The following is a 144,179-nucleotide window of genomic DNA, read 5'->3' as shown; positions in this document are numbered from 1 at the left end:
TTAGAATTTACCCTGAAAATCATGGTAATTGTAAGGCAATATGGTATGGAAAAAATTTTATGGGAATTTCTCTGATTAATATTTATCACAATAAAAATAATATCTATTACAATAAAATATAAAATATGTTTGATTAATTTTACCATGCAGTTTAGTATTGATATACCATGATTTTCAGGGTAAATTCTAAGAGAAAATTTTCTCAGTGTACATATCAATATGTCTACTTTTGGAAAACACATTTTCGGCTTAATGTCGATTAAAAGACAGACTTCATCTCTCTTAGCCGGTTCAAAACATGTCTCTTCCGATGCAGAGGGGTATCTCCGGACTTAGCGCGGCGCGTATCCGCTCGGACGATTTTTCACGCGGATACAGACGTGCTTTCCCCCTTTTGCACGCAAGTTTACGTGCAATCCCGTCCCACAGAGAGGCGGATAGGAGGCGGCGGCGGTGGCACGGATTTCCAGCAGCTGGTCCAGGAGGGTTGCCTGGGATGTAACGTTGTAATTTCAGATAAGCGTCTCCCAGGAGACACGCATTGTGCGCCGTTAGCCGCCTCCACCCTCCTGGCTTCCTTCGGAGAGGAGAAACGCGTGTCGCCCCGATGTGTTCACGCACACGCACGTAACCAACTGTGCGCGTCACGTCCCCCCTTGTTACCGTTCATTACGTGGCGAATCGCGATATCTCGCTAGGACACCACCCTCCGACATCGAAACTTCGAGTGTCAGGGCAAAACTTGCCGACTACACACAATCGTGAATTAATTATTACTCGGGATGATAAAAAATCGTTTCACTTCTTATTTGGATTCAATGTGTTTCTTCAACAATGAAAATGCTAGATAATTACGCGATATATAGGTGCTTTGTGACGCAAAAATTGTTTCCTCATTAATTAACATTAAAATTTTGTGCAAGTCCACTGCACAAAATTTTAATTCGATATTCTTTATATATAGAAATAAATTTGAAAAGTTTTTTTAGATAATTAAATAATAAAAAATAATTTTTTCATATATAGTTGCTTTGTGACGCAAATATTTTTTCCTCATTTTCATCGTAACTAACATTAAAATTTTGTGCAGTGGATTTGTACAAAATTTTAATTCGATATTCTTTATATGTATATATAGAAATAATATTCTTTATATATAGAAATAATTAAAAAAATTTTTTTTAATAATTAAATAGTAAAAAATAATTTTTCTAATATATATAGAAAATTTATTGAAATCAAATAAATAAAGTATTATACATTTTTATTAATCGTGCAATTTTGCTCCGCTTTGCGAGTCGTTCGATCAATTTAAACACCATCTCGTGTTTCTCATCATCGCCGGTTTATGGGACCCGACTAGTTTAAGACACTCCATGTCCTCGCCCTAAACGAGTCGATGCGATAAAGATGGGATGGGAAACGAGAGAGAGGAGATAGAAAGGGAGTTGACGGTGACAGAGGAAATGACGAGCCGATGATCTTCCCCGGGGACGATGGAGCTCCACGAAGCGTGCGGACGCCCACGCGTGGGGGACAAGACAGAATGGGATTCTTAATTAATCTTTGCATTTCCATTAGGATTTACGATATTGCTCTCGGCCGGCAAATCAATTCCAAATAATCGCCCGGAAGAGATAAAACGTTATTCGTGCGCTCTCGTTTCATCGACGTTGCATCGCGATCCGATGCTTCCATTGTCGTAGAATTGATAAACAAACCAGAATTAATAATCATAAATAATGGCAGAGTAAAAAAAAATTCTTTCGCCATCGTAATTATTCTCAACGAATATAAACAAAAATGTTCTTTGCTAACTATGCATAAAAAATAGATTTACATTTTATTAATCTCTTGATTAACATTTTATTATAGATTTTATTATACATTTTATACATTTTATTATATATTTTATTATACATTTATACATTTTATACATTTTATTATATATTTTATTATACATTTATATATTTTATTATAAATAAATATTTATATTTTTTATTAATCTCTTGAGATTAATATTTTATTATAGATAAATATTTTATTAATTTCTGTCGATTTATTAATTCAGTGACTCTCGGGTGATTCCGGAATAGAATTGCGGAACATGGAAATTTGAAATCTAATGTCAGTGTCACTCTGTTTTGCTTATCACTGCGCTGTTATAGACGACGTAACGTAGCGTCACGGTACGAAACTACTCGAAAATACACGCTATTTGCTGCTTGGAAGGAAGACTATAAGTGCCCTTCGGTATCCGGTACCAATTGACGGACCACTTAACGCTGCAGTTTAACACCCGTAACGTTAGAAAACGATGTTTGACTTCTCAATGTGCTTAGGTGGGCGGCGCGTGGGCGAGAGAGACCCACAAGCTTCTTACTTATGCATTCTGGTTAGCGCGCGGGGAGAAAATTAATGCCCACACCATACGCCACTCAGGCTGTATGGGATATATACCGAAAGCACCATGAAGCGCACTATACCGATGCACTTGCCGATGCGATCGAGACTTTGCATTTGATTCCTTACGTGAGATTAATCTCCGAGTAGGAGCTCTACACATTATAGGATAGATTTACATTTACTTAAGCAAATAAAGATACGAGTAAAACCACACAATATGCTATCGTATAAAATCTCAATATTAACTATATCGTAAATATTATATTTTTATATATACATTTTTATATATTTATTATTTATTTTTTATATATTTATCATTATATATTTTATTTAATATATTTTTGTATAATATATATATCTTATTTTATATATTTTATATATTTATTTATACCTATATTTATTTATATATTACATTTATATATTTATATATTATATGTATATTTATTTTTATATACATATTAGATATACCTATTAATTGTCAATTTTTAATTGTTAATATTTTATGTATTTTCTTTAGAGACGATTATAATTAATATTTTACAATATAATTATTTTTACAAGAATATTTAAAAAAGCACACAGAGGGGAATGTATTTTTATTAGCTGAAAGTGTGCTCAAAGTGTGTTGCAGCTGGAAACGTGAATAAAGTCCGGGTTAATCGCAGATCGAAAAACTGCGAAACATTTTAAGGCGAATTGCTGCGGCCGATTCGTTTGACTTTGGAATATCTCGAAGGGGGCGTGACTAACCGGTCATTTAAGCAGGAAAATAATTAAGAGCCTTTGCCGTCCTTCTTCGTTTCACCCGAGGCTACGACGCTATATGGGGCGTGAATTATCTTACGATATTGCCCGATAAATTTCATCTCGATACTGATTGGACAAACCTCGCGAAGAAAGAAGGAACTTTTCCGCTGTTTGTTCGCGAGAAATTTAACTTTATTATTTATTTCGTTAGCAAAAGAATTTGCTCTTTTCCGTCATCAAGAAAGATGTCAAAAATTCTTTTTTCCTTGATACACATTTCTTTTGTATTATTTTCTACGAGATTAAAAGCATTTTAGTCAGATTACATTTTTATTTGACATTGCATATTTGTTATCCAAATAATTCGCGAATGTTTATGTCGAAGACTGCATATTAGAGAATTGTTTTTTATTTTTTCTATACATATATAGAATATCGAATTAAAAATTTATGCAAATAAATGAGGAACAAATTTTTGCGTCACCAAGAGAAACTGATTTACGATTTATTATCTTAGTATTTTCGTCGCACAAAAGAATATTGAATCCATATGAAATAAAATAATTTTTTATCGTCCTGAATAAAAAATAATTATTTTCTCTTTAAAAGTAAAAAATATTTCTGAGAACCAAACTACACATTACTTTATTATACTTAAAAACCTTTTAGTCAGCAAATATATAGATTAAATTTTTATTTGACATTTAATTTTGCATATTTGTTGTCCATATAATTCGCAAACGTTTATGCAGTTTTTAACTGCATATTAAAACATTATTTTTCAACATTTCTATATATAACAACATATGCATATTAGAAAATTAGACTTCATATTAGAAAATTATTTTTAGGCATTTATATATAGAATATTAAATTAAAATTTCGCGCAAATGAACGAGGAATTTTTGCGTCACTAATAAGAGGGACTGATTCGCGATTTACTCTCCTAACATTCGCGTCGCACAAAAGAATATTAAATTTTTATCTGAATAAAGAACAATTTTTTTTAAACGTAAAAAAATGACATTTCTGAGAACCAAAGTACACATTACTTCATTATACTCAAAAGTACTCGGCTCTCTTCGCGATGTATTACGGTTCGACGCACCTGCACGCGAGTGTGCGAAGTCGTAGGCGAAGTCTCTTCGCAAAGTGCGAGGCCACGGGGCCACCTATGAGGAGACCCTCCCTTTTTCTCCCTCTGCCATCTCTGTCATCTTTTTCTTTACGCAACTCGCTCGCCGGCGAGCCTTGCGTGGAATGCGGTCGCGAAAGGGTTTTACTTTCTATTTTACGCGACGTTTATCGATACTTATTTAGGCAGGACGGTCGCGCTTATTCGAGATAAAGTTTCTCGCCGCGGCGATTTTATACATCTCCGCGCATTTCGCAAAAATAGTAGGCGTAATAGTCGCTAATGATTCGCGGATACGCGCGTAACTTAACTAGGTGGTTTAATAAGCATGGAATTTCTCCGGTCCAACATTCTATATCTCTTTTTACTTCTCGTTAAAGAAATGTCGTCCTGCAGGTTTTCGGAATCGTCGAAAATAAAATTGTGCGTATGTACAGAAAATTCCCTTCTAGTCTCGCGATTTATTCCTCGCTAATATTATTCCCATAAGTTAAACCCCGCCGGTAAACCTCGCGTAATTCGATTTCGTCCCGAGGTCACACTTGAAGTGGACCAGATCGAAAGGGCAGCTGCGCAGGAGGAGAGAATCCTCCCCCACGACGTATAAACTGGGGTGTGTTTTAGAATCTGACAAGGGGGGGAGGAGGGGAGGTGTACTACTGCGTGATGCTGGCGTTGGAGGGTAGCAAACAACCACCAAACGTGCCACCCTCCTTGCAATACGACCACTCCGGTGGCTCCCCGCGTTTCATCCTCGAGAGGAATTTGGCTTCAAATTAAAAGATCTCGGGCCCCGAGCCCCGAATGAAATCTCATCGCGCGCGCGAGGGGTAGTAGATACGTTCGCGAACTACGATCCACTACAATCTGTGCACAGGGTGTCCGAAATTTTCGCCCGCAAGACGATGCGGAGAAATTTAAGGACGATCGAGAAAGCTCGAGAGAAATAAAAATTGCATTTATAATTAATCATATTTCATATAAATAAATAATATTAATAATAAATATTAAATTAAAATATATAATATAATAATATAAAATAATAATAAATATAATAATAATAATATAAAATATAATAATAATAAAATGATATTTAATTGCATAAAATATACGAATATAATAATTTTATCTATATTCTGTCTCAGAGATTTAATATAGAAAAATATATAAATCTTTAAATTATGTAGAGAGCACAGATAAATCGCGAAGATAAGACAGCTGATACATATAAAGTCGTCGATATAATGACTGCTTGATACTATTACGCGATCAACGAGGGGATTAATATTTGAAAGGAGAAGAGCGGAAATTATTTGACACACCCTGTACGTGAACTGTACAACGACGGAAAATACCATCCGTCCTCGTGGGCTTAACGCTACCAATATCCCAAAATTAAAACGCGCCACCGGCTTCGCAAATCATTCGTGCGACAGTATACCGCGAATAAAAGTAACAATGGCCTCGAGAAGAGAAAGAAGACGGGGAAGAAAGGAAAGGAAGGCAGAGCATGTACCTATCCCTCGTACGTATACATATACATTGCGTGGTTGTCCAATGCATCGACCTCCGACTGTCTTTCTCTGTCTCTCTTTCTCTAGATTTGCTTTTCTCTAGCTCTACGTGACTATATATTTTGCGTGAATCAGTTACTTGAAACCGAAGAAATGTTTCCTGCTACGTGTCAGCGTTTCGAATCGAAGACGAAATAATTTTTTTTAGACCCCCTTATATATTTAGATATTATTATCAAGGTAGCATAGATTAATCACGACTGGAAGGGTCTCTCTTTCTAGCGAGAAGGAATGGAATTCGCGAGAAAAAAAAGACAAACTGTCGCAATATTCGCGAATCCTAGAATGATAAATAATCTCAGGCGGTGTGATAACGAAATTTCGATCTCTCGACCCGACCCTACCCTCGATTCGGTCCGTCGAGGAGCTTAAGAATTTCAATCTGCGGTCAGGAGGGTGGCTGGGGTTCGACGAAGGGTGGATAGACGACGACGACCCCCGGTTACTACCGTGCCCCTTTATAGGGTGCGACGTGATTTCATTGCCGCCCCTTTGCCGCAGAGATCAAGTTAAAAAATGATCCTTGCGGTGGAAGCCGCGCCAATTGTTTTCACCATCGGGTGAAGGAGCTAATGGAGAGATCGATTTCGTACAGTTGACTGACGATGAAAACGTCCGCACGCGAATGAATATATATTTTTACTCTTAATAATCTTGCATAATTAAAATTCAATGGTCTCGAAATAATCCAAGACTGAGAAAAATATGTACGAGATGAAATAGCAATTTGAGACACTGAAATGTGTAATTTATATATTTATATGTGCTTGCGTTAATATGGAACATCGAATTAAAAAAGAAAATGTGTTAAGAATAAGATGCTTAATTTTATAAATCGATGAAACAGTGGATATATATTATATATTTCTCATATATTTCTGCTGTTTTATTTAACATTTAGGTGTTGTTGACTCATTAGCGATCAGCGTTATTTAGCGCGTACAATACGCCATGGAAATCGCGGAAAAGTAAGGATTTTCGGGAGGAAAGAGTGAACCAGACTGGTCCACAATGATAGCAGCTATCGGAGGTAGCCAACCGGCCTGTTGCTCACTGACAAGCCGAATTTGCATTTCCTCTCTTTCGTGTATTCCGAATTTCGATAAAAAATAATTACAGAGAAAAAGATGTTGACGCTTCGCATCAATGGCCTAAACTTTTACAATCAAGTGCGTTTTTCCCTGATCTTTCTTGATTCATCTTTATATCAATTTATTTATCAATTTTTATTTTTATATCAATTTCTCTAATTTTTACTGATTTCATTTTTATATCAATTTATAGACGTGTCTCCAGTTGTTCTCATTAGAACAATATAATTTTTCTATTAAATTATGGGAAAAGAATATATTCCTTTAAATAATATAAAGATAAATAATATATAAATAAAAATAAAATAATATATATATATATATATATAATATAAAATAATATATATATGTAAATAAAAATAATACATGAAATTTTTTTTTAATTTCTTTGCAATTTCTTCCAAATTTCAATTTTCGTTCTCGTTTCGATCGATTTATTTTTTACAAACCCCAGAATACGATGAGCTGCGGAGAAGGCATCTTCGACATGCGACAGATTTTATTTTTGCAGCCATCAGTTGCCAGACTTGTGCGAGTCCGGGGTTCGTCGTAGCGTCGTAGCGTTTGAAAATTTCAAATAAAACCCGCGATTCCCTAAGCAATTCCAATTGGATAGCCACGGGCTGTAAATCGCGTGACCATCTCTAACCACCGAAAATTCTCCTTCGACGGCGCGAAAGCAATGACCGGAGCGGAGAGACTCCTCGCGTGTCGCGCGAACGCTTTTGTTTAATCATCCTTTCACACGTGAGCAAACAAATAGGCGAATAAAGAGCGAGTACGCGAATCAGCCGAATGTTTAATGAGATAGTCGAGACGAGAAAGTTTCTTTTTTTTTACATTATTACTGAAATACGTATTGTGCGCGACGTATAATGCGTGTAATCCCGTTTCTTTTTTCATTCTTGTATTATACTACGAAATCCATTAATCGTCCTTTCGCCGCTGGTGCATGTGTTTTGAACGCATATGCATTGATTGGCATCAAGTTTATAAAAAATATACTTTTTTTAAATAATCAGGTTTATAAAAAAATCCAGATTTATAAAAAACTTTTTAATATTTTAAAATATTATATATATATTTAAAATATATTTTTACAGATTTAAAATATTTTTTTCATAAAAGAATTTTTTTTAATGCGCAAGATAAATTAAAATATTTCTCAAATTATGCAATATATTTTCAAGATGAGTGACATGAGAATTTTCATAATTTTTGTAAGTAAAAGATTATAAAATTCAAATTTATAAAAAATCTTTTTTTTATAATTTTTTAAGTAGCAGGTGTCAAAGATTATTACAATTCTTTAGCGCGTACAGTACGAGACTATTACGACTGCTCCGTAAAATGAATAAATTAGTTGTCAATCGGGACCAATCGTAATTGAGAAATCCCTCGACTCGAATACAGATCGCTATCTTCGTGTATCGTCGAGGAGGAAGAAACGCAAAGGAGGTAAATACCGAGAGCAAATCGAGAGTGCCATTGCGAGTGCTCCCAACGCGCCATGTTCCTCTCTCTCTCCCCCTCCCCCTCTTCTTTCTTCTTACGAAGCGATCCACCTTAATTAATGAGTTTATCGGAAACTCTCGCGAGTCGATGTTGGTCTTGGCGGAGCCGCGTAATCACTCCCTCCCCTGGGGGCAGAAAAAGCGAGGAAGCGAGGGTATATACATAAGCGGCGGATGTGCTGCTGCTGATGTTCCGGGACCGAGGAAGGAGGGAGAGAGTTCTAGACGAGAGAGGCTGCACAACTCGCTCTCCGTCACTCTCCGCCATTTTAATTTCGCGAAGAAACTTTCTAATTACGAACTTTTCTGATTAATCACAGTAATTAATTAGTAGCCCTCGCGGAAAGAGGGAAAATACGAACCTCCGGGGAGGTAGATGCTCCCTCTTCCTTTTCCTCCCCCTTTCCCTTTTTACCCTCCCTCTCTCTTGCAGCTACTCTTTCGGTCCATTCTATCTTTTCTCTCTCTATCTATCTTCCGTTCCAGCTCGTTTTTTCCATCTTTCTTCCTCTTAGGTAACCCCGGTTCTCCTCTGATGCACGTCGCCATTTTATTTTCTCACATCGTTCTCTCTGTGTGTCTTTCTTCCTCTCGACTGAATTCCTCATAATTGAATCCTGAAGGGATATCGCGCACGGAGAATGTGCTTATATGCTCCTCTCGCCGTTTTTTTTTTTCGCGACACGCAATTGTACCTAATTTGCGTCCCGCGTTTTATCGAACTGTTGACTTTGATGGATTTATCCGGACACTTTATTCACACATACACATATATACCTACACACAGCCGCTTTATTCGCGGGATCTTAAATCGTTAATTATAAGAGCGACATGCGGAGGACCGGCTTGCAAGGAGAGAGAATTATGAAAAGAGAGACTGTGAGGAGCGAACTAAGGGGGGAAGGAAGGGGGGAGGAGACGACGATTAATGTCCGCCAAAGCGTACGTCGGGCCGGTGATTAATTTACGGAAACGCGCGCGTCTTATCTTGAAAGTTGCGCGACATCGCCGCCTCTTTATTTTTAGCAAATTTCTCCGATTAACGGATCTCAGCGCTTTTCCCCTTATCGTTGGCGAACTTGCGTTTGGCGAACAGTGGAAGCTTCTGACGCTTCTGTGCCCTTAAGGGATGGAGAGGAGAGAGAGAGAGAGAGAGGCCGAACTTCGAACATCGATTTACTTCCATCGAGTAACTCCCGATTACTTTTCTAATAAAAACGCAGCGCCAGGGAAAATCCAGTGATGGACGGCTGTTAATGCCGGAAGAAAGAGAAGATTGCCCGAGGCGCATAAATTAAGATGATCCCAAAGAATCTCTCTCTCTCTCTCTCTCTCTCTCTCTCTCTCTCTCTCTCTCTCTCTCTCTCTCTCTCTCTCTCGATATCATTTTTACGAGATAAATAAGCGGCTTTCACGCAAATAGATTTCGCGTAATAAGCAATTAGAATTTGAAGAATTAGCCTTTGAAAATACGGATGTGTATAATGAATTTAATGTACAAGATGAATTAAAATATTCTTCAAATTATGCAATATATTTCCCAGATGAGAACTGTAATAATTTTTATAAGAGATTATTTTTAAAATATTTTTTAAAAATAATCTGTATATCTGTATATTTTTGTAAAAACCTGATTTTTAACAACTATTTATTATATACATATATATTATCTTTATTTCCATATATAAGTTCCTGTGAAAGTTCTTTGAAATATTCATGCAATCTCTCTCGAAATAATGAATATTAAAGATAGGAAAAGAGAGAGATAAATGTGTGACGTTCTTCAGAAAAATATCGATTCTTTAGGAAAGTATCGATTTTTCAAATTGATCAAAATGTGCATTCACACAAATAAGAGGAAATAAATTTATAGTAAATTCTGTACTCTCCGCTTTTCGTCTTTCCAGTTAGCTCGTTTAATAAAACGTTTCGATTCCGATCTCGCGTCTCGCGATTGCAAAGTTCTTCGCACCAGGTAGCCGATGACTCGACGGCATAACCAAATATAGTATCCTTCGTAGACGGTTCGACGGCAATCTTGAGAACAAACAATTATTTCGATAAATAAATCGTCGTAATGTTAGATTTTCTCACTCTCTTCTTATACGAAGCTATGTAGGAGGATATTTGTTAATATTTCTCTCTTTTTTTACATTTAGCCGTCTGGCGCAAGAGATTGCGTTCTAAAATGCTGTCTAGGGCTATTTGGACATTTATTAACGGGAACTGTACATATCTCTGACATGGACCGAAAAGATCTTCAACTGTAACTGTATCGTGACTGGTTCTAATTAGGAAATTGCTGGTTTATTAATGGTCAGAATAGCGCGATCAGATCCATCTCTGTCTGTAATTTCGAAGAATGACGAGCAAATAAATGCGTATTTTTACAAATTATTTAAAAAAATAGCAATCGAAAAATTATTTTTTAATTGGAGAACCTTATAAGACTGTTTTAGAGTATCTCGAATTAAATTTTTCATCTTTTTTTAAATTTTTACTTACACTTTTGCAGCTAGAAATGACGGCATTTTCTCGAGGTTTTGGAGAACCAGCGTCGCGGAATCTCCCGCGACCGAGTGTATACTTTATATCCACTCTTCTACATTTCTCTTCCTCTCTCCCCACAGGATCATCCCCCGTCACCGCCCTTCCGTTCTCCCCGGGTGTTGTACGATTGTCGAGTCATCGTGTAATGACGTGCCGGCTGTCAGATCCCGCGAGCCAACGAAACGATCGGCATCGAGAAGAAGACGAAGAAAAAGATCAGCGCGAGCGAGATCCAGCGGAAGGCGGACGGGAGTGAGACGGCGCGATCGAAGGAAAGGCCGGACCAACCTCCTATAAGGACTCTAATATCTCGGACGTCATCTCCGAGGCAAACCGGACGCAGCGAACGCAGCTTATTCTCGGAATCTTCGCGATTCGAGGCTGCATAGGAGATCGATACAGGTGAGAAAAGATCCTCTCTATATCTCACCTCTCTTCATTTCATTGTATTAACTTTCTACTCGATTTTTCTACTTTATTTTTAATTCTACTTATATTTCTTCTTTCTCCCTCTCTTTTATATTTCGGTGTGTATTATTTATAATACTATATATTATTTAAAGTCTATATGTATTTTATATATATTATTTTATTTATTTATCATTTATTTTTTTATATATATATTTGATATATTACTTTTAACTCTATACTTATATATTTCTCTTTCTCTCTCTCTCTCTTTTATATTTTGTATATTATTATTTATATAATACTATAAATTATTTAAAGTCTTTACATAACTTTGAAGATCTCTGGGATAATTTTGTCTCAGCCTAATTTTAGAATCCATAATATCCATAACTTTCTGACGCCTTGTATGCATGATCTACTCTATAAATCTACTCTCTTTATATATCCTTGGCTCGTGCGGTGCACGTTACAAGGCTATAAGATATTCTTTTGATTCTTTATATTCCGATCGGCGATGTCCTCAACCGACGTCCATCAGAGCGTCTAAACACCTTAAACCGTTTTTTTTTTGCCACGCGAAGCGTTCCTAATTTAATCGGAGGCGTGTCCAAAGATCGGATCGTGGTATTTATGTCTACGAACGTATTGTCCGCACGTCATCGCTATTACGGGTAATCGTTTTCAGTGGTCTCCAAGAGTATATATATATAGATTTAGACTGTCAGCTGTATCTATATAAAATTAGAATATAGGATTATATCAATGCGCTTCCAAGAGGAAGGCGGAAAGGCAAGAGAAAAAGGGAGCGAAAGAGCGAGGAAAAAGGGAGATACCAAAGATATCTGATCTATATAACTTCAAGGTTGCTACAAATAGGTAAACAAAAGAATCCCCCCCTCTCTTTTCATGATCTTTTTTTTATTTTATATTTTGTTTAATCTATATGCATTTTGAGAAAGAGTATCATGAACACCTGTCAACTGCTTTGCTCATTAAAACCCACATTTTGTTGAAGTGTGATCATTAAAACACTTATTTAAACACATTCTATCTCTGGCTGGGTGAAGGAGAACATATTCGAAACTAATTGAACAGCGTCTCTCTTAAATGCTTATTCCGGAATGAAAATTCTAACGAATGTACAATGTCGGAGAGCTTTTGTAGATACAATCCGGCACAAAGTGAGTCGCGCATACTTTTCTCGCGTTGATCGTTCCGAGGGAGAGGGTGTCATACGAACTCTCGAAAGCGAGATGAGACTCAAAGAAAGGAAAAAAGAGAGAAGTTAAAGGAGAGAGAGAGAGAGAGACGAGCGGGTCGCTTCTCGTCCGAGGAGTCACGATAATTCGTGTGATCAAAGCGACCGACTCGGTGGTGTCTCTCGCGCGCTGGCATCTCTTCTCACCTTTAATAAAGCTATCTCGCATCTCTAATATCTCCTCTTGCGCGCCAACGTGCGCGAGAGGTAGACAAAGACGGATGAGAGGAATGAAGGATGGAAGAAGAGGAGAAGAAGAAGAAGTATTCGGGAAGGAAGGAGCGGGGAGGAAGGAGCGAATCTCTCTCTCTTTGCTCGCGCTGCCCCGACACCTTTCTACAACGAGGCCTTGTTCGCCAGGAGAAAAGACACGTCAGCCGACACCACGTACACACCTCGTCTCTTCGGGGCCATCGATACGAGAGACAAGGTTCCTTCTCTCTTCCTCTGTAGCTTCTATCCCTATCCTTCATACGCTTTTACATCATAGTCCACCTCCGGTATCTCCGTCTTCTCTCTCTTCCTCTCTTTGCGGCTGTCTCAGCAGAGATACCAACATACCGCCGGGCAAGAGAGACTCGCGAAAAGATATTACACTTACCATCTCGCAGCCACGCGGCGATGCTTATCGGCGACCGCCGTCAATTAAGCAATTATCGCCACCTTCGCGAAAGACGCGTGCATGCTAGGTCATGCTCATCTCTCTCTCTCGGGTTGGTGTAAATGTTAATGAACGACTCTCCGGTGTTAATAGGAACCGCGTTGTTTTCCTATCGTATCTCGTACGTCGTTTAATCAAAGCAAGCCCGTGGCATTACGAGGCATTATTACGGAATCTAGCCTTCGTTAGGGGTGGCGGGTGGCTGGGTGGTCGTCGCATTCCGAAAGTGCTGGAAAGTTTTGAATCTCAACGGGAACGATGATAACGGAACGCGATTTTTAACCCACGAGAAAACTGAATGCTGAATTATTGATGAACCCTAATGACGGCGGAATGTTCGCCATCCTTCGCGCGGCCTAGGCAGATTCTTATCGACGTTCGATTGAACGATTAGGCGATTATCTGCTGAATGCTGAGAGTCATAGAAAGGATCTCGATAATCTTTAGCGCACACTCGAGAATTTATAAAAAGCACCAGGTTCCGTACAACTTATCGATCGTACACGAATACTCAATTCTAATATGTTTTATATTATATTTAATATATATTTTACATATAACACACACACTCTGTGGAAAATATGACAAATGAAAAAAGGTATCTTTAATTGAAACACCTGTACAACTAAAATCGAGCAAAAAGTTTGCGTTAATCGATATACATAACTCCGAATAAATTTAATTACTTCGAGAACCGGGGTGTGTAATAATTAAATCGAATTTTATAACGCAATTATATACATTTTTGACGGTAAATTGCGCTATTCTTCAACGGCGCGGCGATAATATATATGGAGGAGTATTAAATTATTCTGTACCATTTTGTGTTTACGATTCCCTTCCTCGTGGCATTTCAATTTCTGATAACGCCGCCTCCTCGACCACGAGGAAAATCGTTTCATATCATCGGCGAGATGGCTTCGCCTCGCACCAGGGTTTCGCCTCTCTCTTTCTTCTCTCTCTCTTCTCTCCTTTTCTCTCTCCGCCTCTTACCTGCCTGGCTCGACACACCAGATCCATATACATGTAAACGAATTCCAGACATAAATTTACCGACTTCCGTTCCGCATTCAGCGGCAGAGAACGCGTCTCGAGACGGTTATCGATATATCGGGACGATACTTCCGGCAATTCTCGAAACTCCTTTCTGTATATGATAAAGTCATCGGAGTCGCGTGCGATAAATATCATTTCGCGACCTCCTCTATATCGAATTTAAATATCAAAGTTCCTTACCTTCCTACGCAATTCGAGATTTCTCGAAAAACATCCGCGACATTTCCATAATAATCCGCGACTTATTTAACCATATATAGCTCTAAAAATTGCTCGCTGGACTGAAATCAATATTATCAGGATTATTCCTTTTATCTCAATTTCGTCGCTAGTGCACAGAGGGACTGTTAAGTGAGACGCGCTTGGGATAAAATATTTTGTCTACAACCCCGAGAGCGAGTTCGAAAAATAAACCTCGAGAAAATGCAATGACAAATCGCCAGCGACGACGAGATAGGGGATCAAACGTTGAAGTTTCACGGAGGCATTCACGATAATTAATCGACAATAGAGCACTTTGGATTTCGGGGGCTCCTCCTGGGGTGCGCGAGGAACCCCACCGCGGTTCCGTCTTCTTCCGTTATTTATGTTCCAGGATCCGGGGAGAGACGGCAAGGTCTCTCTCTCGGAACACGCCCCGGCTTTTCAGGGCAGAAACCATAATTTCGAGGCCGCTACCGATTAATTAAATGATTATTCCGAGATGTCTCTCGCCATTTTATTATGCCATCTGTCTTTTTTTGTCAATGATTAAGGCAATTATCGAGACAAGGGGGAAATAATTGTGTAAAAAGGATTATATTACATCTGTTTCGATATCTTATTAACATTTATTTTTTCTCGTATTTTTAAATTTCATTTTATTATGTAATTGCTCGCTTGTTACAAGGAATTTTAATTTACAAATGTCACGGTTCATATTATGCGACGCGCGTATATATATGATTTATTTAGAGGAGGACACGGTTAAATCTAAATTCTCTTTCCAGAGATGTTTTTCTTATTTATGCAAACTGATCCGCAAAGAGAACAGCGCACTTAAATGCCTTTAAGCGAGCGGCATGAATTATTCAAATGCTCGTGCACTTGCTGCAGGTGCAATAATGATAATTGACGATGCCAAGTAACGATAATCGCGCGCGATCTTGTACATAAGCCGCAACAATTATCACCTTCATCTTTCGTAAAAGCACAACGTATTCTTATTTTCACAATAATACTCTTCACGAAATGTCAAAAGACTTTTCGGGGTCACGTCACGTACTTGGTGATCCAACCATTGATAATACCTGCAACAAAAATATTTTGGTAAATCTGTCAAACCTTTATGTTAATCACGTGAATGTGAAGCATAGGATGACTTAGAAAACTACTAGGTCGCAGTAAAAAATATTCAGAGTGATAATATATAGAGAGAATCTTTTTTTTTTTTTTTAAATAATGATAGGCAAATTTCAGAAAATTTAATCAATATTTCAGAAAAATAATTTTACGACGTAAATTCGCGTGATTTTGATTCCTCTCTCGCTCGGACCGACATCTTCCTCAGCGTTAGCGTAAACGACAGGCTACCGGAAGAGCGGGCCAAGGTAAACGTGCCTGATCTGCATCGCAAGCGCGAGAACCGCAGAGAGCCGAGCTGTACAATCGGGTTCAGTAATGGTGCATCCGGTGCATCTGCGTATTCCCGAGGAATACTTCACAATACCGGAAGTGGTCGATTCTTTCGATCCTTCTTTTCACACGAGAGAAGCGTCAAATCGTACAATCGATAATATTAATAAACGAAAAGAGGTAGGCTCTTTTTTTAAACATTCTAGCGAAATTGGAGACCTTTGAACGTAAGGACACCTCGTGATGCACCCGACTGTACTCTGTACACCACTGTAGGTATAGGCTCGTATCCTCTCTATCTCTCTGTACGACCGCCCCTGTGCGACGGCGACATAACAGGGTGGACGTTTAACATATGAGTGGCTACCAGTGTTATTAATGCGACGGTAGCATCGTGCTCGGTTTCTTCCACGGCGAGAGACCCACGTACACACCGGGCCTTAGATCCCGAACGGGGTACAGCGGGACTACTAGGGGCCACCCGCGGGTCTTACGAAGGGGGGAGAGAGAGAGAGAGAGGGCCCTCGGGTAACACGACACTCGGAAACCGCGGCACGACCAACGTCGTGCAACGGCCTCGAACCATCCCCGAAGGAGTTATGCCTTCCTGCCCGGCACGCCGCCTAATTAATATGTGCTTAGCCCCGGAATGCCGCTCATGTCTTTGGGGAGAAGCTACTACGCACGTCCGGGCTTTCCGGAAGAAGGGAGATGGGATTGCGTTCCTCGATCTAGATGCGGTATGATATTTCGTGAACGTCGGATTTATAGTCGATTTGCATTCGTGAATAACGCATTTGATACTGATATCTAATTTATATTGATATTAATATTATATTTAATAACTATATTTAATACTATATTTAATATTATATTTAATACTAAGGTATATTAAGAACGTCATTAAATAAGATTTCTAGATAGACGTATATTAATATATAATTAGATTAGTAGAAATAGTAGATTAGTAGAATTAGTAGATTAGTAGAATTAAGTAGAATTAGATGAGTAAAATTAGTATATTAGTAGATAAATATATAATTTAATATTAAAGTGTATATTAATGTCATTAAATAAGAAATAAGAGATAGATGTAGTATATCCATGCATAGTACATATATCAATATTAGTAGATTGTAGAATTAGTATATTAATAGATTAATATATAATTTAAAATTAAAGTATATTAATGTTATTAAATAAGAGATAAATGTATAATCCACACAAAAAATTCTTGGTACAATTAAAAAAACGCTTGTTTATGGCTCTTTCGTTATTTTAATCAATAAAGTTACTTGAAATAATCCTCTTGATCTTAACTAGATAATATTTAAAAAATGTAGAAAGAAAAAATACTAAAGATAAAATCTATCTACTTCAATTATGGAAATAAAATCTAACATTTCGCATTAAAATAATTAAACATCATGTTTAAAATACATAATTATATGTATAATACATTATATAATTATATAATATATTACATAATAAAAATATGTATAATTATAAAAATATATAATAATTATATAAAAAATTGTATTATATAAAAAAATATATAACTTATATTAATACTGAAAATATCCAACGATTTACGCCCGAGTGGGACTTACCGGGCAGGCGGATGTGAGAAGAAAAATTCATCGTGGGTGTGCCCACCTGTTCCGGAGAGAGGAGAGGAGCCAGCCGGCCAGGAGAGACGCGGCTCTCCCAGCGTCAGACCAGGTCTCTTCGGATCGCGGACGCATATATAGGCAAATATCTCTCGGTCGTGGGACATTAGGACTCCCCCGGCGTCCGAAGGATTAATAAATCCTTAATACAGATCGGCACGCGATGCCCGGCTCGTTAGGGTGATGCATGGCCGACTCTGGTGTCCCGGGGTGTATACGGTAGCCGGTAACCAATACGCCGCCCGGGTATATATACACGCATATGTGTTGTACACCCCGCTTCCTGCGAGAGAGAACTACACCCGCGCGCACATCGGCAGACGCCAGGTAATAATGAGAGATCGGAGATACGGGCCGAAATTAATTGTGCGCATCGAGTGTGGCTACGGCTGCTGCTGCTGCTGCATCCGCACCAGAGAGGGAACACAGAACCGCGCTACCGGCTTACACCGATCCTTCGAAGCGATACGAATACGATATACGATACGCGGGAATCCGTGCGTGTGGTGGATCTGACCTCGCCGGTCCTCGTCGCAAATAAAAGGCGCGAAAACATTTTTCACGAGATTTTTTCACTCGTACAGCTATACTCAAGAATGATAGATCACTTTGGATATTCCAGAAATGCAGGCTGCATGCTTTTGCATAGCTTGTCTTAAAGAGTGACACAAAGAGGACCAGTTTCATCATCACCGATTAACTTAATCGGCCGATTAAATTCAAGAAATATCAACTGCAAAGCTTAAAACTGATCAACTTTATCCACATTTATAATAAGATGTCTGCGCTTTAAGATTAGGATGGAGGAATGAGTTATTTTGAAAATTAAATATTTTGTACTTTAATTAGAAAAAACCTTGTCACGTTGACAGGGATAAAAAGGAGAGATCGGGATATATCGGGGTAGACAAGGGGACAATCGCCAATCCGGGTCGTTTCGCCAGTGATTACGAAGAGTGGACAGATTGAGACGGTCTTAGGGCTCCTCCCTTTCGTCCTTCTCTGTGCGGGCTTCTCGCCCGGGCGTCCACGACGACCCACGCCCAGGACGACGTCCTATTCCTCGTCGTGCGCACTAGAGGGAAGGAGAAAGAGAATATTCCCTCTCTCTTCCCTTTTGCCGAGACCCACTTTGAAGATACGATCTCGAAACAAATTACGAGTACCGGCTCTCTCCCTATCTGCCTGGAATTAAAATAATCGCGGGCCGTTAGCGGTCGGTTGTGTTTTTTAAATCGGTCTACACGGATCGGTTCCTTCCGTGGAGTTTGTCAAAGGCCGTCCACCGATGCGTTCGCCATTAAAGTTGCACGTACAGCCGTCACAATAAGGATACTTCGAATTAATCAAGATAATAGGGACGGGAGGGGAAGGGATACTTCATATTCCCTTTTATATAAATCTTCGCGATTGTATCTCTTGTATTTTCTTCTTTTTTATTCTTGCTTCAGTGGAAAATTAAAACTCTCGATATTTCGAAGCCCGAGATGACGTCAATTTTACGTGGATGTAAGATTTTGAAATAATATGTAGACTTTAATTGGATTTTAATACCACGATTGTTTTTCTAAAATTGAAACCGAGTATTTCCCGAGGTATTTTCAAGACGAAAGAGAGAGAGGACCTAGGTAGATTACATGTATATACGTATATATATATCGCTACAGTTGAAAGATGCGCTCGGTCTCAATCCGGATTACGGTAACACCTGACCATCCGCAATTTTATCATCCTCCGTTCCGGAAGGATTCCAATTTTCTTCTCCCATCGCGTAGCTTTCTTTCTATCTCTCTCTCTCTCTCCGTACGCTTTTCTCCACCGTCCATGGACTCAATCTGTGTCTCATCGCGGATTATTGGGATTTTGCGAGGATGAGAGAAGAAGAGAGAAGCTCCGAGGCTCGCTCGACCGTCTGAGCTCTTCCGAGATCGGCTCGAGAGAGCTGAGAGAGTTGCTAAAAAAAAGGACGAATCTCTCTCTCTTTAATTCTTTTCGCCGTCAGCCGCTCTTTTTTCCGAATAGACGAATTCGACCGATTACTCGCGGATATATAAGGATAGGTAAATGCGCGAGAACGCGACGAGTATATTAAACTTCCGCTAGACTCGATATAGGAAAATAAAAAAATGCGAAAAAGATCTCTCCGCGAGACCTTATTACGTTGTGACGACGGAGAAGATGATGGGACGATGACAATCTATTCCCGATTGAAATGTCCCATCCCCATGAGATTATCGTAATTGGTAACAAATCGGGGTCAAACATATAGACGTGCGCTCGATAAACACGTCAATTCTCTTACAAAGATTAATAAAAAATTGAAATAAAAGAGAGATATTGTGTATTATTATTATACGATTAGCTTTATTAGAATTTTCGTTTTTAGCAGGACTTTTTATTCTAGTAAGAATTTAATTATAAAGATAATTTTTTTATTAAATGTAAATTTATGTTTATTAGTATTAATTTTATTATATCACTTTACTAATTTTCATTTTTATTTTTCTTTTATATTTTCTTTTCGATTATTTTATTATATTTATTTTATATATTAATTTCATCGAGGCTAACAATAAGATTAATTTGCGGAGCTTTGTTAAAATAAATATTTTTTAAAAATAATTATGTAACATATATAAGAGTGTGAAGTTAAAAATAAATACAATTGAGAAATACAAATAAATGCAAATAAATACGAATAAATACAAATAATTCTATTAATATTAAGATTAAAGTCAGGGATATTTATGTATATTAAAAATTTGTTAAATATCGAATTTTTGAGTTCCATATAATTTATAAATTTTATATATAGGTGTATTTATAAGCCGTATTAATATTCAATAATTAATTAAAGTGTGAGAAATAAAAAAAAGTTACGCAATTTTTTCGTTTAATAATACGCGCATCTCCTCGCGCGCTCGTACTAATATTTTTATATTTTTATCTCGATCTCGCGCGTCCTAGAATCACGAGCGTTACACGCAAATCCTCTTACGCGGGGAAGGAAGGCGAATCCGCGGGTAGGAAAATAAACCAACGTCGACGGAACACGACAAAAATAATGATCCTCGCGAATGTGAGATAATTGGTGCAAGGAGTTTGCGCGGAAGGCAAGGGAGACAGAGATGAGGGAGAGATGATGCCCCGCGAGATCAAAGGACCTTCACCTTCATCCTGACGCTCGTCGTCTCGATATCCCGGAATGAGGGGTATGAGGGCTCCTCCTTTTTATCGGTCCTTCCGCGCAGAGGAGTTGCAAGCGACGCCGACGCACGAAATCGATCCACGATGATTAATTTTCAATCGCAGCTTAATTACGCCGGGCAGCTAAGCCCGATTGAAGAGGCGTCCTCGGATGGTGAAAGGGCGGTCTGTGTGGTGCAAAAAAAAAGGAAAAAGAAAAAAAGGAGATCACGTGAAGATAGATAGAGAGAGAGAGAGAGAGAGAGAAAGGGAAGAAAGGGAAAGGGGAAAAGAGAGAGACCGCATCCTCTGGTCGTCCCTACGGCCATCGAATAAAAGGCTCCTCGTTCTCCCTAGAAGAGGATTGTGTCCAAGGATGAGGATACGCGAATGGGAAGGGGTGGGAGGATAAAAGGGGTGACAGCTCGAGGAGCAGGGGCCAGCGAGGATCGACGAGCAGGACACGATTGCCAGGAACACGTGATTAGATGGCCCTCCTTCCACGCGATTCTCCAGATTGGACACCCCCCATCATTGGGAGACGTAAAAAAATGCAATCGGCTCTTACCGTAATGAAAAAGTCCCGACCCCGGGTAATACTGGAGAGTATGTGTGTGTGTATGTGTATGAGAGAGAGAGAGAGAGAGAGAGAGAGAGAGAGAGAGAGAGAGAAAGAGTTGCAATCGCAGCTGTCGCATTGAGAATTATGGCGCGTTTAAAACATGTCCCCAAGAGTTCTTAGAGATAAAAAAAATATTCTGAAATTTTTCAATTTATTATTAAAAATTAATGTCAAAAAAAATTTTTTAATTATTTTTTTACATTAATTTTTAATAATAATTTTCAATTTCTTTTTGATAGTCGAATAAAAAATAGGTGCGTATCTAATGTGTATTATATTTTCGCTTTATTAAAAAATCCAATATAACGGATTAAAACATTTCGCCTAGTTTTCTGCCTTTATATTTAAGAATAAGATTAAATAATTACGGAGAGGAAGAAACGAAGAGACGCGAAGCATACTTACATTACATTATTTTGACGAAGAAGATAAGAGGCCAGGAACGAGCGTATTAGTTTTTAGAGGTGGGACGAAATCGTCGAGTTTAAGAGGCCGAAGGACAAGATACAACATCATCGGGAGAGCAAGAACCCCGTTACTCCCGTGATTCATCGGTCTTTTTACGCTGGGTGGCCAGAATAATTCACCCTAATGCCCTACCTAACTGCCTCCGACCCTCGTTGCCCGATTGTTTATTGCCAAAAAGCATCTCTTTAATATATATCATTCCACCTCCTAAAGAGGATCTCGTCTCCTTCGAAGGGGTAGAGGGGGGGAGAGAGAAAAGAGGAAACAAAAAGAAAAAATAGATTCTGGCACGGATCCGGCGAGAGATATTTACCTTCGCGAAACTTCAATTTCTTTCCCGAGCTCTCGCGAGTGAAAAGCCGGACAAATAAAGGAGAGATTTTTTTTTTATGAAGCGAAAACTTACGAATATTATTTTCCCATCTTTACACCTTTCGCGAAAAGATTAGAAAATTTTTTAAAAATTATATATCTTTTATTATATACATACATTAAGAGATATTATATCGAGACTTTTCCCCTCCATATGTTTACTTTGCTATATGGGGAGGTCCAAATAAAAAAAAGTTATATATTTAATCTCCATTAAATATTGGGAACTTACCTTCGAAAAATATAGCTTCCTCTTTTTTTCGACGATCGTCGTACATCAGGCAGGAAGGGTGTCGAAGGGAAGAGAAAGAGGGAGAGAGGGGCCCTGTCGAATTGACGTACGATACGAGGTATATTAATTAGCGGCGGGAGAAAATTGCGACTGAGCATAGCCTACGGGGTTGAAATCGTTATCGAGGGGTTTACCTCGCGATTTTGATTTAGCTTCGGCCTTCCACGTCAATTCTAATTGCGTTTGACAGTAATTTGGCAAGGGGGAGGGAGGGGGCGAGGGGGCTGATTGACGGCCGAACCGCGATGGGGGCCACGCGTTCGCCTCTCGTTCCGGTTCCTCTTATACATTTTCTCTCTCCGTCCTTTACTTTTTTTCACCGGTCTAAACAACAATACGCGCGTGCGTTTGCGTTACATCACGTTTACAAGGACAGCTTCGAAACATATCCGATATAACCGCGGCCAATTAAATTAATGCCGATGTTAATTAACCCGCGTATGGATATATCGTATGACATGTACGAAATATGCCATCGCCCTGATGATCATCATTAATGGAAATTCGAACATTCGTCGGGGAATCGCGTAATCCGGATATATATATCTGAGAAAAATAATCTTGACCTGTTCGCCGAAGAAATGCGGCTAATTAAATAAATGATGTAAAAATTTGCGGATAATATTTTTCGAATTTATCAATTTGTGACACATTTCGTCGAGGGTTGCGCGAGCGGCTTCATCTCGAAGAGAAGACGCGGACGCCGAGTATGTGCAATTTAAAATGGAGCGGCGGAAACTGGCGAGATGCCTGACCGACCTCCGGCACGACGGTATTAGTACGCGGCGAATTAATTAAGCCATTAGCCGGGGTGCTAATGCACGCCTGTTAATCGTCAGTCACTAATTATGCTAAGCAGCCGGGATGCAGCGGGTATACGTACGGTATGCAGGTGAAACGCAGTGTATTACAAGGCCGTAGCACGTGCTGCATCATCGATCCGCGAGCGATTCTATGCAAGTGCGACGCGAACCTCCGTAAGGTCGACGCGCGCGTTCGCCAGTTTGTCTCTTTCTGGACCGCAGATATTCGCATTATAATGATAATTATTTTTCCGGTGAACGTAAGGAGTCCCTGTTTCTTCAAATCTCTTTCTTTCGCATTAAGCATTATATAGTTGATTAATTTTTATACATAAGGTCTGTTCTTTTCAGTTGAACTAGAGCAGCCAGCTCAGCTGAAAAGATCAGACCTATAACTAATTATAGAGATAAAATATATAGTTGTATATAATTAATTAAAATTATTTATTCCTTTATTAATACTGTATTTATAAAATCTTCACTGAAAAAAGACTGCAGAAAATTTACGTATAATAGTAATGAGCTTTCTCCGCGCGACATAATTTTCTGATTTTTTTTCCCTTCTACAAAACAGAGCGAAATCTCATGAGCGTTCAATGACCCAGACTTTAAGTTGGATACCCTCGATACCCGCCAAGGGTGGTGGCTAAAACAAAGGGCTGGTCTCGGGTTGGTCGATAGTCCACGGCCGCCAATCAGGCGAGACCTCGCCGGCAACCCTCGTCCTTGCGATCCTCCGCGGCGACGAGGGAGGGTTAGAGAGATTCCGGAGAGGGTTCGCTCTCTCGTCCATGTAGGAGACAGACTCTCCCGAGATCGAGAATCCACGAGAACACCCACGGCATCCGCGTCTCCACGGTGACGATTGGATGGAAAAGACGAGCCAATATCTTCCCTTCTTGTATACCGTGCGTTCGCCTTTGTCGGGATAGATCGCGAGTAGCCCACTCGAAAGCACCGTCGAAAACACCGGCGAAATCAAACGTACATTGTCATTTTCGTCATGATAATGCGCCCGAAAATTCTCAAAAATATTTCCGAGAAGGAAATCTAAGATGGGCTCTGTTTTAGAAGTATATGTATATAAAATAATGTATCACTCCTCTCCAAGAAAAATCTGACGAGGTAAGTCTATCGACCTGATATCGCGTTCAATTTTGATTTATACTTTAATACTTGATACTTTAATAGTACAGAAATCTTTCATTATAGAAAACGGTTTGGATTAAAAATGTATAAAATTTATTTCGCTATCTTTTTGCAAAAATTGTAAATTTGAATGCATAAAAAAGCGAAAGATTTTCTTCTTTTAATAAAAAATATAAATTTCTCTTCCAATAGCAAATATATATTCTTATTCCGTATCGTTGCGAAATATATTCCTTCGGATTTCAAAATTACACGCGAACATCAAGTTTCCGGTGGAGAGCAGCCATACTCTCATCTCCACGGTGACGACGTCGGCAGAGAAGACGAGCCAAGATCCGCCTTCCTTCGTACATCGACCCTCTTCGCTCGCATCAGAAAATTAAACGCGGTCGGCCATTCGTCTTTATCCGAAACATGGCGGATCTATCGAGAAGCTATAATCTCCTCGAGAAAATATGTACCCCGATTCATTTCCCGGGGAATATCAATTCCCTTCGATTCGATAATCGCGCGAAGAGATCGCAGCATCGTTCCATTTCGATTGCAATTAGAGAAGTTAAGGAACGAACTTGTTAGTTGGCTACCTAGTCGAAGCATCGCGTTCTTTGTTCATTCTATATATATATATTTTTTTTTTTCAATTATCACGAGTATCCCAAATATCGCGAGTATTCAAGAATCAGCAAGAAAAGGGTACCTATTTAAAGACGATTTAAAGACGAGGAGTTGAATACGTACCGGATGTGCGTTCTAGCTGTCAACTGTGTCAAATCAGTGGCGGATGTCTCAACGTATTTCGTTTATTCAACACTTATTTTTATTATACATCCTTACGCGTAAGATCTACATAAAAACTTATTAAAACGAGCTTAATCATATGTTCATAACTGGTTCTGGGCTGGGGCAGCTCCGCGCGACAGCGTCTCGATGCACAGCGACTCGGTTCTAGAAAAGAAAAAGCAAACGAAATATCAAGTAAGATTTATCGAATTATTATTCTCTTAAGATTATTCAGGGTGTCTACTCAAATTTTGTCAAAAATTTCCATGAGAATTCTCTGATCTTCCAGATATTTTCGTTTAAAATTCCAGGTAAAATAAGAAAATTTGTAGATGCAGCTTTTTAAAATAAGTTTCTTTACTATATGCGCTTTCAATATATGTATATTGTTTTCTATTCATACAATTCCAAAGTTATCAAGAGTGCAGTTTTTCTAGCATTTAATATTGATTTAATTGCAAATTAATTTGGACAATAAGTACGATATATATACCATTATAAACACGAAAAATATATGCAAAAATATAAGATAAATATATAAAACAAAAAATAATTTAATATAAATGTCTTATAAGGAATACTAATTTGCTTAAATAAATTATTTATTAAATTATTATTTATTTATTTATTAAATAAATCAGGAGTACTAATGTATTTAAATATTACCTATTAAAAAAAATTGAACAATTTTCTATGAAACTTACATAAGATCTTGATATCTTGAATAATAGATTCAATTTAAAAAATCACATTTAAAAAAACTTAAAAATATTGCAAAGATATGTTAGACGTATGTTTCTTAAGTTTCTCAAGGTAAAACCAAATTCCCTGAGCATACCAGATTTTCAAGGTTTTTCCCGGGAATATACACCCCGTTATTACAATATATAGTAACCAGCGCTGAATCAAGATTGAAAATCGAATCGAATTAAAGTGACTTATGGTTTAGAAAACAAACTAGGCATATTTAATGATAGAAGAATCAGCGCAAAATTAAAACACAAAATCTACAAATTATAAAAAAATTTTAATTTAAAATTCTACTTTCAATCTGGTTTATATATCATAGTACTTAAGCATTAATTAAATAGTTGGAGTAATCTCTTTCGTGGCTGTAAAATAGGAAAAAAAAAAGCTCGAAATTGAAACACGGTATATTTATTTCGAGCATATTACGGTACGTATAGCCCTTTTATATTTCAACAACTGTCGCAAAATGTCATCAGTTGTTCCAGTTACGAGATACTGATATATATTTATCGAGCCGATAAAATTCAATGGCAATGGTTGTACTTGTTACGCCGAGAGAGAGTTGTTTAAAGTTGGGGAAAAAAGGATAACGATCCCGGCTTTTGTGTAAATGGCAAACAAAAACCGAATGTAAATGGCTGTTGACGAGCTGCCGCGTTGATGAAGAGGGTGATGGCATCGTCAACGAAGTGGTAATATAAACTTACTGATTGCAATTGCTACCGGTCTTTTGGGGATTTATATTTTAAAAAAAAACAAAAAAAAAACAAAAAAAAACCGATAGCACAGACACAAAGAGCGAATCATTGTTTCCGCGGCAGATCGATGATTGTTTGTCACGGCGTGTCGAAGCGAAGCGTTTTGCGAGCCCTTTATTAACCCTTCCCCCTCCCTCGCGTGTGTTTTCCCGCGAGCCTTCAAGCTCCTTTCTCACGATGCCACGTGTATTTTCCCCGTTGATAATCACGATTAATTATCTCTGACGCAGCATCTCGCGATATCCGATATATATCTCTTGAGCTTTATTGAGAAATGCCTTTCTCGCCAGCGAGCACGAACAAAGTGATATCGGACAAAGTGGAATCTTCAATATATTCCGGGGATCAAATATAATATTTGATAAAATTAATATTCCAATTATATATCAAATTGCTCAAAATAAATATCCCAGCTTCCAATTTGGATCCTTCTTTTTTTCCTATTTATTTTACAGCTACGAGAAACAGATTATACAACATAACAATATCATGATTCATATTATCGATATTATCGAACACAATTATTAAATATATTTAATTACTCGAATAAATGGAATATAAATTCGCATTTGAGGCGTGCGAGAAACTTCCGGTAGGATACATGACTCGACGAGTCTCGGAGAAGCGCGCGTGGCGGATAAATTTTTATCAATGTCGAGCTTATTAAGCCGTCCGTTCGCTCATGTCACAATGGCCGTCGAACGAAGATCCAGCGTATAGTCCGCAGTCCTCCTCTCTTTCCAGTGTAATTATTTTTACGCGAGTCGAGAGCTCCTGTCGATGACAGCCGCGCGACTGCCGGAGGAGGCGAAGAGGAGAAGAGGTAGAGACGAGACGAGACGAGACGAGACGAGACGAGACGAGACCAGCGGAGAGGCGACATTGATTTCACCAGGAGGAGAGACGAGAGACGGCAGCGACGACAGGTGGAACCCGGGATCGGTCCGAGCCGCTGCATGCACAATTCGCTCGTGCTCGCGAGCTGCAAAAGCAGCTCTCCTGAGAGGACGAGGACGACAGTAGCGGGAAAACGCGAGGGATGGGAAAAGGTAGGAGGCGAGAGAACCGGCGCGTGACGGACGCGCGGGTGGGACAAAGATCGGTGTCATTGGCAGCATCTCCGTGGGCTGGAAACTGACAGGCGGGACAGCCGCGACTGAAACACCTGGCGAGCCGATGGAAAATGTGCGACGAGCTGTGAAGCCGGTATATAACATCTCTCGCAGCCGGGCTACATCCAGGCTGACCTTGGGTGTCTTTTTGGAACGATTGAAATCTCGGTCTTCTCCAGAGATTTTGTCTAAAAGTCTCTTTCTACACCGAGATTAGAAACCCTGATGCGTTCTTTTTTTTATGAGAAGAAAATGTGGAAATAATTTCGTAAAGTGATTCATAAGTAAGAACTCGTTAAAATTGATGTATGCATAGGGGAATGCGAGATTGGACTTAAAGCTGAAGCTTCAAGCTTCGAGGAAAATACTTGCTTCTTCAAGTTAAAAAAAAAAATATATTGCAAGATTTAGAAATATCGATACTACTCTGATCTTCCTCGCGAAGAAAAATCGACATCGTACATCGTCATCTCGCTTCGACAACGTTACAAGGCGACTCGAAACTTGTTGCTGATCTAATATAAGCAAATATTCCGAATAATGGCGAGGCGCATGTCCAGTCCGCGCGAGCAATCTTATGACAGTGTAATCTTCCGCTTTATGTACAGCTTAATCCGATCCTGAACGAGAGGAGAACTAGCGTAAATGATTTCAGGAGGGGGGAGGGAGAAGGGAAAGAGGCGAGGTGGCGATGAGGAGGTAGCTGAGGATGACTCTGCGAGAACGGACAGCCCCGGAGAGCGTTCTCCGGTTCAATTTCTGGCGTCAATTAAAAAGTGATGCGGACCGAGGAAAATCAGGAATTAACGAAGCGAGCCGACGCCCCGTTCCCGGCTTTCGCGGCGAATCGCTCTTAATCGGCTGTCATTGGAGAAATCTTGCGAAGAGATCTGGGAGAGAAATGCCGATCTAATTTCGAAGGAAACATTCCTTTCGGGAAAAGATAGAGCGAGAGTCCTCTGTGGGAAATTACCAAAAAAGAACACTTCTCGTTGCATCGCACGTGTTCCAAGGTGGGAACAAGTTGAAAACAAAAGAACAAAGTGGTGAGTGCACAAAGATCTTTCTATTTTAAAGCTTTTAATGACTTCCGTTATATTTTCCAACAGACCGCTTTTTCCGTCTACAGATAGATTTTCTTCCATTCAAGATTTCAAGAAGCAAAGAAGATGAAGAAAGACAATTATTGTATAAACAAACGATTTGAATGCCGCTTATTTTATCCTTCGCAGCGTGTGGTTAACGATTGCGGATTACTAGGGTTAACCAAAGGGGGTAGCCATATGCGAACCAACCGCGTTTGACGTCTCTTCCTCCGAGCTAAACTGACCCTTGATCTCTCTCTCCAGTCTCTCCCAAGGTAACGATCTTCTTCTTCTTGGCTGCGTCGCATGTTGCGACTAGCCGTGATTCGGATTCGAGAAAGACTCACGAGAAAGGAGGCTTTGCTTGTCTCGAACTAGCACCCGGCTGAAGTTCGTTATATAGCGTGACTCGGCAAAGCCGATTTCTCGGACGATCTACCTTCTTGCCTTCGCACCTTCGACGGGATATATACTCTTTCGCGCGTGAACGCGCGAACCTTCCTTCTTCTTCAGGTACGAAGAAAGCTGTCGCGAGCTACCCATCATTAGCGCCATAATTGCCGAATTCGCGGTCGCGCATTTAATCGCTCGATCACGATCGCGATTGTTAATTCGATCGAAAAATCTGCGCCGCAATCTCATTCGCCGCTTCTTCTACTTCAATTCAAGTTCTTGTTGAAAGAATCGGTCGAGTTAGGATAATTACGAGTAATATGTATAGAATACAGGATGTATATTCCCGGGAAAAACCTTGAAAACCTGGTATTCTCAGGGAATTTTGCTTTACCTTGAAAAATCAGGGAATTCTCATGGAATTTGCTTGGGATTCAGGGAATATTTAAAAAAAAGAAACATATGTCTAACACATCTTTGCAATATTTAAGTTTTTATAAAAATTTTATGCGATTTTTTTATTGACTTCTTATTTATTTAATAAATATATAATTAAATAAATAATTTAATAAACAAATACTTTAATAAATAATTAATTTAAATAAATTAATATTCCTTAACACGTTTATAATAAATTATTTTTTGTGTTCTATTTTTATTTTATATTATATTCTTGCATATATTTTTAGCGTTTAGATATATTGATATATCGCACTTTGTGTTATTGTCCAAATTAATTTTACAATAAATAAATCAATATTAAATGCTAGAAAAACTGCATTCTTGATAATTTTCCAATCACATAAATAAACGAAAATACCGGGAAGATCAGGGAATACTCAGGGAACTTTTTTACAAAATTTAACTATACACCCTGAAAATATTAATAAAAAGCATTGCGAATTTTATTTTTCGACCACAGATTATTCTGTTCGCTCCTTGAATCCGGAATCTTTGATTTCAATTGTGAAATCTGGAACAACTGTGTGCGCTAGGTGCAACTGAACCCTAACAGGATAGTCACGAATTCTGTTGCGTCTTTGCCGTAGCAGAGAGAATTCGCCATTATCCATCCGGCGTTCTGCCAATGTTGACTATGAAACTCCGCAACGGAGTTGTGTCGCAACTGTGAAAGGCGCAGATGACTGTTGCAATTTACCCTCTAGTCCCCGGCCTTCGCCTACTACGACGTTCTCCTGAATTACAAGCAACGTGAAAGTGAGTCATCGAGAGCAACATCGCGGGGGCCGACTAATTAAAGAAAGCGTCCATCCCAGGACATCTTACGGGGAGAGAAAAAATGGCGATTAGTCCCACGTGCGCGAGGAAAGAGAAAGAGAGAGAAGGAGAGTCATCCGTGTTGGAAGGAACGACGACCTCGCCGCGGCTAATTACCTGAAATAACCCATTAGTCCTGTATCCACCGGGAATTACGAGGCAACTGCTGAGACAGAGAGGGCGCGTCGTCTTTGACGTGTTAATCTCACCCGAAGAGAGAACCCCGCGCGTTCCTTCCAGGACGCTGCGCCTTCTCCCTTCCCCCTTTCGTCTCTCAAACCCCCCAACACCGCCGTTTCCGTGAATCAGCACTATCGCGCACCTGAGAAAAATCGCCGGCGCGAAACGAGCCGCGATGCGAACCAGCCGAATCGATTATCGGGGTAATAAGCCGTGCCATTTTGGGTCCACCGAGTCGCAACAAAAAAACTATCAACACGCGACGAAGCAGCGTTCACAATATTTATCGGAAATTATGATAAATCGCGATTGCCTGCAGTCAAGTCAGATTGAATTTTTCAATTCTACAAGAACAAGATAAAATAAATTTTACGAATTTATGACCTCTGTATTATTACAATATCATTACACTATTGTAACATTATTTTATATATCAAACGCAACTTTTTTACCTCGGGAATTTCTATTAAGATTTACCTCGCGTCGAGACTTCTGCTGTATTTTTCGACAGGAAGAAAAATTCCGGGAGAAGGGGGAGAAGAGAACCGATCGACAGTACCTTCGGATAACTACTTGGTGGAGCCTCCGAAGATTGGGGGCCACGAAGTGAGAGGAGCAATCACGAACGATTTCATAGCTGTCACCCTCGACGGAGGACTTCGGGGGTTCCATTTCGAAGGTTCCCGGGTCGGGGAGATCCGTGGAATGACGGGGCGCATTCCCCTCTTCGCCTTCGAGGAGGAAGCTTTCCCTCTCGAAAAAAATTCGGGATACCCGAGAGAGACGCGTATCTCGACCGGCCACCTGACGTTTCAATTTTTACTCGATCGGCGCGATACGTAATAACAAAGGGGGCGAGAAAGAGCGAATCGAATATAAATATTTTATTACATTCATATTTTCCGAATATATTTTATTCGACGATCAATCGACGTTTCCAATCGTTTCTCGATCGACAAGAAGCTGTATATCCTAACTATATTCTTATTCTTTCATTAGTGAATTCACTTTCCTCTTCAAGCCACTCTATCACGAAAGTAGAAGCCATTAAAAATTCGAAACGCTTTTCCCCTTCGCGTGTTGCCTCCGATCAGTCAACGTACGACATTATAGACGCCGTCCATTATGAGGGATCGTCAAGGATCGGCTCGGAATCGGTTGGTTCCACATGCTTTTCCGACTTCTGGCGTCCCGCCTATCCAATTTGCTCGTTGGACGTCGCTCAAAGAACGACTCATTCCCTCCTTATACGAGCGATGTATCGGAATTGGAGCGAGGACCGGTATGTTTTCTCGAGAGGAACGAGAGTTTACTTCGTTTGAGCGCGACGAAAGGGCTCTCGTTCTTGCTTGGGACTGACCGATGGACGATTTTTTCGCCGCTCGTCCGTTCGTTTTTTTCTCTCTCTCTCTCTCTCCCTTCCTATCCTTATTTTTGTAATTAAAGCGGACTATGTCGGAAGACGGCGGAACGACGAGGTGACAAGGTGCGCCGATCGCGCGAGGACGATCGATTTTGGCTACCAGAGAGAGAGAGAGAGAAAGAGCAAATCGATGGATCCAACGAGGCGATCGAAGCCGCCAATCGCCTAGTTTGCCTGTGAGCGGAACAAACTCGCCGTGCAGATCGGCCTGTCAAGTGAAACTGGGGCAAAACATCCGCGTCCCGGATTTAATCCGCGTTGCGGAGGAATCGAGCCCGGTATCGGTCACGGCGTGAGAGCTCTTGCTCGACTCGGCCGTAAGAATCGATAGGATGGATCGATTAAACGATCGAGATAGAGATCGCGAGTCGATCGCGCGCGCGCGCGCGGGTAGAAGAAAAAGAAAGAACGTGGTTCTCTCCACGTGTTTTGCGATACTTTCATGGACGCGATCGAGTTTCAGAGAGCCGCGCGTGGGTACTCATTGCACGTGAAAATCGGACTTTCTACGGGCGGACGAAAGAAAAAAATTGACGCCGTCATGCCCTAGATCGTCGTTTAACTGACCCCGATCGTTATACCGAGTTCATTAAAATTCTAGCAGCTCGTCGGCCAATGTTAAATGGCGACCGAGATTGCGGGGAAAATATATTCCTTCGATTTATATATATATTTTGCTCGCGTTAAGAAAAAAAACCTGAAACCTTTCGCGTTATGGTTTCAGAATCGAGTTGCGCTCCGACAAATTGAAGAAACTTTATAAATTGTCGCTTTATTTCTTTCCAGATCTACAGCGCAGAAACGTAGAGAGAGAAAAAATTGAGTCACTAATATTTACATTAACGTTACAGCACGGAAAAAAATATTAGCTACCATAACTAAACTTTATAATAGATATCCCAATATTACATCTGAAATTTAGTTATCATACTTAAAAAAATTTAGCTAATTAATTATTTTTAGCTATTGTTTAATGAGGAATTCCCTGTTAAATTACTTACACATCTAAAATTTAGACATGATAACTAAAAATCAATTGGATCCTGGTAAAATCAGTTGGTTTTCATGTGTTGTAGCCTATGACCTGCTAAACGAGAAATATAATATGTTCAAAGCTAAATAATGTACAGTTACTGACTTACAGTCAGTCGAACTCGAGCTCTGCAAGTATTGTTTGATACTGTAAATCAAGTAACTGGCCATTATTTAGTTTTGAGCCTATTATATCTTTTGCTCAGCAGATCAAAAGCAATATGAAAATACGGCTGACTTTACGGAGACCCAATTCCATTTGTAGGATTAATGCGAGGTTCTTTCAAGGACGTCTAAAATTTCAGCTATAGTGGCTAATATTTTTTTCCTCCGCGAAGTGATAAGAAAATGCGAGGAAAACGCGATCCTGAAATCTGAACGGAATCACCCAGCAGTGGAGGTTCTACGCGCCAGCGCAGAAGCAATCAATCTCGAGTGTCTAGTAAGTTTCACGCCTCGCTCGATTCTCCTTCGCTGGATCTAATCTTCTCAGGGATAAAAGAGGGACTCACCGTAGCGCGCGAAACAATCAAGGAGCCTGATCCTTCGGTGCTGGAATGGTTCGACATTGTCGCGGCGAGAGTAGTTCACGTCGGCCAGGATTCCTGCACGCGTACGTTGCCCGTCGCGTTCCAATCCCTGCAACACACACCAGAAATACGTGCGTCTGAGAGAGAGAGAGAGAGAGAGAGAAAGAGCGATCGGTCGTTTCGGCTCCGTTTCCGTTTTTCTTTTCTTGGCCAAGTATAGCCCGCCGCTTTTTCGCATCTCGCGGGAAACATGCCAAATTGATATCGTAACTATATAATACACTTAACAACTACGGTCGCAAGAAGTTTATCTGACGGAATCTCTCGCTACGGAACATTTTTTTACACACCCCTGTCGAGCTGGTCCCCCACTTTTCGAAAATAAAAAAAACAAATAGTGCATAATAATGAGCTATTTTTCCGCAAATTAAAAATTTTGAGCTCGTTACATTTAATACTTTTTGTGGGGGGCTGAGTCGACTTAGCCCCCCCCCCCCCCACTACTTAGAAATAAAAATATTGAATCAATCTTTGCGGCAGAATTAAGAGTTATTTATGAGCTTTCAAACTGATATACATCCCCTTAATTCCCAAATAACCCTTTAATTGATACAGCTCACGAGAGAAATTGTTTAAGTCCGAAATCAAACGAAAGAGTACATAAATCGGCGTTTAGATATCTTAAAATAACATAAAATTTTTAATTTGCGGAATGTGAAAGCTCATAAATAGCTCATTATTGTGCACTATTTTTTTTTATCTTTGAAAAGTGGAGGGGGGGCAGCTCGACAGGGGTTTTTTACAGCGATCTTGTAAGAATCTGATTTTACCAGAACGTTTTCTCGTTGGAGAAAAAATTATACAGAGCGGAGGAAAATTGTGTCGAAGCGATTACGTCGCTGAGAAATATTTTTGTTGTCAGCGATGGCCTTTTCAAAAGAATTCTCGAGAGGGAGCAGGTCGTGGCACGAAGGAATGACGCGTGATATATGCGTGATAAATGCGAGTTCACGCGTGAGTCACGCGAGGACGGTTTTGATATTAAGATAAGACACGATACCTTTATAAAGAGAGAGAGAGAGAGAGAGAGAGAGAGAGAGATGTTTTCCCGAATTTTTATCTATTCGTATATATGCATGTATAATGCGTCTCTTTTTTAAATCTAAAAACAAAGTTCTTTCTCTCTCTTGATAAAATAAATATATTACAATCGCAGGAATTTTAAATCATTTTTAATTACATGATTAATGAGCACAAACCTTTATTATTTTAAATCGCAATTTGCCGAAGAATTGTTACGTAACATTGTTTACCTAACTCTTCTGCGTTTATCTCGCTCGATATCTATCGGTATGAATAATTCATCGCGACTTCTTTTCGCCAAGGAGATTTCTTTTCGTCGTCACCGCTAACAGCGTCGATAAACTTCGACGTGAAACGTCTTAAGCGAACGTCGCATGCATACATACACATACATATATGTGTCTAACACTTGCGTGCGCGCGCGGCACTAATTCGCGAGTTAATTTTATGCACCGCGACATGCGAGGAGTCGACGACGACGACGACGAAGGCGAAGGCTTATCGCCGCGCAACCGTACGTCTGCGACAGTATACAATTGCCGCGTTTCCTCCTCCGAAAGCGTCTCGCGTTCCTATCACTCCGAGGTGTGAAAATGACGGATGGCCGTAATGGGGCGGGGCGAGGTCTGGAGGTAACGCATTATACGCCCGACGAGAGCGCGTTTCACGCGTCTATTACGAACGCACGCGTCATTAACGAAATAATTAGATAATTATGAAGAATTATGTTTTTAACGCCGCGCGGTTCTCGCGTGTCGTCCGTGTATGGTTGTATCGAAGCCTTCTATACAATCTCGCGTGATTCCAGTTACTGACGTTTTATTAATTTTTTTCAATGCAATTTAATTAATTATTTTTATTCTTTTTTTTTATATCTTGAAGAGCCTTCATTGTATTCAATTATTTTTAATTCTTAATTATATTTAATTATTTATTCAATTATTTTTATTCGTTTTTTAATTCTTTCTTTTATATCTTGAAAAGCCTTCATCATTGTATTCAATTATTTTTAATTCTTAATTATATTTAATTATTTATTCAATTATTTTTATTCATTTTTTAATTCTTTCTTTTATATTTTGAAAAGCCTTCATCATTGTATTCAATTATTTTTAATTCTTAATTACATTTAATTATTTATTCAATTATTTTTATTCATTTTTTAATTCTTTCTTTTATATTTTAAAGAGCCTTCATCATTGTATTCAATTATTTTTTCTTCTTAATTATATTTAATTATTTAATCAATTAAATAATGAAAAAGTGAAATAAATAATTATATTTGATTATTTATAAAAATAGTAATAATGGAAGCATAATTGAATTAAAAATAATCGAAATATAATTGAAATATAATTGAATTAAAAATAATTTAACTCGGATCACGTGAGATTGAATAAAGACTTTAATTTAAATATAATAATTTATAAATGATAATAATAATTGAAATTTAAAATGTGTTATATAATCTGCTTTTAGTTTCTCGTTTATTCAGATCGTATGATCGATGGTGAAAAAAGGATGGTAAGTTTCGGTCAATGCCGTATATTGTATGCGGCTTTTAATTTCGGTGATGCAATTTTGTGAATCGTAACGCAATGTATCGAACAAGGTGTGTTCACCGAGTTTATCGTTCTCGCGGAGGTGTGGAAATGACGAATGGCCGTAACGAGACGATCCAAGGAGGAGGATGGCGGACCTAACTCGGGACGATTCCTCTTCTCGTTTCCCTTCATTTACGAGTGACACGTGACGGCGAGTAATGAGCTTGGTTCGTTACCTGCCGAGGCATTCCACGCCCACGCGTGCAAGAATGCGACGGACGGGGATTGATTTAAGAACTATCGTTAACGTAAGATTTCGTGAAAAAAGAAAAAAAAAAACCCACGTGTGTGTGCAATAAGATTCAATTGTGTGGTATACACCTTGAACTAGCGCGAGTCAAATTTCGCAATATTTCACAGAGTCTACGATGTCTAAAATGTGTTAAAAAAATGCAAAATTTATTTTTATATTTTTTTATTAAATTATAAAAATAAAAGTCTCTTCTTTCCTTTCTTTTTCTCATCTCTTTTTTACACGCATGTTTGTTTTAATTTATATTCCATCAGATTTCTCCTCTCTCTTTCAATTAATAAGATCCTGCATAAGGATCAATAAATAAAAGAATCCATCTATATTTATAAGGGATGATATTTTTTATTTTTATATTTTTTATAAAATATAAAAATTAAATATATTTTTTTAAATCCATACTTGTACGGGATCTTAATTATTAATTGAAAAAAGGAAAGAAAGAAAAAACTTAAGAAGAGACAAATGTATATCTACAATAAATAGCAAGAGAAATTGCGGATAAAGAGAGAGAGATGAGCTTTTATCAGCCAATTATAGAGCCATGATTCGCGCTACAGATCCTCAACTATTATACATTATGCTCGCATATGCAGACATGATTAGTATCGATAATGAAAATTAACGAGCAAAACTGTGCGAAGAGAGCAGCGGCGATTAATAAAAAAAAAAGAAATTAATTTTTCGCAAGTAACATTTTTGTTTCATAATTAAAAGAGAAAAGCAAACATATTAACTTGTTCAGTAACGTTCAATACGAATTTTTCTAGTTAATTCCGCGATCCCATTCGCCAGTCATATTGGTAGAGATAAATCTCTCGCGTGGCAAGATCGCGATAAATTTTCGCGTAAATTCTCGCACGGGGGAAAGCAATACCATTAGCTTTCGCTTTGAATGGCGACACGAATTACGTTCAATCGGGAGAGATTGAACAGTATGAAAAAAAGGGTTGCTACCCTCCACAGAGTCGGGCACCGAGCATTGATGGCATTGTTCGAAAAAAATTAACCCGCGATTTTTATTTACTGCCGTTCCTCTCCTCGACTCTCTTTTGCCTCCACGATTCCGACTCTGATCGATCAATCGCAAAAAAAAAAAAAATTACAACCACAGAAAATTAACTCTGAGAAATCTCATATATATCTTTAAAGTATCTTTACGATAAAAAAATTATCTGGAATAAAAATTATTTCTTTTCGGAAAAAAAAAATGTTTCTTAAAAGTCACGTTTCACATATATTTTATAGATAAACGTGAAGATAAACACGACAGGCATGATTAGATAAGACTTTAGATAAACATGAGAAATCGGAGTTAGAATGATACCGATTGCGCCATCATTCTCGGTGGATGTAGCCGTCCGATAGTCATTACGGCGCGATTCGCGAGCGATTAAGGCGAAGTGGCAGGAGCAAACATTGATCGGCAAGAGTGCACTGAGGGAATTAGTATGTACCCTGAAGGTTCGAGCCCTTGGCTAGCTCGAATAGAAGGCCGAGCCGTAGCGATGCACAGAGGTAGAGAGAGAGAGAGAGAGCGAACGGGGGACATCACTCAAATATTTACCGCACCGCGCAAACAACGCCGGTATTGTTCCACGGCGATACTATGTGTAAATTTAATCTTCCTCGGAGGCTCAAAAATAAAGCTTGCACGCGGCGATTGGTTGAACGATGTCGATTTAATACACGTGCGAGAGCGTGTAAATTATACTATTACGTATCCCATATATGTATTATAATTATTATTGTGTCCTTCGTGATCCAAATAAATGTCATTCATAGTTCAAACTTAGTCACGGTTTCAGCGATGATGACAGATCTTCAGTCACAAAATACGTTTGTTTAGCGAATAAATTTTTTATATTATTTTAGTTTTTTATCTGAATACAGGGTAGGACACTTAATTTGATTTAAATTATTTCTGTATGTTAATTATCGAAAAAATTGTTTAAATTAAAGTTTCACAGTTTTAGGAAATATAATGTGTGTAATAGAGTTCTTATCGCGGTTTGTATATTTTAATATTTAATATATTATTATTATCTTAATATTATTTAATATTTTTTTAATGGAGATAATATTAAAATATTTATATATTATATAGCTGTCAGCTTTTGTCGAAAACATTTCTCGATAATTGTGTACGAGAAATAATTTACATGGATGAAAAAGTTAAGTGACTCTCTTATTCTGTATATATATTTGTTAAAAATATAATAGTTTAGATTTCTCAAATTTCACTTCGCCTCTGATTGTGAGAGAGAATGTCGAAGAAAGGGATGAAGTCGTCATAGTGGTTCGAACAAGGAATTCGCTGACTCCGTGGCCGGCCCGACGCGACGGTGACATCTCCATCTTCTCTTCTCTCCCCTTCCCCCTTGCCGTTGAAAAAAGAGGTCTAGACCGTTCTCCTTCCACGGAGACTCCTCTCGCGAGTCGCCCTCCGGAGAAACGACACGATGACTCTGCCCGCTGTTACGTGCGAGTGGCCCTTCTCGGAGTCCTTTGTCGGCCTATCGCAAGAGAGACACCTGGACGCCGCTCGGCTTATCTCTCCTTCTCCGCCACCCCGAGGTCATCCAAAGGGTATCCTCGATCTCGCGTCGATCTCGCGAGAAGAGGAGCCTCGGTTAACACCGTCATGTCGTCTCTCTCTCTTTCTTTCTTGTTAGAACCGTCCGATGATCGTTAATTCGAGGATGAATACGAGGCCTCTTCCTCTTCGGGTTCCTCGTATGATGCTTTACAAATTTTCATATCGCATTTTTTCCTTCGCTTCGATAAAATACGAATTTAGAAATAATCACCTAATTATCTCTTCATAAGGATACGGTGTTTAAATGTCCTTCTTATTTAGACACTAGGATACCTAGGATTCTCGTATTAGGGGCCACACGTGGCAGCGTGAGAATTAATGCGCACGGGGGCAATGGAAAACGGGGAGGGGAACCAGGGAACGACCAAAGGAATGCGCATCATCGAGCCGCCACGGTCCAGCTAGGAACGTAGCTAATGGGACCACTTAACGTCTCAAGCATCTCACGAAGACACAGGAAGACCCGCGCGTTACCATGTGGTCCATCTTGGCGGCACCTCTGGAACACGACGTGGCCTCTCTCCCCCTCCCTCCTCCATCATTTTCTAAATCCTTGTCAGTCCTTGTGGTCTCCGCGTGGTGAGTTAATAATCGCCAATATTTATTCCGGATTGGTCACGGCTCGGTCCGGAGAGTGATGAGGAGGAGAGAATCCAGGCCGAGGTACGAGATGTGACGTGACGTGATGTGGCCACGACGATGGTTCGGGGCCACGACGGAACGACCCCGTGCGCGCATTGTAACGTCCGAGATTAATATTTACCGCGTTCGTCATTACGTATAACGCGGCTCGCGTCGTCCTCCTCTTCGCGGAGGAGGACTCTCGCGCGAGCTAGCGCTCTCTCTCTCTCTCTCTCTTTCTCTCTTTGGGCGAGGGTGAAAGCGAGCGGCATTGGGAAACCGCGGCGTATTATACGCCTCGACATCTCAACAGTTCGCGATCGCGCGATGATATATCGCGTCGTGTCGCGCACGGATTACCGTTCCGGATGGACCATTTTCGGAGCCTGCGCGTGTACTAGAGGGACCTGGGATTGGGTAACTCGGTGAAATACACATAAGCAAAGGAATTTTGACATATATTTACGTTATTTCTCCTTTATATTAATGAGATTATTAATTAAATTATTATTAATAATATTTTAATATTATATATATTATTTATAATATAATAATATATATAATATAATATAATAATATTATATATATTATTTTAATATTATATAATTCCAAATAAAATTACACTTAAATTTTTTAGATAATCACACGTATCGAGATTCGCTTTTATTTTGTAATAAATTGTCGATCGCAGCTCGGGGTTTTCTCGTTATTAAGGAACGACAACGTTATTAAGCAAATTAACTGAAACGCTAGCGGAAACTGTCCGCGGATCACAGCCTAACGGACACTCGATCCGCGACTAAGTCCGTGAAGAGCTAATGAGCGTTGAGACTTAACGCCAGATTACTGATTTAATCCTTTTTGACGAGCGATTTGCGTGTCTACGTGTCGCGTTACTTAATAATCGTCCGTCTGCGTCCAGATAAGATAACATCGACCGGATAGATAAGCGCCTAATCATCGGCATCGTCAATCGTGCGTCTGTCAATCTTGCACTTTACGTGCGATATCCGCGTAAAATTTTTCTAAGACTTAATAGGATGATTGATATCAATGATTCGTCCAACAAATATTCCACATCCATTTCGATCAATTTGCTGCAAGATTTTACGCAGTTTTCATTGCAAAGATCCATTGAGCTCTATATATACTGGAGTGAGCCATCAGCTACAGTCTGCTCGTTTCAGTTTGTATAAGTTCTTCTATGAAAGTGTAGAGTCGAAGTTGGGTTAAACAAACTCGTTGTACACCACAGAGAAAAGACAGATATATTTAGTGGCAAGTCTGTCTCACTTCGTATTATTATAATGGCACCTATGATTGAACGTCTGACAAAGATAGCCTCTAAACCAAATCTATCTATCCTTTAGATCTGTTTTTGTTACCCCTACTCTTCGATGGCTCACTCCAGTATGTATAGAGCTCAGTGCAAAGATCGCTTAGACCTTCAAAAAAAAAAAAAGACGCAGCGAAAACACGCGAGTATTTCTCTCCAAGAGATATCTCCCTGGACGTCTCGAATAAACTCAGTTGGTCGGGACCGCAAAAAGAGAACGAGCGTAAGTCCGGTCGGTTAATTTCTTCCGAGTTACTGTTTCAAGGCGCGGGCGGGAGCGGGTCAGGTGATACGGTGATGTCGTTTGTATAGGACGTCGGGAAGGCTACCCCGGGGGAGGCAGGCGTGCAACAAAAGGGAGGCGAGGATGAATCGCCTCCGGAGAACGCGCGCGGGGACAAATGGGGACATTAAGTCGCTTTTGCCGCCCGGTACCAGGCGCTACCGGTACCTACCCGACCCAGCAGCAGCAGCAGCAGCAGCAACGTGCACTCATACCTAACCCGACCTGACCTATATAAACGCGGCTTTGTCCGCCTCCGTGTATATATGCACGCGCGTGTGCAGAAAATTTCAGACCCGGTGTTTCTGCCAGCGTCATCTTCGCGGCTTGTCGCGACCTCACATGTTTGCGAAATACAAATATACTTGGTGTATACACACATTGTAGCAGATGGGTAGGTAGACGATAGGTATAGATGTGACGCGAGATTGCAAAATGCCGAGAACTTTTGAAACCCGTTTCGCTTTTCAATGTCAACATTGGCTGTTGACACCTGGCAAACTTAAGTCAACACTATCACTTTCCTAGATCCTAAAGCCTGATGCTTTCCTAGATCGAGATGCAGAAGTTTCTCTTTCTCTCGAGGTAACGCGATGCTATGTAGGAAAAGATACTCCTGACCCTTTTTAATCCGTAATATATATTTAAATATCCCTTTTTTCCTGCGACACGCAGAGTAATAAAAAGCAGGGATTCCACCGCTATCTCCCAGTTTTATCGTACCACTTCGTGACGTGCGCGCTTCCGTGCATTGACACGTGTCGCGGAGTCGTTTACGATGAGGATTATTTACATGTATCCGCGTTGCACTGCGATGAACATCGTAACGATCGTTATCGACTTCCGGCGGAAATGTAGTAGCACCGTGACTAGTCGACCGATCTATCTTTTTGCTGATGGAAAAGCTGATAGATTATACTGTTGTACAATTTTGTCACACATATAGCGGATTTATAATGTAAAAATAGCATTTACATGCGGTTTCACATTTTCTTACGGTGCCTCGTTTTGCAATCTCATTATTTAATGACAAATTAAAAAAAATTCCTTCATTATTATTTCATCTACAAGTACAGAGGTCGGAAATAATTTATTTCAACGAATTATCGCTTGCGAAAAAAAATTTAACAACGAGGGAAATCAAATTCTTTTGTTTTCTGTCGATTTTCGATGATGTTACCGATGATGTACTTTGTCATTTAGACGAAAATCGACGAAAAAATGTTCCGGAACACCCGGTAGATGGTAGCGCAAGGCCGTAAGATGATTTTCTCAGGGGTAGGAGGCGAGGACCTGTCACATTACGGAGTGGAATTTATGCTCGATGCCCAACGGCGTGACAAGTTGCCTCTGATGAACGGCCCCACTGCGAACCTCTTGGCCCTCCACAACGAGGATAAGGAGGGAAAGGTAGGAGAAGTAAAAAAAAAAGAAGCCCTGTAGTTCGCGCTTGTCCTTGACTCTTTCTCCAAATCTCATCGAATTCTCTCTCTCGCGATTTTTATCGACACCCTTCTTTTACAATTTACCGTATTCTCGCGTATTCAAATTGCAGTCAAGGAACGATTTCTCCGTATACTCACAATTTGAGGGAATTCTTTTTTTTCAAATATAATTAAAAGGCTTTAAAGACTCGTTATGAAGGCCAAGAAGAGAAGATCCTCCACTGTATCTGTTTCTTTATTTATAAAACTTCACGTTTATCGTCGTCGCATATTTCCATTTAATCGTCTCCTTTGCCTTTCCGAGGAAACTGGACGGAATCGGTTATCGTTTCCGGAAAAATGTACGCGGTCTTCCTTCAGAGCGGGCGGGGAAAAAGCGCGCAGAAAGGCTCGTGTTCCGCGTAAGTTCCGTAATTACCGTTGCTACACGAGTCCGGGCACCGTAAGTGCGTCTCGTTCCACGGCATCATTTTCTACGAAGCTCTCGCGTTGACGTGGGTGGAGGGTGACCGTGGGGGTGGCGGGACGGGGGGTCTTCTTCTTCTCTCCTGCGGTCCCCGTTTTAAAAAAATCCCATACGATTTTAACGCCCCACGCAAGAAGTCGTTCCTTGTGCACGGCTCGCCGGTGATAAACACGCCAGGTTACGATTTCTCGGAGCTCGCCGCGCCGTGTGCGAGCGGTTATTAGTGGTGGTGCTGATGACGGTGGTGGCTGGGACTGGCGTTTCGTACCGTCTATTTTACAAGTAGCGTAAATTGAACTTGCCAACAATTTCGCAAATGGATTTAAATTGGATGCGAATTTATAGCGATTAGCGGAGTCCAATTGAAAGGGAGGGGGGGGGGGGTCCAATCGAATTGGAGAGCTTAAATTTCACGGACACACAGAGAGAGAATGATCAATTTCGCCCGTTGCGAGAATTAATGGAAATAATAATTGCGAGGGCAAAAAGAATGGCGATGCTACACGTATTTTTCTAACTTGTCAAATGACATGTGTCTTTTCTGGTCGATAAAAAGTTCCCACCGAACAGATAGATATTTTGTTTTGCGAATATTTGGAGTGAGTCATAAGCACGTCTGTCAGACATATGTAAATATGTGAGACACATGGTTTTTACAAAGATTTAACATTCTTTGAAATGTCATTTCTTCGAAATCATATTTTTTTTCAATATGTATCGGAGGTGCCAACTCTGGAGCACGTTTATGATATATTCGCGACGGATGCAACTCTGACTTTGTGTCCTTTCGATGTACGGTTGATACTCGTGTTACAATACTCGCGGTGTCGGATACCCGTCTAAACGTTAACTCTGGCACGAGCGTCGCCTTCCAGAAAGTCAAGACTTTCATTATGACTCGAGTTTCCGAATTGGATACTCCGCAAATACACTCTCAAAATACAAAGTAGTCGCGACGAAGGGACCAAATTTGAAACATTATTAGCTTGATGAAATTGGACATGATTAGTCGCTTCCGAATTTTCACGGAGCTAGAATTAGTACGTATAAAAGTATATGCAGATATCACGTTTTAGAAATGTATTGTTTCACTGAAAAAATAATTCGGAATTAAAGCGATTAATTTCCGAATTGAAAGGTTTTTCATGAACTAAGCTTGGAAATAATTTTGGGAGAATTTTTATGTCGAAGTTTATTTATATCGAGAGAGATTGAAAATACAAGACGAGAAGATCAAATATGACCAGTCAAACTTTATTAACGAAATTGATCAATCGCTTCAGAATTTTCACAGTTAAAATTAGTACGTATAAAAGTATATGTTTTACAAATGTATTGTTTGACTAAAAAAAAATTTAAGTTTCGAAATAGCCTTTACTTTAGTAAAATTTTTATATTCGAAGCTTAATTACATAAAAAGACTAGAGATTGAAAATACAAGACAAAGGGACCAAACTTGACTAGCTAAACTTCATTAGTTAACGAAATAGGAAGTAATTAATCACTTTAGAATTTTCACGGAATTAAAATTAGTACGTATAAAAGTATATGTATCACGTTTTACAAATGTATTGTTTGACTGAAAAAAAATCAGAATTAAAATGTCGACTAAAAGTTTTTCGTTAATTAAGCTTCGAAATAGCCTCCGTTTTGGGAGAATTTTATAATATTTCAAAGCTTATATTTGTATCAAGAGACTAGAGATTGAAAATACAAGACATACAGAATCAGAAGTAATTAATCCAGTAATCCCGAAATACTTAAAAAGCGTTCGCTTACATCGTCGAACGAACTAATGTCTCTCTGACGTACAAAAAAAAAATCGGCGTATAATTCTACGGTTTCGGCCCATGTACGTCACCACAGGAATGCACACCATGGCGAATCCCATGGCGCGTGTATATCATTTTTACAGCTCGATGCTATCGAAGTTACGACCGCGCGAGGATCGAAAACGTCGAATGCGAAGGGTTCGATTTAACGTAGAGTCAGTAACTTGTCCTCGTATCGTTCTTTCGCGAATTTCGCGACATGCCATGACGTAAGCCTCCGTTTCGACAGATTTTTCTGAATGCTTTCAATTTTCGTACATCATCATCATTATGTCAAAGTGGCTGCAGTTTCTCTTGTTCACTATATTTTGATTATTTTCGATATTTGTTGGAAAATGTGTTCTCACATTAAATACATTAATGAAAAATTAAATACATAAATAAAAATGTCAAGAAAACCCCGTAAAAATAGATTCTGCAAGAATTAAAGTTTAATCTTTAATAAAGATTCTTCTCTCTCGCAAATTTAACACCGAATCCAACAAATTTTCACGCGTCGCGAATTCATTTCGGAATATAATCACCAACTTTCTTGCCCGCATTAAGTCCTTAATCAGATTTGCTTCGGAAAGAGATCCACGCTTTCTCCGAATTAATATTTTAACACGGATACCGAGACACTACAACAGAGCTCCTTCGAGGTTCGTTTAAAAGCGCTCTCATTGAATCTGTGTCGCCCAGACAGTGCGTCGCCATAGATTGCCTTATCGGTAAATATCTTCTCTCGTCAATAGGCGACCGCGTTGCCTGCTTTTCAAACTTGTCGGACGAAGCCGAGAATGGTTCGCGTCGACGATTGTCCACCCTAATAAACGTATCGCCGCGTCCGATTCGCCGGTGCATAATGCACCGCGCCAAGTTGCATCGATCGGCATCCAATTTATACTTCACGTATATGTGTGCGTATATATGTGTGAACACATTTTTAATTTCATCATTAATTGTTAAAATAATTTCAGAGTCGCATCGAGAAAAAAAATCTTTTTCTATTAATTAATTATTTATTTATTTTTCCTCATCTTTCTTGTATCTACACTGAGAGAATTTTCTCTTAGAATTTACCCTGAAAATCGTGGGACAATAGTAAATTACATAGTAAAATTAATCAAGCATATTTTATATTTTATTGAAATAGATATTATTTTTATTGTGATAAATATTAATCAAAGAAATTTTCATAAAATTTTCATTTTAAATTTTAAGAGAAAATTCTCTGTGTATCTATCTATTTTTTCTATCTCTTTTTTATTCAAAATATTGGCAGAATTTTAAAAAAATTCGATTTTCACGCGGTTGAGATTAATTATTCAGTCCCTTTAAGATTTCAAAAAGAGAGAGAGACATCCCGAATTCGCTAGCTAGTTAATTCCAATTCTCGTCATCGACGAAGATTCGCGAGCGACGAAATGAAATTGAGCTATCGAGATCTCGAGGAAAGAAAAAAAAAAAAAGAAGGAAAAAGAGATGAAAATTCCCATAGCATATATTCCGAGAGAAACGAAACTGCTCGCGCGGTGAAACCCGGCGAGCCATGGAAACGTGGGATCGTGAGAGAGAAGTTTGAAGCGGCATAAGCTGTACGTGCTCGACCATTGGTCGGCGGATACAACCAGAGAGAGAGAACGAGAGGAAGAGAGAGGGGTGTAGGAGGGATAGAAGTTTACATGTATATGTGTGCTTCTCTCTCTTTCTCACCCCTTTTCCTCTCTCTCCTTCCACCCGTGAGCGAGATACGAGAGCGAGTTACTGGCTCGTTGTTGCTGGCGCACGCGATCGGAATCGGACAGGGGAAAAGAGAGAGACTCGTTATCGCGGCCGCTCGCGTTTTCCATTCGAAAATTTCGTTTTCCGCTCGAATACGATATCGACACCGAGTATCTGTCGGCCCGGAGGGGTGGGGAAGGGTGGCTTTGCGCGGGGGCGAGCTCAAGGAACCCCCGACCGTTTTTGCCGTCGTCCTCCCGGGGAACCAGGTCGCCCAGAGAGAGATCCGGCCTCTTTTACGAGGCTATTTTTATCTAAACGCATCTACCGTCCCTCTGCTACTACCTACCGGATTCGGAATGAAATCTGCGCAATAACGAAAGCGCTAATACCCGGATCGCCGTCGGATCAAACACTCGTTCGCACGAATTGCACCCTGGGAGGAGAAGGGAGAAGATAGAGGGAGGAAGGGGTCGACGCGAACAAAAGCCTCGACGGTCGAAATCGATTAGCCCTGCCTCTTGGCAAAAATAAATTTTTTATTACGAAAAAAAGCGTGTTATACAAAATATAAAATATATAGAACAACGAACGCGTAGCGAAAGAAAAATAAATAAAATAATGAAAAAAGACTATGTACGCGATACTTGGAAAAAGGTTTGAGTTACACGTATAATTTGTAAAAAAAAATATCCCCATGAAGAATAGCGACGGAAAGTTAAGTTTTTGCATATAAAATATAAATAAATATAGAAATATAGAAAATATGTAAAATCTAAATTATATAAAATGTAAAACAGTAGATATTATGCGATCTGTGTGTGCTAATACGGAGCTCCAGAAGTTGTGACTTTATGAAAGCGAAGAGAAAACGGCTGTTTAACTTGATATTGTGAGAATACTATTTCGTTCTAAGGATCGTCTAAACTAGTCTAAAGGATCTATTTATAGATGTTTATACCGTCTCACTCAAAACACTCTCATTCTCTCGTCGAATTTTCTGCCTACTCTCTTTCAAACTTCTGACGCCCGATAAATATAGGTCCGTTTCAAACATCTGATGGCCGATAAATATATACATATCACCAGACACAAAAACGTCCATCTTAAAACTACGAATCGGCTTCTCTCTAGACCAGAGTTTTCCAAATCTTTTTGGCTTACCGCCCTTTTTTCAAACATAATTTTTTTCAGCGCCCCCCTCGGGAAATCTTATCTCTATCTCTTATCTTAACTAATAATATAATTGTAAGCGTAGTTGAAATAAAACAATTTGGAACTGAAATTTTAAAGATACTCGTATAATCAAGTGGATAAGTTTGCTTAAAAAAATATTTCAATGCCCCCGTACTACCCCTAAAGCAAGCAAAGCCCCCTCAGATCCCTCCAGCGCCCACAGGGGGGGCGGTAGCGCCCACTTTGGGAAACTCTGCTCTAGACCGTTAAATCAACAAATGTAACTAATCCTTATTTGCAATAAAACGAGTCAATTGTAAATCTACAATTGTAAATCTACAATTATAAATTTATGTGTGGACTTATAAAATGTTTTTTGGAATCAACCCAATTTTAACAAATTTTGAGTGAAAAATTATATTAAATCAAGTTTTGTATATATAAAATAAGATATATAGTTACGTGTCTTTTTTTTACATAGGATTACTTTAATCCAAAAATATATTTTCAGAGTTAATTATGATCGCGCACAGAATGGCAAGACACTTTGGATCATAAATCTTTCAGTTCTTGACCAATATACTCCAAATATTATGTATTTTCAAAAGAAATAGAAGCTATTCAACGACGCGTGAACTCAAAACCATCTGCATTGCCAAGAAAAGGTTGTTTTTTGAAACAAATAAAATTTAAACTATTAAACGATGCTTATTGGCTATTTTAGTGCGAAAACAAAGAAATTAGCCATGAGACATCAAATGTAACTCAAAAGAGTAGCATTATGTTCAACATATGGTTTATTGTCATGGTTATTGTTGTCAAGACAATGGCAACGTGACAATAAATGAGAGAAAGAAACAATCCGTCAGATTAGTTGCAATTAAGAATCCTAAATCGGAGACACGTTTCGCAGACGTATTGCTTTATATGTGCAGTTATTTTTACACGTCACTGGATGACGCTGGTATGATGTTGGCGAAATGGTTGGACCGGAAAAAATATGCAAAACGGGCGGAAGACAAAGCCAGGATAGAAAAGGAAACGGAAAAAGAAAAGACGGATGACCGGAAAAGAAGGCGGCAGATACACGAACAATCGATGAAAAATGAAACAATTTCTTATACCTGGCTGCTGTCAAGCTTCTTTTCCCCATCCGCCTCTCATCTCCTGCCGAGACTACTCGACTTAGATGCCGTTATAAACCAAACATCGACAGTAAGGTGGACACTTTTATGGTCGGCGACTTTTGTCTATCCAGTCGATCACTGTGTCCTACCAATGTTCTAACAATATAGCTCCTGCAGTGAACGCACTGTAGGGTCTTTCAGTCTCGAGAATTAGAAATCCGTATAAGCGAACGAGCGGGAGGTCACGCTGCGAAATTACTTTAGAAAATTACAAAAACGACAGAGAAAAACGATAACACCATTTCGAAGTGCCGTTATATCTCCTTGTCGTGACGTTTGTAAGAAAAATTCATTTTTTTTTTGTTCTTTGACTGTAATTAATATTCCGAGAAAACCGTCAAAGGACCGTTACTAAACTTCTAAAAAAAACAACTAAAAATAAATTTAAATTAGAAATAAAATAATATTCAAATCTAACAAAGAGAGGAATAACCTATCATCATTTGAAATATTCTCATATTGCAAATATACCGATTTTAATCACGCATTGTTATTTAAATAGAAAAGTTTGGAAGCTATTTTTGTGAAATGTGTGTTTTGCATTGCATTAATATTTATTATTCAAAAACTCTCTGCATTGCGAAATAATACACAGAAATATTATATTACATTATCCTAATATATAAAAATAACAAGTTAACGATCAAGTTAATTTTATTTAAACTAATATGATATGTAAACTTTATTTACATTCGCAAAATTTTTTCTGCATATATCTCGGTTATTTTGTTTGCACTTAAAAAGGGTATAAATAATAGAATAAAAATATAAAACACAAAAAAACATCCGTGTCGCCAGATATCACTTTTCACGTTATTTTATTTTATTTCGACCGCTGCTATCTCATTATATATTGAGAGCGATTATTTATTAAACAATGAATTTAAAAAAAAAACAACTAATTCATTTTTAATTTAAATATTTGAACTTAGTTCTTTTTGAAACATTACACATATTAATTTTAGCCAAACAAATATAAGTATTCACATGCTCCATTGTTCAGAAAATTTACATAAATAAACAATTAATTTTACTCGAGAAATTCGTCACAGAGATTTTCAGTCAGAATGTATATGTCAAAGAAATCATTTGTCACATTTTCAAAGATTTTTGACAACCTTGAGATTTCGGCTCGTGCAGAAAGAAGAAGCAGGCCCAGTTAATATATCCTTCCTCCATTAGCAGTGTTTCCCACCGTGTTTTCTTTAACTGCAGCGAGAGAGGCACTAAGACCGCCTCGTTGCAGAGTGCCGACAGAGACGAGAGCGTCCGCAGGATTTCGAACGCGGCTCCTTCCCGAGTCCCCCCTGTAGCGAGAGCAAGGATGGCGGACGGCGACTTCAAAAGATCTCTGGAGACTTCATCGACAGATTAGACGTCGAGCATCCATCCCTATCTCGCCTCTCCTTTTACCCGCGACCTCTTCGATCCTCGCGCGAGGATGATATAGGTTCGCATCGATCCGCATTCTCGTCATTCTTAAGATTCTTCGGTGCGGCTTGCAAAATTTTCTAGATATTAGCAAGGCTTCAGTCTCTTATTTTCCTTTTTTTTTTTTTTTCTTGCGACGTATACTTGTAATTTTCAATGTCTGAGAGCCAGCTGATTAAAGTCACGAGATTACAAATATTGAAATTAATTGAAAAAAAAAAATGAATGTTGATTTAACAGCCATGGGATGTTGTTACGTCCGAAGCGTTTAATTTAATTTCATCCGCATCTGTTGACGTGGAACGACGGCATACTTTCTAAGTTTGACTTCCGGCATATATGCATATATGCATTATATAGCGTGGAATGCGTCGGGTTTAAAAGTAACAGGAGAAAGACGGGACTCTCTCTCTCTTTCTTTCTCGGCTTAAACGCGGGCCTACCGCGGATAAAATTTATTGCACGGCACATTTCGCCGGAGGTTTCCGGGAAACACGATTGCCCAGCGAACCGCAGCTCTCTCGCATACGGAAATAAGTAGAAACCGAGCAAAAACGAACGACGAAGGAAGAGGAGAAGAAGAAGAGAGAAGTTTCGCCATACGGGAGAGTCTTTCGCGGAAGTTGGCGAAAGAAGATGGGGAAAGTTTTCATTTGCGGGTTGCCTCTGAGGTCGGGGCCAATGGCGGCCTTAAATCGTTCGCAATTGAGAGGCGTCGGTTCTTACCTCATCTCCTCTCTCGCCGGAAGTCGGCCAGCCGAAGAACAACCTGTTGACCCCCCCCCCCCCCGACGCAGGAATTATTCCGATTTTTCCGAGACATCATCTATTGCTGCTGTTTGCAGAGCGCATTCTAGAGTCTCTGTCTATGTCTAAATTTAATCCAAGTTTGCCTCTTGAAACTTGCGCTATTTGTAATGCTGATATCATAATTATATGATACGGCTAATGATGCTACGTGCCGTAATTATGCCGGGATAGATATGCTCTACGACCCTCATTATTATTCTTCTTATATAAGAGTCTCTCTCTCTCGCATTGGGAGGGCCATATTTCTCTCAACACGTTGCGGATGATTAAGATTGATGGCTGACTAAACTCGCCAGGTGTACGCTCATGTTTGAGACGTGTGATTCATCCCGAAAAGTATAACGTAATCTTTCAGGAAAAGAAAAAAAAAAGGAAGAGACAGCAACGATGCGGCCAGCATTGTGCAAATAATTGAAGCGAAAGCCACGAGCATATCCATAAATAAAAATGAACGTCGAAAATATGTTTATCCTTGTACCTACTGTTAGATTAATTTAAAAAAAAATTTTTTTTTGCCATCGAAAATAATTTAAATTCGCTATTGGTGAAACAAAATTATAAAAAAAAAATCTACATTACGTTTACTTAAAAAATATATAAATAAATATAAATAAATATAGAAATAAAATATAAAATATATAAATAAATAATATATAAATATATATATATATATATATATATCTATATATATCTATATATAAAAATATACTTTATTTATACAAAACAACCTTCAAAGAGGCCGATTATATAAAGTTTCAGATTAACGCTAGGTGTGCAATTTCCGGTCGAATCAGGATATTGTTATAGATTGTTCTTGAACATCTACATCCGTGACAATTTTATCGCATAATCGGTGCGAGATTAGCGCCCCAAGGGCTGATCAAGGGTTGAAATTTCATTCATTTTTTGTTGCCTGTTATGTCTAATCTGTCAATGTCGGCTTAGGAGTCACTCGAATCTTTTCATAAATTCTAAAGATTTACCAGACTCTGTCCCTAAGATAAATAAGTGATAGTGTTTTTTAACAACCTTGGCGCCACATGTCTACGAGGGAAAGCTACCTATGACGGGTATACAAAAGTCGAAAACGAGTTTTTTACCTGAAGAATGGCGTGATGTTTAACACAATAATAAAGTAGTCAAGTTATACATCGCGCAAAAAGAAAAGATAATAATTTCTAACACAAGTATAATACAGAAGAAATAATTACAAAAATTTTCGAAAAAAATAAATTAAAAAAAAAATTTTTTAAATAAAAATTAAAAAAATTGTTTAGAAAATCGGCCACACACATCGCACGAGATTATTCACGAAAAGAATAACGAATCCTTAAAGCAGTGTTGAATTCCGTAAAACATCTTTACACCAGAAAAGCCTATCTTAAATGAACCGTTTCCAGATTACCGTCAGCTCATTTGTCCGACTAATGATCGAGACTACCACTTTTTCTCCTTGTTGAAACATTGATCTAAGGATTCACAACTCGGCAATTTTCCGGTGTGGCCTTTCCAAATCGTTCATATGATTTTTTTTAATTTTGAAAGGAAGAATCGCGATTACAACACGTACATTCTAGATCTCGAACATTCTGAATCAGCGGCGTGAGAAGAGATCTTCGCGTATTCCTAACCGGGCACTTGAAAACCAGCGAAACCAGCGATATTTCGATGTATGCGCGTGCATGGAATTTTCTTCTTCTTTATCTCCCCCGATCGCGAAAGATATCATCGTTCCCGCGCATTCGCGGGCGAGAAACGAAAGAAATAAGAATCGGTCGAATGTGCGATTTGGCACGAAAGGATATTATTTGTCGCAATATATATATATTTTTTAATAAATTTAATAATCAATCATCGTTCCCGGAACAATCGATTGTTTCAATCCCTGGATTCGCGCACCGAGATACGAGAAATGAGTCACGATCGAATTTTCGAGTCGACCGACGAGCCTATATCCCAGTCCGCGACCGACGCGTAATTAATCACTCGATCCGAAAGAGATCGCGATTATAACGATAAGTAGAACAGACACCTCGCGCGTAGAAACTGTCCGGGGACGCCGCCCCGGAGAATAAAACTCCGCGCGGCGGAGAAGAGATAAATATCTTGCAATTAGCGAGGCATGACTGTGAGTGACGAGTGACAGTGCGCGAGAGAGATCGAAGTAATCGATTTTCAAGCGTCATTAAGGCCCGGTCCGCGCAGTAAATGAAAGGGGGGAGGGAAAATCGGAATCACGAGCTCCGGCGGCGCGTCCAGCCTGGAAACTGATAAATTGCGACTTCCGCCCGCGTTTCGATCGTGTACCACGTAATTTCCTGCAGAGGAGCCGCCCCGATAGGCGAGAGGGAAGGAGGAGGAGACGGAGAGAGAGAGAGAGAGAGAGAGAGGTAGCCGAGGACGGAACGATGGGACAAGAGCCAACGGCGATCGGAAATTGGCCCGATGACATTGATTAAAGCGTTTAGCGGGCGGCGACAATGTCGTAATTATTAATTGGTGACGACGCCGCACCAAGATCCTCCATCGCGATAGATGACGCTGAAAATACGTTTTTGCTTGGGAAATTGAAGCGAGAATGTTTAACCACCTCTGGGTATCCATAAAGAGCGACTTTAAATCAGGGTTTAACCCAATAAAACCCGGTGGGTTTTATTGGGTTAAACCCACTTTAAAAAACCTACTTAAAAACCCATTTATAAAACCCATCCAAAAATGCTAAAAATTTAATAATATTATAAATGAAGTATTTAATATTAATTAATTTTTATTTAATTTTTCTTATTTATTAATGTAATAGAAGGTCTATTACATTAATAAATAAAAAAAATTAAATAAAAATTAATTCATAATAAGGAATTGTGCCAATTAAATAGCCAATTTTCTTAATCATTAGCGAATTATAAAAAATTAAATTTAAAAAATTTTAAAACCCAACAAAATCCCAAAAAAACCCACTGGGTTGGGCTTTTTAAAAAAAATCCAGGTTTTTTCAAACCCTGCTTTAAATGTTAAAAGAATGCGTCGGAATTTTTTTCCTCCGCCCGAAGCAAAAAATATAAAGGGCTTTTATTTTCTTTTTTTTGGAAATCTCCTAAAATATAACGGGAAGGAATATTTGACGTTTAGTAACTGCTGTAAAATAATTATCGAAAACACGCAATTGGTACCCATATATTGATGAACCGGTGAAAAACATATATACATTGACGGAAGGGTTAAATAAATGCGAGAGAGGAATCTGAATAATTAAATAAATGTAAGACGTTCGTAATTACAAGATACTTTGATACCTGTTTCTGATAACTGTTGTATAGCAATTAAAGTTTATCACGCGTGTTACAGTGTTCATGAAAATAATTATTTTACCCCGTCAGATTGACATGTGTCATCAATGATCATAATTTTCAATTTTAATAACGTATCGCGAAAAAAAAAGATTAGCTACGATAACTAAATTTTAGGTATCTCTATATTACACCTATTTAGTAATCTTATCTAAGTTTTAGTAACCAATATTTTTAATTATAATTTAAGGGAGAATTTTCCCTTGAGCTGTAGCTCAAAAATATTAGTTATCATAGCTAAAATTTAGATATGGTAATTAAATTTCAGGTGTAATTTAGAAATATCTAAAATTAATGATAGCAAACATTTTAATTTCGTAATTGACAATTTGTAATTTCACATTTGTGATATTTTGATAATATTGCAAGACAAATTTCTCATTTTATCATATGTACAACGCGATATATTCGAGAAGAAGAAACTCCGGCGATTATCTTCCTCTTTCTCTTGAATAATGACATGCATCATTCGAAGACAATCTAGCGGAATTATCCGTGTTTTAACACATGTTGAGCCTTCCTATCTAAAAAATCGCGAGTCTAACAACATAATCCCGATTCTCATCCTCGCTATCTGTTGTCGTGCAAGTTTCCTGCTGTTGTCCGGCATCGATGATACGCGAGGGATCGATCCGACGGAATTTGCCGTTGCAGAAATAATATCGACCGACTGACGAGATGACCAAAAGGAAAAAGAGAGAAAGAGAAAGACAGGATGATGCTCTCGCGTACGACAGAGACAGAGAGACGATGCGGACAGCGAGAAAAAAATCTTCTGAACAAAAAAAAAGAAACAAAAAAAGAGAAAGAGAGGGAGAGAGAGAGAGAGAGAGACACGGATGAAGAAGAAGCCGTCGAGTCATCGGGCAAACGAGCCGATATTTTCGCACCTCGCCGAAGAACGTTCAGGTAAGAAGAGACGAAGAAGGAGAAGGAAGAGGACGAGGAGAGGCTGCAATGAATTTCGCGCTACCTGAAGATGAAGTGACGGAGGAAACGTGGTGGCGCATGAGAGAGAGGCGCGATGTACAGTGGTGAGAAAAAATAAAATAAAAAGACCAAGACAACTACTGGGAGAGAACTGTTAGCGAGAGAGAGAGAGAGAATGTAGGAACGAAGGATAGCGAGGAGACGAAGGAGCCACGTCGTTCGTGGTGATAGAGACCGGGGCCCGATTTATTGGCGAGTTTAAAAGAACTCGGACCCTCGACATAACTCAGCGTTCGCCTGATGTTGACTGAGTGGCCGAGTCGCTCGCGCGAGAGGCCGTAGGCGCGGATAGGCACAGGCCTGTACCTGGCCTGTCAGCTTCGGTTATCGTCAGGCACCTCGTCTGCCAATCAAAGAGCATTCACCGGTACTAAGTGGCTCGGCTTAATTAAGCGCGAGAACGAGAGACCGCTGGCCGTCGCTGGGGTATAGAGAGAGCGAGAGACACACCGTCTCATCGTGGATCGTCCGTTTTCATTCTTGGATCGTTGCGCGCGGTGAAAAATACCCGGTTTCCCCGCAGAAACCCCCGGAAACCGTTTCTCGGATAATCGGAATCTATTCGGCTTTGCTTTGAACTTTCGAGGAGATGCCGGTGATTTTGGTGGAAAATTTTTCGAAAATCTTGCCTCGAGCTAATCGCGGATTTGGGTTGGCAAAGGTCTTTAAATCCTCTGCCATCGGATATCTCGGACATCTGGGAGATTTAAAACGACTAAGGAATCACATAAATCACGGTCTTTTGGCAACTTAATATTTATCACGGTGTATGTTTAGTTTACAATATATATATTATAGTATAGAAACGCGCAAAATATCCAAAGAAATTTCCTTACATGTTTAACAAATTAAAAGAAAAAAAATTTTCGACAAATTTAAAAGAGCATTAAAAAAACACGTACAAGAATCATCATAAAAAAAATTAATAAATTTCCATTTAAAAAAACGATGGGCAAAAAAATTCTTGTCAACTTAATATTCAGCACACGATGTATATGTTTACTTTAATAATGTAGTGTAATGTATAATATATGTAGAAACGCAAAGTACCTACATATATGCAAAGAAACTTCTTTAGATCTTCAATAATTATCGAATTATAAAGTCACCGAAGTATACGAAATTTTTAACAAATTTAAAAGCGTTAAAAGAATTTTAAATCACATGCAAGAATTATCATAAAAAAAAAAAAATTTTCATTAAAAAAAACGTTGGCCAGAAAAATTCTTGTTAACTTAATATCACCACATATGATGTATATGTCTATTTTAACAATGTATAATACAAAAACGCAAAATATATATATCCAAAAAAACTTCCTCACATCTTTCACTCAAGTGTACAAATTTTTAAAATTTAAAATTAAAGTTTAAATATAAAAATGTTTTTAAAATTTAAAAGAGTGTTAAAAAACATATGCAAGAATCATTATTAAAAAAAATTTCCATTTCATAAAAATGCTAGTCAGAAAAATTCAAGTATATAAATTTTTAAATTTTAAAATTAAAGTTTAAATATAAAAATGTTTTTAAAATTTAAAAGAGCGTTAAAAAACACATGCAAGAATCATTATTAAAAAAAATTTCCATTTCATAAAAATGCTAGTCAGAAAAATTCTTGTTAATTTAATATTCACCACACATGCTGTATATGTTTACTTTAATAATGTATAATACAGAAACGCAAAATATATAGATGCAAAGAAACTTCTTTAGGATATCTTTAATAATTATAATAATTATATTAATCTTTAATAATATCTAAGTATGCGAAATTTCTAACAAATTGAAAGAAAAAAAACATGCAACAATCTAACATAAAAAATGTTTTTCATAAAAAAAAAATAAAACTGATTAGAAATCATCGAGATTAAAATAAATCAATACTTTTTATTATACTATAACGTTACCCAAGAAATTTCTAACAAATTTAAAAGAGTATTAAAAAACATGCAAAAAAATCAACATAAAAAAATTCGATTTAAAAAAAAACGCTGACCAGAAATCATCGAGGACAAAATAAATCGGTGCGATTCGCGCTTCTCGCGTGTGTATACGAGAGAGAAATAACTGCCACGGCCTAATCCGCCGTGTCATTCGATCGTGCGGCGCAATAAAGTCGAATGACGAGCCAATAAAATATTTATGGAATCGTATGCAAGCGCACACAGGCGGGCGGACGTGCGAGCGATCGTGCGCGCCCGTGTTTTCCCCCCTGGTGGTTACACGATGTTTACCCCTCGACGATTCCCGCCCCCTCTCTCCCCCCTTTCCCTCTTCGAGGACCCCGCACGCTTCGGTCGCTTCTCGCAAATATACGTTATTGTGACATAGAAACGTAAGCGTGGAGACTCTCGCCGAAATCCCCCAACGCCGAGTCGCCCCCCTCTCTGCCCCCTCCTGCCCCCTCGTCACCCCATTTAAGGAACATCAGCTCTCGATCATTCCGGACCTTTTTTTTGCGCATTGTCTCGCCAAACGAGGCTCGCGGGATAGGAAAAACGTAGTCGTGAAATATCGACCACGTGGGAGACGCGAACAAATCGATTTACATCGCTAGTTATCTAATACATCGTTGTCAATATCATTTATCATCTTGTGTTCATCGTTGATTTGTACAAATCGACGCACAAAGGGATATGTTTCAGAGATTTGTTTTTATACGTCATTTCGAGATGTCAACCGGTGTTATTTTCATTTCGGGCGAACGGATTAGACACGTTTCTATGAAAAAATTTGATCGACACGTCGAGTCGCGATGATGCCCCCCTTTTATTTACGCGCACATCGATGACCTGCTCCGCTCGATCACCTCGGCAAAGCCCACACACTGCATTGAAGAGAACGAATCTTATAATAATCGAACGGAGCTTTTTCGATCGACGTGTGTGTATGTCGCCGAAACGGGATTCTTCGGATCCTTCAACGTGCCATCCGCGATTACAGTAAGTAACCCTCGTAACACAACAACGCAGCTGGAGCTTGAAATCCCTCCTTTTTGCACAGCTGCCCTTGGGACTCCTGCGTAGGAACGCGAAACAACCCCAGCGAGACGAATGTGGATCCGCAGTTGGTTCTCTCTCTCTCTCTCTCTTTTCCTCTCTCTCTCTCGACGTAATATTGTGTTGAACGACGTAATCCTTTCTCGATTACGCTCTCTCGCGTTCGTCATGGACCTAACATGCACCTCCTCGGGAAGCGCATTAAAATCTCATTGGACGTCGAGTACAGGGGGTCCTCGGGTAGAACTGCACCCTTTCGCGATGACGTCAATAAGGATTAAAGCAGCGTTTAAAAAAAGTAATATCCTGCGATATTCTCGAACGGTTTAATTACCCAACAGCGGAGATTTTAGTTATTTGTGTCCCTCTCTCTTTCTTCTTCTGGTGTTTGAGCCACCAAAGGGAGAAGGGCTCGCACCGCTGATGAAGGGACCGATAAGGAGACGAGATGATGTCCAGGTATCCATTAGAGACCTAACGCGTCTATTAAAGTGTTAAAAGAGATGCTTCGACGCGACATCTGGATCCAACCTTCTTCTTGCCCCTCGGACAGACTTATCTATCGTACATCTAGCTCATCTTTATAAATGACAGATCCAATAAGGGATTCTCTTCCTCTTATTTTTCCAGACTTTGTATACTACTTCAATCGCGTGTCAAGAACTAGATAAGAAAGTTAACCCTTTCCCGAGTCGATTTCTATTTGTTCCCCGCGAGGTCTCGTTCCTCCCGATTAATTCTTATTTAGTATAGTTTCAGGGAACGTCGAAATTGGTCGCTACAATGTGAAAAATTGTTCTTTCTTTTCTTTGCAACAGTTCCAAATGTGAGCCTCGAGCTATGTTTAAATGAGCACAAATGACCATAATAAGGTTGCCATCGAGATTCCGTTTCTGAAATTCAGGACGAGCGATTCGCAAACGCGCGTGCACATCCCGAAGACGAACGTTCTCGGAAGGATAAGCTTTAATGTATGCAAATCCCCGGTGCGGTCGAAATGCGAGAAAGTAGCCTAAACATTCGGCATTCGCAGAATCGATTCGTAACTCGGTGACCATGGACAGGATGCATCGTTAATAGGCTGCAGCCTTTTTTTTTTTTAGGCCTGCCGAAATCGTGATCAGCAAGAAGGGTGCATTCTAGAACGAATATTTGACCTGCTTTTTTCATTCTTAAGGCACAAAGGTTATTACTTATTTCCACGTTTGAGTGATAATCAAATTTGTTTCTCAAGGAAGATATTAAATATAAATTATTATTGAAAGGCAGAGGAATTTAATTTATTTAAAAAAAAAATAAATAAATAAAATATTTCGATAGACTACAAAATTGTGTTACTTTTGCTGGAATATATGCAAAATATGTAGATCAATGTCCAAAGAACTTTCTTTGTTCCGAAGAAAGAGAGAGAGGGAAAACGGAATGCAAGAAGAGAGAAGCGTAGGCGGCGCGCTGTTTTGTTTATCTAAGACAAATTTGTAAACGACACCGAAGGGTCTTCGGGTGCTCCTGGAAGATCGGGAAGAGAAGCGACTATGTAACACATATATACATAGACACACAGCTTTTAGGCGTGTACGAACGAAGGATCTCTCTCTCTCTTCCTCTCTTCGCGACGTCCGACAGCATTTCGAAAGTCTCGGGACTCTTTTTCTCCGACCGTATACCCTTTCTCCGTCTATCCCTATCCTTCTTTCACCTTCCTTCGACCCTCGTAAAACTTAGTCGACTTTTCGCAGCGCTAACTTTTTTTTGTGAGAGCATCGTGGCGCTTTTCGTGTCCAGGAAACTCCTAGGACCCCTGGTTATTTATTTCGATCGTCCACGGTATGTCCTTACGTAGAGTTCTATTCACGGCGGAATTTACTGCCGATGATCGCTTCCGCACAGCTAGATGTACATAGATACATACGGGTTGTCCTTGCGAAGGATAATAACTTACGTTCCGAATATTAGCTATGATAAAACACGGCGATGGAGCACGTTTGAAAAATTGGACCTATTGTTAAATAATCTAAAGTAAATATTATATGACAGAAAGATGAGAGAATAATTGTGTAGACAATAATAAATAATGGACGATTCCGCTATACGCGAGTGCACGTGGAAAATCGCGATGGGAGAATGATGCGAATTAATTAGCGGACTTTAACGCTCCGGTGCTTTCCCTAACAAAGGGAAGACGCGGACGTAATGCAAGACGTTAACCAGATTTATGGGCGCGGGGCGCCGATGCCATAAATCTACGGGAATGGTCGGTGAACCGTATCGCCAAATCGCGCTCTCTCTCTCTCTCTCTCTCTCTCTCTCTCTCTCTCTCTCTTTCTCTCTCCGTCGGGACAGGAAGAATCCAATCGGGCATTATTCCTCGGTCAAGTAGGGCAACGACGGGGGGGAACGGCGTAATTAATTATTAATTAGGATTACCCCGGGGGCGATTTCTCGACGACGACGCGTAACGACTTCCTTCGTGCCTCTGTCCCCAAAATAAACGGCGGAGAGAGGCTGCTAAGTAACTCCATGAATTTTCCGGCTGCGCCCCCGAGGTTCTCCCTCTTTTCCCCCCTCATACGGGGGTGTAACTCCTAATCATCTCTATCTCCTGGCCACACCCTCGCCCTCGATGACCACGATGAAGGCTATATCACTCCGTAAAGAGAAAGGTTCCTCTTTCTCTTTCGATTTTACGATGCAGTTTCTTCCCCCGATCCTTCATTTTTCCCTGTCTTTCTTTTTTCATTTAAAAAAAATTTTATTTTTTATTTTTTTTTACACAGCAGGGTGGTTTCCTTTCCCTCGTTTTATGGGCAATTTTTTTTCTTTACTTTCGCCGCTAATGCGACACTAAAATCGGCCTTAGGCCATGGAAGGTCTTCCTGGCGAAAGGCGTTAACGGTTAGATTCCTTAACGAATCCTCGGATGCTTATTTTGACGACTGTACAACGACGACGACGACGACGACGACGACTGATTGTGAGAGATCTGCGTGCGACACGCAAGCACATTCTACGATTTGAGAGAATTTATTCTCTCTAGGCGTTGTCATTATTTCCCCTCTTCCTTCAGCGAATCCGCCGGGTTCGAGAAGCAATTCGAAGTTGCACTTAAGGGGAGCTTCGCTCCCCTGGAATTTTCTACGGTAGACGGACATGCGAGAGTCATCGAACAGGATTTTACTTATATTTAAAAGAGCGATTGATTTAGACAATTTTTATCGAACAACCAAGGATTAAAGGCTCGCGGGAATAATATACTTTTGCAAAAGTACACAGAGAGAATTTTCTTTTAGAATTTACCCTGAAAATCATGGTAATCGTGGGACGGAAAGAATTTTATGAGAATTTCTCTGATTAATACTTATCACAATAAAAATAATAATATCTATCACAATAAAATGTAAAATATCTTTGATTAATTTTACTATGCAATTAATTAAACACGTTTTGTATTTTATTGTGATAAATATTAATCAGAGAAATTCTCATAAAATTCTTTCCATACCATATTGTGCCACGATTTTCAGGGTAAATTCTAAGAGAAAATTCTCTCACTGTATAAGTTATATAAATAAATATTTTTTCTCGCCGCGTGTAAACAACTTGAATGATTTATCGCGGGAATCAATGATGGCTGACAAGATGCGCGACGCTTGAATTAATTGCCGGAGATTGTCCCGTATATGCATGCATGTGTGTGCGTCACGAAAATACATTCATCTTACGCGGGGACGCACGTCGCATGCTCGAAATCGTGAACGAAGAAATCGTCGGCGGGAAACGGAGGGCGCGAAAAGGGGAAAGCCGGAAGTAAATCATGCAACCCCCGTGACGACGTCGGTGCGATGACAAACGAGCTACCGTCGACGTCACCGTGCAAGAAGTGGAAGCGACATCTGATAACGACCTTAATCGCATTAAGCCATGTCCCTCTCCTCCCTCCTATCGTACACAATCCTCCACCGTCGTCGTCGTGATCGCGTCCCTAATGTCCCGAGAAAAACCACCACAATTGCAGATAAATCGCCCCCGAGTACCAAATACATGAAAAGAAAAAAAAAAAAAGAACAGATATCGATGTCTCCTCTTTGACGTCTCTTGTCTTCTGTTGATAATTTTCCGCGATTATTATGACATCGAAAAATTCAATGAATATTATCTCAAACGTCAAACAGTGTGACGTCACAGGGGTACTTTTTAAATGTCATCGAATCTCGCACAAAAGCATCAAAGTCAAGGGTCGCGCTTTCTAGACGCATTATGTACCCCTTAAAAAAAAATAAAATTCGGAAAGAGGGTAAATACATATATGCAGTGCTTTTCGCGCGATTTCGGGGGTGAGTCTTGCAGGGTCCGTCACAAATTAACGCGAAGGCGAGAGAACGGCGTCACGGGTGGGTGAGACGAAAAAAAGGGGGGCAAAAAGGAGACAGAGCGATGGTCCTATACAGGTATACGGCGACGACAATATGCCTGGCGCAACAAAATCATCCTCAAGAGAGAGAGAGAAGGGAGGTCAATCCCTCTCCTCGCGCGACAATGCGACATTTCATTATTAACCCTCCCGTTGCGCCGTGTGTGCTCGATCCCAAAGCGAGATTCAAATTAAACACGCAAATATTTGCGTATTTTATTCCCGAGGTTTTGTCGACCGGCCGCGCCGGCGTTTTGTTACGCGCTCGCAGAGTTTAATTCGTTTTGTTATAAATACATCAACGGCAAATTACCTCGCGAGCGCAGAGCGAGAGCAAGATGGGAAAAATGCACGTGCGAGGAAAAAACGGCGTGATAGATTTTTCCATAAAATTGAGTGAACACCGACGAGTTATATGTGTATATAAAAATTCGTTGTGCGGAAAATGCAGCCGCTGTTTAACCATCTCGCGACCGGTTAAATAATTAAAATAGTTAAAAATCTCTAGGAAGGGAAGGGGATCGCTCGTTCGCCATAAAGGGGAAAAAAGCCGCGTATTTTTTCGTTAACCATAATGGATCCGTAAAAACGCATATACATTCTTGGAAAAAAAATAATAATACTCTCGTTAACGGAGGAGGAATTTATTAATTAATTAATGACTCACCATGCTCGTACGGATTCCGAGTAGCAGCCGGTTTCTGGATTCAACATCTTACGATCGCTATCTGACCTGCAACAGAAAGACGAGAATATATAATTAATATCCAATTAGACATATTAATAAAACACAACATATATACAATAAATAAATAAATAAATAAATAAATATATATATAAAACATATTGCTGAAACGTGTAATTGGCTTCGTTAAGGATTTTAATTAATGATTTGAAAAACGCTTGCAAGTGTGCTTCCGTAGAAATATTCCCTCTCGAAGAAACGGTTTAACGACGACGAGTGTCGACAGTCGGCGGGACGTACCTATTTTCGCCCATCGCGCACGTCGCCAACCTGTTAACGGTGACGTCAGTAAAGATAGACGAGCGACAACCGGCCATTATCGTCTCAACGTAGCCGACACGCGGGATGAATAATATACGCGCGTAACGAACGCGCAGGGCGGCGTCGATGGTGACAAGATGTAGACCCGGTGTTGTATGTACGATCGTGTATGCGTGCATGTTTATTTGCAATACGCCTCTTCCCTCGTAGTGCGTAGTAATAACGAAACTCTCTTTCCCATCTCTCTTTTTTTCTGTATATATCTACACACACATGTATATGTGACTTTGTGACATCGATATACATTATTTGTAGGGATTTATTAGACGCCCTTTTCGACGAGGACGTTTCCCTATAGTTTTATCAAGTTATCAGTCGGTGTCAACTGACGGCTAAGAGAAAACATCGAATTTTTCACGCATAAAATATAATTATTGTGAAAAAAATGTGTAGATGATAAAAAAATAATATTAGATAATAATACAAGATTGTATATGTATAAATTTTTGTCCTATTTAATACTTATTTTTTTATTCTACAAATATTATCAAAAATAAATGATCTAAAAGTAATATTAGATAATTTATTTTTAATAATATTTGTACACAGAGAGAATTTTCTCTTAGAATTTACCCTGAAAATTATAGTAATCGTGGGACAATATGGAATGTAAAGAATTTTATGAAAATTTTTCTGATTTCAATATTTATCACAATAAAAATAATAATATCTATTACAATAAAATATAAAATGTTTGATTAATTTTACTATGCAGTTTAGTAAAATTAATCAAACATGTTTTATATTTTATTGTGATAGATATCATTATTTTTATTGTGATAAATATTAATCGCAGAGAAATTCTCATAAAATTCTTTCCATAAGATTTTATATATCTATATAAGTATCAGAGGAAATATATAGATAAAAAAATAATATCAGATAATACAAGATTAATACATAAATTGTCATTTGTGATTAAAATGTGTAAACAAAAAAAATAATATTAGATAATACAAGATTTTATATACAATATATAAAATTTTATATATATACAATCTTGTATTATTTAATTTTATTTTTTTACTCATTTTTATGAATATAAAATCTTGTATTATCTAATATTATTTTTTTCTAATATATGATATACGTATAATAACGATGATGATCTTTAGTGAGAGAGGAAAGATTCATTCATGCATTGAAAGGAGACCAAAGTTGATTTAATTTACTACCTGCACTATACTAAATGGACTGAAACACCCAGTATTTATCGCGTTATAAGTATAGTTACCGATTAGAACGCTCTTTTTAATAAGTAACAAAGGATCCGCCGCGCGTATAATATCTAATATCTCTAGCGAAACGGAATGCGCGTTATCCAAAAGTCACGGCTAATCCTTTGATTTCTTAATCGGGATAGGCCGCGGGCGTATGTTTGAGTGTTGTGACAGCCCGGGCATTATCGCGCGCCGATTACGAGCGACATCGTCGACTATATATAGGTGGGAGAGCGAAATAGGGGGGGGGGGGAGGGGGTCGTGAGAACCCCATCTGCCCGCAGAAAGGGGTGGCCGGGGCGAGTGAATCGAAAAGCGGGACGAGGCGTGCATTTCTCGTCGAGGGTGGAAATCACTGTCCGCAGGCATTAGGCATTCATGCGTGTCGGTTGCGTGAGTCTCTGCCGCCGCACACGCGCGTACACGCATGGGAATGTGAATTCACCGTGGTTATATCGTCCGCCGACGTTATAATTCGAGGGGTCGGCAGGAATGTGATTTTTGGTCGCAATATGTCGGACGGATTCGCCCACGCGAGACGAACACGATTGTTTGTTCTCGGGGAGAGCGAGAGGTCTTGCTCGAATCAGCTGTTTCAGCTGAGCGCGAAACGTCGTTTCTTCTCGTCCGATTTCTGCGAGTAGAAGCAGCTTTTTTTCCGTGATTTCGAGCGTGAAAATCGTCGGTGTAAAAATGAAAGAAATTCGTAGAAGGGGGACGTCTATCACAGCAATTACTGACGACTGATATAAATCGGATCGGTCTCGAGGCTTGTTTCCCGTATTACATTGCGCTTAAGGAATGTGAAAATGCGCTGAGCCTTGTGATGCACTTGCATTCGCAGAAATTTGCAACGCAACGCGGAGACAACGCTCTCTCTTAGTTGGCTCCCGTAATCCGAGAGAATTGCCGCGATAGCTTGATGCGAACATGAAATTTACATTGGATCACATTGCGACACTTCGATACGATTCAATAAAAAGCGTTCGATATGTGTGATATATTCTTATTCAAAAACTCTAACACAAAGACAAGATTTCTTATATTTTTTTGGCGTATTTTGTTAACCTATTTTTACAAATAAAATATTAATTTCTTTCGTTTTTATTTTGACAGCTGAATAAGCATGTAATCAGAAATTAATTAAATTTTTTATCCTATTGACAAAGCCACGACAAGATATCGCAAGCCTGTTCGAGATATGTATGAAATATTCTTATTCAAAAACTTTAATACAAAGACAAGATTTCCTATATTTTTTGGCGTATTTTGTTCGCCTATTTTTGTAAAGGAAATTACAAATAAAATATTAATTTCTCTTGATTTTATTTTGACAGTTAAATAATACTGTAATCAGAAACTGATTAAACTCTTTTTATCCTAATTGACAAAACCACAATGAAATATCGTAAGCCTGTATATGATATTATGAAATATTCTTATTCAAAAACTCTAACACAAAGACAAGATTTCTTATATTTTTTTGGCGTATTTTGTTAACCTATTTTTACAAATAAAATATTAATTTCTTTCGTTTTTATTTTGACAGCTGAATAAGCATGTAATCAGAAATTAATTAAATTTTTTATCCTATTGACAAAGCCACGACAAGATATCGCAAGCCTGTTCGAGATATGTATGAAATATTCTTATTCAAAAACTTTAATACAAAGACAAGATTTCCTATATTTTTTGGCGTATTTTGTTCGCCTATTTTTGTAAAGGAAATTACAAATAAAATATTAATTTCTCTTGATTTTATTTTGACAGTTAAATAATACTGTAATCAGAAACTGATTAAACTCTTTTTATCCTAATTGACAAAACCACAATGAAATATCGTAAGCCTGTATATGATATTATGAAATATTCTTATTCAAAAACTCGAACACAAAGACAAGATTTCATATATTTTTTTGGTGTATTTTGTTCACCTATTTTTGTGAAGGAAATTACAAATAAAATATTAATTTCTTTCGTTTTTATTTTGACAGCTGAATAATCCTGTAATCAGAAACTAATTAAAATCTTTTTATCTTAATTGACAAAGCCACGACGAGATATCGTAAGTCTGTACGGCGATCGCCATGATGACAGACTATACTGAATGACGATCGCACATTCCTTTCTCAAGTAGAGCGTAACTTCAACAACGGATATTCGAATTAATAGACGGACATATAGCTTTCAATCTGTATTTTTGGACATGATTGCAAGGTGTGACTAATTGCATTCAATTTGGCCAAAAAAATGTAACAGAATGTATAAAAAAATTAATATTAAATTCGGTAATAAAAATAATATATTAAAATATAATAAAATAAAAATAAAGAAAAAAAAAAATAATTCATATTTAAATGCATATATTTAAGTTTCATTGAAAATCAAGTTTCTCTCAAAAGAATGAAAACGAACATCTGTAAACGAACGTCCTTTCTTTTTTGGGAAATTAGTATGCACGCCATAAATTTTAAAATAATTATTTTTTAATGCGAAAAACTTATAAATCAATCGTTTTTGTAAAGATACTTATTTACCACGTATTCGATAAAGAAGCGTCTACAAGAAAATGCAATTAATATGGTACGTTAACATCGGCATCCTCTGTTCTCCAATCATTTGTCAAAGTAACAGGCCAGAAACTCAGAGAACCATTTCCTTAACCGGAAAGTTAAATTTCTTTTCTGTTGACTTTGCATCATTAATCATAGGAAAAAATGTAGACGTTTTTATAGCAGTAGTTTGCGAGTGACAAAATGGCTTGTCTCGGATAGCAAATTTCTCCTTTGTAAATTCTCGATAACTTCGCGTAACAAGCCATTAACTTTGTACCACCTCATTTTTTTTTCAATTATTCACGGTTGAAGAAAACCGCGAGGCACAAAAATTACGTTACTATTGTATTTAATGTAAAATGCACTAATTGACTCATCGATGGAATACGAAGATGATCTACGATCGACAATCATCCAAACGATTTCTCTCCTTCTCTCTCGATATAGGACTTCACTGCGCAAATACCGTGTCCCTCGTGTCGCATAATCACTGTACTTAAGGGGAGTGGTTGGTTCCACCCGTGACCGGATTCCCATAACCCCAGCGTTATTAAATGCCAAAGCGAAATCACGTCGTTCACGTGTGTCCCACACGATTCGGCCGTTTTGGCAGGTGCTTCGTCCACAGATTTCCCATAAAAAGGGAACGCCGTACGCGACTTTAATTATGCCCTCCACCTGCCGCCGTCGAAATTCCCATGCTGACATGGGGAGAAAGGGGGAGGGAAGGGGAGAGAGGAGGAAATCCGACGCGATTTCTCGTTTCGACCGGCGTTACGCATAAATCAGGGTGAACGAGCATTATTTAAATATTTATGACGATTGTAATTGTAATGCGGCGCGTAGCCCCCCCTCGTTAACCCCTCGATATAGAGAGGACAGAGAGACGGTGATGGTGCTCCTGTCGACGACCTCTTTCGGATACTTTGCCACCGGACTTTGCCGTAACTTTATAATCGCGTTATAAATACTTATAATCTCGTAAATTTATACATATAATATTTATATATATATATATATATAAATTTATATACGATATATAATATCGCGTTATAAATACTTAACACTTATATAATACTTATAATCTCGTAAATTTATATATAAAACATCGCCACGATTTTGAAATAAAACGTAATTAAATATCCTCTCCCTGCGTGAAACGCGAGTTTTTAATTAATTTATTACTACATCGCGAAAGACAGCCGGTTTTGTCGCCGCGTCTTGAGTCACAATAAGAAGCTGTGTTAACGAAATCGATGGATACAGGCTACCTGGTGCTCGAAACTGCCATCGAGCGCATTCGCGAGGTGAATTTCGCGGAACGCGTCGTCGACCGAAATGAAATATCCGAGTTATCGCGGGCTCGTCAAGTTGGCGTCGGACAATGAAAAGAGGAGGAAGAGAGGAGAAGCAAAAAAAAAAAAAAGAAAAGACGAAACGACCTCGAAACGACGTACAGGGGGCAGACAGGGTGAGAAATATACTCGGGTACCATCGATGCCGCAGTGCCGAGCTACTCAGTATCCGCGTAACAAATCGGCCTTTTAATCACAAGTGACTAGCTGCTTCGAGTCATTCCGGGCTTAATGGCGGCCCCTTGTTTAGGCGCGCCATACCAAGTCGCAATGCGGTAGGTTGCCCGGGCAATTTCGTCCGCGCACCGATACGCCGGCGTTTTGTTTAAACCACCCCGGGCTCATTAGTCATCTCGGAGCGCTCGCTCGCGGACGGCTCAAAGTAACCCTTTGACGAGCGATCCGCGCGGTTCACCTTGGCTTGGCTCTCGCCAAAAAGAGAGACACGCTCTCGTGTGTCAAAACAAGCTCGCGTGCCTCGCGATTCGTCCGGAGAACGGCCCACCTTCGGCCGACGCTTCATTTGTAAGCGATATGCATTCCAATATATGTATATATGTATATATTATGGGTATTAATTTAGATTTTTATATTTATATTCATTTTATATTAATTTATAAATAGATATTTAAGGTAGAAGTCACGATAGCTGACAAAACGTTATGACAGTATATTTCGAAATGTGCATGTGTCAAAGTAAATAAAAAAAATTGCAATACATAAAATATAATATCCAAAATGCAAACAAAATTTATATATAACTATATGTATATATATATAAATATTGTTTGCATTCTGTTTTGGCTATTATTTTATGTAATGCAGTTTATACATAAATACATGTGTGGGTAAAGATAAATAAAAAATTACAATATATAAAAAATATATATATATATATATATGTGTAAATAAAATGCAAAAAAAATGTATATAAAAATTTGGTTTGCATTTTGGATACTATTATATATTTTGTATGTTGCAATATTTATGCATTGCACATATTTTATGTATTGCATATATATATCTATATATATACGGAAGAATTTTCTTTTAGAATTTACCCTGAAAATCATGGTAATCGTAGGACAATATGGAAAGAATTTTATGAGAATTTCTCTAATTAATATTTATCGCAATAAAATATAAAACATATTTGATTAAAATTAAGCAATTATTGTAAACGACCCAACTGGCTTAATTGATCTTTATTAATTCGATATCATATATAAATATACAGACTACGTTTCGACCTTTGGTTCAGGTCCTTATCAAGTCTAAAATTAATTATATTTGATTAATTTTATTAAACTGCATAGTAAAATTAATCAAACATGTTTTATATTTTAACGTGTAGATATTATTTTTATTATGATAAATATTAATAAGAGAAAAAATTCTTTCCATACCATATTGTCCCACGATTACCATGATTTTCAGGGTAAATTCTATGAGAAAATTCTCTCTGTGTATATATATATTATTATATAAATTCAAATTAATATATATTATTATATACATTATAATATATATTATATAAATATAATTTTTAAATTCAATTTTTACAACAATATTTAATAATATATTTATTAACAAAATTAATATAATAAATATTAATAAAATATATAATAAAATTTTAGAGTCCTTCCCTCTGCGTTAAGCCTTGAAATCTAATTATGTCGCGAGAATGGCGCATTTTGACGAGACACTTGATAACAACATTGGTAAAGTCAACGAGCCGATACGGCCTCATCAGCGGATGAAATCAGCGCAAAGTGTCCGGTATATAACGTCGCCCGCTCGCGTAGGTTCCGCACCCTTCCGGTTCCGGTGTTCCGGTAGGCTTGCACGCTCTTTCTTTCTCTCTCTCATCGCCACGGAGAACCCCCCGGCTTCCGGTGTTCAGGTGGGATACACGCTCAGCCGAGCGTCGTGACGCCTCGGATCTATGGATCCATGGATCCTCCTTCGCCCCCCTTCGTCCGTCTCGTTCCGCAATAAGGTCGGATTCGCTTTCGACGGTGCTACTTCCGGTTGCGCGATGACACGGCATTAAATTCATCAAGCTCTTATCTCAGTACCTCGCCGAACGAGTATCAAATATTATTTATATATGATATATCTCGGTGCGAAAAAAAATCATTTTCATTCACAAAAGCTCTATTATCGCGCTAGAAACCGACCGTATAATTAAATGGAGCGATTAACGCGCATGGTATTATTTATATACCATTTCCGGTATTATTCAAGATTATTCAAGATTTATCAGAGCCGACACAGTTTGCCACCTGTCTCGCGAGAAAAACGTATAATTACAACGTTTAGAGATATAATTGTAACCTGTTACGCGTTTCTCTCTCACGCGACGACAAATTTTCGGAAAATCTCGCGCTCCGATCCGCGAAACAAAATTCGCGCGTATTATTTGGCAGCTTTACTGCCGCTATGCATGGCCATTTTTATCGCGGCCACTTTTCAACTCGACAATACCGGGGCTGCGCGAGCATAACGCGAGCTCGGGTTTTTTAGGCTCGGCCGATGGGAAAAAGCGATCGCGACCGGAAGTGGAAGTGGAAGTGGGAAATTGAGGCAATGAGAGCGTATAGCCCGACCGCTCGCTCTTATCGAGACATCGTCGGTCTCTGGTTTCCGCAATTTCCTATCTGTCGACCGTGTATATATATATATATATGTCCTGCAATAAAAATACATTTCATCACGCCGCGCCGATCATCGAAATCCGCATCGTCCACGTGTGCGAAAAGCGCGCATATTGTGGAAAATAAAAAAAATGCACAATATGACAAAAAATTGCAATAAAGATACGCTTGATATCCTTATCGGGGGTCTTTTAGATTAAATATAATGACTTTTGTATGAAGAGATATGCAGTGATATTTATATATTGTGCTCTGACACTCGTTGAGTGTTTGATCGTGAATCAGTCTATCAAAAATAAAATAAAAAGAGTTGCTTGCACAACGATAGCTTATCACACAGTCGGCAATATTAATTATGTATTAATTTCTCCGCAAATGCCACTGTTTGAAACAGCTGATTGCTTTGCTGTCATAACGTTCTGTCAATTATCGTGACACCTAGCTTAAATATCTAAATTAATATAAAATAAATATATAAATTAATATATATAAACATAAAATGATCTAAAAATCATTAATTACAATATACACTAATAATAGATGTATATGGAAATCAAATACACTTTGCAAAATAACATCGTCGTCATTCAACAGTTGTAATATTTGAAAAGGGAAAGTAAACACGCCAGAATTATATAGATATACCCGTTTAAAGACAGCTCGAGAGCTCTCATTCCATCGAATTGTCAACGCGAGCCTAAAAACATATTATATACAGGAAAAAGCGGCGGTGTCTTTGTTTCTCGCGCGGCGAAAAATATTTTCTCGACGCGAAATCCCGATGATGGCGTCGCCCGAATCCAGGACTCAGGTTCGACGGCGAAACCTAACCGTGAAGAGAGAGAGAGAGAGGAGGTCGGGCGGGGGGAGAAGGGGGGGGGGGATTCACCCTTGCGGCAACATTGCGAGAGTGCACACCTGGCCGGAGCTGTGCAGCTGCGGCTACAGACCCTCCGACGCCGACAGGGGATGAAAAGGGGAGGGAAAACGAGCGCAGAAGCGAGCGGAGAGTCGTTGCGGGGCATCCAGGTTCTCGCGGCGCGAGGGAGAAAGAGAGAGAGAGAAAGAGGGAGAGAGAGCAGCAGGGTCTGGATGCTGAGATTTCAGTTACGTATATTCGCCCTGCGAAGATTTCAACGCCGCTCGACCGCTGGAAACCGAATTTGGGATATAAGCTATGCGACGACGGTCTAGCTAGATAGAGGCGAAAATCAATCGGCCCGTATTTTCGCGTTTAAATACGGTGTATTCCACCTTTTGCTGTGGTGGAGCAGATGCGAATGAAGGAATTTCGAATAATATAATTATTCCAGCGTCGTAAATTAATTCAATCAAGCGGGCAAACATCAGGATTACGTTGTGGAAAAATTTCCTCGTTAAGTAATTGTCATTATCCTTCTCTTTTTTTACTCGCGTCACGACTTGAGCGATGATCGCGATCTCTTGACACAGTTCCTTCCGCCACAAGGGCGTGTGCAGGTGAATTTATTCAAATGCCGATCAATTCAAAAGGGCTCATCGACGCAAAGCATCCCACCGCCTCTCTCTCTCTCTCTTACTGTCTCTACGTCTCTCTCTCGCTTTCTTTTGTCATTCACCGTATACGACTCTCTTATATGATGATCTTCGTCGAGGGCCAGAGGGACAATGACCGTGATATACGATTCTCGAATTTGTTTATAAATGCCCGGGATGTGGCGCCCGTTTGAGGATATATATAAAACCCCGTCGCGCGAAAAAATGCGCGCTACGTCACATGATTCCCCGTCCACCGACAAGCGACAGGTTACATCGTGAAATGTTACATCAAGGGCAAGGGTTATTGAGACATCAAGGAGAATGATTCCCCTCCCTTCTTCGCAGTCGCACGAGAGTAACCTATTACACAGAAGTCACTTTGTATTTATTCGTAAAAAACTGGACTTTTATCAAATTAAATAAATCCCGAAGTACAGCAAATCTCGAACGACACCTTCGCCTTCGCAGAGGAAGAGGAAAGTAATTACGAGAGAGAGAGAGAAAATTCGCGGGGAAAAAGTGCGAGTCGCGAAATTCTTTCGCGCGATATTGCGGAGAGAGTTACGTCGCCCCCTTTGTCTCTCTTAATTACTCGGGATAGCGGAAGTCGAGGGAAATGAAAAATGTTTACTGGACAGTTGGGTGTAGCAAAAGGCGCGTATCACTCCGAGGAGAGAGAGAGAGATAGAGACAAAGCTTTGGCCGAGGACGCAATTACAAAAGAAGCGTGTCCGAGACACAAGGAGGAGAAGATCTGGGAGCCTAAGTTTATTTACATCACAGTGCCGGGGCCGGCTCTCTCTATCTCTCTCTCGTCGTTGCTTTGTGGCATGTCTGCCATAATGCATATTAATAGGAAGTAATCCCTATGGGGGCGGGCGTGCTGGAAGGTGACTCGGGATGCCCTTCGGGATGTGTGTGAGAGAGAGAGAGAGAGAGAGAGAGAGAGAGAGAGAGAGAGAGAGAGAAAGTCAGAGCAGGAAATATATACCTCGCGGATACAAACCAGGCGCTTTAACGGCGTGACATGGAAATTTCGTGACGGATTTCCACGCCGGAGATGAATATTCATGAGAGTCGCGCGCGAGTGGCTACTGTCACTGTTGCTTATTTTTTTTATTTTATTACGAAACGCGATTGCGAGATGTGGATGTCGCGAACAAAGGAAGTTAAGGCTCCGCGAGTTTTTGGGCTTCGCCATTTCGTCGATGTTAGGTCCAATTCTAAACTTGGAATTGCATATATATATACGCACAGGTCATATGGGAATATTTATCGCTTCTAATGAATGAGAGAAAATATTTCAAGGAATTTATACAAAACTAATTATTATTTCAAGTAAATCTGTTTGTCGTTTGACAAATTTCAGAGGGCAAATATGTCAAATGTAATTGAAATATTATCCTTTTCTAAATATTCCTTTGCTAAACATTTGGAACTAGAAAAATATTCTTTTCAAGTGTCTAAGAAAATTGTTAGGATATATATCTAAATCTTTGAAATGTTTTCCTGTCGAAAGAATTGTTTTTTTAGAGGGGAGGGAGGGGATTTTCACTCTCATGGGTAAAACAACCACGAGAGCTCGAAAAATTCTATTTCTAGGAAGAAACTGGTCGACTGCCTAATCTTCTTACGGGATTAAAATTTAGAAAAATGGCAGGACGGATTTTTAACAAAAGGCGATTTCAAAGAGCTTCTAACAAGTGAGAGAGAATATTTCAGAGAATTTATACAAAACTAATTATTATCTCAAGCAAATCTGTGTTTGTCGTTTGACAAATTTAAGAGAACGGATGTCAAATGTTTGTAATTAAAATATTATTCTCTATCCTAAATTGACATTTGGAACTAGAAAAATGTTTTTCCAAAATGTTTAAAAAAATGTATCCAAAACTTTGAAACGCTTTCCTGTCGAAAGACTCGTGTTTTTCGATCTTTATATTTTTTTTCTGGAAACAATTTGTCAGATTGTTACCATCTTTTTAATCTTCTGTTCAGAAATAAACAAACTATTTTTTGTGATCGCTCGATTTAAGGAGAAATTGTAATTCTATCAAAAGTTATGACCAATCAAAAAAATTGATTTTATTTAATTAATTAGAATTCAGGAAGAGCTTTTATTTGGCATCAATTCAAATGTAGTCAAACATATAAGACAGAAAATGAAAAAAATTATTCGAATGTATTAATTCAGTATTGCGAAAAAAGAATATATAAGACAGATAATTTTTCTCTCATATCTGTCAACTGCGTTCGCCTTCTTAATGTCAATTTTTTCCATTTCTTTTCTCGCGCGCGCAAAAACTTGTCATACTGCAAAGATAAGATAGCGGAATATTTAATATACTGCAAAATTAAGAAGTCTGCATGCGACAAATGCGTTGCATCGAGAAGAAAGCGACTTGTCAGATGTGTCAAGACACCTATGCAAGTGAATAGAAAAAACGGCGCCACTCTCTCTCTCTTTCTGTCTCTATCAATAAGACAAACCGTGCGTTGATCGTGCGTGTTTACGTTGCATTACAGATGCAGTGTCTCTTAACGGTATGCAGCGACGCGCTTCCACGCAGAAAAATTCGCGTGTGTATTTTTTTTCTCTTTTTTTTTTTTCCTCTTCCTCGATCGCGTCGCGTCGCGTCGCCAACTTCGGTTTAAGCTACGAAACGTCGCTGTTCAAATATTAACACGGAAAACAGAGGAGATTCCCAGACCTTGCTTGGTTTCGTAACACTGGTAGCCGAGTTTACACGTTTACCCTGGGGTTATCTGTGCCCGCTCGTGTTTGTCGACACCTTCGCATCTCTCTGCGCGCGCGCACGCGTTAAATGTATGCGTAAATGTAACTTACAACTTACGACGCGACCGGTCACCTACGCGCGGCGACTCGCCCGTCCTCCTGCGCGATTACATCATGATGAAGCCGACATCATTTCAGTCGCTCCTCTCTCGTTCCCATATTTATTAAAGTTCTAATCGCGAACAGCGTGCGAGCGCTGATAAGTGAATCTATTAACATATTCAATATTTGGCCGAATATATGTGAATGCAATCCCGTCAAACAGAAATGTCATCCGATCGAGCGATGGAGCTCTCTCGAAGAAATGAAGATGATTGCTCAGGAAGCTTAATTACACGCGACGACTTAGTTCAAATTTTTAAGTACCTCAAATATTTTATATAAGTTTATAAAAAATATAATTATATTTTTATGAGAAATGTGATTTAATGATTTTTAGTTTCTCTTAGAAGCTGTCAAATCAGCGCTCGTGGCAAGACGGTGCAGCTGCCCACACGTGTCATATTATAAAGGTATATTTACAGAAGCGTAATCATAGAAATCGCGTCTATTATACGAGCCGTTCAATATTTGATCAACATTTTTATATATAAAGATTCAAACACCGACACATCCATGCGCCGTCGTGCATCGAGAGAACTAACTAAAATCATAAAGTATATAATAATAGCGCCTAATTATATAATATATATAGAGTCCAAAAATAAGCATTATTAACTCAATGTTTGTGATAATAAAATATGCATCTAAATAGAACCTTCTTATCGCTGTTGTACTTTTATCGCGGCAGAATAAATAAGATATAGTAAATATAAAATAAAAACAAATATAATAAATTTAAAAAATAGAATAGGAAATTAAAGAACAAAACGAACAACGATCTCATAAAATTACTTCATCGATATTGCCGGACAGTCAATAAAAATAATAAAATAATAAAAAAGTTAATACAATAAAAATTGAAAAAATAGGATAAGAAAATAAAGAGTAAAACACAAACAGCAATCTCCTAAAATTACCGATATCATCAGAGAGCTAGTAAAAATAATAAAATAATAAAAAATAAAAAATAGAATAAGAAGGTAAAGAGCAAAATGAACAACAATCTCATAAAATTACTTCACCGATGTCATCGGAGAGCAAGTATGCTCGAATTCACTTTTCACGTGGATCCGCCGCCGACGCGTATCGAAGGTATACCGAAGGTATAAACCGGCGCAGACAGTTGGGCGCCCAAAGCATTAAAAACATGCTGCGAAGGATCGCGGCGCGGTCCTGTGCGAAGGACCCCTCTTCTCTCTCAGGTAGCCGCCGCCTCTCTACCTTCGTTCACCGGTCCCCCCCTTCGTCCCCCCCCGTCCCCCTCGCGGGGCACCTTTCGCTTGCAGCAGGGCGAGAGGACCGGAGCGGCCCAGGGGTCCGTAAGTCCACCCCTGAACGTCACCCTCCCCCTCGTGTTTTCTCCACGAGCACACCTGGTCGCAGCCGGATTCTAGGCAAGGATCAAGGCAGGACGACGGTCGAACGCGATCCTCTCGATTTCTCTCTCCTCTTTGTCTTTTCCGCCTCTCTTTCTCCTTCTGCTTTCCGTTACGTGGCACGAATTGCGTTTGAAAATATTTAGCAACAAACTTATTAATTATTCCGGCATTATTTATGCTAGCCCCCTCCCTCTAATTTATATAATAACCAATTATTATAGTTATTAGAGTTGAGATACTTGTATAAGATACTTGTAAGAGTCTTCGGAATCAGTTGAAAAAAGAATTCCAACTTTGTTAACGTTTCTTTGTTAAATACTTAGGTATTTAAGAGGAAGAGAGCATCGTGTAAATTAATCAATGATGTTATTAATTCTGCTAGATTGATCGATGCACTGCCTGTCGTGGATGATTTTTTACAAACTAGACGATGTAATACCTTTCTTGTCAAAAGGTGGGCCCGATACCAGTAGTTCTATACTAGGTAACGAGGGATCGGTAATCATACACCAGGTTCCAACTGAGAACTCGAGCGATCGCGTTGGGTTCATTTCGAGGCGGGCAGAGAAGAGGGCAAAAGCGAAAGACAGATAGAGATAGATAGATAGAGAGAGAGAGAGAGAGAGAGAGAGAGAGAGAGAGAGAGAGAGAGAGAGAGAGAGAGAGAGAGAGAGAGAGAGAGAGAGAGAGAAAGAGAGAGAATGGTGGTTTCTCGTTACAGAACTTCCTGTATGGAAATCACGGAATGCCAGTCTCCGGAGCCGCGTGTCTGGCACAATAATCTGAGATTTAAATCAAATCTAGGCTATATAAGCGACCCCTCTGCGACCACCGACGTCTTCCGGAAGGTCCGTCTCTCTCCCTCTCCTCCTCTCTCTCGCTCTCTCTGTTTCTCTGAATGGAATGCGAGGGAGAGGATTCTCGAGATGGTACCATGCTCGTAATCGATTTTCATATATATTCGTCCACGAGTACAAACACGAAATCCGGACAATGTTTTATGGTGAACCATAAGAGTAGTTAAGGAAAGAAGAGATGAATATACGCGGTCGATTCCAATAAATGTCTCGATTACGAGAGAATCCCAGTAATACGAACTTATTGAAGGATCTATAGTGCTACAGGGAGAGTAGTCTTATTTTTTAAAGATGAAAGAAATAATCCGAAAAAGTTGAGAAAATTAAATATATCTTAATCATTTTAATTGCTCTTTAATTCCGAAATAAAATTTATTTATTTCTCCTTTAATCTGTGCAAGTAAATATTGTTTTGCTATTTTTTCTCCAAGCTCTCACAAATCTACCCGAAACAGAAGATGGATCGTGTCACTATGCGTTTCTTTCTCTCTCTTTCTTTCTCTCTCTTTCTTTCTCTCTCTCGTTTTATCCTCCTCGCTTTTCTTTTTCCTTTCTTTTTTTTTTTTTTTGCTCTGTGCTCGCTCGTCTCTCCCAAACGCGGAGATATTCCGGCTGAGTTGCGCCTTCTCCCGGACTATCGTGGGCCGGATCGAATGGCGGTCCAGAACCGACGCTCTCGAGAGAGGCAAGACGAAGGGAGGGAAGGGGGAGAGAAGTATCGTGGTCTCGAAAAAGAGTGTGTAGCCAGGGGTGAAATCCGGTAGCCGCGGCCACGTCGACCCACGTTTGCGTTCGACGGGGCGCAAAACGGTCTGACATCAGCCGCGAACAGATTTCGGGGATGCGGAGACTTCGCGAGCGGCCATTAAAAATATCGCGAGCGACGTAGCGCTGTCGGAAGAGATGAAGAAATTCTTATTTCGGAATAAAAGAGGAAAAAAAATCGAGTAGGTCAACAGAGAGAAAAAAAATTTTTTTTAAATTGAAAAGTACTGGAAAGGAGAGACTCTTTTCGTCATCTCCTCTTTTCTCTCTCGAGGGAGAAAGCGCGCGAGAGATTTATGATACGCTCTCTGTACACAGAGTCGCCAACATTGCGTATGTGCAAAAACCGACGATTAAGAAAGTGTTAATAACGCGTATCTCTCTCTCTCTCTCTCTCTCTCTTTCTCTATCTCGGGGATATCGTCGGGACTTTCGGTGTGCGCCGACATGACCGATGGTTGTATAAGGCAAGAAACGCGCCACACACGTGTGCCGCGTGTGCCTTGCACCAGGGCATGCTAATTACACGCACGGTTTAAGACTTGTTGCGGAAAACGAAAGAATATATCCGTCGACAGAAAGAGAGAAAAGGAAAAAAACGCAGTAGAGCGAGAGAGAGAAGGAGGAGAGAACTCAGGATCATTGTCCGAGTCAATAATTCTCAGGGCTTCTTGTAATTTCTTTTTCTTTGCAGAGCAAACAGTGAAGAATACGTATAAAATCTTTGAAGATTCGCGTGTATACGTTATTTTTATAGAACACATAAAATTTTAATTTTGTTTCGCTTTTACGAGAGTTGAGAATTTTTTTAGAATTTCTTCGTAGCTTCGCTCACAAGATTATTCGAGATTAAAATTGACAGATGATGCATTTATGGCTTACACGATTTATTTTTCAATATATATCGACGACGGGTCGCAATCCGTCATATCTAATAAGCGGCAGAAGATCAACATACAGACGGTGGAATTATGTAAGATTTTCTTCCCCTCTCTATATCTATTATTACCTTTCTTGGATCCCGACGCGTGCGACAAACGATCGCGGCCTTTCCTTTCTTCGAATCCGACAGTCCTTCCGCGTAAACGCGCGACGACAACGATTATTAGGCACTCGCGCGCGCGGTCGCATATAATTAATTCGTCGAGCCACGTGTCAAGCATTGACTTTCGTCTCACGCGCATCATCCTTCGTCGCGTAATTCTGAACGAATAAGGAATACTGATCGCGTGGACACTTACTCACTCGCTATTCCTGCGAGGAGGAGGAAGGGAGGAAGGAGGAGAGAGTACACGACTTCTCTCCAACGCACGAATTATATTATTACCGGTGATATACCATGATAGGCGTCTCAAATTGATCGAGAAACCCAGAGAAACCGTAACAGGACGATGCCAGGATGTTGTCGGCGACACACGACAAATCGTTTGACAGGAAGCCACGTGCTCGTTGGAGCGCAAAATTCCATGCAAGGCATGTCGATTTGATGAACTAACTAAATTAATAATTAAACCCCTCTTTATATTTCTTTTAATATCTTTTAATTAAATATTTATCATCAACCTCGTACATTTAAATTTAATTTCTTTCATCAATTAATTTTTATAATAATAATTATATACTAATAAAAATAATATATAATTTTATTTTAAATTAAATCTTTAAAATTAATATTCTTATTTTAATTATTTCTTGCCAATTTTTCCTGTTAAATAAAATTAATATTTTTAAATAAATCGAAAAATTATAATTTTCCTGTGGACACACAGCTTTATTTCTTCTAAATCTTTTTATCACTATAATATTAATTTCAATTATATTTTCATTCTGATGAACGAATAGTGCATAAGGAAGAATGCTGACTTTCGTGAAAGCTATAAATTAAAAAAAAAAATCAATTTTCAACAATGTATTGTATATAGTGTTAAAAAAGTGGCGGATACGCTGTATAGGGGTGAATTCCTGAGGTTATTTGGAGACGATTTTTCCTCAGTGAAAATGTCGAGGCACCAATAATTTTCGAGTTATAAGTAATTGAAAATAAAGGGCTTTTCGTAAAGTATTGTGGAATTAAAATATTAACAAAACTACATTCTTCAATTAATTTCAAGTCGACTTTAATTTAATAGAATTTTAATTTAAGGCTTAGTTACCAAGATATATGATGGCAAAAATTGGGAGCTTGCAAAAAATGATGACTTCTCTCGACATTTTCGTTGAGGAAAAATCGTCTCCATATAACCTCAGGAATTCACCCCTATACAGCGTATCCGCCACTTTTTTAACACCCGATATATGTGTTTAAATATATAAATCAGAGATTACATAGCGATTTAATGATCGTACAAAGAGAAAACTGTCGAAAGAACATGCGCGCATATAAAGATATCCTTTGGCAAGAGAATTTAAATTTCCACAAATACTTTCGAAGAAGAATCGCCCAAAGTATAAGGATCGACGTGTATATATAAAGTTCTCCGTCCCGGACCTAACCGCGGCGGTAATTGTTCGCGAAACTTGGCGCGATCGATCGCCTCGCGGAAGCTCGTTAGAAAACAAACCGCCGCGCAGCTCGGCGACAATCGGCGGTAGAAAGAGAGAGAGAGAGAGTTCCAAGTAATACATACATACAATACATACATACATACTCCGAGTCTCTCTCTCTGCCCGATCGGAAAGCCGATTTTCTCCCTCGACTCTCCGACGCGAATTTAATATCCGAGGCGCTCCCGGCGCGGGTGTCCGTGTGTCAAACCACCCCCTCACCAGCCCCCTTTCCCCGTGAAGGGAGTTTCTTGCTGTAACTAACTACTCGCAAATTTATCGAGGCACCGACTCGAGTTTCTCTCGCCCGCCGACGGCGGTTCTGGGAGAAGATGCGTGGGCGGAGGCTGCCGCCGGAGGTATAAACGGGGAAACTTTCCAACAGTTTCGCTCCTACCTCCCCCGGGGAGGATAAGGTAAGGCGACTACCGTGTGTGGGTGCGGCGACGGAACAGAGAGAGGACGAGGAAGGGACCCCGACGACGTCGCCGCGAACTTGTAGTTTATGAATTTATAGCGGCAGAAAGCAGCAGTCGGGTGGCAAAGGCAACCGAGTTATGCACGCTCCAGTTTATTCCGTCTCTCTCGCCGTCGAGAGATTTTGCCGCATTGAAATTTTCCCCCCGGAGGGAGGCAGAAATCGCGTATAAGGTGCAACACGCGCGTCCTTCTCTCCCCGATATACACTTGCACCCTCGTGTTCGCCTAAGGACGAGGAGAGCACTCGCTCGCCATTAACGTCTTTAGCCTCGACGTGTTTCTTCCCCTCTTTCGGAGGTAAAAGATACTCGTCGGCGAGAAAGCGCCAGATTTTTCTTCGCACGTCTGAGAGAACGAAATGTCGAAATTATTCTATTACTCTGTTACTTAATTTTTAGGATAATTTTCTGTATTTAAACATTTTTTTTATATAGAATATTTTTTATAAAAAATTTAATGTATTTTATTATTAACATTCGCGAATAAAGGGTGACGAGAAGTAATAATGTTAAGAGAGAATCTGTATTAAGACTGAAAGGGAGTGAAATGAAATTACTTTGATCATGCATATAGCCAATGCTCGTCATCGGTGAAAAGTACAATAATCACGCTACGATTCCGAGCTGTCGACGACGTGACGTAGTCGTGCACACCTTCCCTGAGCTAGGTGCAGCTCGGAAACCAAATGTAATCGCATACGCCTATTCCGTTTCCTGCTAAAACACGACGAGTTCCAATTACACAACTGATACCTAGACCAAGAAGAGGTGACCGCGCGTTCGCACTTACACTCGTGTGCAGCTTCATGTATAAAAAAATAAAGAAAAATATATAATACATCAGCAATACATCACAATCATGCATATACATACACAGAAAGAATTTTCTTTTAGAATTTACCCTGAAAATCATGGTAATCCTGGGACAATATGGTATGGAAAGAATTTTAAAAATATGTTTGATTAATTTTACCATACTTTTAGTAAATTTTATTATACTTTTAGTTAAATTAATCAAACATATTTTAAATTTTATTATAATAGATATTATAATTTTTTATTGTAATAAATATTAATCAGAAAAATTCTCATAAAATTCTTTCCATACTATATTGTCCCACGATTACCATGATTTTCAGGATAAATTCTAAGAGAAAATTCTCTCTGTGTACAATAATTAAGAATCGAGTACGTATAAAGAGATAAAAGACTACATATTTAATTTTTGATATTATTTTTAATTTAATTTAATTTAATTTCATATTATTATATAATTCATAATATTAAATTAAATTTAAAAAATATTATAATAAATTTTTATTGGCGCATCAATATATCAATTAATATTATACAATTATAATTAATTTATCTTTAAATTAAATTTTGATATTATTTTTTAATTAATTTTCTCAATTGTAGCACGATATATTTGAATATTTTCCGGCGAGCAAAGAAAGAGCGATCTCCTCCGATGGATTAAAATGCGCGGTTCCGCGATTGTGCACGCGCGTGCACCCTGATGTACACGCGACACCCTGACGGTGTCGGCGTTTCACGAATTCTGATACGGTCACAGTGACCGACGATGCTTCCTCCCCTTCCCCCCCTGCCCCCTCGTGACACCAGGGTCTCGGGTGCACCCACCGTGTCTCCGGTATGACACACTGAATGCGTGGGACAACGGATGCCTCTCTTCGGGAATCTTCATTCACTCTTCCTCTCCCTCCGACGCTTTTCAATGCCTCTCTCGATTTTTTATTTTTTTTTACGCGCGAATTAACGCACAATTAAATGTATCGATCTGACGTGACTCTTCATCGGCTCGATTGAGAATCAAATTTGCCCTCATCGTTGGAATATAAAATCGAAACGGATCATTTTTTTCATATTCAGGGTGTCTACTCAAATTTTGTAAAAAATTTCCCTGAGAATTCCCTGATCTAGATATTTTCGTTTAAAATTCCAGGTAAAATAAAAAAATTTGTAGATCCAGCTTTTTAAAATAAGTTTCTTTGTTGTATGCGCTTTCTATATATGTTTTCTATTCATACAATTCCAAAGTTCAATCAACAGTGCAGTTTTTCTAGCATTAAATACATTTAATATTGATTTAATAATTGTAAAATTAATTTGGACAATAAGTACGATATATCACTGTATCTAAACACTAAAAATATAAGATAAATATATAAAACAAAAAATAATTTAGTATAAAGTCTTAAGGAATACTAATTTATTTAAATATTACCTATTGAAAAAAATTGAACAATTTTCTATGAAACTTACATAAGATCTTGATATCTTGAAAAATAGATCTTCAATTTAAAAAATCACATTTAAAAAAACTTAAATATTGCAAAGATATGTTAGACATATGTTTCTTAAGTGCTAAATAAAAATAAAATTATCAAAAGGGCAATTTTTTTTAATTTCCTGAATCCCAATTAAATTCCATGAGAATTCCCTGATTTTTCAAGGTAAAACAAAATTCCCTGAGAATATCAGGTTTTCAAGGTTTTTCCTGAGAATATACACCCTGAATATTTTTATATGTTTTATTTTTGTGTAACTTTTCTGTTTGATGATAATTGTCGCGACCACAAAATAGCGATCCGGCAACAACGATAAAAGGAAACCGACCTTCTCACGAGGCGGGCCAATATTTGGTCAATAATGTCAATAACCTCGCGCGCATATATGTACGAGAGCCACTCTCGACGCTTCTCCCGTCCCTTCATGTGCGTGTATATACGGGTACACGCGCGCCGAGCACGGGAAACACGTCACACGTTTTCCTGGTTGAACATGTGCATCGTGACTGGCCAGTTAACATCTCGGCGACGCGAAACACCCTGAGTCATCGATGATGGAATCGATCCTCATTGATGAAAGGACGTCGTACGAACAAATTTTATAAAAGTGACTTGATATACCTTTGGCTACCAAGAGAGTCTCTCTGACCGAAAAGTCGACAGAGTTTGGCCGAATCGTCAAAATTTCTTTGCACACATATGTGTCAGCTGACTCCTTTAAATGTCATTTATGAATATACCTAATATATAATACGTGTGTCAAATAATTCGCTCGAAATGATTTTAATTTTCCGTTTTAATCTTGAAGAAACACGTGTCGTTCAACAATCGCGCCTCTTTAACTTAAACGTGTAATCCAAAAATTCATCCTGCATCGGGGGACAGGAAATCTTAGACGTTCAGTAATGGCGAACCATTAGCTCCTCATATCGGGACGAAACCTTACGGTATCAAATTGCCGGGACATTATATATGTGACTCCTATTAAATGTCACCATTTCCCCGACGAACACGTTTCATATAGGAACACGTGTGGAAGACGTTAATAAGACACCCTGACGAATCAATTAATTATAAACATAATTGACTTGGTTCAAAATGAAGAACTAAAGTTTCTCAAAAACAAAGGCCGATAATTCCATCGGATTCAAATATGTCGAACAGTTTTCTCAAGAGAAATCATCAACCTTTCCCGAGCGGAAGCGAAGTGTTTTCACGGGAAAACTCTCCAATTGGCCACGTGGCATAAGACAATTCATAAATCCCGATTCTCTCGACGGGCGTCGTTAATTCTTCCTGTATCTTTTCCTTTTTTTTTCTTTTTTTAGCCCAATATAACACGGGGACACATCGCGAAATAATCATCGACGCGGAACGATGTTTATTTTGCGGATACTCGTTGAAGCGCGCTCGATTAAACGTCCATCATGTCGGTAAATTCACGGTGAAATTTGCGCCGAAATTGAAAAACCAACCATCACACACGCGTCGACCCCCATTTTCCTCCCCAACGATATCGGCCGCGCATTATATCGTTGAAAAATTCCGTTTCCGCCGCGCGACGCGAAATTACACGTTCAAACGGTATATAACGCCGCGAATTCGAGAATTAAAGTTAGAAGGCCGCGACAGCTTGTCTCGCGCGTTTTACTACAGCGATAAATTATTCATGAATCCGCCGCGAAAGGAGAGAGAGAGAGAGAGAGAAGCCGCTGGCTTCAACCTCGCAACACGAACGCGGATGATGTCAATTTTTTCTCAAATATCACCGCGGTAGCTCTCGAAGCTGTCGTTTCGATCTCCGCCGAGGATATATTCCCTCGACCGAAGGCGGCGTAAAGAGGTTTCACTTTTGGCCTGGCTAATTATGCGCCGTCATAAATCGAAGGTAAACCGTGTGTGCCCGATGCATACATCCGCGTCCTCTCTGCATTATACAAGACGCATTATCCCGTGTCATGTTTTCTACAGTTCTTCAATTCTTCGTGAATTTAATTTAACGTAAGTTCTACGACAAGAGATTTTTTTTACCCTTTAACGAGAATTATATTTATTCCTTAATCCATGCATCTTACGGCTTCCGGTTTCTACATCTGTACACAGAGAGAATTTTCTCTTAGAATTTACCGTGAAAATCATGGTAATCGTGGAACAATATACACTGTAAAAAAATTTTGTGTAAAATTACAACTATTATAGTGGATAATTTTAAGACCCACATAATAGTTGTAAATTTCCACGCGTTTGTCAATTTGCAGTATATACAAGTAAAATTAATTTCTTCATTTGTAATTAAGCTGATTGCAAAAATAAATTTACAATATGTATGTAAAATTATAAAACGATAATGTAAAAATATTTTTTATAATTGTATTATTAAACATATTATTAAACACAATATATTATTAAACATATTATTATTAAACACTATATATAGAATATTACTGTTGTATTGAGTAATATTACAAAAATTTAGATAATTACATAAAATCTTTAAAATATTATATTATTTCGTAAGTTTCCATATAAAAGAAGATATATTTACATAATAAAAGACAAGTCTACATAATTTTGTGGAATTACATAATTTCTGTAAAATTACATGATTTCTTATATTTAAAAGACTAATCATGTAATTTTTACACCTATTATTTGTGTAAATTTACTAAATTTTTTTACAGTGTATGGTATGGAAAGAATTTTATGAGAATTTCTCTGATTAATATTTATCACAATAAAAATAATATCTATCACAATAAAATATGTTTGATTAATTTTACTATGCAGTTTAGTCAAATTAATCAAACGTGTTTTATATTTTATTGTAATAGATATTATTATTTTTATTGTGATAAATATTAATCAGAGAAATTCTTATAAAACTCTTTCTCTACCATATTATCCCACGATTATATATCATGATTTTCAGGGTAAATTCTAAGAGAAAATTCTCTCAGTGTACTTTATGCATAAATAAAGTTAGAATTATAAATCAAATAACACAAAACAAATTAAATAAACTAAACATAAAATTAAAAATTGACAATTAAAAATTAAAAATTAACAATTGACGTTGCAAGTAAGAGTCGGATGAGAATGTCAAACCCCCCTCTGTCCCCCCTTAAAGAAAGTTTATTAAATATAAAATCCCGAATTGTGATTTATTTAATTTCTTGATATTATATCAAAGAAAATTAGTTCCCTGCACATAACGAATAATTAATTCTTCCTTGAAACTGACGCACTAATATCCGCGTTTGACTCTTACTTGCCCGTTAAATTAAAATATAAAAATTAAAAATTAGAAATTAAATTAAAATTGAAAATTGAAGACTGAGATTTTAAACTAAATAAGAATTATATATATATATATATTTATATAAATCACGAATATATTACGCAAAAGTACATATAGAAATTTATCATCCTTTAGAAGAGGAATTTTACGTAGAGGTTTTTAGATAAGATGAAAATTGTTAAGTACATCAGAGAGCTAAATATGAGGGAAAAGAGGGAGGGAAATACATCGCTCGTAAACCATCGTGAAATATAATGCCTGAGCGAGCATGACGAGTACAAGTGTCGCCGTTTAATTAGTCAGGAGATGGTACAAATTAAAGATGCATTCGCGCAAAGAGGATAGATCGGCGTCATCGACGTTGCTTGCATCACTGATTCGCAAAACGACGATGCATATAATACAAGCACGCACGCATCGTGGGCGCCGTTAAAGCGCAGGCTACGAGGGTTGCTGTCACCAATTAATGTACACGCGACGGCATAAGATCACTTGAACAAAACGATCGGGACATAAATAAATTTCCTGAACTTTCACCTTTCGCAACTAGACCGTAATGAACGGTGGACACTGACAAGCGGACGTTTGCATCTACATATCAGCTGGACTTCGGAGAAAATGTTAAAAAAAAGAAGGCAAAGCGACAAGTTTCGATAATTATTATAATTTAATATCAAGCTGATATAGCTTTTCTGTTCAAGCACGTCGTGCAATTTAACATGATTAATACAAGTATTTAAATAAACACTATATATATGTTCATAAAATATATCTTTACATTTTTAATTCGTCTTTTAAAAATGAATGAGGGGTGTCATCCATTGTGACGTTTTGTTTAACAACGCAAATTATTTCGATAATTATTATAATTTAATATCAAGCTGATATAGCTTTTCTGTTCAAGCACGTCGTGCAATTTAACATGATTAATACAAGTATTTAAATAAACAATATGTTCATAAAATATATCTTTATATTTTTCTATCTTTATAATTCGTCTTTTAAAAATGAATGACGGATGTCATCCATTGTGACGTTTTGTTTAACAGCGCAATCATTTTAGAATTAAGCAAAGAGCGAGACTAAATAAAATCCATATATATATCTTTCTATTTTAGGAAGGGAAATATATTATTACGAATAAATTACATGTTTGGCAGTATTTTTGTTTTCACGGTCGAACTGTCGCGCATACAAGAGAGATCCCATCGCGCGGACCGACTTGCGTGCGAGCGCAAGTTATTTCGATGCAACGCGCGGGACTCCTTTTTCAGGTAAGAGAGAGGCGACATGTACACGCGCATTAACGTGAATCCGATTCGCGCGCCTTATTGTGCCCAGCGCGCCGTTATACCCCTCAAACGTGCCACCGGTACGAATTCGGGTGCCATTAACGGGCGCATTCAATTTCCACGGGATCGACAAAAGCGTCGAATTACAAATTCAAATCCCCGGCACGTGTGTCAAATACGCTGGAATTCTTTTCGCGCCAATCCACCTGTAAAATGTCGCGCGCGGTGCTTATAAACCGTCGCTATTCCGGCGAAAATAAATTCACGACCGCGAAAGCAAGGTGGATTCGTGCAAAAAAAAAATTTCACGCGCAATCAAATCGTATTTTATACCTCTATCAAATTAATTATTTATACAAATTTATATTTTTACTTTTATAAATATATATATATATATATATATATTATAAATAAATATATACATATTTATATATATTTTATATGTAATATATATATATAAATTATATATGTATATATATTTTTTTAAATATTATTTATTGTATTATTCTCCATCCAAGAAACAGTTAAATTAAAAAAAGTTTCACGTATAATTATTAATAATAATTTTTTTACGTATAATAATTATTTTTGCAGCTATTTTCTTGAATAACTTTTTCTAAATTAAAAAAAGAAATTGTCATAGCTTTTCTTTAAATATACAACTCGTTGAAAAAAATTAATGAATATTCTTCAAGTCATTTAAAAAAATGCATAATCTGATGACGATTCTTTTCTAGTAATTAGAAGTAGTTACCGTATCCGCGGGCGATCGTTCCTCGCTAATTCGGAGATCCTAACTACTAGGCTCTCGAGCGCTCACTCAAAGGGTACTCGAGTAATCGCCACCCACGTGTGCCAGACGGTACGAAAGTTCCGCATAGGCCAGCACATGCTTCGACCCGAAGACGAAGTTGTCGAGAGAGCGAGGGAGAGAGCACTCGAAACGTGTACCGAGCTTAATTAGGGGTACATTAGGAGTGGACGTGCCACGTGTTTCTTCCAGGACGCTTATCGTATATACGTACACACATACGCATAAACTTTGCTAGTTCTCCAGATTGTGTGGATGCACACGTACGCGCGAGTTCTATGGACACATGTTTGGCCGGGAGTGCCTTCTCCGAAGTGTTTGCTCTCGTTGGTAGAACGAACGGTCGCTCTCGGTTTATCGGTCCCGTCTCTCCCGGGCGCGAGAACCCCCCATAGAGAGTCTGAGCCATAAAGGCCTAGACGGACGCGATACTCGACTCGTTCTTTCCGCACGAATCCCAACGAGGGCGTTTAGGGATGGCGCGATTCCGGATGTGTGCGCTTTGCTATCAAGCTCGCAATTTCAGATCAATATTTGAGAGCCGGTGGCAGGAGAACAGCGGTATACGGGGTCATCTACAACGAATGTAAAAGAACTTGGACAGCTTGTTCGGCAAGGTCATTTTAAGCAAAAAATGTTATATCAGCGTAGATCCTATTTTAATCCTTCAATGTATAATTTTTTTGGTATATCCAGGTACCAACTGTATTTTCCACACATTAAATTAAGAGAATTTCTTTCTATTTTTTTATATTTCTTTATATTTTTTATATTTTTTCTTTCTTTATATTATTTTCTTTCTTTATTTATATTTATTTTTTTATATTTATTTCTTATATTTATTTCTTTATATCTATTTCTTTATATTTCTTTATTTATAGAGCATCTGTTGGACATCAAACATTCTTTCCCGTTACATTTTTAGGTTTGCAAATACAAAGGCCCTTTGTATTTTGCTTTACGCAGAGAAAAGTTCCGTTTGAAAGTTCCATTTCTAACATTTACAGTTGCTTTGGATATCTCCGGATATCCATCAGAAGAGTTAATATTGCATTCAAAAGCTCAAGAAACATTTTGAGCACTTATAATATTAGATTGTTAATTTATAAATAGAATATATATATTATATATTTTGTTTTTTGAATTGTAAGTAGATATTAAATCTACATTATTTATTAACGCAATAATGAAATTTGGATCTTTTGTAGTTCTATAATTAATTGAAATAGAACCTATGTTCATATAATATTTTTTATTGAAAATGGCCTCCCGAACAAGCTGTCAAAATTTTTGTTACACTCGTTTATAAAATCATCCTGTATTTTCTCGTTCCGCGTGTAAATGTTTGTGTAAGTATTTAATGTAAAATCCGGCTTTTTTATCGTGGTACATATGCGTTTACAATGTTGTAAAATTCTAGCTCATATACGCGCGCGCTAAAAATGATTCATTTATCATTTGAAACCCGATTTGATTTTTTTTTTTTTTCTTGCAAAACATCACCTCGTCGAGTTTGACAATATAAATACACAATTCGCCGCAATTTAACGCAGTCTATATCGCTCGGAATTATTTTTGCATTTTTAACATCGCTTCAACAACTCCGCATGCATGAATACGTTATAGCTGGTCCTCGATTGAGTTTACGAACGTATATAGAAATCATCACACACGAACTAACGTTACTACGATAATAAATGCGATCAAAAACAAACGAGTAATTATTTCTACCATTGCTTCGACCGATTATCGTGTCGATTTCGATAGAGAGTCGAGATCAGCAAATTAAGTAAGAGCCGTGACGTGTAATTCAGAGTGAGAATCGCGACGAATGCGAGAGGGAAAATGAGCAGGGCGCAACACGGGGGTTGAAAAGGGCGGTGAGAACGACGTTCCTATAGATCGCCAGCCAGAAAGGAATTTATTAGCCGGAGAGTACACTCGCAATAAACCGGGTGTCATCGCAGGCTACGAGGTTGGTTACGACGATGGTGGCAACTACCAGACAACACCGGACACCCCCGCAGCCACCGTCGCTGGTTCGCCGTCAATGGCTGCGTCGAGCGAGATGATTTAATGCCCGGGGGGGCTGCTGCCCCACCCTGGAATGCGCGAGATTTTCAAAAATAATGTCGGCCCACCCGAGCGCCCGAAAGATATTACGCGCCCTCCAAATATATTATCGCGCATTATGCCTTGTTATTAGAGATATTGTCCATTTTTTTATTAAACGTGCTGTTTCGCGAGTTTTTTTTCTGAATTAATTGAGGATAAGATGCGATTTGTTATCTCAATTAATCTGACAATCCTCCATCATATGAAAAATCAATTCGAATGCTTAAAGTAATTAAGTACATAATTTATTTAATTAATCCATCTATTGTTCTCGTCAATTAGCAGAGAGTTTATTAAAAATAAATGTACATCAGCATCTCTACTTGCGAAAATTTCACTTGTAATAAATTGTAAATAAAAAACATATATAAATTAATTGTTAATTAACAGCTCAAAGATATTGTAAATAATCTGAGAATATTAAATTTTTATAATTGTATCAACATAGAATACTATAATTTTTTTTTATTGTAAAGGCTAAATATTTTCTTCTCGAGATCCGAATTAATTAAGGGTAAGATGCGATTTGTTATCTCAATTAATCTGACAATCGTCCATCATATGAAAAATCAATTCGAATGTTTAACGTAATTAAGTACATAATTTATTAAATTAATCCATATATTGTTCTCGTCGATTAGCAGAGAGTTTATTAAAAATAAATGTACATCAGCATCTCTACTTGCGAAAATTTCACTTGTAATAAATTGTAAATAAAAAACATATATAAATTAATTGTTAATTAACAGCTCAAAGATATTGTAAATAATCTGAGAATATTAAATTTTTATAATTGTATCAACATAGAATACTATAATTTTTTTTTACTGTAAAGGCTAAATATTTTCTTCTCGAGATCCGAATTAATTAAGGGTAAGATGCGATTTGTTATCTCAATTAATCTGACAATCGTCCATCATATGAAAAATCAATTCGAATGCTTAAAGTAATTAAGTATATAATTTATTTAATTAATCCATCTATTGTTCTCGTCAATTAGTAGAGAGTTTATTAAAAATAAATGTACATCAGCATCTCTACTTGCGAAAATTTCACTTGTAATAAATTGTAAATAAAAAACATATATAAATTAATTGTTAATTAACAGCTCAAAGATATTGTAAATAATCTGAGAATATTAAATTTTTATAATTGTATCAACATAGAATACTATAATTTTTTTTTACTGTAAAGGCTAAATATTTTCTTCTCGAGATCCGAATTAATTAAGGGTAAGATGCGATTTGTTATCTCAATTAATCTGACAATCGTCCATCATATGAAAAATCAATTCGAATGTTTAACGTAATTAAGTACATAATTTATTAAATTAATCCATATATTGTTCTCGTCGATTAGCAGAGAGTTTATTAAAAATAAATGTACATCAGCATCTCTACTTGCGAAAATTTCACTTGTAATAAATTGTAAATAAAAAACATATATGAATTAATTGTTAATTAACAGCTCAAAAATATTGTAAATAATCTGAAAATATTAAATTTTTATAATTGTATCAACATAGAATACTATGATTATATAACAGTAAAGTATTTTGGTCAAAAGTGAAAAACTAATAATATTAGTTTGATATCAAATTGTTTTTTAAATTAATTGATAGTGAAAAATCTTTATGAATTTATTATTTATATAAAATAAAGTCAAATAAAACAAAACAAGTTTAAAAAATAATCGAAAAAAGCGCTCCCATGTTTATATCGTTAGTTTACAAAAGTAAACTATGTTAATCCAATTAATTATTGCTGTTTAAACGCTTCTTGAATCGATTGTTTTCGAGATACACCAATGTTGAATTTATTATTCATCGTTTAATAAAGAAAAATGAATTGATGCAATAGTAATAGTTTGCCATATACAGGAGTTAAATATATTTCTAAAAATTCCCTCTTCAATTTTATTAAAATTATTAAAGCGATTCGTAAATTATTTGCTCTCTCAAATTATAACACTTTCAAATTTAATTCTCGCAAAATAAGTTACTAATTAGTCTTTTGAGTAACATATATTTCAACATGCAAGATTTAGAATATTTTATAGTGAAAAATCTTTATGAATTTATTATTTATATAAAATAAAGTCAAATAAAACAAAACAAGTTTAAAAAATAATCGAAAAAAGCGCTCCCATGTTTATATCGTTAGTTTACAAAAGTAAACTATGTTAATGCAATTAATTATTGCTGTTTAAACGCTTCCTGAATCGATTGTTTTCGAGATACACCAATGTTGAATTTATTATTCATCGTTTAATAAAGAAAAACGAGTTGATGCAATAGTAATAGTTTGCCATACAGGAGTAAAATATATTTCTAAAAATTCCCTCTTCAATTTTATTAAAATTATTTAAGGGATTCGTAAATTATTTGCTCTCTCAAATTATAACACTTTCAAATTTAATTCTCGCAAAATAAGTTTCTAATTAGTCTTTTAAGTAACATATATTTCAACATGCAAGATTTAGAATATTTTATAGTGAAAAATCTTTATGAATTTATTATTTATATAAAATAAAGTCAAATAAAACAAAACAAGTTTAAAAAATAATCGAAAAAAGCGCTCCCATGTTTATATCGTTAGTTTACAAAAGTAAACTATGTTAATGCAATTAATTATTGCTGTTTAAACGCTTCCTGAATCGATTGTTTTCGAGATACACCAATGTTGAATTTATTATTCATCGTTTAATAAAGAAAAACGAGTTGATGCAATAGTAATAGTTTGCCATATACAGGAGTAAAATATATTTCTAAAAATTCCCTCTTCAATTTTATTAAAATTATTAAAGCGATTCGTAAATTATTTGCTCTCTCAAATTATAACACTTTCAAATTTAATTCTCGCAAAATAAGTTACTAATTAGTCTTTTGAGTAACACATATTTCAACATGCAAGATTTAGAATATTTTATATATGTGCGTTATGTATTATATTAATGTAGACCGAATTATTATCACGAGGCTAAGCGAGCAATTAATTTTACAAATAACAAATTAACCTAATTTATTCACTTGCCCATAGTTGCTTCGTCGTCGAATCTCCTCTCTCCCTTTTTCAACTGCTTTGTGGTTATTCACTCGCGGAAATCCTAATTACGATCGTTCGCGCACTAATTAGGTGACTCTTTATAAAGCATTAAAGCATTAATCGCACTTTGTTTTATCGTGATGAAAGGACTCTATCTTGCGAAAATCCGTTACACGAAACTACTATCCATTTCGGTTAAAAAAGAGCGCCGTGAAATTTGCAGCGCTTCTGCGGTTAGGTTAGGTTAGGTTAGGTTAACGAATAACGAAAGTACTTTATACGCGCATTTTATACGAGAAAATAACAACTTTACTCCGATTCCGCGTGTTGATGCTAATTATGATGTAATGCTCGCGAAAATTAATCACTCGCGCTGACTGACAATCTTGAAATATATTCGGAACGATGGTTTCTTATACGACTCGCGCGTCCTTCCCACTCGAGCTCCGCCGCGCGAATGATAACAAATAACAAGACTCGAGACTCTCGCGCGTAAACAGTAGCGCGTCGAAGGCCGTCGAAGGCCGCCGTGTTTACAAGGTATAGGTCAATTTTAATGTTATTGAAAATATAGTTTACGTCAAGTATGCGTGTGAAACGTTTCAAATATTATTACGGAACCCCGTTACGTCATATTATTTCTCCAAGTACGATTTAGTACACAGTTGGAAAATTTGTGTTTTCTTGTTAAAAACGGTCCCCGTTAAAATTTTTGTGTTAAATATTTAACACATTCATGTGTTAATTTAACATATTGCTGTTGTGTTAATTGGACTCAAATGTTAAATTATTAAAACAACTAAAAAAAAGTGTAAAAATAATACAATGTATATCTATTTTTAATTTTACACAATAAATATGTTCCGTATTATTAGTGACAAGATTTATCTGTTAAAATTTACAGAAAAAAAATGTTGATTTTACTTTATAATATAAGTGGGGGTGATAAAATGTAAAATTAACAATTTTTTTAGTTAATTTTTACATTAAAACTATGTTAATTTTACACAAAATTTATTTTAAGTTTATTTGAAGTTTGCATTTACTTTATGTTAAAATATTAACACAATATTCGTGTCACCATTTAACATATCCGTATTATGTTAAATTAACACAACAATTTCTGTGGACCGTTTGGGACAGGTGATATTTGTTAAATTTAACACAAATTTTTCAACTGTGTAAATATTAAGAAATGTTAACCGCGATCACTTAATTGAGGTTAATTACGATTAATTAACTCTCGCGATTGACTAGTCGTAAGTATCGACTATTTTATCCAGGTAAATATTCTGCGTGCGATTTAATATACGTATATGTATATTTCAAGTAGAAATCGAAACGACAAGAGAGAAGAATTAATAAATTATCGTTTTATTATCTGTGCGATAATTGTTTCTTTAATGACATTTGGGGTTTCGAATCGCGTTGAAATTTTCATCTCTCACTTTCAGATTGTTGATGAATACGTGATTCGGAAGAATCTAACTAAGTGACGAAAGGCCGCGATATATCTACATGAATAATTAATTTGAAATTCGAGGACTCGAATATTCAGTATGTCCTAACCGTATTTGCTTTGCAACGCGTTAAATATTTTATGGCGTCAATGGATTAACTGTTACGTGCTATTATAAACGATTGATTGAAGATTCGTATTTATATTTCTTCAAGTACACAGAGAGAATTTTCTCTTAGAATTTACCCTAAAAATCATGGCAATCTTATGAGAATTTCTCTCATTAATATTTATCGCAATAAAAATAATATCTATCACAATAAAATATAAAACATGTTTGATTAATTTTACTAAACTGCATAGTAAAATTAAACATATTTTATATTTTGTTGTAATAGATATTATTATTTATATTGTGATAAATATTAATCAGAGAAACTCTCATAAAATTCTTTCCATACCACATTGTCTGTGATTCGTATTTATATTTCTTCAAGTACACAGAGAGAATTTTCTCTTAGAATTTACCCTAAAAATCATGACAATCTTATGGGAATTTCTCTGATTAATATATTTATCACAATAAAAATAATAATATCTATCACAATAAAATATAAAACATGTTTGATTAATTTTACTAAATTGCACAGTATTCTCTGATTAATATTTATCACAATAAAAATAATAATATCTATCACAATACAATATAAAACATGTTTGATTAATTTTATTAAACTGCATAGTAAAATTAAACATATTTTATATTTTGTTGTAATAGATATTATTATTTATATTGTGATAAATATTAATCAGAGAAACTCTCATAAAATTCTTTCCATACCACATTGTCTGTGATTCGTATTTATATTTCTTCAAGTACACAGAGAGAATTTTCTCTTAGAATTTACCCTAAAAATCATGACAATCTTATGGGAATTTCTCTGATTAATATATTTATCACAATAAAAATAATAATATCTATCACAATAAAATATAAAACATGTTTGATTAATTTTACTAAATTGCACAGTATTCTCTGATTAATATTTATCACAATAAAAATAATAATATCTATCACAATAAAATATAAAACATGTTTGATTAATTTTATTAAACTGCATAGTAAAATTAATCAAACATATTTTATATTTTGTTGTAATAGATATTATTATTTATATATTGTGATAAATATTAATCAGAGAAATTCTCACAAAATTCTTTCCATACCATATTGTCCCACGATTACCATGATTTTCAGGGTAAATTCTAAGAGAAAATTCTCTCAGTGTACAATCGCGACATATCTAACAAGAGCCAAATGATAAAGAATTTGTATAAAGCTCGTCGGTCAACGCGAGTAATTAATTTTCGCAATTAGCGCGTCTGAATTAATGATTAATTCGCGCCGTCCGAATATAAAGTCGCTAATATCATTTTCCAATTTCTTACTCATTAACAAAAAAACGTCGTCGACACACAAATGGTTTTTCATTACGTTTAATTGATAAATACAGCCGTTATTGATCCTGCATTTTAATGCTACCCGATTAGTCAAGATCAGATATTCGGCGCTTTTACATCAGTGATCACGTGAAACGCGTATATTTTATTGAATTCAATCGCGTGAGTCGACGATAATATATTCTTGGATATCTAACTTTAATTTTAACTTGTATGTCTATTTTTATCGTATGTGTTATAACGAAAGATAGTAAAATGCGTATAATATTCGTTATAGAAATAGAGTATAAACGTGTGTTCCGCTAATTTTTTCAGGCAGAATCGTAATTTCGTGTAATATTTAATTTTCGCATAAACACACACACGTCCATCTCAGTATAAGATAAAGTGCGTGATGAACGTTGGGAATATTATAAAGTGCCGCAATCGTATTCTAGTGATTAGTGCGCGTGCGATCATAATTAACTGTCTTCGCGAATGAGTGCCCATGAAAAAGAACAAAGAAGAGGACAAACAAAGAGAAAAGATAATCCAGAAAGACATTAATGGTAAATCAACTATGGGGTGAGCAATTTATAATTTTGTTAATTTACTATTTGTCATTTGTAAAATTAATGTTGTTTATTTATCTTCCTGGTAATAACTAAACCAACTATAGCACATCACTGTATAATATGTAATATATGTATAAAATGATCTCTCTTATTTAGAAAAAAATACTCGAAATATTATTTAAATCATTTTATATTACGAATCAAAAATTTACTTCATGCATTAGATATATATAAAATAATGCATATTAAGAAAGTAAGAATCATTTACTTAAATAAACAGGTAAAGTAATAATAAAATGTTATATTTTTATAGAAAAATAAGTAGGAAAATTTCTTTGTGCATGTTGCAAAAAATCAACTCTGCGAATGATATATCTTGGAAACAATTTATCCAGGAAATATTTTAATATCAAAATAAAAAATGTATTAATTTCTTTAACATACTTTATTCTTGTAAGTTGAAAACACGGTTATACACTTTTTTCTAGTTTTGTAAGTTAAATGATAAATAATAAAAAACAGTCTCTATTAGTCTCGAAAACATTTAATTTGAAAAATTTTAATATTATATATCGAGAAGAGTAGTTAATAGCATTAACATAATTTTAGCAGTATAAAGGTCGGTGGGTTTTTAATTATTTTTAAAATGTACTTTGTGCGAGCAGCAAATTCAGTAAATGAATATTTCGGTAGCAATTCATTGTTAACTATATTGTTAACATTTTATTTTTTGATCACTTTATCGTGTTATATGATTATAATATTTTGTATGTGATGTGTGTGTATTTCTATTTCTATCTATGTGTTGTATCTATAAAAATTTTAAATTTTTTATATCTTCGTCTATATTATTAATTTTTATCTAATTGACAATAAATTTTATATTAAAGCAACAGCTTAGCACTTAATTAATGGAAGTTTATTTGTTGCAAATTTTTAAAATTTAATCTAGTAATTAGATTTTAAAATCTTGACAAGAGATAAATTCTCATTTTCTATGTCTATTCTTAAGACAGATTTATCAAGATTTTTTTAAACGCGTTTAATTGACTTTTTCAACACATTTGTAAGAAAGAAGAAATTTTCTTATCTATTTTTCCATCAAACGTATCATTTTTATTATTACTTTATTTGTTTATTCAACTGATTATTGCTTTTTTGGTTATTACTTTTACACATCATTACGCTCATTTTGTATATGTATATTATTATACATTCACGATTTCAAGGATCTGCTTTATTCAGATGGCTATTATAGTCTGATAAAAATCGAAAGCACTTGTGAAAATAGAAATGCAAATGGGGATTTACATAAAATATGTAAACATTTTTTCACGATAATTTTGCAAATCCTTTATATATATAATATCGAACAGTACCATATTTCAACATTAATAACTAATGTTTTATTTTCAACACAAGATATACTATACCGAGATAAAAAGAGTTTTAAAATCATTTATCGAGAAATTTAAAAATGATAATTCCGCGATTATCATAAACTCGTCTCTTTCGTATCGATAAATAATCGTCCAGTATAATTTCAACGTTCGACAATAAACTAATATCGCGACCAGCGAAGAATGAACGAGAGAATGGTATAAGAATATCTGGATATGCGGCCCTGAAAGTAGCAACCGGCCTGCGTCGAGGACACCAGGTACGAATATATTAAAGGTTCTGCTCCCAACGGGTGGCTGCCGGTCGTCTCCGGACGTGTCATATTAGGGATAACCAGGTCTCCAGGATTCCATACCTCGTCCCCCGCCTTCGTTCAGGCAGGAGGACCACGAGGAAGCGATACGGTGAGCGCAGGTGTGCGAGGGGGGTTATTAAAATTCTCTCTCGAATCTCCAACTGCTCGGCGCGGCTCTCTTTCGGCTCTAAATCGCATAATTTTTCAAGCCCCGCAATTTTCCGGAGAGTTTCCGCGGGTTCGCCCCCCGGCGAGAAGAGACGACGTGAAAAGTGGAGCGATTTAGTACGCTCGAATCCTGGTTGCCAGTTTTCTCGTGTTCATAAATTATTCACCGTTCTCCGCGACACATCTCGGGGATGTTCGAGCGATCTTTATATACATATATATTCCAGTCATCCGCAGATGTTGCACGCGTATTAACTCCTATTGTTAACTTCCGGGATACTATTTAAAAAAAAAAAATTGTCAGTCGCGAAGATTTGGTTTTCGGGAAAAATAAAACAAGGAGAGAAGGAGGATCCATATTATTGGGCATCGAATGGTGTACAGTACAGCTATGTATTCCAAACCGTTGCCCCTCTAATTAGCCTAACAGAACATTTCCGAACATATAGGTACATAGATCCTAGATCTCGTCGGATATCGCGTTCGCGTTTCAAAGGACCGGCATATACCGGGTCCGATATAGGTGACAAAAAACCTGGCTAATCGCGGTAAGCCGACCAGTAAATTAACGCCGGTATAGGGTTGTCCGTGAAAACCGGTAAGCGATGAATCGGCACGGACCTTCTGCGAAGGTCGTCACCGAATCTCTCGGTTTAATCGGTATTCGCATTTTTCAACTTCCCACGTTTAGTTGGGACCCCGGGAGCATAGACTCGTCCCCCTAATAAGCCATGCGCGCGCTCGTAAATTATATTTCTGCGACGATGATTTGTGTGGTCGCCTCTCCTCGCCACAAAAATCGGAACGGTGATGAAAGAAAAAGAAATATTCAGAAACGCATCTATACGTAGAAATGTGGGAAATTTGAAAAATTTTTTAAAAATTTAAAATTATTCTAAAGCGAATTTTACATAAAAGAAAAGAAAAACGAATAAACGTGTTGAAAATCGATCATATGATTGAATTTCGATATCATAAGATTTCGCAGACTTTTTTCGAAATCATGTTAATCGAGAGACATAGTCTTGCATATTTGCGCTATCGTTAATACGTATCTCATATAGTATTCATATATTGCCAGTAATTACGCTCACAATGAGCTTAATTCCGAGCTAAAATGCGATCCGCAATTAAAGCGCGAAATATATACCGAGTCAAGTTAATCGAATAAATTAAACTTCGAGGCTTTTATTCTCTCTGAAAAAAAATCTTTAAATAATCGGAGAACATTTAATCGAATTTCATACGCAATGCATTAAATAAATTATCATATTTAATCTATAAATAGCACCAAAAAATTGCACGATTCGTCGAAAACACGTCATTTTGGAGAAATAGAAACTGGAAACGATGAACGCATTAAATCAAAGCCACAAATCCATCGATCGGATATAATTGAAATAAAAATGCTAGGAAATTAGAAATAGGAAATAGAATCCATGAAAAAAAAAATTCATCGAGAAGTCACATCGACCCTGCTAAAGGCAAATTAGCTCAAGCGATGGACTGCGCAGAAGCGCTACAAACACGCGTATTGTCAAAGAAAGACTGGTCGGATTCCGTTAGATACGCATAATTACCCCCTTCCTACCCCCGTGTTCTTGCGTATTCGCACAATCGCGCTCATATGGTCATCCCATCGATGCTCGCGAAACCGCCGTCAAAGGGGTTTATTAAGGGGGACGTAGAGCGGAAGGAGGGGGGAAAGGGGGATTAATATCGAAATGTATCACCGGCGGCGAAAACTCCGACTGTCTTTGATGTCGCATCTCGTTTTTGTGCCGCGACGGACAATAAAATGGCCGGAATCTCGTTTTCACGCCCGTTTGCTTACAGAGTCGCGCGCGAGTCGCCTCTCGACAGGGATTTCTACGGAGGCTAAAGCGCGCGCACACGGTCACCGGAAATGCATCCGGCCGTGAACGCTGTTGGCGAATGATTTATAATAACGTTAATAATCGTACGGTAGAGAGAGCAGATGAATCTTAGGTGTTAAAAATAAAAAAATACGCCACATCCATTTGTACATACATTATTATTGAGAGAGAGGCATCAAGTATTAGCGAAGAAACGTGGAAAAGTAGTGAACACATAGCTAGAGAATTTATATAGCCTTGGAAAATTTATGTAATAATAATTATGTTGTAAAAAATTATTTCATGCTTTAATTATTTAATCACAATATATATGAATGCCAATATTTAATTTTTAATTTGCAATAGAAATGCCAACAGACTTCATTCTTTAACTTTAATAAATTCTCTCTTTTATTTAAAATCTCTTTTATTGTCAATTTCTAATATATCAAATAAAATTTTAAATAAAATGTTATAATAATTGTAAGATAGAAAGAGAGCAGATGAATCTTAGATATTAAAAATAAAACACGCCATATCCATTTATATACATTATTAAGAGAGATAGGTATATATATTAGCGAAGAAACGTGAAAAAATAGTGATACGTAACTGAAGAATTTATGCACCTCATAATAATTACATTAGATAAAATTATTTTATGCTCTAAATTATTTAATCGCAATATATATGAATGCCAATATTTTATATAATTTTTAATTTACAATAGAAATGTCAACAGACTTCATTTCTTTAATAATTCTCATTTTTATTCAAATCACTGATTTTTTAAATTTACTTTAATATATCAAATAAATTTAGCATCGAGTCGATGTGTAAGGCACTCTGGAGCGTAGAAGCAAATTGTGAACGGGATTCGTGTTTTCTTGTCCGTTTCTCCGGTAACGGTAATGGCCTAAGGAAGGAATCGAAACTTGTCCAGCGGGACAAATCGCCCGGCGATCCCTTCCTCAAGACGATACACGAGCATAACTGAAATTCCGAATCGCCGATCGATAATATCTGGCCGGATCTTTTGTTCGATGCCTCCGTGCTTCAACAATGTGACTTAGGCATACGAACATACGGTAGATTTACACCTTCCGCCACGTGGTTCGTAATCCCTCCTCCCGAGGCGGAAACGACGTCAAGCTCTCTCGGCCACGAATACGCGCGAGTTATATATACAAGTCATCAATTTCGCGTAAATGAGATTTCTCTTAATCCAATTAATCAAATTAATTTCCCGCGAAAAAGATATCAATTTATGTAGGTGCTAAAGTATGAATTACGAGTCGCAAAATTGAACCAATAGAAATTATTGAAATAATAAAATTCAAGCATACAATTTTTTTCAAATTCCTTTTTAATTATTTCATATATAATCTGTGTACTAAATAATTCAAGAGAAATTTAAAACTAAATTTATTTATTTGGAATTAATTAAATTTAAAGAGGGATTTATTTTTTAATTATTTTGTATACAATTTGTGTGTAAAATAATTAAAAAGGAATTTTTTTAAAAATTTGTTGCGCCTAACATCTGAGCCTGGCTCTTATTTAGCCCTTTTAATACCAGAAATTATTGAGAAATTTGCAGTAGAAAAAAGTTTACGGGAGGAAAATTAATTGAGATACTTTGTTACAAAGCGTAGCTTTGTAACTTTTTACTCTCGGAGAAAGAAATATAACGACGGCGTATAAGACAGAACGAGGGGAGAACAGATCGGAAATATCGGCGGTTAAAGTTCGAAGTGAGTTAAAGTTTCGCGTATCATTCTTCAGGCCAACTTTAATTCCGACCAGGCCACTAGAGCGATTTCTTCGAGAAGACGCGATTTATTCGAGCCATTTGTGACCCGCCGCGGAATCGATAATTGCCAGATGGAGTGAACATTTTTATTTACTATAGAGTCCGCGAGTCCCCGCGATTGGTTAAAGTTATATCGACAATCCTCTTAGGTGCGTGAACGAAGTTGAAAATATATCGTTAGCGAATTGAAAGAGGAACAACTTCGCCTGATATTTATTCCTTCGAATAGAAAGAGCAATCGCACAAAAAAAATTAAAATTATCATATCCTGTGGAATTCTTTTGAAGATCTGTCAAAAGAAATTGTCAAATCATTCGATCAAGTGGAAAAGAAGGCTTTGCTAGGCTCCTTAATCTAGAGTTTCGTGTAAACTACACGTGTCTGCAGCTTCTTGTTCCGATCTTAATCCTTTAGGACGGAATAATGCGGATGTCGCGAATCGGCGAAAGCCATTTTTCTCTCCCATCCGTCGCCCTCGAATGCGAATTCTGATTGGATCCGGCCACGTCGAGCGCATGCGTGACCACGCGCTCCACGAGTATCTATATATCTCACTGAATGCGTCGGATTCGAGCGCATGAGCTTTCGCGATACGAAAAAGGCACGAGATAAGAAAAGGCTATCTACTGATCTCTGACAATTAGCTATTAGAAAAATTTCCAGATATGAAAAAGAGAAATCATAAGAGATATCATAAAAAAATTTGCATTAAGAGAAAAGAGACTTCAAAAGACACAAGAAGCTGACGGAGATAATGCAAAGAAGATGGCACGAAGATAAAGAAAGGAATAAAGTTACCTGCTTTCAGCCTTTTTAGATGACGGAATTTTTCTCACGCATGTTTTCTTATTTCTTTCGGTAAGAAAAATGAAAAAAAAATTCGAAATAGCAGATTTGTAGATATCTAAACAAGAATATGAGTCAGAATTTCCTTATCTTTTCGTCTGTTCATTTATCTCTTCTTACTACCTTTTACCACCCCCCTATACTCTTATTTGCTCTAACATCATCCATTTTTTAACAAAAAAAAACTAGTCTAACTTAACATTGTTCAATCTAATCCAATACAATCAAACCTGTCCAAAGTTGGCCCAAACTATGTCGGCTTTTTATGTTAAAATGGATGATGTTAGTTAAATAAGAATAGAAAAGGATGGGATACTCGTATTCTTGAGTTCAGATTTCTATAAGTCTGCTACTTTGAATGCGATTTTCGCTATTTTCCCATCATAACCAGGGTTTGACTAAGTGGGCCCAACCCAATAAAACCCGGTAGGTTTTATTGGGTTAAATCCACTTTAAAAAACTTACTTAAAAACCCATTTATAAAACCCATCCAAAAATGCTAAAAATTTAATAATATTATAAATGAAGTCTATACAGTGTATAGACTATAGACTATGTATTATATACGTCTATTACATTAATAAATAAAAAAAATTAAATAAAAATTAATTTATAATAAGGAATTGTGCCAATTAAATAGCCAATTTTCTTAATCATTAGCGAATTATAAAAAATTAAATTAAAAAAATTAAAAAACCCAACAAAATCCCAAAAAACTCAATAAAACCCCAAAAAACCCAATAAACCCAAAAAAACCCGGATTTTTTTTAAAAAAACCCGGGTTTTTTCAAACCCTGATCATAACACACTGAAATAAATTTGATAATGATTCAGCACATCAAAAAACATAAGAAAACATGCACAATAAAGGTTCCATCGGCAGGACCAAAATCAGGTTACTTTACCCATTGTCCTTTCCTCTTCCCAATCTAGCTATCTTTCTTAGCTTGCGCGCTTAATCGCGCTCGGGACGCGTCTTAATTAAATGCGCGCACGGTTTACAACGTTTGACGTGGGGTAGAGAAGGAAACGTATACAAGAGAGAAGGAAGGGAGATTTTATTGCGTGCGTGCGTGCGTGCGAAGGAGAGAAGTGTCAAGAGGAAGGTGCGAAACCACGCTTCCGCGACTTCTTTCTCCCGCGGCGGAAGGGCGCGCTTAATTGCGAGTTTAAGTAATTAGTACACAAAGTGGAACTTCTCCGCGGCTCACTTTTTTTTCGTTCCCTCCCTCCTTCTTTCTCTCTTTCTTTCTCATTCGATTCTCTTTCCTTCATATTCGACGACGATCGCGTGTTGTCGCTTCTCGTAGCGCGTAATAATTGCTATACGACGGTGTCATGTAATGATGTAACACGCGCAGACACAAGAGATATAACATCGCGCGGAAATTATCTCGGTCTCTCTCTCTCCCTTGCGAGATAATTATCCGTAATGTATGTAATAAAGACATTTACCGGGACAAGTGTATACTTCGATAAATCGTCGCCTATCGATGATGGTTTCATAACAAGGTGCGGCTCCTAATTTTTCAAGTAATTAACGTCAGACGAATTATATTTGCGATCGGAAATTTGTTCTGCGTCAGAAACACGGTATATACAATATATATGCTAGAAGATATCGTCACACCGGCGAGTAATTATAGCCTCGGGCGTAATGTCTTAATTTCCAGGACTGCGACACCATATGCGCCGCACATTTGTGCTAACCCGTCTCTTATCGCGTGTAAATGTTCAACACTTGCTCGGGGAGATAAGCCGCGCCGCAGTATTTTCCAAGGCGTCTGATTCGGTCTGATGATGGCAAAATCCTGTACGTGAATTATATATAGATGCGCGAGGAAAATCAAGGTTCGTTCGAGATCGTCTCGATAGCGGTAGACGTAAACCTTGCAGGATTCGCTCCTGCAACTTTTTCCTCGACTCGATCTTTGTCTCGCAAGATGGTTGCGAATACACTCGACTACGAATGTTTTAAGACTCTGGACTTTTGAGTCAGATATTCACGCATCATGTCGAAAAATTGACAATTTTATCATAAAATAGGGTGATACACTTTTTTTATTATATTTTTATTATTTTAATTTTGATTTTATTATATTTTTTTATATTCTATTATTATATATTTAACTCTTCTGTCGCGAATCATGTTGAAGAATTGACAGTCTTATCATAAAAACAGAATATGATAAAAAATGTTTTTATGATATTCTAATTATTTTTGTTATATTTATTATCTTATTATATTTTATATTTTTTAATAATTCTGTTAATCTTATATTTAACCCTTCTGTCAATGTATAATTTCTCATCTTTCCATCGATACATGAATACTCGGGTACCAACCACGTGTCTTTGACACATTGCGATAATTTTTTTATATAGCAACTGCTGGGCATCGAACATTCTTTTCCATTATATTTTAGGAGATTCCGAAAAGGAGAAAAATTCCGACACATTTTTAACGTTTAAAGTTGCTTGTAACCCGTTCATTGACAGTAGGATCAGCTGATTGTCAAACTAATCGTCGGGAAATTGGCGAATTCGGATTTATGATATAAGAATCGTATCTAGACTCGATGTGTTCGACCCGAAAGTAGCCATCTTCGAGCATGAAGGCACTCATGAAACCGACACTCGTATAAGTACAGCCTCCTTTCGAAATCCCACGCGCGCGAGCGCGTTTCGAATACTCTTTCGCGTGACCCATTATAAGTGCGGCGCGAGAGAAGCAAAGCGCAACAAGAATAAAAGAAAAAAAAAAAAGAAAAAAGAAAAAGAGAAACGGAACGAAAGAGAGAGAGAGAGAAAAAAACGCACGATTTGTCACTCACGACGTCATGCTTATCCGCGCGATACATCACGAAACGGCGCGCACAGTTGGCCGTAATTAATCAACGGTGCAGCGATAAATAATTAAGATTCGAGCCGCGCGATCGCCTCATTAATTATCGCCGCGTGCGGTGACACACGTGACACTCTCTTCTACGAAGTAGAGGCGTTTAAAGGCGCGCAACTCTGCGCGGTGGAGTTATTTTCTTTTTTTCCTCTCCGCGTTTTTCACAGAGAAAGTCGCGGTCTCTCAAAACGTCCGACACTATTCCTGGGCCCCGATCGATTCGTTTAAGAAATTAGCATAAATCTATCTCTTTCCGTCCCGGGACAAAGCCTCGTTCGTATATATTAGTAAAAATCATATTAATCACTTATATTCGCGATAACATAATTGAACTTTGTCCTTCGATGTGACAAGAAAGTATCGGCGTATATATAGGAAATCATTTATATAAATATGAAGGAAATTAATCTAGAAAAAATTATTAATAAATATACACTGAAAAAAATCCATGTACTTTTACATAATACATATTAATGTAAAATATATGTAAAATATCGGTAAATTACTATTTTTATGCAAAAATCACTTGTAATTTTAAATTTAATAATTTCACTTTATTAGAACTTGATTTTATAAGCATTTATCCTTTTTATTTATAACATTTTATAACATTTATACTTTTATAGCATTACTAGCATTTCGTATGTGTAATTCTATGTTCAGTGGAATATTTTCTCAATCCTGAAAATATATATTTTATATAAAATTATATACAATCTGTAATCTTTCATATAAAAGCAATATTGGTCGAAAAAACCCCAGCACAATCATGTAATTTCACACAAATATTTTTTTCAGTGTATATATAATTGTCTAATTTATCAAATAATAATCTAAAAAATCTTTAATTCGACACGTCAATTATCTACTTTATAAGCTCGCTTGTTCTTCTCGCTTCTTACAGGTTACAGTTTTCAGCGTTTCGTTTATCGCAAAGGCTATCCATTCCTCTCGACCGCATACCTTTTCTTCCTACAAAAGTCCAGAGCGAGAGGAGGATAGGATTCGAGTCCGCATAGCGACGTTGAAATTTCATTCAACGCGCTCGCGTAAAACGCCATTTTCCACGCCGACAATACCGCGCTAATTATCGTCGTCGGGGAGTTCGCGACAAAAATTACACGCCGCTGTCACACCTGGTCGGTGCGTGGAAGGTATCCGCGGTACCTAAACCCGCGCACAAATATACACACATACACGCGCAATGACACATAAATACGACGTCCACGTCGAGTGGCTCAGGTTAACGGTGTGAGACCCGGAGCGAGGCGAGAGAGCTGATGAGAATATAATTGCAAAGTCATTCATCAGGCATCGCGCGCGGCCTGTGTTGTACGTGAATTACGTTAGAACGGGGCGCATGCGAGGCCGGTCGCGAGAAAGCAGCCATCGATATATCGTATATATATGTATGTGTATATACTCCGTGAGAGAGCGCGAATTATACGTATGTATATGTACGCGAGCATTCCGCGGAATCATCGAATTCCAGGGACGGAATCGCGCGACAAGCGTTCCGGCGACGTTCTTTCTTTCTCTCATCTCCGCTCCGATCGGAGAAGAAGCGACAAGGTATGGCATAATCGATATATCGGATAATTCGAATACGCGCCCGAGTGAGAAGACGGAGATGGGAGATATGTATATATTTATATGCTTCGCGTATATTTTCTTACATCTGTGAAATTAGATTATGCACAGTGTAATATGTGAAATTCAGATTTGTTGAAGATGTCAATTGACGATACCGGTCACAGAGAATTAAAAATTGAAAAATTTGCGTCTGGGAGACGTCGAAAAAAATTAAATCAATATTAAAACGTGATTTTAGATGTTTTTTTGAGCGTTTCAGATAGATTTCTTAAGTACAAAACTTGCTATAATTTAGAAACACAAGATCAAACGAGACATGTGTTTATACGCCTATATTTTTTCAATCTCCGAAAATAGTATGTCATAAATCTTTTCTGAAAAATTCAGAAAGATTGATGCATTTTTTGAAAAAGAGATATTGAAATATTAAATTTTCCATCAGAAAATTGAAAATTGAAAGATTTGCAAGCATCTGGAAGATGTCGAAAAAATTAAATGAATATTAAAGCGTGATTTTAGATGCGAGGTGATTATTTTGAGCACTCTTCGTGTATAAAGATGAAACAGATAGAGTTTCAAAATACAAAAACTTGCCTATAACTCCAAAATCAGATCAAACAAAGCATATGTTTATATAAACATTTTTTTTCAGCGCTTCCATGCATTTTTTAAAAAGAGATAATATTGAAATATTAAATTTTCCGTCAGAAAATTGAAAATTGAAAGATTTTTGACATATCGCATCTTTGTCATATCAATTTTTGACATATCAATCTTTTCTGAAAAAATTCAGAAAATTTATGCATTTTTCAAAAGAGAGATAATATTGAAATATTAAATTATTCATCAGAAAATTAAAAATTGAAAGATTCGCAAGCATCTAAAAGACCTCGGGAAGATATCGAAAAAAATTAAATCGATATTAAAACATCTACAAACATGATTTAAGATGCAAAGAGATCATTTTGAGCACTTCTCGTATAAAGATAAAACAAATGCATTTCTAAAATACAAAACTTGCTATAATTCGGAAACAAAATCAAAAAGCTATATGTTTATATAAACATTGTTTATGTTTTTCAGCGCTAAATTTATTTTTGAAAATAAACACATCATAAATCTTTTCTGAAGAAATTCAGAAAGCTTTATTTTACAAAAGAGAGATAATCTCTATATATATTCGTTTTATATATCCACACGTTCTCTTCTATTGTTTCGAATCGTACAATTAATTGTCATTGAATATTCCGCGTGTTTACATAAAATAAATTGCGTGCCGGTGACGGGCATCTCCGTGTGAAATCGGACCTACAATATACTCGACGGGAGAGAATGGAAAATTGCGTAAGAATCTGCGACTCGCGCGACAAATATATGCAACTTCGATCGTATAACCGCGATATTTTTACGCGAAGCTCGGGAAAAATTTTTTTTATCAATTCTTGCGACTCGAAACATCGCGATAATTGACGTAGACGATGTAATATTACATCACGATCCCATCCCGCGTAAAAAATGCACATACTTGATAGGTACAAGACTTGATAAATGGCACAAGCGATATTTAAAGTGTATTTATTTAATTTTATTTAATTTATTTTTTATTCAAGTATCAAAAATACGGTGATTATCGATGATGTCACGATGTCTTAATCAATCGTAGTAATTCTATCCAATATCTATCATACATGAAATATGCGAGGAATGTGCGGAATGAGCGGAACAAAGTTGTAAATATATTCCTTCACAATGATAAATATGTCGTATAGAAAAATTGATTATTATTTGAAATTCAATCAAACGTCACGTGAAATAGATTGATGCTCAGCAACGCGATAAAAAAAATTTAATGGAAACGTAATAACGACTCTACGCTAATTATATATGCGATTTAAACGCTATTTTAACTAAAAGTCAAATGACGTGAATGCGATTTATTCCTCCGGAAATTGAGAAAATCAGATTTATGCGCGATCGTGAATTTCCGAATCGCGGTATCGCATTACGAGGATTAATCGAGTGGCCTCGTTATACCAAAAAGAAAAGTCTTCTCTCCATACATTCGTGACATACCGACGCGAACAAAGCTAGAGAGCGGTCCAGGACGTTTCACAGCCGCTGAGCGATTACACGGCACGTCGTTGAGGGACTGAGGCCGCGCGGTATATTGAAAAATTACGCTCTTACGTAATTAGCGGCTGAAAAGTCCCGGTGAGATGAATGCCTGGTCGCGCGAGTCGCTAATTCCTTCGCTTTCCTTCGTCATCGCCGGACATCTCGCGCGTACGGACATATTTTTTTTTTTCCATTATTCCCTTCCTCTCTCCCAGAGCGGGAGAAGCGACGGTATAGATGTCACGAAGATAGCAAATTTCATTTGTTAGGAGAGGAGAGCGCGACGACGACGACGACTTCTTTCACACGACTCGCGCGCACGCGACATTTATCACGCGCGTGACATTTTAATTAAATGCGATGACACTCCTCGTTCGATCCGGAGGACTAAGCGCGTGTACGCGGACACCTACGCGTTCGTCGATAACGATATTATATATGTATGTTCGCCGCTTAGCCCGCTCGTCTCTTTCTGTCTCTCTTTCTCTCCGATCAGCTGTTCGCTGTCATTCTCTTTCTCTCTCTCTCTCTCTCTCTCTCTCTCTGCTATATACCTTTCTCCCTTCTCCCGCAACGCGGTACCGTTCTCTTTGCGTTTATTTTCTTTCTTTTTTTTACTTTCGAATGAGCACAAACCGACGTCCACCGCCACCATCACCAGTATCACATCGAAAAACAACACGCGAAATCGTCCGCTGTGAATCGGAATGACAAATCACCTCCTGCGCCGAGGAGGACGAAATTAGCTGGCCATTTTACTAATTTCGACGGCGATGACAAAAATCGTACGGATTCACGAGGGGAAAGGGGGCGATGACCATATTAAACGCGCGCGTTAATACTCATAGTCTAGCTCTATACCTATAGTCATTTTCAACCCTGTGGCATTTATCAAAAGCTTGTACTAAAATAGTCGATTGCGTCCTCTACGCACGAGTCGAGAGACGTACGAAGTGTCGAAATCGCAATTGCAAAACACACAGCGATCGTTTGTGTTAACGACAATCTTCAGTCATACGTTACAAAAAAAATGTAAAGTTACATAAACAATAAGTGTGATTGTGCAATATAACATTCTATTATTCGCGTAATTTTATTACTTATCGGTGTAATTAAGTATATTATTATATATATTTATTATTCATTGTAATTTTTTCCTGTATATTTCTTTTTTATAGTGTATCTATTTAAATGTTTCTAATTAATTCATTTTCATTATATAGAATCTACTTTATGATCAGCTGTAAGGAATTAGTTTATATTATGCGAGAATCTTCAGTCATACTTATATACAATATAACATTTTATTATTTGCGTAATTTTATTAATTGACTTAATTAAGTATATTACTTCACATAAACGGAAAACAAATATTAACCACTAGATATAATTAAATTTTAACTGTCCCTATATTACACCTAAAATTTAGTCATCACGCCTAAATTTCAGGTGTAATATATAGACAGCTAAAATTTAGCTATGGTCGCTAATATTTTTTTCCATGATACTTATTGTTCGATGATATTTATTGTTCATTTTACATATATTTCCTTTTTTACAGAGTATCTATTCAAGTGTTTTACAGAGTATCTATTCAAGTCTTTTACAGAGTATCTATTTAAGTGTGTTATACTAATGAATTCATTTTTATTATACAATTACGTAAGACACGTCAAGCACACGATCACCTGTAATGAAAAGGTGTAACGAATTAGATAGCGGATCGCGGTTGAAATTAGCAGCGCAGCCCGAAATTCTAATCGGCGATGCGATCTCCCTCCTGTGCTTCTCTTAGCGCTGATAGGGCCCCCGTGCGATAACACGCTCGACACGTGACGTCATTATAACGACCCCCGGTTGGCGCGGGAGGGCCGATAAGAGGACCGGGCCGGGGGACCGAAAATTAAGACAAATCACGACCGATTACGATCGCGTTAAATTAGTCCGCCGGCGGCCGATTATTCGTCACCGCATGCGAATCGTGCATTAGGAGTAAAATGCAACAAACGACGCCGAGCGTTTCTCCTTCTTGTTTCCCGATATGCACAGCCAGCAGCAGGGGCGATAACTCAGGGTGTACGTATACCTGGAGTCGCAGACCATCGTGAGTTATCAGCTGATGGGTGCGAGACGAGACCCGAGAGTCTTCACTGATAATTTGGCCGGGCTTGAAAAATCACCGGCCGGAAAATAATTGTTAAGTGCTTTATCAGCACGAGATAATCGGCGTGCAACGACAAAAGGAGGCGAAATATAGCCCCACCGAGAACGAAGGAGATTTGACTTGTTTCGAATATCTGAGACCGAGACTCTCCAATTCAATCACTTATGATGGAAGAAGGGATCGAAAATTAATCTCATCAGAGATCATCAGCTGATTTCTAGCTTCTTGCGCGCGGAAACATACATATAAAAGTCACCGAATATAATCGAACAAACTCGCGAATCTGTCTACAAGTTGATACAAGCTTGTACAATATGTATACAAAGCGCGCGGCAATAAATTCTCTCGATATCGCTCGTTAATGATCGCCGTTGTCGCCGATAACTCGCCAGCGCGCAGTTTACTATCCATTTCCGAGCAGAGTGCGTCGCGGTGCGTAAATCACATTTCGTATAATTTATATCGCGAGTAACTTTCGTAAGGCAAAGTAAAATATAACCTTTTGTCGTGCGATAACACTGAAGTCGCGAGGAGCGACTCTGAAGAAGGATGCAGGAGAGTAGCGTCGTCTGGCTCGAGTAAACGTCAAAATTAAATAGAGTAATTGTTATACTAAATAATTTTTTTAAGATAATTTTTAAGATATTTTATATATACAGAAGTGTCTTTAAAAAATTATTATTATACATATATGCATATATCTTTAAAAAAATATTATTTTATATTATATATATTTTTTAAGAAATTACTATTATTGTATATATATAAAAGAATAATTTACCGTAGTTTTCATTTATCATTAAGTTTTTCTTGGGTCAACATCTCGTATTTATGAACTTCCGACACTGCTCTCCTCACGGCAGCATAAATTAATGTCAATCCTGGACGTAACTCACGTGATTTGCGTATACATTGCGCATACCAAAGGACGCGAAGGCGGATAAATGCCTATAAATATTAACTCGATCACGCGCAACTGTTTGCACCTACTAAATTGTAACGTACGGTAGTCTAGCTTGTAAAACTACGTGAACAGAATTATCCAAGTAGAAGCTATCTAAAAAAACTATATATAAAAAAAAACTAATAATTTTTTTATTTTTTCGAAGATATGGAAAGTCAGGTATGTTTTTCAAGAGAGAAGAAAGAAAGATATTTGTATGTTACGTGCCTCGGGTTTTCAAGCGATTTTAAGACGAAAGTAAATCGGCATCGCGTGCAAGAAAATGAGAAAAACCGTTCTAATGCGGGGAAACTGCGCGATTTATTTTGCTCCCAAATTGTTCATAAAACAACGGCATCTCTTATTGCGACCAACATAACATAAATATTCAGTGCACGCTAGTCTCGCAATTCTCGTTAGTTCAATCGGACACCGACACATGCATCTCTTCAGATTTTAAGTCACCGAGAGAGATCCTCCGGTCGATCCGTAATAAAATAGCGTACGACGGTGGAATTTATATATATATATAGGACGACGCGTTGTGATAATCTCTCGAATCTCGAGAAAAGGGTCGCGATCGTGAAGCGGGCCGACTTATGTGAAGTATTTACGCGCGACGAATTTGTCGCATTAAGAACGCATTAGCGTCAAGTCGGGTTAAGCGATCGGCGTGATACCTAATATAAGGTCGACAGCGCGCGCGCGCCGCGGAAGTGGGTGATTATTAAAGTCGACGACGTCCATATACCCGATCCGCGCTCTTAAACCCTTAAACTTGACCTTAGGACAATCAATTTCCTCTCGACAAATAAATCGGAGTTTATTTGCCACGATATCATATTCTTTTTTTCTTTTATTCACTTAATATATAATCATAATTATCAGCCAAGACTTTAAATTACATTTATAATTAAATTATAATTATACTGTTTATATAATTATAATTATAATATTCAGCTAAGACTTTAAATAGTTTAAATTATAATTATAATTAAATTATTATTATATAATTGTAAAACTTAAAATAATTATAATAATTAAATTATAATTATACTGTTTATATAATTATATAATTATAATATTCAGCTAAGACTTTAAATAGTTTAAATTATAATTATAATTAAATTATTATTATATATAATTATAAAATTTAAAATAATTATATTAATTATAATTCGTTCTCAATCGTGATCAGAGATCTTGAATTCGATTGATTAAGGATTAAAAGCAGAGGAAGGTAGAATTTTATTTTTCCCGTATACTCTAGTAAGGCAAATGCGATTCGGAGAGAGGAACGGGAGAAACGAAATAAGGAACTTGTTTTAGGGTTTGTGTGCCGGGTGGTTTGCCGGTTCGGTTCGGACCGGTGGTTGGCTATTAACGACATTAACGCCATTACGAGCAAACACGGTTCTATATCACCCCGAGCTGGCGGATATATAATAAACGATAAATTTCTGGCGAAAAAAATACGGCGTCGAACAAGCGTAACCCATTTGTTTGCGATAAACTGACTCGGAGGCTAGTCCGACCAGTTTACAACAGCCGTCTCTCACCGACGAGGGCGCGAAAATGTGCACCCCTATCTCGCCATCTTTCCGCCATTTTTTTTTTCTCTTTTTCGTCACTACCCTCTCCTTTAACGAGTGAACGCGCAAAAATTATTTTCTCTTCCTCGCGTCGGATCGTCGTAAAAAAACTTGACAAATAATATCTTTATCGTGAATCTCTGAAGATATCTTTTTTTTATCGCGGATTCGAATGATTACAACTGACGTACGTGTATTTATTTTTAATATTTTGCAATTGGTGGGTAAATTCAACTGCCGAATTGAACGAATGAGCGGATAAAAATACGATATACTAATAAATTTTTTAAATTTCAAGCGTGTTTCTTTCAAGGCGAGCTTGCAAGCGTTCTTAACTGCTGACAGGCACGAACTTGTAAATTTTCGCAGTACCTGAAATATTACTTGACGCGCAGAAATTTTTCGAATTTTATCACGACCTGTCTCTGCGAATAAGAATTACAGCACGTACTTACAACGTTATGAAGAAGCGAGAAAGAGTGAGAGAGAGAGAGAGAGAAACTAGAAGAAAAAGTTCGATTCGGATGATCTGAGCTCGCTCGAGCATGTGATTACGAGTCTTAATCATGCGAGGGAATACATGGTAAAGGTAAAAAAGAGAGAAGGAGAGATGGAGGAGAGAAAGAGAGACGACGCCTGCGCGGTTTGTCAGAATATATATACGATGCGCACATATGTTATCGTGCCAATTAACAAATTGGAAGGTCCGATCCTGGATTCTCGATGACGCCATTCGTCGCCATAACTGTCGCTATATAGTACCATAAACGCGAAGCAAAAGAAAAAACTGTCTCTGAGCTGTTCTTTTTAGCTACATTTTTATAGTATCACATTTTTCCTTGCTTTATTTCATAAAGCAAGTGTATGTGTACAAAAGAGAGAGAAATACAACAGGTTAATTTCATTGTTAAAAAAAGTCGGCATATAAATATTTTAAAAATTGATAGTTTGATTACAACATAAAGAATGATTTATTAGAGTCAAGTTAATTAAGCTTGGTTATAATTTTGATGAGAATTATCACACTGAGAAAAAAAAACTGTTAACTTGACTGAATCATTCAACTAAATTACTATTTCGTTAATTGAACATATATAAGAATTTAAGTCAAATACATTATGTTAGATTTAATATGTTGTATTTAATTTAAATATTTCTCTATGTTCAATTAACAAAATAATATTTAGTTGAACAATTTATAGTCAAATTAACAATTATTTTTTCAGTAGACATCCACAAAAATAAAAAAAGAAGAAAATATTCTTAGAGACACAAAAAGCAGATCTAATGAGAATTTTTACGAGAATCGCATTCCTCGTAATATCTCTCTTGAGAAATAGATATATTCTCTCGTTAACAATTTATTCATTTTCGTGCAGCAATTTAGAAGACGTGCCATTCGTTGGAAGTAATTACTCGGAGGCTCCGATAAAAGGTGTCAGGTGCAAAATGTACATGACGTATCTTCGTCGAGACAAGAAGGAGAGAAGAGAGACAGAGGATGGGAAAAAGGAAGACAGAGAGAGAGAGAGAGAGAGAGAAAGAAGGGCGTTCGCTCACCCACGTTCGTAGTAATTATCACGGTTACGGCTCCGCGGCGAGGATACGCGATCGTTTAAGTCACTCGGGATAACAAGTGCGGGATTCTCAGTTCGTTAACCCACAGCTCGCTCGCTCGCTCGCTCGCGGGACGGGATTAATGGATCCGTTAGATCTCTCCCGATCGGCGGCGGCGCGCCCGCGTCCTAGAGAGAGTAAGAAATCGTGTTCGATCGACGCCTGGTGGCTAATCGCGAGCTTATTATCTCGGCGCCGCGATTTTTCCCATCGCGAAATGAAAAGCGGACCCTCGTATAGTCGCGATCTCGCGTCGCCGCGGTTCTTTTTTGACAGATGCACTGACAGGTATCAGCTGACTAATTGATGCGCCGTGTCGAGGGACCAATTTCTTTGAGCGAAAGCTAATCGCACGAGCCAGTTCTCTCTCTTTTTCTCTCGCGGGAGAATTTATTCGATCGGAAACGAATACAGGGTGTCTACTCAAATTTTGTAAAAAATTTCCCTCATCTTCCAGATGTTTTCGTTTAAAATTCCAGGTAAAATAAGAAAATTTGCAGCTTTCTAAAATATGTTTCTTTGTTGTATGCGCTTTCAATATATAATGTTTTCTATTCATACGATTATCAAGGGTGCAGTTTTTCTAGCATTTAATATTGATTTATTAATTGTCAAATTAATTTGGACAATAAGTGCGATATATCACTATATCTAAACACTAAAAATATATGCAAAAATATAAGAGAAATATATAAAACATAAAATAATTTAGTATAAAGTCTTAAGGAATACTAATTTATTTAAATAAATTATTATTTATTTATTTATTAAATCAATATATATATAAGGAGTACTAATTTAATTAAATATTACCAATTAAAAAAAAATAAACAATTTTCTATGAAACTTACATAAGATCTTGATATCTTGAAAAATAGATCTTCAATTTAAAAAATCACATTTTAAAAAACCTAAATATTGCAAAGATATTAAATTCCATAAGAATTCCCTGATTTTTCAAGGTAAAACAAAATCCCCTGAGAATACAAGGTTTTCAAGGTTTTTCCCGGGAGTATACATCCTGGAATATCATCGAACGTTACCGATCTTGAGTCTGATTTACGATCCTGCGTTGAGCTTTATTGGTGAAGCTTACTTGAACGTTAATAACAAGGTCGTTTCACACCGGATACTCGATCGGCGGCAGTGGCAGACTGCCAATAATCCGGCCGGTGCCATAAGGAGCGCGTTTTAGGTAATTGGCCGTGAATATTATCTTACTTAGGGGCGACGGAGGTTAACCGGATCAGCGCGGAGCCGCATGATATAGAGAGACTACGAGAGAAAGTGAGAGAGGGAGAGAGAAGCCGAGGTGCGCGATGATACCTTACAAATTGCAACTCGCGAGGGGATGTTTCGCGGGGGAGGTATCCACGCGTGATCCGAGGGATCGACTCGAGATTAAAGCGGCCCTAAAGCGCAGCGGCGTCAAAGCGAACTTCTTCTCTTTCATCATTTTTCTCCTCTAAAACTCGGCGCAAATTGATTTATCGCAAGGCGCAAATAAATATCAAGCTCGGAATATATAAAGTCGAGTGACTCTTTACTCGGAAATTTTTCGTCCGCTCCGATATTCTCCGACGGTGTAATTTAGCCACGATTAGAACTTGATGAAACTGAGCCAAAGAAATATTTGGTCTGTGTTTCTTTTAATCCTATATTTTATCTAAAATTGTAAAAATAAATCGTAAATACGAATCATCATTTTTTTTTCTCTAAACCCGGCGCGAATAATTGATTTATCGCAAGGCGTAAATAAATATTAAGCTCGAAAAACGTAGATAAATATGAAATGTTTCATCTGCTTCGATATTCTTCGATGGTGTAATTTAGCCACGATTAGAACTTGGTAAAATTGAGCAAAGAAAAATATTCGATTTTCTAAAAATTGTACTTTATCTGAAATTGTTAAAATAAATCATAAATGTGAATAATAATTTTTCTCCTCTAAATCGGGCGCAAATAAATATAGCTCGAAATATAAAATCAAGTGACTCTTTATTCTGAAATTTTTCGTGCTCTGATATTCTCCGACGATGTAATTTAGTCACAGATTAGAACTTTGGAATTTGTAAAGAAAAACATTTAATCGTGACTTTATATATAATTGTAAAAATAAATCATAAATACGAATAATAATAAAGGCGGAGAAATAAAGCCAACAGATTAGTTTGGAGATAAAAAAAATAAATAAATATAATAAGTTACATATGTTATAAGGAATTTTTTTTATATGCTTAAAGGTCTTGTGTTAGATCGAGAATATATTTTGTATATAAATAACATTCTTCGGTGATATCGTATTTTTTGTCACAGACGGAATTTTGATCGCGATACGCTTGAGAAATTTGAAGAGACTAAATTAATTTAATAAATTAAAATAAATAAATTAACTGCCTGTGCGCAAAACTATTGTGAGAGAATGTAACATTTTGAAGTGAAAGCGTGATTAAAAATTGCTTACCCGATGATATCGATTTTCTTTACAAATTTCGGTATATCGGAAAAAAATCTAAATCACTTGCGTGAATTATTTCACGGATAGAAACGCCGAGAAAAAAAAGAAATGTGCCGACAAAAAATATATCCGTGGCACACGAATGTAATTTTTTACGTCGTGAGAAAAAATACGGGAAAAACACATTCGAGAAACAAATTACTTTTCCAGATTTACAACCTAGGGCCTGCTTTATGCCTGCGAAGGTTCTCTCTTGGCCTTCAACATGATTTCGGCTTGATGCCGTGTTTACGTGCTCGTGACTAATGTGTGTCCTCTGACGTATTTATTTATCCGGATGGATAATGACTCTGACCTTCGAATGCCAGACTATCAGTCGATAGAACATGGAGCCATCATCGTTGCGCTATCAAATAACGTGTGATCTGTGTCGACGACCAATTGACAACGAGAGATAATGCGAGAAAGAGAGAGAGAGAAAGAGAGAGAAAGCAGCATACGAAAAAAGCCCACTACAAATCTTAATCAATCGCGGAAGATGGCGATAAAATTAAAAATTTCTACAACAATTATCAGGTAATTTCAATTATTTTGTACATAATGATTTTTACATGATATTTATTTATTACGATATTTAAGAAAAGAAGTTGAAGAGAGAGAGAGAGTGTTGAGGAAAAATTGTGGCCGAGGGAAACGTATATATTATATATATAGCTCTTTGAGTCGACTCTATACTTATCCTTGCTGTTTGATCGCGTGTCAAAGTAGGCTTTACGTCGCTACTATTACATGTTGCCACGATCGTTTGTTACGGAATACATAGTTATTACATTGCGTATGCTCGGCATGCTAATACATTTATGCTAATAACAGTTTCCTCGAGATTGAATAAAATCAGAAAGTCCCATTTGCGCATGGGATAACGATTGTTTGTCACCGCGATTTATCATTATGTCACATTTGCGATATTTTATATATATATTGTTACAATCTTTGCTTAAGACACCTGATCTACCTGTTCGTTAGAGCGCATTCTTTTTATCTTCCTTCTGTCAATGCATAATTTTTTTATGTGTTGGATATTCGGGTAGCAAACAAGTTTCTTATCCAACGTGAGGGAATTTTTCTTGTACATCTGGTGAACGTCAGATGTTCTTTTTACATCTGTCTAGAGTCTCCGGTTCAAAAGTCTTTTGTTTCCAGAAAAATGTGGAGAAAAGCAACACATTTTTAACTCTTAGGGCCGATTGTTCCAACCTCTTGGTAAGATTTACCCAACAGGTAGCATATTTTCGTCTCTTTTCAAATCAGTTTTAAAAAAGAGACGAAGATATGCTACCTGTCGGGTAAAACTTACCAAGAAGTTGGAACAACCGGCCCTTAATGTTTTAATGGGTATCCGGATCACTGACACAATAAAGATCGAATTTACAAAGCGTGATATTTTGCGAGACGAAGATTTGAAAGTCCAAGATTTACGATGTAAAAGGTTAGAAGTAGTAGTGTGTCTCGCAAGGTAATAAAACGGTTCAAGTAACAACGGGGAAAATCTCTCTCGCGTGCCAGAAAAGGCAAATAGAGAGACGTTATATGGGAAACAAGATGTACAACAGCATTGCGCTTGGACGCGTCCTTTTCGTTCGAATTCGACCCTGAAATTATTATCCAACTTTGCGAGAGCAACAAGTGTCGTTAAATCAACTCTCCGCGTCGCCTATCTGTGTATCTACACGCACACGGGATATTTAAAGAAATGTCATCTAAGCGAGGGAGCTATATATTGTCATTTTATGCACGCCCTCGTTTTTCTTCCTGGTTCATAGCCTCGTACGAGAACGCGATTATCAAATGTAAAATTAACATGCAATCGAGATATCTTATATACAGGGTGTCCCAAAACTTATTCGTTAGTGAGAGATTCCTAAGATACTTGGAGACCATCTTTTGGAGGTCATCATATATCTTTGTAGCTAAGGCCTAAAATTAACTGAAAAATATCTTATTTCCATAAGGCTTATAACTCGAAAATTACACTGGTGCCTCGACATTTTCACAATTCCAAGAGTGCCATTAACAATCCGGTAAATCTGGGACACCTTGTATATATATGTTCTCGACAATTACTCCCTCCCCAATGTCGTATAACATTATCGTGCGAGAAGAAAACAATTTTCGCTCCACTCGCGAGTCAAACGTCGCGGAAAGTCTCCGAGGGAGGGAAATAAAAAAAATGGTGAGAGAGAGAGAGCGCGGATGAAGAAGCAATCGGTGTTAAATAACGAACGCGACGAGCTTCGCACCTCGAGCTCTCCGCGGAGCAGCGTGTGTGTTCCTTCACGAAGGGGGCAGGGATGAAGGGGGGCGTGAAACACACTTGAAAATCCCGGTTATGTAAAACATAGGAAAACGGGCCTCCGGGAGGAGGAGGAGGAGGACCCGCGTCGCGTCGCGTCGCGCGTCGCCTCGCCTCTGCGCGTCGGGACGACGTTAGGTGGAACGCGTAATTGAAAGCACTTTAGAGACCCTAGCGCGGCGGCACGCACAACGAGCTACTCGCATTTGCATTCAGTGGCGGAGGGAATGCCTTTTAACCGAAATGACTGCGTGTGTATGACAAACGCCGCGGTTTATGTGCCGGAACGATGGGAATATTTATTGGCGCGAATTAATGTCTCTCCACTCGTCCATAGATATATATATATATATATATATATATATATATTACGTATACAATATATGTATATATATTTTTTTTATCGGAACATTTCGCGAGCGAATTCTCGCCCGAGGGGGAGGAGGGTGAAAAGCCCATTTTGCGGCGAAAAATCATTCGCGGGTTTATGGAGCGATTTTTAACGCATGATTCGGCATATACTAGTAATTAAAGTGACTCGTTTCGCGGATGGTTAATTAAAGATTCGATAAAAATAGTGGATGCGGATCGTATTTCCAGAAAGAGCGTTCGTACGTTCAGAAAATAGCAGAAACCTTAAAAAAAAATAGTTTGTGTAAAGTTGTGATGTCTTAGATTTTCACTTAATTTATTTCAATTCATATCGATCGTAAGATCGGGTTATTGTTTGACGGTTCTTATTTTATTAGTTGCGATTTTATGATTTTGATATAAATATAAATATTGTGCGGTAAAAACGTGACGGGATGCGAAAGATGATAATGCAGGGTGATCGAATTGAAAAACACAGAAATTATTGATTGTGCAATATATCTATATATCGATATCTATATAATAATATATAAGTAAATTATTCCTTAAATTATATTATCGCAATAACACATATGTACATTACAGAGTTCACGATAATTCATTAACTTATCGTCGACCGTTTTTATATACACTGCAACCATATTTAGCTTTAAAAAGAAAGAAGGAGAGAGAGAAGAGATGCATTTCGATCGCAAAAAAAAAAAAAAAATAAAGAACAAGAAACATAAAAAAAAGAATAAACAATTCTAAAAATAATACCGCTTCACTTGTCTCTTCGTTTCATTACGAGAATAATTGATATGTATACAGAATCGCTTGCTGAAATAAGGTATTTTTTACGCAAGAAAAGATTCAAGTCGCATACGCTAGCTCCGTGTATAGCTATTTTTAATTTAATCTTGAATGGAGATATAAAAAGGCAGGATATTGCATCTCACAAGTTCTCTTTTTCTTGATTAATATCATCTCTATATTATCATATCCACAGATTAATCTTAATGCTTTGGAAAATCAAGAAAACAGTAAAAAATTAGGGCATTCCGATAATTAACGCCATGTACAGTAATTTTTTTTATAGTGAATAACGAAATAAATATATACGTATGCATATATATAAAAATAAAAATATGAAAAATAAAAAAATTAATTTTTTTAAATATATATATATATAAAACATATTACCCATATATATTACAATAATATATATTTAAAAAAAATATATTATTGCATATCTTTCTCATATTTTATTAAATATACGAAATATATTAATAATTATATTAATAAGTATTATAGTATATTAATATGCATATACGTATAATATATAAAAAAATATGCATTAATATATGTAATATGTTTCTCTCATATGTTTATATATATAATTTTATTGTCGAATAGATATATTTTTATAGAAAAAGAGCAAAGAGAGATTAAGAAAAAGTTAATTAATTGTATTTTTGAAAGCGTTGAATATGCATACTTTCGCAAAATACCCAACGTTGATTATTTTTACGTTAAATGTGAAATGAACAAGGAATAGCGGAGCATCGCGCATTCCACACAAATCTTTCGCATCGAAACTGTGTTATTTTACGGTGTTTCTTATCATAAAGGTTAAATCGCAGTTTATAGCAAGCAATGAAACGTCAAACGGTATCCGCGTTTTGGATACCGAATCGCAGCGTAGAAATATTTTATTATCTTTTTTTTTAGCACGGAATTGAAGAAAAAGAGTTGAAGACCCTGTATCATTTTTTAAGTACTCGCGCGATAGGAAGTCATTCAAATGTCAAGATTATTCTACATTTATTGCCAATTAGACTCGAAGATTTTTTTAACAATAGCAGGTTTCGTTCAAAGCAAAAAAAAATCTCTTTATTAAAAGTGTGTGCACGAACAAAAATTACTTGTGTTTAATTAACCGCAGTCGAGTACTTAAGAATTACATTTCAAGTAGCTCATCATAATTATTCGTTCGATCGGGCAGACGCAATAAAATGAAATCGTGCGATAATTAATTATGTCGAGATTACATGCAAGGAATCGTGATCTTAAGTATTATAATAGCATATGCGGTGTGAGAGGTTTCGACGGGAAAGAGTTAGGCTGTAAATAGGATTGACAATGAGACGAAGGATTAGCGAGAGCATAAAATATTGTCAGTTTATTATTTAAAGTATAAATACAAAATAAAAATAATAACTAATAATAATATCTAATAACGCCTCGTAATAAAGGCACAATATAATAAAAATAATAATATTAATAATAATATAATAGTAATCATAATATAATAAGAATATTTTAATTTTAATAAAGTAATCGCGATACGTAATCTTATCCGAAGCTATCCAAATCTCCAAATCCCACATCACGTTTTCTGAAAAAGTGTTGGAAAAATGAAATCTGTCGTCAAATCTTGAAGGCTCGTCAATTCCTGAAAAATTCGATTCGATTTTCCCAACACTTTTGCGTCGAATAAGATTACGTATTAAAAAGATGCGCGTATACGTGTGTCACATATATATATATATATACATATATATGTATATCCTATACAATATACATATTCATTTACAAATATATACAATCATAACTAAATCTAATCCCTTACTTATTAAATCACGAATTCAAGTCCAGATTTAAATTTAAATATCAAATGTACAAATACACTAATATTCGGCATTTACATCTGTGTCTGTAAAGTAAAGTCAGAGTCAAGTCGAATTTGAAAGAATTGAAAATTCTTACTCCTCGCTCCTTTAGTTGCGATAACTAAGTAGTACAACACTTTGGATTACAATTTTTCATTATACTCCTCACATTACATTTCGTCTTATTATTCACTTTTATTACAATTACGTGTAACAAGACTATTTTAGATAATAATTCTGTACACTTATTACGGGGAGTTACACGTAGACGAAATAAATGAAAGAAAATTAGAATCTATATACATATGATGCGAGGAATATAATAATAACTATTGTAATTTATTGTAATCCACAATAAATGTATGGGGTGAAATATCCGTAATAAGTGTACATGGTGTGAAGAATATAATATCTAAAACAATTTTGTACGCCTAAGAATTGAATAACGCGACGGAATATAATGGGGGGAATATAATAATGTGAATATAAAAGTGTTGTACCACTTAGTTATCACAACTAAAAGAGCAAGGAGTAAAAATTTTCAAAAAAATTCGAAAGTTTCATTATATTCCGTCGCGATATTCAATTCTGATTACGCGTACAAGACTGTTTTAGATATTATATTCTTCACACCCTGTACACTTATTACGGATTATATACACGAAATAAAGAAGAAAATTGAAATTGATATGTACACACGACGCGTCATCAAAAATTAATGTCAACACTTATAACTAATTTGAGATAATAATTTGCAATATATATATATTGTCTACATATATCTTGGAACAATATTTTATAATCTATTTAATACTATTATACACTGTAAAAAAATGTATAATGTATTACATAAAAATATGTAAAATTACATAAATAATAAGTGTAAAAAATGTATACATTTTCGTTATTAATTGTGTAATTTTACACTTATTATTTATGTACTTTTACAAATTTGTGTGTAATACATTACATTTTCTTTACAGTGCACGTAAAAATAACTATACTAGCAATATTACACATTAACAAAGGGCTTATCACATACTAGTTTATTTATCACATACGCACGCATTTTCTCCCTTTTTAGAAGAAAAAAAGTCATCTCTCTCCTCGGGGCAAAGCACGATATAAATGTTCCTCTATCCCGTGCTGGAAATGATGGAGAAGAACACGAAGGGAGGACGTCGACGTTCAAGTCTCGCACAATCTTTAATTATAATAATCATCTCGTTGTCATCTCGACAACGAGCGAGCAAAGAAAAAAAAATCATATACATCATGTACATCAAAATCGATCGGCGAGAAGTGAAAAGTGTAATCGCGCTGCCGGAATCCAAAATGGAGTCGAATGTGGGTGGATGGAGCGTCCGCTCCTCGAACAGGGGGATTCCTCTCTTTGGTAACGTCGCAATTTCGCGAGAGCGCGTTCGCAAATATCGACGACGCCTTCTAAACGCAAGCCGCGAGTTGTGTCTCCTCCGGATTAGGTCTGGGATTCTCCCTATAGGCGAATAGGGACTGATGGCGATGATGATGATGATAATGCAGCACATGGACGAGGATGGATGATGATCGAGAGAATTGTTTTTTCGTGCGATGTGAAGGCGCGGTGTCTGAAGTACCGAGAGGTCGATTTGTTCTCGCCTCTCCTCTCTCTCTCTCTCTCTCTCTCTATCACTCTCTCTCGTAGCTCGGTGGAAATTGCCCTCGGAATCTTGTCCTTAATTTTTTGTTCTTATTACGCATGCCAGATCTATCGCACGCTTTTGTCCCACCCTCTTACCCTCTCAGTCGTCTGAGCGTTCCGATTCCTACAGGCGTCCATCCAAGCTTGCCTCTTTTTAAGCTACGAGATTCCTACGAGGTCATGTTTTACATGTTAGGTTGCAGATCACAGATGTGAGAAAACGTTAAGTTTCTAGCTTTTTGGCTAGACCGTTATTCATTCGGTAGATTCGCGAGGAAATAGGATGAGTCAGGCGAAACCTTCGTAATCAGCGAGTCTATGATAAAGAGAGCGAAATTCGATATTGCGAGACGGTATACAAAATTGTCGCAGAATCTGAGATAAAATTTGTGTGACAAGTTGAAAAAGAAAAATAACTCGGAAAAAATAATTGTTTAAATAATAACTTCGACGGTTTTTTTTGACTCAACCTATATCGATACATTTTAATTAAACTTAATATCAAATATATCTATGATTTATAAATACAATTATAAATACAAAACGCTTCTTTAACAGATACAACAAAATAGAAAGAAATAATAAAGAAAAGAACTAATTTCTCGGAGGGAAAACAAACTTTAACGTCAAATTAAACATATGGTATCGTGAACTCTGCTCTGGACCCTACGTTAAAAAAAAAAATAATAATAACGATTCGACGTTTAAATTTCGAAATCTATATTATTTATACATTTCACATAAATAACGAAACTTAGACGTCTAAAATAGAATAATAGAAATTAACAGAAAGGAATGAGTCGAATGAGACTGATAACTAGAAAACTAAAGATGATCGCACAATCAAATGAAAATAAATATGTAATATTCCCTTGAAAATGCTTGCAAAAAATTGCACAAATCGCCGTATTCTTGTGTGATGGATAAAAAAGTTGGACTAAAACAACTCACAGTGCGAAAAACGATAATTCGCACTTGAGAAAGAAAGTTATGAGAAAATTCAAGTAAACTTTTTTGACGATTTATGACGAGAAAATATTTCAATGTAGACAAAAGAAGTGCGTTTAAGAGCTTGTTTAAACGTTTTCGATTAAATGCAAACTGTGTAATAGCGCTGTATAAACCCCATATATATTGTAAACCACTATAAACCCGCGCTGCAAACGTATATAAACCTCTTATGCTCCAAATACCTATAAAACATAAGCCATATCCCGTCTTCTATCGATTCGATAATTTGATATAACTATTGAAGTTTTTTTTTAAACAAATCTTTTGGAAGCAAATCCTGCATCAAGTCGGTGCTCAAAGGCGGATGACGATTAAAAAAAAAAATTCGTATAATTCGTAAAAAAAAAAGAAAAAGTTTGTAAAAAATATATGAATGAAGGATTGGATGTAATAAGTGTAATAAGTGTTTTTTAGTTAGTATAAAAAATTGCGCGCGTATATAGGATTTAAATGCACCCCCCTAAGTATGAATCCAAAACTTACATTGGCGATTATTATTGAATAGCTATTATTTCAATAAGATTCATAATTGCTTGTCGTTTTATCAAGCGCGCCTTTATACGCGCAAATCGACGGTTCAGGCTTCTTCCTCCGCCGTCGATATAATATATATGTCAGTCTATAATTTTCTAGCGCAACCAGCGTCTTGCAAGTTCACCTCACTAACTCTCGAAATTGCGATAATCGAGGGTATGCGAATGTAAGCGAATATAATATTCGTCGCGCGTATTATTTCGATTAGAAACGCAGAAACGAGCCAAGTTTTGTAGATCATCGTTCTTTTTTAGTAGTTAATTGGAGCGTGATGATAGAGAGGGTCCAGAAGCATTGTCACGATAGCATATGCGATTATTATCGTCTGCGATAGAGAATCGTGAGTGTTCGCGTTATATAATATGAGAATATATCCCGAAGGGAGAGAGATAAGTACAGTTATATTTATATACATGACATTTCGTTTCCATCAAACGTTCGATGAGAAAATAATAAATATTGAACGGAACATTACGCTCATATAATGCGACACTCACGAATTAATGCGTGTAGAGAGTACATAGGAGATCCTTATCTCGACAATTCGAGTGTGTAATAAAAATATTCAATATACCGAGAAATTTAATCTCAATCGCAAAGAACGACGGGTAAAGTAGCCCGATTTTAGCCCGACGATAAAATCTTTCTTATGCGTATTTTCTTGTATTTTTTCGTCATTCGAATCATTATCAAATATTTATTTCAATATGATGTAATGAGAAAATTTAATTAATTGAAACGCCATTTTCGCTAATTTTTCATCATATTATATTGAAATAAGTTTGATAATGATTCAGCGCGTCAAAAAAATATAAGGAAACATGCACAAGAAAAGTTCCATGGTCAAAATCAAGTTACTTTATCCATCGCTCTTTGTAATAATAAGAAATTATTAAGGATGAACCGTCCGAAAGACTCGTAAGACAATTTGTAATTTATTCTGCGACAATTAAGTATAACAATGTGACAGGACAATTTATAAAAATATAAATGTAAAGGCGGATCTCCTGCGAAATCTCTGTAACGCTCGAGTCACGAATTTCGCGAAGATTGATAATCTCCGAACGAAATTGACGAAGATTATCGATAATTCTCGTTATTCGGAGCGAGCGTCGGGTGCAACATCAGCATCGTCGAATCGGGATAAACTGCATTTATATTTTGCAAAACTTTGTGTCAAGAATTCAATGTTAGAAGATTGACGTCGGGAGTCGACACACACAAAACTTTTTTTTTTCAATTATCGAATATCATCCGGCAACGCGAGTCTTATATCGTCGCCGCTTTCAACGACGACCCAAAACATTCCTTTCCGTTTAAATGTAAATATTATGCTTCGTTTCTGTAGTGAGATATTTCCGAGAGAGCCTATCCGTAGGAATTATAAATGGAGACGTTATTATTGAGAAATCCGCGATCGAATACTTCTGGATATAAATATAGAAATAATATAATGAGAAAAATTAAAATAGAAGTACAAAAATAAATATTCTCTGCAAATATCTCGAATTAGATGTTAATTTTTTCGGATACAATGGATGCTGGAGAAAAATAGCCGAGATTTTATTTTTTAAATTCACTACACAAAGTGCCGAGAGATATACAGATAAATAATATATATACAGATAAATGTCTCGCAGTTTATCCCGCTTCTGTACGATTCTAAAAAGCGACTCGCAAGCAAACGTAGGCGAGAGGAAGAGTGTTGTTGCGTGAGAATGTTGCGAGTGAGAGAGGAAAGATGAAGTAAGAAAGAAAGAGAGGAAGAAATCTTCTCTTTCTTGAATATTTCTTATTTCTTATTTCTCGGTATATTGCTTACATGTGTGTGAGCGGCTGTATGGTCGAGTGATGCTGCACCAGAGAGTCAGGTGACGGTCCCGGTGAGTAGACCGCGCCGTGAGGTACCACTCCCTGCTCGGCGCCTTGCGGTAAATACATCGAGAGCATATGCCTTAGGTCGCCCTGCGACGGTTGCTGCTGACTCGTCGGCTGCTGGCCCATGTACTCCCGCTTGACGGCTTGTCCGGCAACCGCTGCCGGACCCGTGGATGTCTGACCGGCCGTAGGCGTCGGGGTGTGAATGCCGCCGCTCGCCGGGCTCGTCGGCTCGGACTTTATGCTACTGCCGCTCGGACTGTGACTTGACACCTGGGAGCCCGGCTGACCCTGGTGATAGGACGACGGCGAGCTGCTAGACACGGCGCCGCCATATCCGCCGTATCCGTTCATGTAGTTGTTGATGGGGCTGGAGCTGCCGCCGCTCATATGATGGCCCATCGGATCGTACCTGGGGTAGCCAGCAGCTGAAGCCGCGGCGGCCGCCGCGGCACCCCCCATGTGTCCGCCGTACGCGACGTGTTGCTGGTACGCGGCTGCCGAGTCGTGCATCATATACCCGTTGGGCATGTACCCGTTCGACATTTGATAGATGTCGCGGGGCAATTGGGGCTGTTGCGGTCCGCCGGTGCCCACTTGTCGCTGGTCGACGAGCATGCCGCCGACACCAGGTACGCCGCCTCCGAGCGGGAACTTCTCCTTCTTCAGGAGGGTCTTTGTCTTGCGTCGCGGCCGGTACTTGTAATCCGGGTGCTCCTTCATGTGCACCGCGCGCAGTCGCTTCGCCTCGTCGATGAACGGACGTTTCTCGGTCTCGCTGAGGAGCTTCCATTCGGCGCCGAGGCGTTTCGAAATCTCCGAATTGTGCATCTTCGGATTTTCCTGAGCCATCTTGCGCCGCTGACCGCGCGACCACACCATGAAGGCGTTCATCGGCCTCTTCACGCGGTCCATGTTGTTGTTCTTGGCATTGGCGGAGTTGCTGGGATTGTTGGGATTGTTGGGGTTGCTGTGATTATTGGGCTGATGATGCTGCTGCGACTGTGTCTGTTGTTGTTGCTGCTGTGGATGGGTGTGATGCTGTTGCTGCTGCACGTTCTGTTGCGCCGCCATTGCGTGCATGCTCTGCGCCTGTTGTTGAGTGACGGCGGCGACGGCGGCCGCTTGCATCGAGTTGTAATGATGCTGCGACGTCTGATGATGATGTTGAAGCCCGAGACCTAGGCCGCCTGTGCTAGGAGGGCTTCCCGATAGCGCCGGACTATGAATCGAGCTGAGAGAGCCGTATGGATGCATCCCGGCGTGATGACCCATCGGCGAGACGCCTTGGTGCGGATGCGGTGGCATCTGAGCGTGCAGACTGCCGCCCTTCATGTCCGTCTCCATCGTGAGCATGTCTTCCTCCCTGTGCCCGTACAGTTTGCCGCCCTTTTCTGGTACTGGTTCTACGTCAAGAAAATCAACGGGATACGCCGAGATTGTCAGATCGATCACCGCGACTGATTATCCGGGCCGATGATTAATCGGGAACCACCACTAGTCACTGCTTCCTCAGCGTCCTCTTTGCGCGAAGCGATGACATGAAAATCGACCGCGAATTCTATGGATTGACCAACTAATAAGTCGCAACCACTACTTCTCCGTCAGCGGAGAGTCCTGATGCCGCGCGTGCACACGTTTCTCCGGTCACTTGCGTGCGATCAATCGATTACGCGATCGCGTGGGCGCACTACTGGTCGTACAACGTGCCAACTACGAACGCGCATTCCGATACGAGATACGTATATACGACGACGACTTTGTTCTGCGTAGCGCCGGAACGTTCACGAAGCGATCAATCCCGATTTGCGAACACGATCTCGACAGGTAACACTATTCACAATTGTCATACTATTGATACCGTCTTCAACGATGCGTGATCGGTTTTTTCTTCACTGTTTTTTTCTTTTGCAGTTTTTGAAGAGATCTTCGTACGACCTGTAAGTCACAGAGTCCGAGCGAGAACTGAACTGACGACACTATCACTTTCTTCCCCTCACTTGCTCAGTCTCTCACCACTCTGTACCGTTCACCAGCCGCTCTGACTGGCTGCAAGCCACGGCACGCTCGACGAATCGCGTCACGACAATGTGGCAACGACGCGTCAGCAAAACACACAGATGCTCCGGCGCGGCGGTCTACTTTGAAATTCGACGATATGGCACCTAAACGGCGCGTGCGATCTTATATCAGAGATGCCAAAAAAACCGAAAGCCGATGAAGACTAGCGAACCGACGCAGAAGTCACTGATCACGATCACTGTTTGTCTTTCGAGAGAACCCTTCCGTAGTGAGTTCCTCGCACGAGTGTATATACAAGTATGTATACAAGTTTCCTCGTGTATAAGCTTAGCCCTGTAGCACGTGTCTACAAGCTTTTATTTTTCTCTACAGCTTCTTTCCCTTTCGTTCTTCTACCACGATGTAGTACGTAAACGAAAACGAAGAATAATAACCGACGCAGAAGAAAAGAGGATACCTCTACTCTCTAGGAGCGACCGAAACTGTTTGAGTGAACCATGAGCCTTCGGGTCGAAGCTCACTTTCTGCCTAGTAGTCCCCTTCCCCCCGGGCTTCCCCTTCCCCAACCCCAACCTTCGCTGAGGGATAGAGCGGGGACCGTACCCGACCGACAGACCAGGCTACGGCGTACAGCGGGCAATCGATTGGCAAGCGCGCCTGCCATCATTTCTCTCGGCCAATCGGCCGCCGGCTGGTTCACCACGAAGGCGGCGCCATTGCGCCGTGACGTCACTAAACGTAAAGGGCCGACCTCTCGCGGCAAAGCTTGGGCCCCCGTCATCTCGCTCCCCTACCCACGAGTTTTCATCCCTTCCGTGCCTACCATCTCTCGCCGTTCACTCCTTCCGCTCCCGTCTCTAGCCCCTGCTGCGTCCGTCCTGTGCACCAGTGACGTTCTCTTCGCTTTTTCGCGCCGCGAAATCGGCTACCCGTCGGACGCATATACCGCTACGCGCTGAGCAACGCTGGTATGTATACATATGTGTGTCCGCGAGCCTTAATACACGCGATGCGTACATGTATACATCGATCTTAATGCGTTAAGTTACGTCTGATACGTGCGCGACAGTGATGCGATATGGCTCTTGGAAATTTATAAGAACTCGCGGGAAAACCGAGAGAAGAGAGTACGCGGAATCTCTCTTCCAACTCGGCTTAAAAATTGTAGAACAGTACGGTATATCATATCCAGACTTAACTCGTTTCGGAAAAATGGTAATTAATGGAATCTTAAGAAGGAATCATCATCTTTGTTTATAGAGTAAATTATAAATAGATGTCATTTAGTGTCAATTAATTACCAATTCAAACTACATCTCATGTGAACAAATGTACAATTTTAGTCGAAAATACTGTCATTAATTGATTTTTGTAAACGTTTGATAGATGTATAACATTGCCACTTTTACAAAAATTCTACAAAAACAATTAGATATGTTTCATATTCGCAAAACGCAATTTTTCCTGTTATTGTTTTGATCAGATAGCGCTGCAAGATAAGAGCTTATCGAGATAACGGATAAATGATCCGTAATTGCGATCGATGCAATAAGTTGCAATAAGACGTGAAAGATTCGTTTCTCAAGGACGAATTGCGAAATGATAATCGTAGCGATGATGAATGAACTCGAAAATATATTTGTAGCGATCAAAATACAAAAAATAAATAAATATAATTGTTCGATAGAAAAATACTGTAATGACTACACATAAAAATCTTGAAATAAAAATATGTAGATCACGCTTAAGAAGAGGTATATATATATGTTTTTCAACATCATGCGCATGTGTGCAGCATGTGTCGGTTTTTGGAAGGTCGACGTCTCCTCCGTTGCTGATATCGAGCCGCTGACGCACAAAACGCAGCCTGCATTTATCTATCACGCGCACTTCCGCCACGAATCAGCTTGTCTCGCGTCTCCTTTCCTTTTCGCGCGTCTCGCGGCAACAGGTTCCACAACAGGGAGCATGCTGAAACGAAGTCACGACGCCCAAAAAGAGGCTTTTCCCGCGACGAGTTCGTGGACCTTTCTTTTGTGCATTTTAGTGGTCGACCGCCGAGACGAGATGAGGGGGAACGAAACAGCGGAAGCCATTTATTGCAAATTCCTCTCTTAAATGGCGATAAAGTGTATCGAATAAAAATTAGGGATTTGGATATCGAATGTAAAATTGCAGGATTCATATATTATTGAACAGAACTATAAATATAGTATCATTTTTTGCGATTGTAAAGTTAATATGAGAAAGTACGTTTGAAAAGAAAAGTGAATTCGCGACGCTTGTTAACTTTCAACAAAGAAAAAAAGCTAATTGATAAGATATCGATGACGCATGGCGAATCCAGTAATAGCGTGAGACGGGAATTACGCATTACGTTTTCCGCTTAATCTGGGATATATCCACAGTCATATCTGTCACATACATATATGCCTTGGAATGAGAGCAACTTCGAATAAAGAGAAAATTTGTTCCGCATTCTTGCAATTTGAAAAATAATCGCTAAAGATAAATGCTGAAGAGACGAAGACTTCGGATAAAATGAGAATAACTAATTCGCAATAAAAAAAATAGAATAAACTTTTTTTAGAATCTGTATTGTCTGATTGTTTATTATCTCATTATATCATTATAACATTTGTTTTTTACTTTCGATCTCTCTCAATTTTCAATCTGACATCTACTTGATTACTTTAAGCAGTCAGATCACTCTTTTTTGAAATTACATTTAAGCTGCAATTTTATCTTTTAAAGTTCTATTATTCGTTTAAGTACAAAATAGAAAAGAGCTCAACTTCTATATAAATTAAACCCACAGAAATGATCGAAATTCCTTAGAACTCGCAAACGTGAAAGAATTGAAGTTTAAGATAGGAGCAAAAAATATCTACATCATGACGGAAAAGTGATCGCGAAGTCGCGAGATCGATACGCGCGTAATCGCGAAACTAAAGGTCTTCTCTTCGTCGACGACGTCGTTCCCGAAGAACACGTCGCGGTCGGAATGAATGAACGGACGCGCGGCCGGTTCGTGCGGGTTCAGAGAAGGAGATCGATCGTGGGCCGTTCAGGATTCTGGTTTTCGAGTGCGTCTCTATGCCAGGATGCACAATGAGCTTTCTCATGTCGCACGGTGGATGCGCACACTCGTGCACCACGTATGCACGCGATAGGATAGATAGCTCTATATATATATATATATATATATATATATATATATATATATGTTGTACGCTCGTGCGTGCGTGTGTGTGTGTCATCGTGTACGTATATAGTATACGTACTGAGTGAGAGAGCCTAGGAAAGCTCGGTGCCACAAAGGCAGTGCGCCATCGAGTATCGCAAACATTGATTTGAATCACAAAGACCGCCCGCGGTATCCCATTGTCAGACTCCGACTTATTGTACGCTGTCTCTCTCTTTCTCTCGCTCTTGCTCTCTCTCTCTCTCTCTCTTTTTCTATTTCTCCTTTACCCTTGGCTTTCTCTCTATGTGTATCGCGCGATTTGCGCTCTACCTTTTTTCAACGGTAACGACGTATCAATCCACTTATTCCGCACGGTTTATGTGCCACTTGTGGCATTTCGGCCTAACGCCGTTGTTGTTGCTCGCCAATTTTTGCGGACCGCACGTCGAAGTCTATTGTCAGCCTAATCTGTAGCTTATTACACGTCGTAAGAATGTATGAAAAAGTTTACGCACCGGGTCGCGCGATGACGATCATGTTACAAAGGACATAAAAATTCGTGTCTTTGAAAAGAAAAGAAAAATTATGCGACATTATATCATCGATCGCGAGTGTACCTTGCACTTGTGTCAAAACTCGACTAATTAGATTAATGGCAACTGAGCATATTCACGCATAATTGTTCTGGGTCCTGCCAAAGCAGCTGGCCGGCGATAATATTTATTGCCTTAGTGGTCGTTTCGATGAAAGCATTTATTTTTCCGCCCACTATCTAATACTGAATGATCCATAAATCATGGATAAAAAGTCATAAACATAAATCATAAGTAAAAATCCCGTTCACGCTTATGAAAGGAAAACCTTCCATTTATTTAACAATAGGGTATACACTAGATAATGTGTAAATTTGTAAGTATTGTCATTTAAAAGGATCAGTGTATTTATAAACTTCAGAGACTTCTATTTGTAGTCTTAATCGCGAAATAACCTTTTGCGTAATTCTGAACTAAAACAAGATGTCATTGAGATATTTATGGCGACGGCAATGCTGATGACTGCGAACTTGTTTAAAAAGCAAGAGAAAAATACTGAAAAAAAAATTAAAAATTATGTAATCCAGTCGCGTTTTCTAAAACAATAAATTCCAGTTGAAAAATTTTTAGAGATTTAAATCAGAATTTATGAAAACACTTCAGAAATATATGAGTTTTTGAAATATTATTTATGATTTCAATTTAAATATTATTTTTGTGGTAATTCTACCTAAGATAATCTTGATTTAACAACAGAAAATTAGAAAAATTTCAAAATAAAAAATATACATTTTTAATTATAAGCAACATATACTATAGATATTTATTTTTTCGTTATTATTATAAAATTGATATCTACCGTTTATTAAGAAAAAATTAATTGGTGCTCAAATTCTGACATTAGAATTTCGCGTTGAAAATAAATTTCTTTCCAATTCATCGAACTTGGGAAACGCCGTCAAAGTTCGTGTAACCAAAGAAAGGTCAAAAGAGAGGGAGGGAAAAGAATACGATCGCGCGATACGCGGGCGAATTCGTAGGCGTCCGATTGTCAACAGGTGATAGCATTGGGCCAGCTCTTAGAGAGCCCGAGTAACGAGAGAAAGGGGAGATTGTGTGTGCGAGACGACGAGGAAGGTCGGAGGAGGAAAAGAGAAAGGAGGTGGAGGGAGATCGAGCGAAAATCAGGGGGTGGTTGTGACAGGGAGAGAACAGTGGTACCCGCGGAAGGGTAGCCAACAAAGTCTTTATCGTTTCGAGGACCGATTACAAAGCTCGATTGTTACTATTCTTCGGAATCCAAATAATCTCTCGCTCGTCCGAACCACAGACGAGCAGCCAGCCAGCCGTTGGGATAGAAATTTACAGCCGTGGCTTTTTTTTACGCAGCGGCGCCATTAGCCCCCGTCACAACGAGCCATTAGACATCGTCGACTTTCTTTTCTTTTCTTTTTTTGTTTTCCAACGGCAGAGAGAACCGATATAAAACTTTTTACTACCGCTATTCTCGCGATCGCGATATTTGTCGTCCGCATTTTAAGTGTGCCATAAATTAGTTATCGATGTGAAATTATTTACGTTACCTTCCCGACAGCAGCAATTATGTTTGTGTGTAATACACAAGAAATATATATATAATTTATTTATATTTCACTGGAAAAAATTATAAATAAATTTCTCGTGACTTTATTGAGTCACAAAGTTGAGCTAGTCAATTTCGATTATTGTGCGTGCTTGTATTATATCTACTGCACTTAATTAAACAAATTTATTATTTTGACACTACCATCCACATGTAGTTTTTTTAAGGAACGAATAACTTTTATTGCTCTGTGTAAAAAATCTACTTTTTATTGCTCACTTTTTTTCTTGTAGGAAATAGTAATTTGTTACATGTGCATTAAATTATGTTTCGTAGATAAAAATAAATTAAAATTGAGAAAAGCAGTGACGAATGAATGAGGCAGATACGTTGTTGGAATTCATTAAAGATGAAATAAGCTTTACCGAAAAATTCGCGTCCAACTTACGACTTATGTAACGCATATTACGTAATATGGCCGTCGTTCTTGACATTACTCGAGATGTAAATATCCAATATGTATATTCAAATATCTCGGAACTCATAGTATTTTTCATAAGCTTGCTCGAGCACAAGCGAATTGATCAAAATTAAAAATAACTTCGCGTGGATTTGATACCAATATCAATAATCAATTTAATTCGAGAATGCTAATAAAATATTAGAGAAACCGGTAAACTAATCTTCGTGAAATCATATTACAAATCGTGACAGTGATAAAATTCCACGTGTAATATCAACTTTAATTAGCATTCGATACGAAAATTTTTAAGAGACTATAATTGAAATCAATACATGTACACAACAAACATTCGGAAATTTCCTCCCTCGGGAGGTAGAATATTGGTAAAAATAACGATCAATTATATCCCCGTGCAAGTTTCGCGACCGTCGCGTAAATTATCTCTCTTTCTCTCTCCCTCGCGCTAGTGGGGGGGTACAACATACATCGGGGGAAATCGTCACATTTTTCATCCGGGATTAATCGAGTCGACAAACGAGTCCGATCGATGAATAAATCGATCCGGGAGGGCGCGATAAATCGGTTCCCCAGTAGCTATGGCTACCGATTCCACGGCCGGGAATTTGCATACGCAGGAACGTGTCGCGGACATGCCGGACCCACCTCTGATTATCATGAAAATGTCTCGAAAAACGTAGGCAACACTGCTCTCGTGCTCGCCAATGATGCGCGCTACAACTAAGTAAGTAACGAGAGAAGGGAGGAAAGACCCCTTCTACCCCCTCCCCCTCCCCTTCGGACGGGCCCCGGAGGAACCGGGGGCTACCACACGAGACATGAAAATTGGCATAAATGAGATTGATACGACTTTAAGTTACTCCACGTGAGAGGCCCTCGTCGCCCTCGAGATTTCTGGTCCCGCTACTCGTCACGCCACTTTGCGTGATGCGCTCGCCTCCTCGTAAAAGAAAAGCTCTCTTTCTCTCTCCGTCTCCGAAACGACCCCGGGGCGTCCGGCCAGATACGCCCCTGCCGTTGACCGGCGTGTCGTTTCGTTTCAATAACGATCTGCAAGAACCCGTTTCCTGCGGAAAGTGACGTCGAGAGAGAGAGAGAAAGAGAGGGGCTCTGTAAGCCCCACGAGGCTTCTTCTCCTGTATTAGCGTCGACCTATTTTAGGCAGCTCCGACAATTCCCGAGTGCACTTTTCTCTTTATTCTCTCAAGGCGTTGATGGTGAACATACTTTGCGACAGGTGGTATTTATATATATTACATATCGAATTAAAAAAAAATTAATACACGTCTGATTATTTTTATAATGGATATTTCGCGAGAAGCTATTATCTAAAGTTTGCTGTCAGAGAATTTGAGTTTTTCTAGGATGCTAATCGCAACAATTGTTTGCTATTAATGAACAAGAACTGTACAGATAAATTTGTGATAATTAGAAGATAAATGAATTTCAAATTTTTCAAAAGAAAATAAAAAGTATAGATTTTTTAACGATTTCAATCGATCGCTCTCACGGATGGCGAAGAAACATCGTGGCCCGAGAGTGACTGCGCGCGAAATCTGGGAGCGGCCGCGTGTAGAACAAGTAATAAAATAATTTTAACGACCGGCTTGAATTATATGTGCGCGTGGTACAAATAATAATATCTGCCCGGCACGCATCCCCGCAATAAATATCGGAGCGGGTCCCCCCTGCTGACGATCCGGGCGAACCCTCGAGCGCGTACCCTCTTCACCTCGGCTATGTGGAGCAGAGGAGGCCCCCCCTCCCCCCTACCAGCCGTATCGAGAAGGGGACCTTGCGAAAAAAGGGGCCTGACCTCGTCGCAGTGATTCTCCGTTCGGCGTCGCATCTTGTCGCGAAGAGAGAGACGATAACGTGGGAATATATGTCGACGAGTCCTTCGACATTTTCAACGAGAAGGCATTCCCAGAGCAATCACTTCAAAACCGCTGTTCGATGATGTTGAGTTTCGACGACAAGCTCATACTCTTCAGCACTTCTTGTCTTACTTCGCGAACTCGAAAATTTTCTGAAATTTTAATGTAACATTACACACATGTGTAGGGGGTAAATAGATATTTAGAAATTTTCTGTTGGTGCCCAAAAATAATTCTAAAGGGTAAAATCATCCCTCAATCTATAGCTTTTTGCTTTTCTCAACATATCTTGAAAAGCATATAAAATATCAAAAAATATCTTATACAAAAATGGTAAAAATATCTCTATTGTACCACATTGATAAAATTTTGAAAAGATATTTTTTCCAAAACAAAAATTTTATCAAAAATCTTAAAAAAAATTATTCTTTTAAAATTTCATTAATGTAATTAAATAGAGGTGTTTTTACCATAACATTTTTGTATGAAATATCTTTTGATATCTCGAGTACTTTTCGAGATATATCGAGAAAAGCGAAAAGCTGCTCATATAAGGGGTGGTTTCACGAGAATCGTTTTTTGGACAGCAATTGAAAATTTCTAAATTCATTTATTTATCCCTCCTACATGTGTAAAGTTTCATCAAAATCAGAATTTTCGTTAGCAATCGATACAAACGATAGTATGATAGAACGAAGACACTCTTGTACTCATCTTAGGCGCGTAAAATCATTATTAAAAGAAGACGCTGACGCGCGTCTTCATCGAGAGTGCAAATTCTCGTCTCGCATATAGAAGAAGAGATACAATGTAAAATCCCGAGAGACATTCGCGGACCGGCTAGAGATCGAGTACGCGCGTGTGCGTACATACATTGAAATTCCGCGCGCGTTGGATGACGTTCGCAAACGCGGAACGAATCTCTCCTCGAGGATGCTTCAATGCACCGGGGAGGACGAGCGTGTCGCGCGAACGTCGTGTTTTGCCGGCAGGTGACGGACGTAGCATGAATTAAGTGTCGTAAGATGCTAAAAAGGGGAGGAGAGGAGGGAAGGGAGAGAGAGAGAGAGGTGCCATTGTGTCATTTTCCGCGCCGCGTACCGAATTTCGACGTGGATTCCGTCGTACGTGTCTCATCGACGGATCGAGCAATAATACCAAACGACTCCAACTATTGTGACACTCTAGTCCCTTCTGTGGTAAAAGTATACACCGCGTGGAATCAAAACAAAAATATCAAAGCAATGTTTCTGTCAAATTGCGAATTTTCCTTCTACGATCAACAACATCAGGGTGTCTACTCAAATCTTGTAAAAAAAATTCCCTGAGAGTTCCCTGATCTTCCAGGTATTTTCGTCCAAAATTCCATTAAAATAAGAAAATTTTGTATATAGATGCAAATTTTTAAAATAAGTTTCTTTATTGTATGCGCTTTCTAAAGCGTTTCTTATTCATACGATTGCAAAGTTATCAAGAGTTTTTCTAGCATTTAATATCGATGCATTAATTGTAAAATTAATTTGGACAATAACAAAGTTTCACTATATCTAAACGTTAAAAATATATGCAAAAATATAAGACAAAAATATAAAACAAATAATTTATTATAAACATCTTAAGGAATACTAATTTATTTAAATATTATCTATTAAAAAATTGAACAATATTCTATGAAACTTATGTAAGATCTTGATAATAAAAAGATCGTCAAATAAAAAATCACTTGAAATTTTAATAAAAATTTAACTATTGCAAAGATATGTTAGACATATGTTCCTTAAGTGCTGAATAAGAGTAAAATTATCAAAGGACATACAATTTTTTTGAAAATTCCCTGAATCCTAATCAAATTCCCTGATTTTTCAACACTGAACGAAATTCCCTGAGAATATCAGATTTTCAAGGTTTTTCCCAGGAACATACACCCTGAAGAGATACAAAGTAAATTTGCATAGCAAAAGAAGCTGACAATGAACCCCTCGATCAAAAGTAATTACAATTAAATACAATTAGAAATCAATTTCCAATTAAGAAAAAAGTTTCGCACGAATCTTCGAAGGCGTGAAGTTTGACGAACATTTAAATTGGCCGACAGCTATATCCGATTGCGATGCAAGAACGGGGAAAAAAAGAGATGCGTTTCTCGATGTCGGGAGGCGGAAGAGAAGAGGCGAGAGAGAAAAAGAGAGAGATTATGTCGTCAAAATGGACGTAGACCGACCGACCGGTTGATGCCCATTGGCCCGTTGACAGCGCAATGAGATCCTGATTTGCGCGCGGATGTATTTAATCGCGGAGAGAGAGAGAGAGAAAGAGTTTGCGGGCTCGCGCGAGAGGAGCCCAACAGTTGCTTGCGCGCATCGTTTAGCAATCAGGGAGAATGATGCAGCCAGAACATGACCGGCCGGGCCGGTGCAGCGAGATGCCGTGCGGATGCTACACGCAATCAGTGTGTATGCCCGCGCGCAATTTATTTGTACACCTGTGCTCCCGCGGGAGCGCGCGATCTTTCCCGGGATCTTTTCGACGAGAAAGCGCGGGCTCTTTCTTCACGCACGTCTGTCTATATAATCGCGAAGGAGAACGAAGATTCAATGTTAGAATTTTCCTCCCTTTTCAACCCCAATTTTCTCACGTTCGTGAATTCTATAAGGTTCCGATAAATTTAATTAATTAATTGTATATAAAATTGATTCTATATTTTATTTCTTATATTTATATTTATAGTTATATTAAAAAATTATATTACTAATTTCAACCTCATTTTTTCATGAATTTTTAGAGTTCTAATGAATTTGATTAATTAATTATTTATGTATAAGAAATGAGAGAGCTTTTATTTTTATATCAAACAGACAATAAACGAATAGTTTCCTCACTTGATATTAAAACTGTAATTTAATTTAATTAATTCCAAAAAAATCTGTGTTCAAGTGTATCAAAATAAAGATCGAATTGAAAACTGAGATCGAAAGAAGAGAAATTTCGATTCAGATAAAAGCCTGGGGGACGCAAATCACATTTTTCGGATAGAAAATTTGATAAAACGTTAGATTTATCTTTATCTCGAGTGTCGTTGTGGTATCGCGATACTTTTCTTGCGTATGCAAATCGCAGCCAATGGAATTGATAGCCAGA

At 37.8% G+C, this 144,179-nt stretch overlaps 1 protein-coding gene across 3 annotated transcripts; it reads right to left on the bottom strand.

Annotated features, from left to right (window-relative positions):
• Positions 1–25,363: 25,363 nt before the first annotated feature.
• On the bottom strand, positions 25,364–133,877 carry Soxn (SRY-box transcription factor soxNeuro). Of its 3 annotated transcripts, XM_083058581.1 has the most exons (4): positions 131,304–133,876; positions 64,144–64,209; positions 33,883–34,009; positions 25,364–25,524 (listed from the first exon to the last, which is right to left on the bottom strand). In XM_083058581.1, exons 1-3 carry the CDS (start codon positions 132,713–132,715, stop codon positions 33,958–33,960), a joined length of 1,530 nt encoding a protein of 509 aa, XP_082914707.1. In that variant the 5' UTR covers positions 132,716–133,876; the 3' UTR covers positions 25,364–25,524; positions 33,883–33,957. The 3 variants fall into 3 exon arrangements, with proteins under 3 accessions (XP_082914707.1, XP_082914708.1, XP_082914709.1); XM_083058582.1 differs by lacking the exon at positions 33,883–34,009 and having other exon boundaries at positions 131,304–133,877; XM_083058583.1 differs by lacking the exons at positions 25,364–25,524; positions 33,883–34,009; positions 64,144–64,209 and adding an exon at positions 127,155–128,106 and having other exon boundaries at positions 131,304–133,877.
• Positions 133,878–144,179: the final 10,302 nt, after the last annotated feature.

Source organism: Prenolepis imparis, unplaced genomic scaffold, assembly GCF_030444845.1.
Source record: "Prenolepis imparis isolate NDT839.2.m4 unplaced genomic scaffold, iyPreImpa1.0 SCAF_2, whole genome shotgun sequence".
NCBI classification, from domain to species: Eukaryota; Metazoa; Arthropoda; class Insecta; order Hymenoptera; family Formicidae; genus Prenolepis; species Prenolepis imparis.
Note: the sequence above shows the minus strand (reverse complement) of the source record. Positions and strands in the feature narration are given on the sequence as shown.

What these genes read in the sequence shown, in the direction of transcription:
- Soxn (XM_083058581.1), bottom strand. Translation starts at nt 132,715, where the DNA reads ATGCTCACGATGGAGACGGACATGAAGGGCGGCAGTCTGCACGCTCAG. An exon ending in ATACAGCCGCTCACACACAT is followed by an intron (nt 64,210 to 131,303) that starts GTAAGCAATATA and finishes TTTCTGTTGCAG; the next exon opens with GTCAGATAGCGATCGTAAGA. An exon ending in TCGGAATCCGTACGAGCATG is followed by an intron (nt 34,010 to 64,143) that starts GTGAGTCATTAA and finishes TGTGTGTTGCAG; the next exon opens with GGATTGGAACGCGACGGGCA.